Below are 144,179 nucleotides of genomic sequence, written 5' to 3'. Positions count from 1 at the left end.
TTACAATTTCAGGGAAGGATTAAGAAGATGGTCAGGGAAATTCACCACTTGTTTAGGTACTGTCAAAAGGAAAAATGCCAACATTCTGAAGAGCTTTCCTGATTCATATGACAGGTTATCCTTAAAGGTTGAATAATGTTTTGCTGAATTGTTTCTTGAGTTTGCAATACAAAATCTCCTAATTTTCAAGCCTTTAGAAATGCAGCACAGTTAAATCAACTACATATTTCTTTTTTACTGCACAGCCAATTCCTTTCTTTCTGCTGCAAAATCCTTACAAATGGTACGCAACCCTTCTCACAGTTATCTAACATTTACTACCACATTCCCCATCTGATCAGAAACAGACCTTATGGATCTTTTACTCCTTTTAAACATTAATCCTATGGTTAATAAGGCACTTCTCTCATTTACCCTTCCTCATATAGAAAGAATGACCTAACAACTCTATTTCTTACATTTGTTACATGAACAGATTTTCACTGATCTCAGAAAGGCAAACGTGTTGCAGTATAGTCTCATGATATCACACATAGGTTTCTGTTAGGTGACCAAAACAAAAGGAAAAAAGAAAAAGGTGTTTTTACATACAATATGCAATTAGCACTATTTCACCTTATAAAGATTATATTTCTTTTAAATGTTTATAGATTGGGTTCACAGTGTCAGTGATGTTTTTGCAGAAAATAAGCTGTAAATTTTATCGCATCCGCTCTTATAGTGAGCTTATGAAAATCTTGGTCTAAGTTACAGAGGTTTTACCATATTTCTCGATTACTTATTCCAGTGACTGCCAATAATTGCTGTCTCTTAAGTAGATGGCTTTGTTTTGTTTTGTTTGTTTTTCCCAATTTGGGATTACCTGTCACTTGATATCAGCTGTTCTTTTTTGTATCTCTAATTTCTATGCTAAGGTTTCATTGATTGCCAAGTAATTCTTTTTCAGTCTTGGTTTCTTCACCTTCTGTATCCTGATCAGAAAATGTAATTGTATTCTCCAGTCTGTGCACTCTCTTAGTAAAGAGAGTTTAATGAGTTAATTTTTATGCATTTTTCCTCACTAGTTTTCTGAATTACTTTACAAGATAAATAAAAGCTAACCAATTATTTGTGGACTTTACAAGGAGTCTTCTACGACTGACTCCCTAACAGCATATTTGCAGTCATGGGAGTTAATGAAATTTTCCCTTACTTAAGTCAAGCAAACAAACTTGACAAGCTCTGTCTTTCTGAAGGTCCAGAATAGACTGGCACTAAAGCATATGTTGTTTTCAGACCATAATCTGAAATTTTTCTTTAAGGATTAATTACAGAAAAGGCAGGAGGGGCTGCATATCAGGTGCAAGACAGTCATTTAATTCCTTGTTTATAACACCGTAAGTGGGTGAACTCATTATCTGACAAAGGAGACTAGTTTTGTTGTTGTTTTCTGAGTCATGAGTAGATTCCATATGTGCTCTGCAGCACTCCAGAGGCTCCACAGCAAGAATTGCTGAACTCTATTTTTATGAGGCACACAATGGCAAGACATTTTATCTAGTTTAATTCTTGATCTAGTTTTAAGCTCCTGAATGAACATTAGCATCTGTCTGCATGCAAACACTTCCTCTGCAGGCAGATCAGCTTTATTCCACCTTCTACATGTGACTCAGACTGAAAATTCTGAGCCTAGTTTGCAGAAAAATGTACCAGAAAATGCACCACTTACTTATTATTTTACCATGTAGGTGAATCAGATTAGATCTGTCTACAGTTCTATGCCATCTATGAATGGGGAAAATTTCACTTTTACTATTTATTTCTTGGATTTGTTAAGACCACTTGCAAACAGGTAAAATTGACATTTGTAAACAAGCTATTGCTATATAAATATAAATAGTTCAGAACAAGATTTGAAAACAAATCAGAGCTAATGATCTCACGACTAAAACCAAACAAACATAAAAAAGCACCTAAGCTTTGCTTTTCATGTTTGAGAGATCACTAATCTTTTTTTTTTTTTTCTTTACTTCTGAGTTATCGATACAGATCACTCTTCTAACGCAGACCACTCTTTGCTAACAGTAGATGGTCTCTAACTGTACTTTGTGTAGCTTTACTGGGAGCTTGGCATTTCCCATATGGTCATTATTAGGGTGTCAGAAGCAAGATTTCAGATGATGAATGAGTGGTAAATAATGCATTCACGTGCATGACGATATTCTTTTGCAATTACAATACGCCATCTTATTTCAACTTTAGGAACGCCAGCTTCAGATAAACAGTGCAGCACCAGAAAGATAAGAAATGACTGGTTTGCCTGTACTGTGGAGCCCTTTTTATGTTGCTTTACAAAGATCCCAATTTAACCAATGGCAGATAATTATATTGTCAGGCATCCTTGCTAAACTCCTCTATTTACCCAGGAGGGTATAAAAGCTTTGAGAGGGATTATATATTGACAAAAGTATGTTCCTTCTACTTCAAAGTATATCACCCTAAAAGAAGGGCTCTGCATATTCAAACTATAAGCACCTTTCATTATTAAAAAGCTCCAGTTTCCTAAAAACCTTATAAATAAATCAGATGTTGATATAACTACTAAAAATTCTTCTTACTTTGATTGGTTATACACATACCTAGGAGTGGATAGGAGTGTAAGCCTGGCACTCTGACAAAATGACAAATTCTCCAATAAATTCTTACAGGGCCTACTATGAGAAGATTTTTCAATTAACTGTGTCTATGGACATTTTATTACTTAGCAATCCGATTTGTGACAAAAACTGCTAACTTTCTATTTTAGGTTAGACATTAATAATGGCGGAGTGACCAATATATATGTATATACCCTAGTTTCAAATGTTTTCACTGATCTGTAGAATGTCCAATTATGTTATAAAAGATAGGAGGAATTATAGTGAATTGAACATGTCATATATATTCACAAAATCTTTGAGAGACTTGGGGTATTTTTAATGTATAAACTAATTCTACATCCCTATATTGAATTAAATGGGAACAGTGATTTTTAAGAATTTACTGTCTCTTGAACGTTCCTGTCATTTTTAATAAATGCATTTAGAGTATTTGCTATTTTAAACAGTTTTGCAACTTAATAATATAAAGTGATGGCCTCAAAGACCAACAATTAGAGAAGCATGAAAAAAAAAATGCTGCTGCACAACAGTGCAGTTAAACGTCACTTCAGTAAAGTTAGACTACATTTTAGTGATTAGCACACAGGAATGCACAAATTACATTTCTGTGACCATTTCATATTATCAAAATAAAGGAATTCTCTTTTTCTAGTTTATATTCCATCTTGAGTTAATCTAACTCTTGCGGACAAACAAAAAAAGCATATTGATCAGACAAATGACAAAACTGTGCAAGGTAATTTTCAGTACAATGTACTTTATGGAACAAATGTTTAAAAAGTTGTGCTAATGATACATGAAATATCCCTTGTTTAATACAAAATAGAGAATAGAGGAATAGAGAGAATGAAGTACCGTTCAATTATCAAGAAATGTAAAAGCTCTGTAATGACAACCATTACTGGGGAATAAGACAGATCCTCTGATGTAAGCACATAAGTTTAAGCGACTTCAGCAGATGCAAAATCAGCTTTAACAGACCTTGGTGGGTAAAATAAACAGTAGCTGCAAGTTGCTACTTAGTATTTTGATCTATTTACACCTGGGTAGCTGTTGGCAGGCCTATTTTATTTTGCAGACGTTCAGAGTCCATCTCTGTAGGAGTGGATTCTAATGAGTCAAGCCATTAGCAACAAATCTCAGGCAGCAAGAACAAGACAGCAGCAGCATTTCTACTCATCACTCAAACCCGTACGGGTGTTATACTCTAAAGGAACAAAGACAGACAAGGTCAAACCTGAACATCAAGCCCTTTGTGAAATGTTATTTGCACACAGTACATTCCTCATTAATCTATTTCAAATGCCTACTATATTCATCTATTAATGCAATGTCTTGAGCGTGTTGTTCAGCCATTTTCTCCTTTTTGCATACTACAAAGCTCAAAAAATAACAGCAGTGAGAAAAAGGTTTCTTATAAAGGTTAAAGGTTTCAGATTCTTATATAAATTGTTAGCCACCACAGAAAATCAGTGTTTTCTCAGCAGATTGACTAACAATATTTATTAATTAATACACCAGAAACCTCTACTTCTATTTCTTTAACTATTCAGTCCTCCAGTGACTCATAAGAACAGCATGTTGTCTTGCTTTCTCCTGCTTTTCATTTGCTCTCACAGAGAGCGGTTTTGCAGCATAAATCTTAGCCTTTCCTTGAGCTTTTGTTACCTTGTTTACTTTTTCCACAAACCTATCTTAAATTCTCCAAAGTTGAAAGAATTACTTTGATAGAAGAGTATTAATTTATTCTATTTCCATGAATATCCTAAAACCTGCCACAGGAAGAGACGAGGAGAAGATTACAACAGCAACTTCTAAACCACACGATTCCACCCACGATACTCTGAAGCAAAAAGCTTCTCCTGGGTAACATGACCTGTCAAACACAAAGATGTGAACTGCAAGCAACTTTTCCCCTATTACCAGAAGAGTTATATTAAATTGCAACTTTCTCCATTTAAATTCTTCATGTTTTCCCCAGCAATTCTCCACTGTTCCACATCCCTTTCAAATTCGTATGTGCAGAGCTAAACAAACAAACTCCAGTTATCTTAGACTTTGCCCTGTGTTTTCTGTTATTAATTATCAGACTTCCCAGGGCAATATGTCCCAGGGTGTCTAGACCAGTATGTTTCAGGGCACTCACATGCTGAAAACATTTCCTTTTTATTAGGAAGGGAAACTTACCAGGTTTTTAATCACAGCAGGGAAAGTGTACCATCACAGAACCATTAAGGTTGGAAAAGGTCTCTGAGATTATCTAGTCCAACCTTTAACCTAGTACTGACAAGTCCACCACTAAACCATGCTACTAAGTTCTACATCCACACATTTCTTGAAGACCTCCAGGGATGGTGATTCAACCACTTCCCTGGGCAGCCTACTCCAATGCCACACAACCCTTTTAGTAAAGAAATTTCTCCTATCCAAACTAAAATTCCCCTGGCACAACTTGAGGCAATTTCCCCTCATCTTATCATTAGGTGCTTGGGATGAGTGGATCTGCTGTTTCCTTGGAACCAGGAAGATTAGAGCTCTTACCCAAGGTGATGTTCCAACACACTCACTTGCTTCCCCTCAGTAATAAAGTCACCAGGTCTTGATGTCCCTTCCCCACGGGCAGAGAGCAGCTGGTCCAGGAAGGACCAGCTTCTTGCAGCATCAAGCTTCCTCCACTTAGCAATAAAATAATTATAACAAAACAAGGTTCCTTCCTGATATTCTGGCACAGGGAGATTGAACCTGCAACTCATTCCTCTCCTAAGGCCAGGTGAACTTTTTCAGACACTTTCCCAGGACCTCCTTCCAACTGGCAGTCATCTCTCTACTTTGCTGACATGTTATAGATATGCTGCAAAAACAATACTCTAGTATTGCCCACACATACCACAACTACAGTTAATCCTGAATGAATTATTATAGGCACCCCCCCTTCCTCTTTGCTGGACCCATTCAAATTATTACTATTATTTACATTCTCTGTTTTCTTTCTCTTCTTTCAGTGCTTTTCATCTGAGCTGCTTTTCATTCTCCTTCATTTCTCAATCTCTTTCAGATCTCCAAAGCTCTTTACTTCATACAAGTGACTTTTCGTAGATGTCACTTTTATCTAGCAGTGAAAAGTTAGGTGAATTTCCACTCATTTTTCTCTGTGCTGTGAGGAATTTTGTTTCGAGCATACATGAGTTAAGTCTCTGTTATAAATCATTAAACCTAAGTGAATATTGTGAAAATGCAAATATTGTACATATTAAACATGTCAGAAGGAAAATTGAGAGTCAATTTACTTGCCTTAGCCTTTAATTTAATAGCCCACTATGGTTCAGTAGTAGGAATTGCCAAAACTCAGAACCCATGCCATTTGACAACCTATTAAATACCATGGTTTTGAAGGTCATCAGACAATAGCAGACTACTTGCTTTAGTTTTAAGAACTCATTCTTGATACAGACTCAAAGCAGAAAAACATACAGAATTGCAATTGTGAATTGTGCCAACTTTCTTTAAGAACAAAAATACTCATTCAGTTCTAAAGGTATTACATATATGAGTACATGGTACATGGCCATATAACTTGAGATACTATACCTGGCTTCCAAAACCCCATTTTCTGTAAGGCTGAGGCAGTGCTCTAAATGTTGAGAGTGGGAAGAGCCCTCAATTCATGCTTTCATGAACATCTAACACTGAAAATTGCTTAGAATAGGTACACAGCTCTCCACAACGTGAATTCCCAGTTATTTTCTCAAACTTTCAAAATCTTTCCTCAACTGTCAAAGCCTGAGGAAGCACTCAGCTTTTACCCGAAGCTACTGTATGCAAAACTAAAAGTAATAATGCAATTGGAAGGTTTCTGCTCTTTTGCCTGTTGTCAGCAGTGCCCACCTTACAGTCAGTACCTGTAGACAGTTACTCTTAGAGAGAGCAAGAGATTTTATGTTCAAGTTCATACCTGTATCAAATAACATTTTTATGGATTATCAGACTTTAAACATCTTTATTTTCACATAAGGATGCAAGAGATTTTCTTGAATGTGATTGTGTAGATATGGTTCTGCTGACAAACAAAAACAACTGAGAATACTTAGCGTAAGTGAAATGATAGGCCTGTTAAGTTTGGGGTATTATGATTTAAAATGAAACAGCAGATGTTGGTCAAAACAGATGAAATGGTTTAAGACAAAACTGAAAAAAAAACTTCCATTAAGCTATTTAAAATTAAAACAAGCAAGCAAAACAGATGGGACATCACAATTTACCTTTAAGATTCTACTTTAAAACAATCTCCAGTATGAAGAAAGCAGCATGATTTGGTTCTCAAAAGAGAGACAATGTTTGCCAAGGCTTTTTTTTTTTTTTTTTTTTTTTTTTTTTTTTTTTCCAGTGCTAACCTTGCTTATTCTTAAGTTACAACTTTGTCTATTCTTATGAACAAAAAGCTAAACAAACTTCTCTGGTTGGAATTCTTCATACTTTGAACACTGAACAGCAAGTGTCTTTAACACATACTAACATACTAACCGTCTAATCCAGATATACACACATTGATTTTCAACTTAAAAATAGTTTTGCTGAGCTCAACAAGATTTTTGAATACGTGTAATTAAGCCTATTTCATGGAGGAACTATTTAAACAGGAAAAGAAGCACTAGTGTGAACTCAGTGCTTAACACCCAAAAACATACTGGTCAGTGCTTAACACTGGACAGTGCTTAACACCCAAAACATACATGGTCACTTCAGACCATGATTTACAGGCCTTCCCTTCAAATTAAAGTGTATTGGATAAACAAGAAAGGATTCTACTGTGCATATTCAAAGCCCTTATTTACAGTCAAGAAGTTCTGGTTTACCATTTTAAAATCAAAGAGATTTTTGTCACTACTTTTCTCACTAATTTTACCTGCACAAAGACCTTAGTTGTTTTAATGGGGAAATGGTGAAATAAATGCATAGAGAGAAGGCCTGAAAGGCATACACAAGACCTTGATACACTGGTAGGAAAAGAGAATCAGAGGCAGAAGGACTAGATTTTGGAGAAACTGAACAATTAACCATCTAGATGGCCATGCAGCCTAGTTTATAACAATGTATTTCTATATATGCATTTAAAATAAAATACACTTTATAACAAAATTAAAGATTAGACCTTAAAAATCAACCAAAACGGGCATAATTATTGGAAGAGTTTTCTAAAAGAAAAAGAAAAATATAAAGAGACTGAGGTGCAGGACAATTTGCAGATGATATAAAAGGGATGGAAGGAAACAATAACTCTTCAAAAGATAACTTGTAATACTGGACATAGGGTGAAAAAGAGGAGGTGGCAATATTTCTAGAGAAAACATGGTTGCCCACATCAGCTTGATTAAACTTGTGGTGCAACAAGATTCCCATCAGATGATGTGGAAAAGTAGGTCAGCCATAAGACTATGAGGGAAAAGTGAAGTATTGCCAAAGAGACCAATCAGTCAGCAAGCACAGGCGAAAATGACATGTCCAAAGGCAGACTTGCTGGGGAACTCAACAGAGGCCGTACGAAGTCAAGATATGGTAGAGATAATAAAGGTGTCTAGTGAGGAGGGAGAATGGAACCAGAATGTTTTATATTTGGTTTATATTGCATAGCACTGAAAAGAGGAGACATTTCAGACAGAACTCTTAAAAATATCAGACTTTACAACTTTGATTAATACTGTTGTTTTAAGTGAAACTGTTCTGTTTCACAGAACATCTGCAAACCAGTGGAAACATGAACAGAATCTTTAGAACAGATCTTGTAATATTAGTCACTTTATCTGCCATCTGTTGAGAACTGCAACTGCCAGTTAATTTAGTTTTCTAAAAGCTGACCCTAAAATAACTTCTTGTAAAATTATACTATTTTTCATGCTTGCTGTAAGGAACAGGCACCCTACCTTCTTTGAGCTAGGACATAAAATTGGCTGCTAAATATCAAAATGTACTTAATAAAGACACACTAGCTCATCCAACTGATATGCCATAAAGTCAGAGAGACCTTTAATATTCCACTAATTTCACTTTAAAAAACAGTTCTCTGAACAGAAATAAATTCCTGGCCTATGAAGGAATCTTCATGCTCATTATGTCTTTTGTTGAAATAGGCAGAGGCTTGACAAAGAACTAAACCACTTGCAGCTGCTAGGATAAATTCACTAGGCATCCAATACAGTATCATACTAGGCAGAAATATATATAATACCTAAACTTCCAGGGTGTTATATCGTAGCAATAACTAAATATCATGAAAAATTTTCATGTAAAAATCAGCTTTATGTTGCTTAAACAAAAGAAATATATCACCTCAAATCACCTTAATATGGCCTGTATCTAAAAAAAAAAAAAAAAAAAAAAAAGCTATCTTATGAATCAAATATGGTTGCTGCTATCCACTGTAGTCTGTCCAGATGCCATGATTTTTATATCACAGTAATGTCACAAAGTATTCATATCATTCAATTCCATTTTAGTAACGTTTTTCAATCAGAAAAACAGACATCTTAACTAATAGCTTGAAGTTTTAATTAAGATACGCATATGGATTATTTGCAAAAGGTCTAGACAACAGTAGCTGACTTACATTTTTGAGAAATGAGTGACATCAGTAAACTGTCCTGATGCAGCATAAAGATCCACAGATGGAGTGTATTCTTCTGCATGAACTCTGATAACTAACTGTGCCTGTTTCTTATGTGGTTTTCAGCTGAAAACCTGAATTACTTTCATAAATAAAGGTTCTATATCCTCATTTCACCAGGGAAGAAAGCAGCTCACAGATTTTCTCAAGGTTACATAGAAAAATAAGGACACTTCCCTCTAATAAAAGTTAATTTTTGTCCTAGAAGTTTCAGGTTAGATATTAGGAAAAATTTCTTCTCAGAAAGAGTGGTCAGGCATTAGAACAGGCTGCCTAGCAAAGTGGTGGAGTCACCATCCCTGGAGGTGTTTAAGGAAAGGGTAGATGTGGTACTTCAGGACATGGTTTAGTGGGCAATGTTAGTGATAGGTGGATGGTTGGGCTAGGTGATCTTAGAGGTCTTTCTCAACCTTATTGAGTCTATGAATTCCTTAAGAGGAATTCCATATACTTAAATAAAAGTTTAACCTTACCAAAAGGCATTGAATGAGACCTTCTGGAGCAAGGTGAAGTAATATATGCATTGATAGTAAATAAAGTAACTTGCCAATAAAAATATTGATAACCAGATACTGGAAATGGCTAGGAAGCAAATGAAAAATTCACTTCAATTAAGATAATGTCTCCAGCTGCTACCAAGGATAATGTCTCTGGCTGCTACCAACAAACAGTGCTGTTCTGCCTAAGTCAACAGCAAGGCAAGTCAGATACATAGCCAAAATCATCAGTTGGCTTTAAGGAACTGGAATAGTCTAGCAGACAGAAAAGCTTGCTGTCTTCATAGACCCATGCTGCCTGGACATATATATATATATATATATATGTATATATATATGTATATTCATGGAGCTATGAATCTCAGTGCTTAAGTACATTTACTTCAATGGAACTACAACAATTTACAACTATGCAAAATATATTTCCATAATTCTGTTTGTACAATTAGGCTATACCTAGCTTCCAGCTGAAGGCTTTTCAAATATAAGTACAATAAAAGATGTGTGAGTCACTCTGCCAAAAATTAATGATTAATTTTAAAAATTAATCGTTCTTCCCTTGACCTAAATCCAAGACAAAAGTTTGGAAAAAATGCCAAGTTATCCATTTTGCTCTATTGGTTTTGCAACAAGATATTTAATGCAGTTACACTGGTAAAGAGCCAATGAATTCAAGCAAACAGTCCCAGCATTTAAAACAGAGGTTGTTAATATTTCACAAATGTAGTTTTCCTTTCCTTAAATGATTACAGTTTTAGAGTGACAGAATCATTCTGGCTGGAAGAGATCTCAGGCAGTCAAGTACCCCAACCTTCCTCCCAAAATAGTTAACACTGAATTCAGACCAATCTGCTTAAGACCTTAAGAACTTCCAAAAACCAACTGAACTCAAACCAGATGTACAAGGTAGGAATTACATTCTACAATATACTGTATAATGTATTCTATTTGTAAATGCATTTATTTTCACATCTGGAAAATTCAGTGGAAAAGGAGAGTACATTACAAAGTAATGCTTCACAGTAAAATACATTTAAATCAAGCCATTTTCTTTTCTCTTGCTCCATTAAATTTATATATACATTTTCTTGGTGTTATCAGACTCCTTCCACCCAGAATCCTTTCCTCTGCCATTTAGCATTTTCCTTCCCCATATCTTAGAAAACTTAGAACTAACATACATTAACAGATGTCTTGGATACTGAACTATATTATCTACATGTCTGTGAGCGTACAGTGTTTTCAGTGCCTCAACACTAGTTAACACTGCTGTGCTCCATCTGGAGGCTCTTAACAAAGTGATACTTAGAGAAACAGTAATGTAACCCCTTCTTCAGCCTGGCTTCCACCCCTCATTTTGGAAAGAGATAAAATTTCTCTTTCACATTCAAAAGAAAGAAAGCAACTTTGAACACAGTCTCCAGCTGCAATGTGAGGATTGAATGCTTTCAGCTACCAGGAACTCAATTATAAAGGCAGCAGATGTGAAAGAAACTGCATTTCTTCAAAACAGGTTTTATTCCTAGTTAAAACAGGAAGAAAACATGCTCTCCCCCAGTGATTCAAGGTGATATCTCCTGTGTAAGATGACTTTGAACAAAGGTTAAAAAAATCAGTATACAAATATTTGCCATTTGCTTCTGCATGCTGGTGACAATGAAGATATAACCCACAACAATAAAGTAGAAATTGCTTCTACATTTATTATTAGTGCCTATGTAGTTTCCCGGCTAGATTCTCTACAACTGGATTAATGCTGTGTTACCCCATGGTACAAAAATTGAAATTGTCCCTGGCTGATGATCTGTGATAATGCTTTCACTTCTTTGAAAAATATGCCTCTTCACAAACCTATCTAGTCTTGTTTTTACCTGCATATAGCAGTATTATTTTCATACTGACTTAAGTCAAGGATCATCTTTTGCTGCCCTCAGTCTGATTTCTTTCCACTATCACTTAATAGTCTCTCTTTTCCTAAAGAGCTGGTTTATCTCTCAGAATTTGCACCTTGACATTGTTCTTTCAAATTATTTTTGAATTTTTGATTGTCACATGCAGTGCTGTGCTCCTCAGTTCATTTTTTTTGCCTTTGAGTTTTATTTTCATAAACTTCTTGGTTTACATGCACTGGCTTGGGGGGGGGGGAATGGACAGACAGGGAATTCCTGTGAAAATCCCTGACCCAATTCCTATTTTTATTTTGATCTCAGCCTGGTTTATTTTATTCATTCTTGTCCCTTCCGTAGTGTTTGGAGTATGTTTCAGAGAACTAGCAGAAATGTTTTTCATAGGAAGTGTCTCCCTTTGAAAATGAATCAGCATGTACAAATTCATATGTTTTTCCTCCTTAGGAGCAGATGTTAAGGGAATGTAGGTTAAGCTTTAGATCCAAACTAGTCTCTGCAGGACTGTAATTTGCTATGATAAACAGAAAAATGGAAATGCAAACCAACAAGGGCATCCCAGATTTATCATGCCTTCTGTTCTGGCTGAGATACACTTGACTCTGTCACTTGCAGATATGATTTGCTACCATGGTAGTCAAAAACAACACAGAAATATCTCTTAATCATTAAAAGATTGCTAGTCTTGTCTAAAGCTGTAGACATGTGGTTCAATGGAGATTTAAAATTTTTAATATTCCAGATAAAAGCATATTGTCCAATAATGTAATTTTTCTTCTGATAAACATATTTGTAAGGATATTTGAAGAAGCCATAAATGTCACACAACGCCAGAAATGAACAAAAGCTTACATAAATGCTCCATAAGACTGACATAATCTTTAATTAGTTATCAAGAGAATGCTGACATTTTTTTTCATTGCCTTTGAAAGGAGGGGGAAAAAAAAGGAAAAGGATTTGTTTGTGCCTCCAGTCACTGCTCATTTCTGCTTGGTACCTCCAGCAGACTTTCAAAGCATGCTGGATTGGGGCCACCAGCCAGCCTTGAAAAATTCTCTCATTCACTTGCATTTGTTTTTAGGCAAATAAGTTATGACTTCATTATCATAACTAATGTTGTATGGATTAATTAGTTATTTAGGCACCTGAGTGGTATTTTTTTACTCAATTGTTGCAGGATATACACAGCATATCTCCCATGCAGAGACTTTCTGTATTTAATAGCATTTGTTGTGGGATACATCTGACATCCTTGCCTGGGTTTCTGTAACTTATTTGACGCTTCTTTCAAGGAGACAACTCTTAGAGGAAAAAAAAAAAAAAAAAAACACTACTTAGTAGACAAAAGTACTAGAGAGGAAAGGCCATAAACCTTCTGTTCCTTTGTTTGCATAAAATTCTATTCTAAACAAAATATAAATCTCAATCATAGAATGATTAAGATTGGAAAAGACCTCCAAGAGCATCTAGTCCTACTGTTCCCCTACTACCAATAGTACCCGCTAAACCACATCCCTAAGTAAATAGGGACAATGATATATGTCCAAATCATTTCTGAGAAATTCTCTTTCTAAGATTATTCTTGTGATTATTTCCTTCAGATTTAGAAGAAATATGGTTTAAGTTGAAATATGTTCCAGATAGGAATAAGATTTCTGAAAGCTCTATGTACAGTCATGTTTAAAACTTCACATCAAGGGAGAAACACAGGAGCTTCCACAAAAAAAATCAGTGAAGCATGAAACCAGGACTCTGTAACCTCCATACCAGGAAGACTTTCACACCTGGTTTTGACATCATCCAGGACTTGGCCCAAAATGCTATGCAGGGTATGCTTTCTTTAGCAAATAGTGGCAGGCAAAAGTAGATCTGCAGAGCCAGAGAGATGGTGACAAGGACTCGACACCTTCACAAAACATGTTTTGAGGTTTTAGTTCAGCTTAGGTCTGTATCTAGGACCTTCCTGTTGGAGAAAATTAGGTGCACTCCTGAAGCACTTATTTCAGTTTATTTTCATTTGAAAGGAATCCATTATGTCTGATCCACGACTGCACTGGAATATGGGATGTAAAACAAAGTGCAGTGAGTGGGGACAACTGGATTTGCTTCACAGATGCACTCTTGATCAAAATTAAAAGTTAATGCAAATGCAGCCAATATTTATGACTCTTTTTTTCTAACATATAAAGCGTCAAAGTTTAGTACAGAACCTCTGACCATTAACTTGCAGTATTACCCCCCTGTACTCATTCAAAAGAAGAGATACCAAAGCAAAAGAGCCTCAGTGTATGCTTTGCATGTCTTCTGGAATTAGGTGTAGAAATGGTCCTTTGTAGTGCTGACAAAAGAGTATTTTTGTAAATAAAAGAACATGGTAGCACACTTTAATAACATACTGCCATAAGAAAAGACAGATCTTTCCACTTGCCAAGACTCTTTTTTTTTTTTTTTTTTTTTTCCAGGAATAATACAGAAATAATGTCTTTTTGTAAATAAAATTGTATCTTGATAGAAATTTGTGTAGTACCTTATTCAATCCCAGGCATACCTAACAAAGTAATTCCTTTGTAAATTTATGGCAATTATTCCTTAGCAACTTCTTTAACATTTCGAGTTTTTCCTTGACACATGCAAAATAAATGTCATCTATTTTCTGCAAAGCATAAACAACCATGGAATTACTTTGCAAAAAGACTGCAATTATCATTTAATCATGCTTAATTTTATGTGTAATGTACCTTGCTCAAGTGTAACAGAAACTGAGAAACAGATACTCCGTTACAGTTACAGAAACAGTATTAAAACTAACAGATTATTGGCTGCCATTGAGTATTGTACTACTATTATACCCAGAGACTTCCAACTGATTTTTATTCAGAAAGCAACTCACACCACGGAGTTTGGGGGACAGGGGAGGAAATTAGCTGCTTTCCAGCCCCTGCTCCCTGACACACTCAACTGGGACAAGGCCTGTGGCTTACAGTGAGTATGCAAGAAAACAACCAAGAAAAAATGTAGTTATGCTATGAAAAGTAGGACCCAGGACTGGAATTTGAAGTCTCGTATCTTCTGTTTCAAGAGTTCCATTGTTGCTTATTTATACTTAGCTCTCTCTCTCTTTTTTTTTTTTTAATTACATAAACATAACCAAAAGCCTCATAAAAAACGTACCCATGACTCACTGAGGACCTATCATCACCTTTTTCTTAAGTGTCATCAGCACCAAGTACACTGCATAATATGTAGAAAGAACAACACATAGAGCTGATGAAGGAAGACCTGTTAATTCCACTAAGGGCTTTACAAAAACAGACGTTTTGTGCTGCTGTTGTGGAACATCTTCTCCACAGTATTCAGTTCTTCCTCCCTAAAATAAGGTATTTGGCAATCTGAGAATCAAGACTTACATTTCATAGCAGTTAAGGTATGAGCAGAACTGATCTATGTAAGGCAAGTGCTCTGGCAGTCCTGGATATGTTAAACAGGACTACAGATTCATTTTCAGATGCTTGCTGAAAACACAGTCTGCAGTGATTTATAGCAGTCCTACCAATCACTAAATCACTTATTTGACTTTATAGAATAAACATGAGTACATTCTTCCTTTTAGTTACTTTTTTATTTCACCCATGACATGCTAGCTAAACCCTAAAGTTAAATTGCTACTGATATTTATAAAGAATTTACTATACAGAAAAGCAATTCCTACAATTGGTACATAAGACTTCAATTCAATGTTTTAATAATAATGAGGAGCATCCCTTAGGTAAAATATGTTTGATAACCCTCTGATTTAATGTTGGCATATAACAATTACATATGTAAAGATCTTTGGCCTACTTTCTATTACCCATTGCAGAACAAGTAATCTGAAAGACTAGAAGTGAGGGAAAATATATTCTATGTACCTCTGTTTTTAAACAATCCCCATATATTTCTGACAAAAGTTATTCAGCTGTACACTAAAAGTCCAGCTGTAAACTAAAATGAGCTGCTTTAATTTGCTCCCAGTGAAACCCAAGGCAAAGATGCCCAATGGACAAGCTTTCATCCAATGTCTCTTAACAGTCACGTAGGCTTGATTTTACCTGACTGCTCAAAAGCATGCCTGGCTACAAAAGGAGTCAAAGATTTCCCCAGCAAAGGCATCATGCACAGCTCTGGTTCTCGTGTTTACAATGCTATGCAAGAGTACAATGATAAGGAAGATAAAATGGCAGACATCAAGTTAAAAATTGCTTTTCAGCTCCAAGAATAGGCAATTTGATGGTTCCATTTAAGTAAATGGAATAATTTTACTTTTTTTCTTTTTTTTTTTTTTACCAACCTCCACACAACATTTGTTATTTAAATCTTGTTCAGCCCAGGATACTAGCTCTTCTGGCCACAATATCACCAAAATAAATGGCAAAACATTATTAAAGTAGTCATATGAGATGATCAAACACACATTTTTAATTACATGCTGGTTTGTATCTTATGATTCAAGAAAAATTTTCCTGCTAATGATTTATTTAAATTCTGTTTGATACTATGCATCATCTGTTTTTGTTTTCTTTTTTGATCTCAGACCATTATTTACCTTACAAATATTTCATGCCTGCTTAGCATTCTCCAGAGTTGTGAATCATGCTGCTTTATCTTCCTCAGAGCCATTCATTCCTTCTCTTTTATTGATGTTCTACCTCCTCAAGGTACCTGATCTTTGTCCCTTTATTGATGCCTCATTGCATGCCTTTTTCTCCATAGTCAAACAGGTTTCTTGAAGACTGTGCAACACAGAGTCAAAGCAAGACATCTAAGCAATACTGAGAAAGACACAGGGCAGAGGTTGTGGAGTGTAGCTAAAAGCACGTTGGCCCTGGGGAAAATGGCCTGGCAGACTGATCAGCATGTGGATGGGAAATACAGACAGGCAAAGAAGGATCGTGTGTAAGATTAAAATTAAAAGTTTAGGAAGGAGAAAGTGAAAAAAACACTGGTAAAGGGAAAGCTGAAGCAAGACCAAACATATGGAACTAATTAACCAAAACAAAACTAAATGCCTAGCATTTAAGAAGTAAAAAAGTATTGCCAAACATTGAAAATGGACCAAATTCTGTTCACCTGAGCCTGCTGATTTGCAGCAACATGTTATAGCCCATCTACTAAAGCAAAGAGGTATTATTAGTCCTGTGACAGGAGAAACCCTTGTTATTGATGACAATTATTCTTCCATCCAGCAGGGCATCAGCATGACCTAACCTGCTGCTACTTTTCTTCTCCATGATCCTCTCACTTAGTTCAGGTCTGACCTTTAATTGCTGGGCAGATTCTTGTGGAAATTGGTAGTCAGGCAAAGGTGAGGGCCTGGGCACATTTCAGCCTGTTAGATCCCTTGCTCAGTGCAAAGCCCTGTAGAGCTGTAAAGGATAAGATACATCTCTGGAATAAGAGGGTTAATTTAAGCAGAGTTTCAAAACTACCAGCTGGATACTTAACTCTCCACAGAGCCAGATCTTGGAAAATTTATCAACAGGGGTGCATGGACCTGATTCAAACTCAGCAAGACAAAGATGTTACACCATTAGCTTCAATGGGCTTTTGAACAACACTTGACGAATCTGCCAGCAAGCCAGAGTTCCTTCTCTCTCAGCACTTGAGATTGCTTATACGGCAGCGCATGACCAAGCAGGGCTGAATGACAGAGAAGAGAGAGACTATAGTAGCTGACAGCAACTGGAGAAAGGCTCTTCTAGAGCACAGGGGTGTGACACCAGTGACAGGGATGTGAAAGCAGCAGCTGGCTCATGGCTAATGGATGGGATTGACCAGCTGCAGCTGGCATACAAAAAGTCAGAGCAGGAGAAAGCCACAGCACACTGCTGCAAGACTTCACTGCAAGGAATGTGAGCATGAAGTTAATGGCAATGTGTATCTCCTTTGATGGAAGAAATGTGGGTGAGGTGATCTTTGAGTGAGATAACCTTATGATTAGACATAGCATTTCATGTTGCCAAGCTGGAAAGTGGTTATTTCTACATTGTCGCTTATATGCATAAAGCAAAACTCTGTCTGGTGAGATATAATTATGGAAGTAGAATCAGACCTAATAATTTGCTCTTGATGACAAGTGGTACTTAAGAGAAAGTGTCTTCTCTGTGAGGGGATGATTTTTTATTTTTTTAATTTTTTTTTTCTGCTAAATTTCTAGATACTGTGGACACTATGAAGAATAGTTAATACTGTCTTCTGTCTGCTTGTGTATAAATAGCCAGCAGCACAAATGTTTTGTCATTTATTGAGATAAGAAGCCTGAATAGATTTGTCCAGACTCTCAGGCTGTTTAACTAATTTTGATCATTTTCATTAAAATAGCTTTTTTGTGTAAAGTTAAGCAGTCTAGAAGATGATGTATGTAGCATGTGAAATGTCAATTATATTCTTTTACATACACACTTTAAAAGCACAGAATCCAAATTGACTTTATAAGACTTGAGCACTCTACTACTCAAAAATTGAAAACATGTTCTGACTATGTAAGTACTAATAACAAGGACTTGAAATGGCAGGTTAGTTTGTAGATCTATTAGCATTCCACTTAACCTAGTTTTATCTCCTGTTTCTATGAAGAGCCACATTATATTGTAGCAGATAGTTCTTTTATGAAAGTGACCTTTACGGAATCATTTTTATTTAATCCATTGTAATTAAGGATCAAATTCAGAACCATCGCAGTTTCTTTAGATCATTGCTGATGGGTCAACTTAGCATAAATTTCAGCTCTATCTCACGTTACCCATTGTAAAGCATACTCTGAGGCTTCAACTAGCCTCTGTTGAAAAGAGTTCTTTTCCTAAATCAATTTTTATTTACTAATCTAAAAATAAACAAATAATGTCTTATGCACACAGTATTGGAAAAGAATCCCTGTGACTGAAATAATAAGAATGCTGAAAAAATGATAAAGTCATGGGGTATTATATTTCTCTCACACCTTCAGGTTAACTATATTTTCACATGCAAGGTCACTATCTCCAGGCAGAAAGGAGAAGGAAAACATGGACCCTAACCAATGAGTCCACAACTCTTATAGCTGTAATTTTGCTCAAGTCTTTTTCACTTCCTACCATTTTTCTGACCTGATTGTGAAAGACACTTCTACAGGGTAGGTACCAGTAAAAGATAAAATCACATCTCAAGTTCAAATGGACATCCCAGATTTTCCAAGAGGTATTAAACTCTTTTATAATGCTAATAATAACCAATAACATTGTCTTGATCTGAACAAATGAATAATGTTCTTTTGACCCTTGATTGGAGAGAAGTCAAAACATGTTATAGCGCAAAATGTATTCTATTCAATGAAACCAAATGGCTTTAAAAAATATAAGCATCAATAAAATCAAGGGAAAAAATACCATGGGATAAGCCTCATGACAGTACCATGGAAACACTTCTTGCTGTACTGCAGCTGAGTGCTAGAAATAGTTTGCAAGGAAAATAGCTTTCATATCCAGATCGCTGAATCAAATATTAAGTTATGGTGCCACTATAGGCAACTGGAGAATATAAATAATAGGAAATGTTTATTATACCTCACTTCTGGTATCCTTAGTTATTAAGCTATTGTTTCAGCAGTAACAATAAGAAATATGTATATTTTGATTCTCTAGTAACTTGTTGGAAATTAGGTTTCACAATAGTGTTTATACATTAGTCTGATCAAATGCTGCATTATCTTCCATAATTCTTGGTGGTATTAATGTATAAAGCTTCTTTTTATTAAGTTTCTTGCTGAAATATGATGTATTAAGTAAAGGTTCCCTGTAGTAAATTATGTAGGTTTCTTGATAACATCACTGCATTACACTGCTCTGAATGATCTTATGTACCTCATTAGCATAACATGAATTGCATTAGGGAGTTTAATCTGCAGTCCTACAGTTCTTTACGCACATCTTTTTCTCCCCATAACTTTTCATTACCGTAGGCTAGGAGTTTTAGGCTGATTACCAAACAGGAGGGGGAACAATCCTGTTCCAAGATGAATGAATCTAACAGCCCGGAGGAATAATATCCAAATGTTCTCTTGATGATAGCAAACAGGGCAATGGAATGAAATGTCAAAGCATACCTGTATCATTTTTACCTGCCACGCATACTTAATGACAGAAGTGAAATGACCACTCTAACAGAGTGCCATAAAAGAAAAGAGTATGAATCTTCAGACACATCTTGTGCACCTCACTAAGCCACCTGAGTCAGGAACATAATTCTTCTGTGCCTCAGTGCAAGAAAAACAGGAATTATATGAAGCAGAATATACCTTATGAAAAACCCATTGCAATACAACCTTTTATCAGTGTTACCTTCTACTGCTGCTGTGTAAGCATACAACTTCCAGATCCATTTCTTGTTATGATTTTATGATCATGTTGAGACACTTGTCACCTATGTTCCGACTTTTTCAAAAGACATAATTCCTATGTTCTTTTCACAGAGTCAGAGAAAATTACTTCAAAAGATTTTGTATAAAAATATTCAGTTATATATTGCTCTGTTTAAAAGGAAGGTGGGTTGTTTGTTTGTTTTTTAAAAAAAAATGTTTTAAAATAAGCTTCAAATGAATGACTCAGCCCAAGCTTGTTCAGAGCACTGAGCACCATGGTTAAATAAATAATTATGGATAACTTTCATCTCTAACCTTAAGATCTGATGGGCTCTAACCCATGCACTTCATAATTAGATGGAAACTTTTGTCACTTGAAATTCAAACAGAATCTAAGACTGATTCTTCTCAGAAATGGTTCAAGTTGTGATAGATATGACTGATCTTCTCTGTTACTAACTTCCCTCACTGCAAAGTAGCTTGGATCAGATCAAATGGGATATCAATTTAAAGTGCTTTATAAAGGTCCCTAAATGCAAATTTATCTTGTAGATCTAAAGGTTCTCCAAGGCAAAAAAGATCATTTCCCAGGTACATAGCTAGCATTTTTAAAAGCTCTAAATGGGTGTTCATACAAGAAACCTCCATGGCTTATCAAGAGTTGTTACATCCCAGCAGGGAGTTAATATATTATTTTTAAGGATACTTACTTAAATATTCATGTAAGCAGGACAACGATTTTTTTAGATATGTATTTTTAAAGGGGGTTGCTTTTAACATTCAGAAAACTTTTTTTAACCCGAAAAAAAGGAAATAAGATATGCACCAAAAAGCAGAAAGTGTTTTGACACATTTACCTGAGCAAAAGTAGACAGAATTCCAGGTGTGAATAACAAATATATACATACATATATATATATATATATATATATATATCTTAGAAATATATTCTCCTATTTATTCTAATCACTGAAATATTTGATTTTGGTTACTCTGTATAGCCTTGTTTTGAAAATGCATTATACTATGTATGTTTTTTTATTAGTGACTTGAGTAATCAGAACTTCTGAACATTTCTTATAAACCGAACCCAAAGCACATGACACAAGAGAATAATGTTAATCTGCTTGTTGTGTGACACTATTAAATTCCTCAAATGCACCCTATTTCCTATACAGAAATGTGCTATCACCACACATGCTAAATAAGGAGATATGAATAATTTGTTTTTGAACATGTGAAGCCTAAATAAACAAAACCATGGGGTTTTGAATTTAAGGTATGATTTCCTAGGAATTCATACACTAATCTTTAAAAGAGGAACTTCTCTGTAAAGAATCTACAATCAGAGTTTTACTGAAGAAATGCAACTTCTGGTAGTTTTTGTCATCTCATTTTGATCTCTCAATTCCTAGCATGTGGCTGTGTGTTTCTTTAGAGTGATTATGTATCTGACAATATGAGGCTGTAAATGTTTATGTTTGTCTAAATTCTAGCATTGGAAAGGGAGCTCAGCCAGCACAACATCTTCTCTTACAGCCCCTTTGGGGCTGTATATTGCCTTCTGGTTGTTGGTTAACCTCTCTTGAAGAACTCTATGGATTTGTGTATTTAAATAATACACTTTCTGTTATGGTGTATTCAGGAGAATTTTAGATTCAATACTAAAAAAAAAAAAAAAAAGTGTTTTTGATATGGCCCTGTCATAGCCATGGAGAGCTGTACCATCTTGTATTTGTACCATTAGTACTACTCCTGTTCCTGCTTGGATAGGGTAGCAGGTCAAAAACAGAACAAAATCCAACTGCTATTTCAATTTATTTAAATGGAATTATGACTACTTTCAGCAGGGCTGAGTTCAGTCCAAAATCTAGAGGGTAATTCTAATTTATATGTAATCAAAAATATTTAATTTGATGGTGATTTTCACTTTAAGAGAGAATATGCAGTACGCATCCTGATGTAACTACACTCGCTTATTATCTGCATGCTACAGAAAGGCAGAAGGAAGAAAAAGACACTGGAAAAAAAGATCTGGAAGTTTTCAAGAACGAGAAAGAAACATTACTTATCAAGGTACTGACATGTGAGCAGTTGTCAAATGACTTGGCAACAGCAATTGGGCACTGTGCTAAGCAGACATAGCCTGGTATTCATCCACTGTAGGGACTTGTAGAGCACGACTGAGAATATCACTTGGAACATCTGAATGTATTTGGAAAAAACTTGAAGTATATCAAGCCAGTCCAAAACAGAAATACAAAATCATAAGCCCATGGAAATATCACAGTAGATGCAGGAGAGGGGAAGGAGAAATACGTAAGAAATTTCACTGCTTGCCTCCTCTGGAAAGACGTGCAACGAATAGAGTACATAGGGACAAAGCTGGCTAAGCTTCTTTTGCAGGATGGTGTTAGGCAGTTAATGACACAAGTAAGAGAAAAAAAAGCTGGAGGCACCTAGTATCATTCGCCAGTGCCCACCATTCAAAGGATCTAGTTCTTCATTTCAATGTATCAATATTTCTGTTCCTTTACCTTGGCACCTTGGGATCATTACTCTTGACTCAAAATATGTTTGTTTCTTTAAAAAAACAAAAAAAAAAAACATAGCCATCTCCACAAACAGAAACACTCTGCTGCAGGACCTGTCTTAGTTCTGGGTAAAGTCTTTGCCACCTTTGTTAGCTTTCTTTCAACAGGACTTTTTGTTAGCAGGTAAATTCAAGAAAATGTGTATTTTCACCCCTTGCATTTAGCATCAGTAGACTGTATGCAATGCACTATTATAAAATACTCTTCTCTGAATCAATTCACAAATATATTATAAGCCATTAGTTGCCTTATTCCCAGCAACCTTTTCCTTCTGTCAGGAATTACTCAGGCTTAAATAAGCAACCCTAGTTAAGGCACAACAGCTTTTGTTAAGAGAGCAACATGTCACTCAGCCACGTGTTCACCTACCCTTTGCTCCTCAACCCAAACAAACAGCTTCCATTCCTAGTTGGATCAACTACAGTTGGCTTTTTGGCATGTATCTGAAGTGAGACAAACTCCTTCCTTGTTAACAGCAATGTCTTCCCCTTGCTCTGAAAAGCCTTAAGCAAAAAGAAGAGCCAACTTCGCTTACTGTTCTATTAGCAACAGCAGGTTCAAAACTGATGTAAATATTTTACTCTTTCACTCACGTTCAGGTCTTAAAGAATTACTCCACAGTCTGAGCAAAAGCAAAGTAGAATGACTAACCCAGCATTAATGGAAAAAAAAAAAAAAAAAAAAAAAAAAAAAAAAAAAAACGAAATCTATAGGCTAATAAATTCAATTCTTTTTTATTTAAATTGAAAAAAATGGCAGATTGAAAAATGCTTCTGACAATTCAGATCAACTGAACATTCACTTTACAAATTATCCTTTTGATAGCAAACATAAATGATATGTGAGATACTATAAACTGAAAAGATCAAATGTTATTAAGCTGTGCACTCAACAAGGCAGCATTAGAAGAAAATGGTATGTGTAGTGTCATCCTACCAAGACATAAATCACTCAAATTATACAACGATGTGGTAGTAGTTTTCCCCTTTTGACTACCGCTGATTGTATTCATGTTTGTCTCCAAGCATGAGCTGATCTGCATGATTAGATACCTAATTTATGCATCAAAAAATTCTAACTTTGGTAAAATCAAAACTATGACATTAAAGAAAAGGAATCTTAAAGATCAAAACAGTATTTGGGGCAGGGATGCGTAATACATTACAATAGATTACTGGGGTGGTTATCTTCAGCCTTCATTAAATATGCTGAATAGCCTTCAAAGCTTAATTGGCATATTGTGATAAATGCTTACATTCTTTGTTACAGTAGCAATTATTTGAAATGTCAGCTCCTCCTGCCATGCTACAGCAAACAGGCCTAAATAATAAAGGAACTGGTCTTAAAAATGTAAATTTTCTTTAAAATTGTTACAGACAAGAACATTTGTTCATTGCCAGAGCTTTGACTGCATTTTCTTATTACATTTTTGCTGCTATTACTTGAACCCTCACGTGCTATTGGTGACAATATCTGGCAGTTTTATTGCTTATTTTAATCTTATTTAGATATCAATTTACTGTATATTAAAAAAATCCTTTGTATTTATTAACTTCTCAGCTTATGCAGTCCCTCAGTCACTTCATTTAAATAAAAGGAAAAAAAAAAAAAGAAAATTGAATTTATTTTCATGGTAACTATGTCAGACCAGTTTAGTCTACTGGTAAGACTGGTCAGAAGTCAGTACACTAAGCTTTCTTCTAGGCTTTTTTCCACTAACTATACAGGCCTGAGCAAGTTGCTTAATTTCTGCAATTATTTTATACATTGGGCATGTTAATAAATTTACAGCCAGTTATCTTCAGTAATTTGAAAGAGGGCACAGATGAAAGCCATTGTTTAGATCCAAATTCCTGTTTTCTCATATAATCTACAGAAGAGTGTGTCATAATGATTTGAAGAATTTCCTAGAGAAATTAAATTACCCGTCCAACCACCTCTGACAGCTGAGTTACTTCACCTTATTCTATAGTGCCATACCAGTTCTCTTTTGTGGGAAGTGCCTTGATCATTTTAGTGTCAGTGTGAAAGACAGCTCATTCCAACAAAACATGGGTAAATTGGCCAGACCATTTTTTAATTATTTTTTTTATATAATATGTGGACACCTGTAGACTCTCAAGATGGTAAATAGGACCATGTAAGATATTGGGCTACTGCTTTAGTAGGGGTGGGTGGCTTTGGATGAGCCATGCTATATACATATTAATATGTGATAATTATAGAGCATAACAGAACTGCACAGATACCACGGCCAGTCCTAACATTCTATTTCACCCCTGTCCTAATTCTGTTCTGGCACAAATATTAATCAAGACATTTCTCGTGGAACTTGTTGGAAAAATTGAAACGGCCTCATGTATCTTATCAAGTATAAAGTCAGTATTAATAATCACTTCTGTGCTCACAGGATCAATTTAGGTGTGTAGCCTGTTATTTATAGTCTGTGTCACGTAAGAGGTCTTTACAAATACAATGGACAAAACCATAACCAGAAGCTTAATTTCCCTTGAACTTAGACCAGGAATTTCAGTATTGTTACCCTAACCTTCAGGGGGGCTCTGATATGACCCTCAATAAAAAAGTTATTAACCTGTCTTTAGATCAGTAATTCAGGGTAGGCTCATCTCTACCAATGGTGGAGCTGAAAAGACATTGACTGAACTTCGAATGCAATGGGCCCAATTCAATAATCCATTAATTTGGCTTTACATTGACTTGTAGCCTAATGCCATAAATTCAAGATAAACACATACATCTTTTTACATAAAGCATCGTTTAAAGATACATCCAAGAGGAGCATGTCAAATTATCACATCCTGCAAAAATTCATGCAACCTCTCTCATTGTGTATGACTAAGGAGACACAGGACAAAAGATACACATCTTTACTCACTCAAACTGGCATAAAACTAGAAGTAATTTAAAGACTGAAGTTAGTTTAAACTACAGAATTTTAGAAAACTGAGTAAAATACCCCTCTCAGAACATGTTATTGACTTATACTGTAGATCAGTGTGTCCAGTGACACAGGAACATAATAAAAGTAAAATACAAAGTCTTAACACTAGTCAGTTAGCAATTCTTGTTAGAAATACAGTACAGGACCCAACTATAAATTAATGCCAATAATTCACTGAAGCAGGTGTGTTCCATTCCCTAGAGACAACTGCACAAATCTTATCTTGTACTGATATTTACAGACACCACCTCACTTCAGAAAGTGCAATCTTCTCTCTGCCAGCTCTAACAGCAAGGCCTATAGTTTACTGTTCCATGTAATGCAAGAACGGATGTCATACAGTTTGAATGTGAAGAAAATGTGTGGGCTAAGTCAACCCAAAATAATGAGAATTGTCCTTTCTGACTATAAAAAATTTAGAAATACTGCCTTTTAAACATCCATTTTATTAACCTTTACCAGCTGCTGTGAAACCAGCACATGATGAGATTTTTGAACTCTGCTGTCAGCAGCTAAAGGGTAATGTTTGTAGTGATGGCTGTTTTGCAAAATGATAATTCTTATATTCAAAAGGTCTTCTATTAGATTTATTCTCAAACGATTGCCAAGTGGCACGGGGAGAAAACGAGCATGTTTTGGTGGTTGCATCACAGGGCAGTGTCAGGAGACTAGGTACAATTACTGACTTTCAGCCCTGTCTCCAGAAACTAGATCAGGCTTGGAAAATCGCTTCAGGTGAGAGGGCTGTTTCCATTTTTAGTTATGGTCAGTGCCCCAGAATATAGATGCGGGACTGTCTGCTCTCAGCAGCCTACAGCCAAATCCCCAATGATGTCAATAGGACAGATGAGCAAAGAGCTAAGTAAAAACAAAGTCTGTGTAAAGTAATTAAGTTTGCAGTTACATAGAGAGCTGATCAGTGCTAGGTTGAGTGGGACAAGGACAGACCTGCAGCTTAACCCTTCCATGTCCTTGAGAAGCTTTCTAAAAACTTTGGGGAATAATGAACCCCAGTTGTCCCAGAGGAACAATCATTCATTATAGGGACCCTTCAGAGTGGAGTCTTAAGAAACCTCAAACATTCCAGTAATAATGACTGCAGGATGCTAATGGGGACAGACAAAATATCCAGCCCATGGACAGGACTACTGAGGTAAAATGCACTATCACTTTTATTTTAATTTTTTTGTGTGCATATTGAGGTGAGCCTCTGAAGACTTGAGAGGCTCCATGGAAAGCATCCAAAAAAGTTATCCCAACTAACTCCAGGATTTCTTGTAACAGGAATCACTGAGGGAGCTGGGCTGGTGTTTGGCAGCTAGACAGAGCCAAGAAGCAGAAAGGGCAGAATTCAGGTTCACTAGTTGTTAAAAAAAAGATTAAAAGGAAGAAAATGTCTGAGCAGCTTCTTATAACTGAAACCAGGCAGCTAGAAGCTATCAGGGAGCAAAGAGGCCCTAGACATAGGGTCAAAGATTTTCAAACAAACCTTGAACTTCAGCAAGAAAGACCTGAGAAGCAGCAGCTGAAAGCATTTTTTCACTGCCAGGTTTGCTGGTGAGAATGTTCCTTGCTGCATTTAGTTGTTTGAGAGAGACGGATCCAATGGCACTCATTTCCCATATCAGATTGCAAGTTTTCTAGCAGGTAAAATCACAGAATATTCATTTTTCCCCCAGATGAAGTTTTCAGTATACTCGATATATTTCCTCAAAGAAATGATATATGTGGTTCCCTGATGGGTGCCCAGGAAATATCTGCCCACCTGTCTGTACCATCTGCTGTAGGAATACTGGTAAATGAAAAAAAAAAACATTAAAAACTATTACCATCCAAACAGCAATAGCTGATAGCAAAATACCCCTAAGTAGAAGGCTAGTAACAAACTGTGAGTGAAGTGCCAAAGCAGGCAGAAGAATGTGGCAAAGAATAGGCTGTTGACCAAAGATCAGCCACACTGCCACACTGTAATCCTGAATCATTTCTATTTCCTTTATAATTGAACCTTAGAACTAACTTAGAACCTTAGAACTAAAAACCAGGGAGAGATGTTGCCATGTGCCCAGGCAAAGTAGCAATATTAAGAAGGCAAGGCAACAATAGAAAAGGATCAGCCAAACAGGCATGTAGAAAAAGCCTCTCTCATCTTTTAGCACAGCCGATCCACAGACAGAAGTCATTCTTCAGCATGGATTCTAGGAAAGTTTTAATAAATATAACAGCTACAGCAGATCTGCATTAAAGGGTTCTTGTTTCTATGCATTTTCCAAAGTGGGGACTGTTTCCTTGTACTGTTCAGGTAAAATACTTAAAACTAGTTTTTTTCCTTCTAAGAGCTGCTGAGAGAGGTTGATCTGCAACTCTGGTTTCTATGTATGATACCTAGTTATAAACACCAAATCCATAGACCCACTCCCTCTCCCCAAATTGACCAGCTCCCATCATCACGATCACTTGTACAACTCTTAGTTACTTTGTCTACTGGTGTCCTTGATAAAACAGAGAATAATGATATGAAATTAAGACTAATTGCCTTTGCTGCAAACCAAAACCAAATGATCCTGCAGAGACACTCCACATTGGAACACAGCTGGAGAGGAAAGCTGGATTTATGAAACATTGCCACTTTTTTCCTTGCTTCATCATTAAAACAAGAGTTTTGGTTCTTTTCACCTTTTGTTTTATTTTTATGCAACTTTAGCTTTCTGCCAAAGGACAATATCAAATACCAGAAGTCATTACTCAGGAGAGGAATAAATAAATAAATAAAACAACTTGAGGGAAGTTTAAAAGCTAGAGAGTCTACAGAGTGTGAAAGGACTGTATTATAGTTGTTAAAAAGATAAAAAGAAGGGGGGAAAAGAAGAAAACTGGATTCTGCATCAAGACTCTGGAGGTAAGTATTATCCTTCCAGTCAGTGGAAATGGATACAGCTGACTTCAGCAGAGCTATGAAAATTTATGTCTCCCAAGCTCTTATATATTTTTTCTTGAATAACAGATTCGTGCTGGATTTTAGGCCAACCCTACTGTCTCTCCACTGCCTTATTTTCCCTATTGGTGAAACAGACACGATCTTTTTAAAATACCTTTGAGAAATGCTTTCAAAACTATGCAAATGCAAAGCATCAGTATTATCATCATAACTCGTTTCTTTTAAAAACTTAAATACCTATGTACTTACGGCAGGCATTTCTACCATGGTGCACAAAATTAAGATAGGTACATAACGCCTACAAAAACAGTACCTGGATGATATTTGTGCACCTGTCTCAGAATTTTGCAGCCCACAAATTGAATGTAAAAAGGCACGCTGCAGCAGCTCCTAGTCATTAAAAGAAAATGAAATGTTATAGATCAGTAGTGAAAACCTAAGTGGAATGTGTTAGCATGTGTTTGTATAGTTGTATATATTTAAGAGAAGTACATTGTCATCAGACCTTAGCATTTTACTATGTATTCTCATCTCACTGCATCGTTATTTTAAAGTTACATCACTATAACACTGTAAGTGTCCTGCACAATGCATGTGCTCTGAGCATTTATTTTCTGGGATGATTTTCTGTTTGTTGAATTGACTGGCCAAGTATTCTCCACTTAAAAGATTCTGAATGTAAGTAAGAAATATTTGTTCTTTCCAGACACACAAAAATAAAAATATACAAGACAGAAGACATAATTATCTGATAGTATTACAGCATTACTGAATTCATGCAACTTCTTTTTATACATTGACACCATACACGTAAAGGATAGTCACAGAGAAAGGGTGCAATATATGTTTGTGTAATCCTGCAAAGAGATTTTTTTCCTGAAAGAAAAATTTGTATATACTTAACAATAAATGAAAACTGTCCCCCTCCCTTCCCAAATATTGGACTGCTCAGTTCGAAGTTTGAATCTGACCTTAGCACAAATACTTGCTTTACTGTGACTTGCAAAACATCTCGTTTCTTCACTTTTGTATTTATTTATTTAAACTTGGTGACAGCTCCTTTTAGAAAGTCAGTATATCTACATCCTACCTTCTACAGTTTTCATTCCACTCAGAAACAGCTAAATAATTGTTACAGGTCTACTTTGATTTGTCTTTCTAACCAAGCTAAAAGCCATACTTTTTTTTTTCTTTTTTTTTTTTTTTTTCAGATTTTTAATTTCCTACCAAGCACACGAAAAGACAGCAGTAGCAAGATGTATGGAACTAAAGAGAGATTTATAATCATTTTCTGTGCATCTGGCTGTATTCTCACATACAGATCTATGCCATCTTTCTTCCAACCTGCTATCTTCAGACTCAGTCACTCATTTTTCATGAAGATCAGGTGTTAGATTACTTGATCTGTGGCTGTGGCTAGCATTCCACACACAGTACTGTATATATAACTTGGTGCCTTTATCATCACTGATTTCTTATGGATGCTAAAATTCTATTACTTGTTTTCACTATTCCCACTACAGATATTATGTTCTTAACTTTTTCCCACCATCACAGAAAATATAACATGATACAAATATATATAACACATAGAAGGTGGAAGCTTCTTAGGTATGACAAGTGGCATGTTAAAGATACCTAGTAGAAAGCTACAGAGAGAATATCTTCCTGCTCTAATCAAATAAGGGGAATTTAAAGGTTAAACTGAAGAAAGTTTCTATGGGAGATGCTCATACTTGATAAACCTGAATTGAAAAATGCAATTGTGGTCAAACAGTACTAAAACACAGTTCTCCAAAGATTCAGGCAGAGTGACCTTAACATTCCAGTTTGGGCCACGTTAACCTTAAAATGAAAGCATCTCTCAGGATGGCAGAGAGGCTGAATACAGAAATACTTGCGGGGCAAGAAACCAAAAAAAAAAAAAAAAAAAAAAAAGAGAGAGATTGCAGGGCAGAATTTGGCATGCAATTTTCCGTGAGGCAAAAGAGCGTCATGATTTAAATTTAACTTTGGAGAGTAATTTAGAAATGGCATGCATAAGTGTCAGCAGCACCTAAGACAGTGTGTGCTATTGTGACAGCGGTAGCTAAGAACTCAGGACAAACGTAACAGAATGTAACGTGTGAGACATTTCCAGACAATAGTGTTGAAGATAAATGGATACCAAAATACATACACCCTACAAATTCAATATTTTGCTTTTAAATATTAGACTATATTCTGAGATGCGAGTTGTATACTGTTTTCTTGCTGTTTTGTTTTTTTCAAGGAAAGCAAAGGAACAGCAAAGAAAGAAAGCCACCCTTAAACCTTGTTCTAAGTCATCTAATTAAGATGGCAAAGCGGAAAAAATGAAGAAATGCAGCAGAGTCAGACCTAGTATTACAAGCAACATTCTAAACTTACTAGTATTTGGAGAAAAAAACGTAAGCAGCAGCCTGTAGAGTGAGCAGGAAGACAGCTGAATAGCAGCAAATCAAAGATGGAGTGAGGAAGGGAAAGGCTTTAGTTAGATTTGATGACTATACTACATAGAAGACAGAAGATAACTTTATATGTGATAACCTTTCCTTCCACAGGCAAGCCCTGTTACATGTTTAAAGCAATTAATAAGCGTATAAATGCAAAGATGGCAAAATTCACCTACCAAATCTATCCTTATATGAGACTAAAAGCAATTACATCATCTCAGGCAGAATACCAAATACAACTGTAGTTAAGAATACGATAGAGTTCTTTGCTAAGGAGAAATGTATGGCCAGATCATCTGAATATTTTTATTTCTTTTTCAAGCCGTGCCAATAAGCATTCCAGCCATGATCTTCAGAAAATTAATTGCATTGAATACACTCATTTGGCATGGTAACAGGACAAACTGAGTTGGAACCTAATTTTCCCAGTGTCAAAGGAAGACATATCTTGCCAGCCTCTGAAAGACATTACAGGAGTGGCAACAGTCAGATGGATTATGCACTTCTGATGAAGTATTTTCCTTTAGCTTAAGCCTTAAAAAATAAGGAAGTTATTTAAAATTACAGATTTCATGCATAAAACAATATCCTCATTTATACAAACAACTCCAAATTCAGCTCTCCATAGCAGTTGGATTATACACATGGGTTTGCCACACTCTTCTTTCTGAACTTTTTCACATACATAACCTTTTCTCAAGGAAGACAAAATATGACATACAGGGCTCTGTGTGATGCTAAGACCTTAGGAACATGTTTTTTGTCTTAGATAACATAAAGCACATGAACTATAAAACTATCAAAAAAGCATTTTTGATGTTTTATACAAATTATACAAAGTACTTATCACTGCACTTCTGAAGAACTTTCTTTTTATTAAAGGATATCTTGTGAGATCTTCACGTATGTACTGAATAAATAAGGCTATAGTGAAGTCCCTGGACCTGGTGCAAACAGCCAAACCATTCCCTGTCACAGCCTAAAACAAACTCGTGTTCCTAGTCACATTCTAACAATCATCTTTCCCTTATCTCAGTCACGGTCAGTTTGGATATCAGTTGCTTTGGACATTTCCTAATTTGTCCTGGAATGAACAAGAAGTTTATCTTTTGCAACTTCACACGATCATTCAGCTGGCAATTGCTAGAGCTCAGGAAATTGCTCCCCTTCTACTGAATTTCCAGGAATGTTGAGAGAGAAGAAAAAAAAGCCAAATAAAAGCCAGATAGAACTCCCGACCCTCTAAAATGCCATAGCATAACTATTTTCTGCTATTTAATATTTAGTAAAAACAAAATGATTAAAGCCAAATAACTAAATAAGAACAAGACAACTTTCTAAACAAGACTTCTGTCACTTCCTACCAAACACCACCCTTTGCAGCTCAACCTCAAAATGGAGTTTCAAACCACAATCAGAACATTATCTAGATACGAACATTATTTTTAACCCCATTTTACATTTAGCAATAAGCATAGTAGAGCAACAGAACCTTAAATATTCCACTGAACTTATGCTGTACCATGACATCTATCTTGCGGTGAAAAACTATATGAGTATGAAGCATTCACCACTAAGACAGCAATTTGGGCATAATACAAAATTAAGAGGCAATTTATTTAGTTCAGATTAAACTTATCCCTACAAATACAGCATTTTCAGGCTTCCAAAGGCATATGTCAACATGAAAATGATGTCTGAGAGGTCTGATGCAAGTAAAATAATAGCTTTACTTATTTTAGATGGCACAGTAGGCTTACTTAACAATAGATTTATCTTGCTGGTGTATTTTGAACACCAAAAAGAAAACTAATTATAATTAGGAAACTAAGGAATGTCTTTATTTTGAGCAACAGTTTATTTTAACAGCAGTTAATCATTTCCTTGGAGCTCTTAAAAATAAAAATGCTGAATAGTTTTTCAGACCAAACCATCTAGTTTGACTTTTCAAACCAGACTCAGATGCTCCTTCACTAAGCCTAAAATAGTTAGAAAGGTTAACAAGAAACAGGAGTAGGAGAGGGTAAAAAAAATATGAAATATTATAAGTCTTCTACAAATGCAAGTATGCTCAAGTTCTTTCTTCGGCTAAGAGCTTCTTCTGAGACCTAAGAGAGCTAGAGGGAAAGAGTTGCATTTATTAAGAAAAATGAATCTGATGCAGACTGCATTCCTCAATATGCCACTTTGTTATATAAAACATGATAGGTGATGGTTTTGTTTTTGTTGTTGGGACTTTGTCACACAGTGAAATCCTGTGGGAAATTAGTGCTATTCTTTTAAACTATTCCTATCAAAGCTACCAGAAGAAAAATGCACTATTTCCTTTATGTATGTGAAATAGTAGATGATCTCTTCAGAGACGAAAACAGGCAGTCTTTAATTAGCATTCACTTTGTAACCACTTTCATTCCTCTGACCATATCTAGCCAATATCAGATTTATTATCCAGGTTTAGCTCTGACAAGCCACACGTCATTTTCCTCTCAGTACAACACCACCTTGGGATTTAACCTATCAGCAGGCTTCTATTCCATCAGTCTGAATCTGCTCCAACACCAGTTTTGCCATAATGTGATGCCATTTACTGCAGTGGAGCGACTTCTGCTTTAGACAAATAAAGCAGAAAGAATAAGGCTCAGTAATGTTCTGTCAAACTTGCTTGTGTCTGATTGTAACATTAGGAAATTGAGATTTTAAAGAAGAACAGAAATAAAAGAAAAATCCTTACAGTACCTCTTTTTTACAAGGGAACACTTGATTGCAGCTTGAACATTTACACATGGCATAGGTAGCAATCTCTCAAATGTAGATTTTTTTTTAATGAAGTTTGCTTTCTATTAAAAAAAAATGCATCTATTCCATCTCCCTCCATGAAGAGACATCTGGGGGCCTAACACTGACTGTGGTGCAGAAGCACGGTACCAGTGTCAGCATATTCAACCTCCAAATGAATTGGTGCTCACTCAGGAGACGTCTACCTCTAATAAAACCCTTACTACTCAGTGAGCACGTTACTGGCTAAAATATGTTCTCATGGAAGAAGTTTCAAATGTACACGACTGATATACCATTGTTCTTTATAATCATTATGCCACTGCATTTTGCTGGGGTAGTAGCTCTTCTGACCAGCTGAAGTTAAACTCTGGATTAGAACTGGATCCTTGCTGTAGAGCAGCCCTCTATCTTATGGCTTCAATTGGTAAAGGTGAAAAAGTGTTTTAAGCAAATTCAAGTCTTAAAAACAATTAAAAGGCAAGAAAAGGCCCAAGCTCTAAGGAATTTACAGGCCCAAGCTCTAAGATATCAAATACCTTTAACAGTCAAGTCAGATAACAAAAAGGCTGATCAACAACAGTAGCATTTTCAAAACACAAAACATAATGCCTTCTCCTTCCGAATGTGTCATGAGAACTTGTTGCTTTTTATGACAGCTTCAGAGGGAAAAGTCTACATGAAATCTTGACTTGTTTCATTTTGGAAATGTCAAAATGTATTGTCTACAAAAGGTTAAAGCAATTTTTTCTTTCAGTTTTATCAGGTTGACTGATCTCATTTAGGCATTTCTACTGTGTACTAGCATGCAGGAAATAAAACACAAACATTAGGATTGCATTTAGTCCGTAAGCTATTAATTATTTGTTATTTTAAACTACCTCTTTTACTACACCAGAGTGTTTTGACACTGTATATAATATTTGACTATAAAGAGCATTTAACACTTGAAAATTTTAAATTCAGACCAAATTATTGAATAACCTCACTTGAACATATGGGGAAGGAAATTACTGAAATAGTATTTAAATTGAATAACATTAAGAGAGCAAAACAACCCGAAGTTGCATGTTTTGCATATAAAGCAAGGAGCTTCAGAGTGAACTTAAATTTAATTTCTTATTTCACCAGAAGAACAAAAAGCAGAAACAATAGGGTACTGGGGGGAGGGGGAGAACGACAACATGTTGAGAGCAATGGCATTTGTCTTCCCATTGCATGTGATGAGCCCTGCTTTCTTGGAAGTGGTTGAACACCTGCCTGCCAACAGGAAGCAGAGAATTAATTACCTATTTTGTTTTGCTTGTGTATGCAGCTTTTGCTTTACTTCATAAACTGTCCTTATGTCAACCCATCAGTTCTTACACCTTCCTGATTCTCTCCTCAATCCCACCTGGCAAGAGTGCGTGCGTAGCTGTGTGGTGTTTAGCTGCCAGCTGGGTTAAACCACAATATATTTGCAGAATTTCCATTTGGGCCTAATCTAATTTTCTCTGCTTTCTTGCTAAGATGTGTAAGATAAGTATCTGGATACTTATCCCCCAGCTCTAATCAGAGCTAATCAATTTCTTGCCAGATTTTTTACCTGGATTACAGTCATTCCTAATAGACAACATCTACAGGGAATATACAAAGAAGAAACAGGCAATGTATGAAGAATAAAACATACAATTCTTGTCTAGTGTTTCCTTATTACCAGTAAGCACTCCCACACACCTGATTGATTTTAGTCAACTAATTACTTGAACACAATACAGAAAAGCCAGGTCTGAAGGGTAAGTGGAAGCCTTGCTGAAATCTAAGGAGCCACACTTCACACACAGAAGAAAATGGGAATACTGTTATAAGAAGAAAAATAAGAAATGAATAATTGTGAGTGGGAAGAGGGAATAGAAGGCATCAATCAAAGCAGAAAGGAAAGGCACAAGAATCAATAACTGCTTCTTAACAAATCCGTCCCTATTTATACTTGGCATTTGTGACTAGTTCTGTCATACATTTGCTTTTTTTTCCCCCAGTCGCGTCCTCTTTTTCTTCCTGGCAGTCTTCTCTGGAGTGATTATGAGTGATTGCATTTGTTGAATTCTTGAGGTGTTAGTTTGTTGAATTTGGTTTTGTGGGCTTTTCTTGGCCCCCAAAATGGATGTTCCCCAAACCACTACAAATTCACATATAATGGCTGAATACCTGCTGTGAATCATCAGGTATTTCCACAGCATCTGCTAACAGCCTGGAAATCCCCAGCATGCTCCTGAGGAGTGGCTCCAAATATATGCACAGTAAACACACATTGATCAGACCTCTTACAGCATGTAGTAACCCTCCTCAATCTTTCCAGAGTCTCCATTATCATTGCATCAGTATAGAAACTTTTGCCTATGTCTCATGGAAAGGAAAGACTGATGCAGGCACATTATGTGGCCCTAGCACAGTCTATCAAAATGTAAAAGGCTAATTTCCTTGTGAATTGAGCTATATAATTTGAGGCAGATGAGGACCCAAACCACTGACATCAGTCAGACTGTTCAGGTTAACATGCATTTGTCAGAGGAGAAAGGGTTAATAGGATAGAGGCTAATTGTACGAGCTTTCCTCTCTGTTACTTGGACTCAAACACTTAAAGTGCAACTTGATTAAATTTCAATTCAAAACACAGGTTTTTGAACTCTGTAATTAGATCCTTCCTATACGTACTCACATTTCAATTTTGATAGAAAATAACTTCGCAGCTTTGTTTTTATTTTAAAGCACAATGAAACAATGGCTGAAAATTAAAGAAAAAAGTTACAAAACTCAATGATTTTTACATCAAAGTTAGTTTCCTGAAAACTTATCCATTGTTATAACTTTAGTAGTAAATGGACAAATACAGTCTAGAAATTTCCTGATACATGTTTACGAGAGAAAAGAAATGACTCAAAGTATCAGAGCTTATTAATTAAATGGAAATTGAACTTTTGTCTATGGAATTGTGATGAATTTATTAGAGACTAGACAGCTGGCGAGTTTGCATGAACCATCTGCACTTCCAGTTCACACACCTGATGGGGTGAAAGGGTAGTCTCCAACTCTAGAACACACACGTTATTCTTAATGAAATTTCAGGACTCACATTAAGAATTTGTATATATGAACTGTAAAACGGTTTCAGATTTGTTATCTTAATCCCAAGTCACCTAAGGGAAGCCCCTGTTAATTGCCATGCTATGATCATTTATATTTGTTGGTTTATTAAACTCAGGCACTACTATTACTTCTAACTGGATTTTAACAGGTTTTTCTTAACAGGAATTTAGCATTTATGAAAAGCTTCTGGCATCTTCTTTTTCTACGTAATCCATATTTTTAATTACCACTTCTGAAAAATGAAATATGGTACTAAGGCACCAATAAGGTTTCATGTTAGGTAAATATCAGGTGAATTAGTAACTTCATGAAAATGAGCCTAACTAGTAGTCTTAACAGAAGTCCTAGGAAATCCTAGCAGTTACAATCACCAGCTGGAAGGTTGGGAGACCAAAAAAACATAACACAGTATCTGCCATATCACTTTTGTTTTACAATCTAGGTCCCAAATACTCATACAGCAGCACATGCATACACCATACATAAATTCAGTTCCTTAAATGATTCATGTGCCTTTTTATAACTTCTGACATTTCCCATCTTACTTACAGGCAATGGAAGGAAGCAGCAGAAAGACCCTTTTGCTCCTCACTGCACTTCAAAATACAAGAACAATATCACCTTCAAGTTCCTTATCCAAGTATGCATGTATGTATGCTTAAAAAAAGCAGAAAAAAAAGGAGCTTCTGATCCAAGTTTTATCTACCAAAATTCTGTATGTGGCCTTGAGTGGACCATTTCAGGACAAATCCATAATGGGCAGAGGAAGAAGAGTAGGAAGGTAGTGTGAAATTAGGATTCTGGATTGCCCATTTGTGTACTTAATTTTGGGGCCTAGATTCTTAAAACATGCTTGGACACCTTATCACCATGTTCAGTTGCATAGATACTGACCATTTTCTGTTTCTGAAAAATCCAGTTACACTTTATAAAAAGGCTAAGGGGAACTAGAACAGAAACTTCAATTTCATTTTTTCCTCTTGAGAATCAAGCAAACACTACAAAGCAATTGGGTGTGGAAATATTTTTGGCTGCTTTTATCTTATGTGCATTGGGAACACATAAAAAGGTAAGAAAAACTTCAAAGTCCTTCCCTTTTTTTCCTGCAATTTTACATTTTCTATGTATTACATTAAAATGATCAGTGTTTCAAAGATATGAAGTCAGATACAAGAAAGCTTGTAGAAAGTAAGAATATACCAAGAAGAGTCATGAGAAACAGGTGAAGGCAGCAGAATCTCGGGAAATATACATACATTTCCAGTAGTAAGCAGAGAATGGTTTCATATAGGTATGATCCTGTCCAATTCTATTGCTTCTTTGATGCTACCCAAGCAATATGAGAGCACTGGTAAGAAACAGGTAAACTACTAAACTTGAAACCCACAGAAGGCCAAAATCACTTTCCAAGGCTACAATACATGGAGAACACCAATATCCCGACATTAGTTTCTTTTTATAATGGAATATAACACAATACAGGAATCACCTTCTAACATGAAACCATGGTGGAACCTCAGCGTTCCTTTCCTAAGCTGCAGCACGCTGCCAGCTCATTTGTGTCTGGAGGTAACAAGGCTAGGAAGCTGTTCAGGCCACTTACCTGGGTGGAGTCCCTGAGCCACGTCTGTTTTCCAGCACCTGCATGCCTGCTTACATTGCTGTGGGTAAGCACCAGCATTTGAACTGCTCTGCAAGTTCATAAATACCCGTGCTGCTCCATGTGCTAGTGTGGCAATATGGGAACTAATGTTTTATTGTTTGTTCTGCAGTTATTTGCTTTGGTAAATTGATATTTATATTTCTGTAAAGTGCATTAGTTAGCATAAGATGTGTAGGCACCAGCTCTATTTTGTTAACATTACATAACGCTCAGCATAATGATGGGCTGGCTCCGGTTAGCAAAGCTGCAGATAAACTTGGCTTTTTTTGCATCTGTGTTATAACACAAATTAAAATATCTGTTTGAAATAAATTGTTTTAAAGAGAAGGATTTCGAGTGCTACTATTTTTACCAACTTAATTATATCCTTCTCAGTGAGGTAGAAGGCTTGCAGGTAGAAAAATTTCAAACAGAAAAGTATAATTAATACGCTTCTCTTCTGAAATAGTTACAGGGATTCAACCAAGCACTAAGGCCGAGTACCACGCTCGGGGGTGCTGCAGAGATGAAACATCCTGAAGTCACTCCCTCCCATGCACTCCCCCACTGTTCAGGTCCCCTGGGAAGATTCATCACGCTCCCCGCCAGGCTGCCCTTCCAGCCTGTGGGAAGGTGTCACTGTCACTCAGAGCCACGGCTCTATCTTCAGTCATGCTAACTGTAACTTCCACAGCACTGACCAGTCTTGTACTGTGCATTTGACACCATGCAGTTCTTGAGACATTGCTAATTGCTGCATCTAATCCCTTAGAGACAGCTTGTCATCGTCTAAGAAGGAAGCCCACCAAACCATTCTATGAACAGAGCACAGTATAATCAGAGAAATAACTCGGCTTTGTCACCTATGATGCTGAGAGTTCAGACAACCTATCACAACCCAGGATATTCTTTGTATCAGCTTCTAAAAGCAGATTGCTGTGGGCTTTATTCTTCTTTCTTGGAAAAAATGTCACACTGCTCGAGAAGTAAAAGGTCATGTAAGGGGAAGGAAAAAAATCCAACTGCCTTGAAAATGTTAAACCTACCGGTTATGCAATGGCTGTGGCTAAGATCATGAAAAATGTCTTACATTGGGCTTCCACTCCTGTATTACACTCCAGTACAAGCACAATTCAAACTGAGCTTCCATTGAACATCGTAGGTGCTTTAGAATAAGGTTTTCATAATTCATTTTTTTACCTTACAGTGTCCAAATTCACATTCTGTATATAAACTCTGTTGGTTTATGAGTTCTTAAACTTTTTCCCACATCTGTGGAATGAGAGACTTTTTAGTCTGACTTTTCTTCTATTCATAAACGTGTTGGTTCCCTTTATTATGCTCACAGTTGTGCAAGTTCCCAAGACAGCCAGTGTGTTTACTTCCAAAAACACGACCTTGAAGCATTTTTAACTTTTACTGTGCTACCATAGCTAAGTACTTCTGTCCTTTTTGGCATGAAGCAATTCTATGGCTTCCTTCTCTTCATTTCATCTCTCCCCTTCCATCTGTGCCGTTACTGCCAGCTCCAAGATGAAGCAGCAGTACCTGACAGAGACACCGTGACTGACGTTCAGCTCTCATTGACCCCAAAGCTGAAATAAATTTAATCCAACTAACTATGCCTAAAAGGCTTTAAAACAAAACAAAACAACAACAAAAAATGCCACCAGATGACATCCTAGTCACTTATATTTTTTTTTTTTTTTTTTTTTTTGGGGGGGGGGTGCTGGCTTTCAATTTATTTTATTTATAATCCTTAATTTTGTTAATTTTTAAGCACAAATAATTTTCGTGCCTCTGCAGACAAGAACAGATGACAATGTTATGAGCGTGATCATTTTCCTAGTGACATTTTTAGTAGCCACATTATTCTGTCCTTTCTCATCTTTTTGTTTACCATCTCAGCTCCTTTCCTACACAGTCCTTGTACGTTACTAGGAGCATTCTCATCTTTTTAAAGAAAAAAAGAACACTGTAGCAGAAGTACATATACATGATTAATTCATTTGTGATGACACCAGTCACCCAGGGATAAAACACCCTGAAAATATGCCATCATTTCAGAAGGATGCAATGCTTCATTTGAGGTCAACCAATAAGTGCTTATACAGAAAAAAACTCGAATGGCAAACAGCCCTTGACGAATAAACCTTCTGTTGATTAGTTATTCAGTATGCACCTGCTTCCACAAGGTCCAGCTTCCAACACACAAACACGTCTTTCGCATTTTGCTTTGTTAGAATTCAATAGCCTGTTTACTTGATTTTGCAGTTGACGCTCCAGGACCCCTCTGAGTTCAAACGAATTTCAATGAGTAATTCTTACGAATGTGTATCATCTGTTAAGCCAGCAGTCTAGTTGTATGGCCTTTTCAAACCTATATACAATTGCTGCACTAAGCTTCAGAAGACACTAGCAGATACATTTTTTTTCCTTTGAAACATTAAAAAATACATTAAAAAATAACCCAAAATAAAGGTCTCATGAGCACAGGAAATTTCCTAGTATTTTGAAAGCTCAGAGGAAAGTCCAAATGACACCAGCTCATACTTAGTTCTACTGGCACGTGAAGCATTTGAGTTTATGGAGAATCAAAATCCTAGCAAAGTCACGAGGAAGTTACAGCCCTATTATCTTTCTCTTCATTTGGCCCAGTGTTCTAGGGGGGAGGGGAGGGGGGGGAGGGAAGGGGGGGGGGGGGGGCAAGACAGCATTTACAGGAGTGGGGACAATTAATCTAATGAAACCTAATGTCATCCCCAGATGACATTACACAAAATCAAGGCCTTTACCAATATATGTCATTAAAAAAATAAATAAAAAATAAGATTACTTCATCCTTATGCTTAGAATTGCAGAACTCTCTTTACTGAGCATCACCATTCAGCAATGATTTTTCCTCCTCTTCCTACACTACATTTTGAAATTAAGGTCTTTACACAACTTTATATGTACATTACTGGTTCTTTCTTCTATAGTATAAATACTATGTGTTTCTATTTAGAATGCATGCATGGCAGAAGACAAAACTGTAGACAATGGTCTTAAATGACTATTAATAATTTCCTTTAGTGTAGGACAAATTTAATATTATGGGGGTTAAATTTTAAAGAACTGGTATTAAAATTGATTTCTTTAAAATGTTAATCTGAAGTACAGGAAAATAATTTGTATGTAGGTAAATAGAGAATGGGGATCCTTATAAGATCTGATGTACTTCATATTTTGCCTATTAAAAAGATGGATGGGATTCTTCTGTCCCTGTGCCATTCTGACAGCACAAACCCATCCTGTTAGCTATTGCAAGATTCTCCCCTCACTGGAGGATTTTGAAGGATTTAACATATAACAAGGCCTATAACAAGGGGGATGTCAAACCTTGGCCTGTTTTCTCATTGGCTATTCTTATTTTTTATTTTTTTAATTATAGGAATCCCACAAAACCTGGCAGTCATGGTACTCTCACAGGCCCAAAGGATTTAGATTCTGTGTGCTTCCTGCTCTCCACAGCAGAAATTCATTACGAAAAGTGCAGTGCTGTCCAACATTATCAGTTTCTGATTCCCTGTTTGATGCTGCACACCCACATGGCTTGATGATTTGACCTATATCTCTCTCCAAAAAGCATGGATGGGTTGCTTTCAATACCCTTTTCCTGCTAATCTCTCTCTCCCACGCAGCAGTTCCACAGCTCTTAGGTGTACAAGCCGCTCCACCACCTGACGTGCAGGAAGCAGATGTTAAATACTTTACAATTGTACAATGTATCTGGCAATTTGGAGAACCAGACTATTTGTTACTGCTCCCACCCTCCTTAAAAGGGAGACTACATTTCTCTAAGCATTCTTTATCTCATCTCTTCCACTGTTTGAAATGCCTTGGCAGGTCCCCCACTTAACAGTGCTGCATCAAAAAGCATTACTCATCTCTGTTGTCATGCCATTTTCTTCTCATTTTCATTAGATTCCCCTGATGGATTCTTACCCAAGACAAGAAAATTTTCCAGTTGCTTCTACTGGCTCTATTGATATTTAGGTAACAGACTCACGACTCAAGACTATGCAGAACATTTTGCAGAAAACACGATTTCTGCCATAAGGAATTTACACTGTGTACATTCTCTTATAAGAATAAAGCTTTCTAAGTTTTCTGCTGTTAGGGTTAGAAGCATTTTCCAGCAGTGTACTTTGCTTGCTCTCGTTAGAATTCCATATTTGCTCTTCACTTTAATGTTGTCTGCCATAATATAAATGAGCCAAACACACTTTGAGACAAAGACCAAGTAAAATGTGCCATCAGAACAATTATCTTCATTTGTACTTGCAATGACTTTAAAATAAGCATTTTGGCTCAGATTAACAAGGCGTAGTCTTCTTTACTGACTTTCTGATTTTTGAACATTCAAAATCCATATTTTCAAGCTATTTCTTGTAACAAAGGTGACACTGTTTGAGAAGCCAGGCACTACTGAACTAAGTACATCATGGACTATGGGACATGTCTAATGACCTTTAATTCAATACATCTCAAAATTACCTAATTGCTACTAATCATGAAAATCCGCATCCCTGCCAAGGAACAAAAGTAAATCCTATATTCCAAGTTCATTTAATCCTTTTGGAAAGAAAAACATATTCAACTCAAGATCTCAGAAAAAGACATTTTCGAAAAGTAACTATATATTCAAAGCCCCTTGTACAAAGGCACTACTTTGCCAAATAAAATATATTAAAAGTAATTTTATTTATTTTTTAAAGTCAGAAAACACTTGACTTCAGAAACAGAAACCTACACTTGGGTAATTCCATACATGTAAGCACTTTATTTATAATAGCTACAGTAAGAGCAAAATGCACTAGCATTGCCTTTAGAAGAATAACAACCAATAAGTGATATTCCAAGGGAACTTGGTTTAGTAAAAATGGAATACTTGTTATTAGGTGCTAACTTGCATTGAAACAGTCAGTTTACCTAAAGGAAAGCACACACAATTCATCTCACTTTTTCCAGTACTTTAAACATACCATTTTTGTCACTTACAGAACAACGGGGTAAAAGGATTTTAAAGGGCATATTTAAATGTCATAAAAATAAAATGGGTAGTCCATATGATTTGCTACTATATCCACAGCAACATTAAGTTAAATCATTACCAGAGCTCAGACAGCTTAATGCCAAAAGAATAAATTAGTGCTTTGTTTTTCAAACTAATACAACCTAACCATGCCCTTTTCTCCAAAGGTAAAACATATGGAGTCTTACTCGTGTCTGGGAGGGCTGGAGGAGGATTTGAGATAGCAGAGTTTGAGTCCAAACTCTGGTTAAAACATGACTTCTGATTTGCTTAATCATTACATTAAGTTTGCTCTCCTGTATGTCATGTCAACCATTTCAGCACCTGTGTACTTGGTACTGTGTAGCATATTAGGAGATCACCTACCCTGCCTAAGGCTTTCCTTTCTCTATTAAATTCTTTCTTTTTTTTTTCTTTCTTTTTTTTTTTTTCCTACTTCCATCTTTAACCTGATTTTCATGGAACTTCATTTTTCCACTTTCAATGTTACCTCAATTACTAATCCTTTCTGTAGCAGCGTAAGGTGACTACTTCTCCAAGCCACAAAATCAAGTTTGATCACATCTCCATTTCTTAGTAATCTATTCAGTGAAACGCTGTACAAAGAAATGTATTTCTTGCACTCCCGAAAGTCACAATTTAAAGTAAAATCAAGGCAGCAAGAAGATAGACTGGAAAACATGTTTAAATTAACAGTTTAGTAGTCATTCTGGAGAACATTAAAGGATCAAGAAGCCACAACAGATCCCCAACTTGAATTCCCTTCAACTAGATGAAACCATGAAGTAAACATGACTCTTTCAGCTTGGTTATATGAAAGATATAATGGAAATACAACAATCCAGAATACAAGAATCAGCACTTGACTGCAGATTTACAGGATGGAAACGCAGCCTCAGTGAAACACATGCAGCTTTATTGCAGGTTTTTATGAAGACAATATTCTTTTTAACCCTCTGCCTCATACCACTCAAGAGCATGAAACACGGATTTTCCACATATAAGTCTTGGTTTGAATTTGATTATGCGCATGCATTTTATTATACCAGCCCACTCTGAAATGTCTCTCAGCTATATTCCAAAGCACAAGAGAATTTGGCATACTATGGAATATGACCACAAAGACGGAGGTAGGACATCAGAAACAGAAGAGTTCTTGGCATTAAGTTTCAACATCTAAATATCTCTGTTATATCAAAAGAGACCATCATTTATTAGCACAAATCTGCTGCTGTTTTTCAGCCTGTCTCAACTTTTCCACTTTGACAAAGTGAGAGGCAGCAGAAGAGCAATCAACAGCATTTTGTTGCTTTCAGAGCTCTTACACATGTGATACACGACATGCAGAGGAACTCAGACGCCTCTAATTTCATCACATTCCACACCTATCCCTCCAGATCCTAACATTCCCACACTAAGTCCTTGTAAGTCAAGGGAACTATGTATGAACTAATAAGAATAAAAAGAAGCAAGCACTGTATTAGTTGTAGTATTAGTCTTTGTAATGTTTCAAGCTTCTGTGACATTTTAAAACGTTTCTGATGTATACATTATACAGCAGCATTTTTTGTAAGCAGACTGTCTAAACTACAGAACTGAGCTTTTACTTTTAAAATACAGCATTCTTGCTTACAACTTGAGAAAGCTTGCATTGGCATAAAACTTACTTTGTAGACTATTTCATATTAAAAAAATACTTTCTGTAAATATTCTGGTATTTTGAATTGAAATACCCTCACGTTAAATTTTAAAAGCTCTCACAACGGATGACAGGAAACCTAACATTTTGTTCCTCAACCATTGCAAGCCACCGTCAATTCAGAGCAATTGGCTCCAGTTTTCCTTTAAGTCCAGAGGAACCAAAAATAAAAATAATAGATTCACTGTAAAATTAGTGCAAATGAAACAATCAGTGCTGACCTGTTCAATAAACGTGTTATATAGCTACCATTTTATCACATGTACTTGATAGAGGAGATTCATCTCAGCACAGTATTTTGGGTGAAAAGCCAATATTCAGGTTAAACAATCACTTCATAAGATTCGATCATAGAACTAATTTGTAGAGACTTCAACTCCTTTACTTGGTTTAGAGATATGCTAACGTCATTAAAGATCATCCATTATCATTAAATCTCCCTTGGGTAACAAGATAAATACCATCTCTTCACTCTGTAGTAGTTAGCTTTATATAAATCAGGCAATAAACATTATAATTGGATATTATTAAAAAAAAAAAAACTATTGTTTACAGGAAAAAAATCTACCATTCAGTTGCTTCCCCAATTAAAAAGAAGAGAAAATGCTGCATACCATTTTTCCATTAATAGTATGAAACTTTTTACAATGTTGCCCAAAGCCTTTGTCTGATGGAGATGGGAGGAATCTTTCTTCTAAGATGGGTCATGATTTTAAGATATAGTTTAGTTACTCCACTGCAATATGAAGGTAAACTCAAAGCTTTCAAAAAAATTAATTTTTCTGCACACCCCACAAAAATGCTCACGTATATAATAGTTTCTGAGCTTAATTGCCTTTCACTCCAAAAATAAATATTGGAGTCCCCACTCAAAAAATTTCCACTTTCAGCGTTTCCCCCTGTATTCTACCCTACAATTTACATAACATCCCTTGATCAGTATATAAACACATTGGCACTTTTGCTTCCAAATTTGTAATGACTACAGTTGCCAAGCCTTTGCCACCAGCAGACAGAAAGAAAGCCACATTTCCTCATTACTTTCTTAAGGTATCTGTAGTAGGATCTATCTAGTCCTACATTAGAAAATCCTCTTTACTCTTCCTTTAGATATGGATATTAAAGTAATGAATTATAAAGAAAGCTCACAGAAATTCTATAAATACAATATCTGAACTAATCCCAAATCTAACTTTAGAGTAAAAACTACAGTGGCTTTACTGGATGTTTGCAGATGTCAGTATGTTACCTGGAGACAGGTCTTCCAGAAAACATGCAAAACTGTTGTTCTAATAACTAGCTCAGGTGTCAGTCTTAGCAACTGACTATTAAATCTTGAGAGGCAGAGAAAAGCTACTTAGTACTTCTTTTCTAAGGAAAAAAGGGGGATTGAGCCACTAACTGGCATTTTATCTGAGCCTACAGTTGAGCTCTAGTAATTATCTGTAGCCTCCTATGACATCTCTGGCAGCTATCTGTCATGTAAGTTGGAAACCAACACAATGACCTCAGATATTAACTACAAAGAAGTATTTGTTTAAAACACAGCAAGGGTTTCCTTGGTAAGGAAAAGAAAAAACATGTCTTCTGTTTTCATCAACATGCTTCATGTCAGTTACCAGTTCTGTAAGGATTTGCTTTCAGTTGTGTGGTTTTTGTTGCTTTGAATTAAAGAGGTCATAGTTTCAATTTACACATTCATAATATACAACAGATTTAAGATTTATGAATTTATAATGAAAGAAGTCAGAAGTTGGCTGTTAACAGTGGCATGTCAAGATGTCTCTCGGAAGTACATCTTACAGAGCTGCTTCTGTTGCATCGCCTGTACTGCCTTACGACTCTCATTTGTGTTTCATTGGGGAAGTTTCTAAGAGATTTCCTAATACATACAATGAGCATGGGCATGTTCCTTTATGTTGTTCTACCTGATATAATTCTAAAAGTAGTTACAAGCGCTTCAGATTTTCAAGTATATTGCACTTGAGAATTGGCCAAATCATGTTATCACTAAATAAAAAACAGGCTTCTTTCCTCTATTCTAGTAAAACCGTTGTAAAGAAGCACAAATAAGAAAGAAGGAATGGGACTGAATAACTTATTTAGTCATTAGGATGCTTCTTTGAGGCAGCCCATGTACGTAGATAGCATTTCTGCAACTGGCTGAACTACGTTCGCATCTGCCCAAATGTGCTCTCTGGCCCTTAGTTGGGACTGAAGTTGCTAGCTTGATTATCTTAATCTGAAGTAGAGACCCCAATAATTTCTGTGGTACTTCCAAGAGCACAACAAACACAGGAAGACTAGACCTAAATCTACATCAAGGGAATATTGCTGATACTTTTGCATAGTGTCAGGTGTGCAGAGAAATACAACCCTAACTTTTCTATTATTCCTATAATTATTTTGGAATTTTGGAAGAGATTTTGAGAGGAGAATGCACAAAAGCTTGTGAGTAGTGACACTATTAGCAGTCTCCATTCTATATCTATCTATATCAGTTTTTCATCAAGAGCCTGAGTAACCCCCAAAATACTTATTTCTGATTATTTTTGCCATGGGCAGTAGCTAAATTATGCATACAGAGAAAATGGAACATGACACACTGAAAATAATTACTCACTTGTATGATTGATGTGGTTAGATATGAAGGATTAGATTTGAACAAAGAGATAACAGAAATGATTTCAAAGATAACCCCTTAACAAACAAGTACTCCTCCCACAAAATTATGATTCTTCAGATATAAACAGATGAAAGAAACAGTTGACTATTCGTGTTTTTAATGAGTTTATGTTGATTCTGTGCTTTACTTGCCTGTTTCCTTTTCTCAATGCTTTGTAATGTTCATGAATGACTATTGTGCAAAGTTATTGGATAAATAGGCTGTTTTTAAAATCTCATGTTTTGCCCTAGATAACTGACCCAGGTACAATAAAAATTAAAATTAAAAAAAGAATTCCCATGCCTCTAAGCAAGCACTTTGAATTTTGACCATTCTTTGCAACAACTATCAGTCAAGAAATACGCACAAATTTTAAAAGCCTTATCTGTTCATGGCTGATAACATTAATTATTCATATGAATAATCATATAATATTACATGTTAATTATCTCTTTAGCCACGTAGTTCATACCTACTTAAACCTGCTTGCTGTCTTGTTGAGACAGACATACTTAAAGCAGACAGAAGCAAGCTGAAGTGCTGCAATGAGATGAGAGGATAGTGGAGCACCTGGCACAAAAGAGCAATATTTTCCAGATGGTCCCTATTGCAATTATACAGCATCATCTGCCAGGGAAGGAAGGAAAGGAAGGAGAAAAAAAATCTAATAGCTTCTTGGTACATTCAAACCTGAAAGAACCCTTTCTAAGATTTTCAGTGCATTTTTGCTTTCTGCCCATCTCCATCAGGGAAGAATTGTGTTACACTTATGCTCTTCCTGACAAATCTTCTGTTAAGCAATATTTGACCTATTTCTTTAGAGAAAACCCTCAACCATAGTCCTCTTTTTCTACCATACTGCAATAAACTTTTTGCCTATCATACTCTGATTATTTCATACCAGTTTAAATGGAAGTAATATACTAATGAATATGGCCCAGAAGCTTCAAAGTATGCTTACTTCAAAGGCAGTATTGTTTGATATAATGGTATCACAGCATTTTGATGCAGCACAGTTTTAGTCAGCAGTCTAAGTCTTCCAGTACCCAACATAATTATTTTATTACAATGATTTTAGTTTGAAATACTTCTTTCACTAGTCTTCTAAATTCTTTCAACTTCTAATGCTTTCATAGTTCACCCTGAAGCTTGCCAGCACTGGGTCTCTTTTAAGGGAAAAATGTATCTAATGGGTGGGTTATATTAACTCCCACATGGCCACTGCTTAATAGCTTTACTGAACCTGTCCAATGCTGTAATACAGTACAGACAAGTGATCCGTTGGAAAATATAGGCAACACATATACACAAGAGATACCATCAGGCACATTCAGTTGCCCCATATGCTTATTTAACCATCAAAACTTAACGTGCAGCATATATTACAAAAGGTTTGTGGGACAGAACACTCCAGTTAGTCACTGATGAAGTCTTTCCAAGCCTGCTAGGTTAAAATTTAGTGCCCAAGGCTGACAAGACTGTGCAGAAAGTTTTCAGCAAGCTCTTTTGTTCCTTTACAGTCTCATCTCCACAGCACTTTGCTTAAGGCTACTATTGTTTGCTTTGCTGATTCTTCATCTCTTAGATCTGGGGAGATGGGGCAGTGGGGAGAAATAAGGAGGAAAGCTTCAACATTATTATTTATATAATTTTTATACACTGTGCACGAGTAATTTCACATAAAACTGTATGAAGCAGGTCCAGCTCTGTCCCCACCTTTTCAGGGGGACTGCAGACCCTAATGCTCTTTATTTTGTAATTGCTCCATGGGCATGCTCACACTCCTGGTGAGACAGACCACGCTGAGAAGGAGCAGGTATGAAGGAAAAGGGACACAGTGATAAGAGAGGGGATTAGCTGTGGCAAGAGTGGTGAGGAATCAGAAGAACAGCATGCACTTAGGCCTCTGATGTCTGAAGTCAGCTGGGAGAAGCCCACCTTCCCTTCTCCCAGACAGACAGGGCTCTGCCTACACAACAGATACAGATGTTCAACAATCTCAAACAATTCTGTTCTCTCAGCTCTTTAGCTCCAGCAGATCTGCAACTTCCTGCAACAGACCTCTCCTCAGTTTGTCCATTTTCAAGCAAAATACATGTGAATGCGTTGCATACGTGTTTCTGACTAAGAACAACTCTCTAAATCCACAAACCAATCAGGGTATGTCCATACACAGCTGAAAAAGTAAAACAGAGAAGCTGCTTGTAATTTAGTATTAAATTATTTTGTTACTCAGTGTGGGTATCTTTGCTGGGAAAATGAAGATATTCACTTTAAGAGAATCAGTCAGGTCTTGGGAGGAAAAGGGTTAGCAGAATTTTAAAAAGTGGATTTTTTTCCTTATTTATCTGTCCTTCAGATTTTGAATTTATAGTCCACCTAACTTCTTTATCTCTGCACTTCTTTGTGAGAGGTGAAACAAGTCACTCAGGGGAACAGCACTTCTGGAAAAGCTCATTTATTTGTTTGTTTTTCATTTTGCCAAGTCCTATGAATCATAATCAAATCCTGAATGAAACTACTGTGGAGATTTAGCTAGCTCAGCTTTTTAGCTCTCACTCCAAGAAAAGAGTTTGATCCACAGAGAAAGCACAGAGAAGAAAGGAGGCAAGAAAACCCAGGAAAGTAAAATTAGTCAAATTGAGTTATGCTGTGTACAGAGCCAAGCTAATGTTACCAGTTGATATTGTGTAATCCTGACATAAGAACATAAGAAGCTTGCTGATCAAGTAGAGGAGATAAACATAATCTTTTTTTTTTTTTTTTTTTTTTTCAAAGGGTGTTAACTCCCTGGGTGTTTCTCTGTTCTTTAGCTTTTTCCCTGTTCAGTAGCTTTGAAGACTGGCTCACAGCACTATCTATGAAGTTAGTTGAAGGAAAAAAAAAAAATACAAAACCAACAATTCCCTAAGAATACTCCAAGTTAATTGGCATAATCCACTCAAACACAAAGGTCCTATGGAAAAAAAAAAAAAAATGAATTTATGAATAAAAAAATAAAGTCAGGAGACAGAGAGGTGGTAAATAAGTGCAATTGTGTTCTGGATTACAGAAACACAATACTTTCCCTCAAAATAAACAGGTACCAGCCATAGATTACTTTTGCTATTTACAAACTCAGATTACATTAGCTGTAGTTAAAATGCTAAAACTCTTGAAACCTGTTGATGGAACTGAGATCTCAAGAAGGCCTAGAAGATGTGGCAGTACCTTTTATTCATTCTTTGCAGTACTCATCACATGTTCTTCTTAAAGCCTTTAAACTTCTCCTCCCAAGCAACACACAGATACTGTGGCTCAGGTATGGGAATGCAGATTCAAACTTACAGAATTCAGTCAGTTGCAAAATGAATCTGAGCTCTCAAATAACTGCCACAAAATTCAGAATAATTTTTCAAACGCTTTAAGCAATTAAAAAAAAAAAAAAAAAAGGAGCTAAACAGCAGAATTGAGCTAATAAACCATTTGTTGTATCAAGCAGAAGAAAAACTGGAAGTATGCAATACAGAATTTATAAGCACATCACAAAGATTGAAATATGAATTCTAGTTTCTTCACAATTTTTAGTGAAAAGAAAAAAATGTCATATTAAAAAAAGAAAATCCAAGAAAAATAATTGCCAATTGCCTTACTGAATTGCTAATGTGTTATTCTTCTGTCATTTGAGTACTGAAGAAAATGTATTTGAAGGCACTTCTGCTTTGTATACCTGGGCTATTTTTTGTAAGAGCAGTGCAACCAGAGCATAGCACTATCACAGTTTAGACATATCCACACTGTACACATTTAGGAGAACACATCAACAATGCCAAAAGCTACCTGGTGCATGTGACAAGCTAGTAAAATCTCTTGAACCTTGTAGGGGAAAAGTGAATGCACTACAAAACCAAACAAAAAGAAAAACCTACGTTTACATTTAAGTAGAAAGAGAGAACACTAGAAATCATCACACTCTTTTCTAAAAGATGTACAAGAGTACTGAAAGAAATTAGCATCATCCACACATTACACTGACTAGAACTAAAGTAACTATTGTATATGGAAGGAAATGCATGTGTGGGTAGTCAATTTTTGGATAAAACGCACTGTGGAAAAAAAAATAAAACTAAAAAGCATGCTTTTAGAAAAATCAAAGCAATGTGAAAGCAGGTTTTCTCCCCACAATCATAAATATTGCAGGCTCTCTCCTGTCACATCCCCCTTTTAGGTTAGGCAACTATGAGCTGTATCTTAAATAGTACTTCAATTTCACACAATATTATACTATTAGTAATGTTTCCCCTAGCATTTCAGACCAAACAAATAGTTCTTTGTACTAGGATGTCCTCAAGTCCTATCTGCTCCAAGCAGACAGACTTGAAACTAAAGAGGCAAAGAGGAGAAACCAAGATGGACAAATTTATTCAACGAAGCGAGGAAATATTAATGTATTTATCCTGTTACTTTTGCTAATATGAAAGAAGTAATGATCAAAATCAGTTCTTTCTTCCTTGCAGATCTAAAAACCACCTAATCATTAACTTCTACTTTTCTAGATAGCTGCAGGTACTGATTGAGACTGAACTTAGCAGCTTACTGAAAGATAACCCACATTTGTTACAAATATTCAGAGAGATTAGTAAAAACACACAGGGAAACAGTTCAGAATTGATTCAATACAGCTACGAAAAAAGGAATGGGCCACTTGCCCCTGGGCAGTGTTACTCATCTATGGTAAGTCTTTAAAAATAGATATAAAACTATGACTATCTAGACTCTCCTAAGAAATAGGACTTTATTGTATTACGGGTAAAGATAATATACAGATATGGAGGTACATCTGAAAACATCCCCAAAGCCATTGTATTCCATCTTTCATGCTGTCCCACAGTATTTCAACAAAAATCTTCTGGAAAGGCAAGCCCCAAGAAGCAGACACCTAAAGCTTCTACTGACTATCCAGTTTTCTTAATAACTCAGGCATATCTATGTACTCCCATGAGCACCAGATTACTTTTCCTGTATTTTTTCATGTAGATCAGTATAAACTAGCAATTATAAGCTCAGAGCTCAGTTTCTAAGTCATACTAGAAGACAACTTTTAGCATAAAGCATATGCAAGCATATGAAGCATATGAAATTTAATTCCATTCTCAGAAACTACATTTACATGCAATTTACTGGGCCTGGGGAATACAAGAATGTATTTTTTCATGTATGTCATGTGAGTTACATGATGAGTAACTGATTTATTCCAGAATAGCAGTACTGGAACTTGTTTGATACCAGGAAAGTAGAACCCTCTGTCCACATCAAAACATTACAACAGAAGTGAGGTCTCAGAAAATTATAATGGGAGAAAAAAAAAAAGATTCTGTTTTCTTGCTTCTTGTATATCTAATTATCACTAGCCAAGGAATCTTAAAATGAACAGAACAATTTTCAAGAATTACTTATGTTTTAAGGGACCGGATGAATTAAAAGAAAACAAAATACACACAAGACTTTTCAGTAAGCTTGTTTTTAACATGTTTTCAGCAGCAGTAAGGAAGTTTCTACCTTTGTTTTGTCACAGAAAATGTAAAATTAGGTCAAGAAAAAAAAAACTTTTTATGAATCTAATAATTCAACTATTAGACTTACCTGTTAACTCTCCACGTTGATTTGAATAATATCTTTCAAGCTGACTTATAGGCAAACAAAATGTTCAAACAACACAAGCCACCTGCAAATGGAAAAAGATAGACTAAGTCCACCTTCTGAAAAGATTATGCAAGAATATCTGCTGTGACGCTCACCAACATTTTACTCCTTCAATTGCCTGAAGGAGTGCAACTCCTTCTGTGCAACAAACACATTAAATTTCAGATTAAGCCTATGCAAAGCTACCATATTCAGTTCAATTGAAAATTCCCTGATCATAAAAATAATTTTCCTTTGGTTAGGATTTCAAGCATTAATGCATGCATTTGCACTCTCAACAATACAAGTGCTTACATTGTTTGTGCAGCATCATGATATTTTCTGATATATATTTGTATTTTATTTCAGCAGCCACCTTTCTTCTCCCCACTAGCTTATATCTAAAAACTAATACTTCATAGTGTGTGAGAAGTGATAGCACATGAAGAATACTGGCAAGCTTTAAAGGTTCCAGGACTTTTTCTTGCAGTTGAGTAGTTCAGGTATGCAAAACTGACCTCTGACTACAGTTCACCTATTTCATGCTAAGTCTAGAAAAGACATGGCCTCAGAAGAAAATAAGATATTAATAATAATAAATGGAAAAGATAAGAGCAAATCCAAATGAACTAGTGGAGTGTGAATGCTGTATTCTTTCATTGTGGAATCCCAAAAAGGAGAGATTAACCAACTGCCTCCCTAGAGCATTGCATTTCTTCCTTCCCAGCTGCATTTCTTTGTAATCAGGTTCTAAAACTTCCAAGGCTCAGATTGTCACCAAAAGCTAGAGGATGCATTTCTGCTCCTTTTGTGCCCATCTCTTTCCCATCTTATTTAGTCCAGAGTATCCTTAGAACAATATGTTCTTCTCTCACATGTTTGTAGTCTGCAAAGGTTAAGTATTGTCTGGGAGGGCCTAAATACTACTAATGTCCTAATAATACTGATACAAAGACACGTGAAGAGTATCCCTTTACAGAAAGTTAAATTTAGCAAAACATTTGTAAAACTCTCTCTATAAAATTTAGAAACACACAGATTCTGGCATCCCATAAATACAGGATTTATAAAAACAGAACACATTACCAGTGACTAGTTTCAAATCAATATAACAGTTATTGAGCATGAAACATACAAGAAAGAATGCTTGTTACAGTAATTTTCTCTTTTTTTTTTTTTTAATACTTCTATTTCTACTCTGTCTTCTTATGTATGAGAATAAACCCCTATGTTCTAACTACAAATGGAAATTATTTGCACTGTCTATCAAATTTAGTCTATCCTCTTCTTCTTCCCTACTACAAAATTTTGTTTGATAGCATAGGTACACTTTTCAGAAGTAGATATTAGGGAAAAAAAAAAAAAAAAAAAAAGTAATGGAGATCAACCTAATACATCACTACGAAAAACATCATTAAAGACAGAATAGTCACTGATTTTGTAATGCTTGCACACAAAAAGTTGAGCATCCTCGGTTACTTCTGTAACTTCTGTCTACCAGAAGAGAAATTCAGAACCACACTTTGCACTTAATTATGCACAAGCAGAGTTTTTCATCATGATGAAAGACCAAGATGAGCTTGTAACAAATAACAGGCCTATCTATTATAGCTCCCGATAAAGTAGGAAAGGAGTGAAAAAGAACAAGAGGATTCATTAAACAGAAAATAGACTTGACAAACATTACTACAAATAACAAATGAAATACAGGAATATTATTTAACAATAGGACATATTTCAACTACTGGCTTTTACCACTTCTACCACCAGCCTTCAAAGCACTAGCTTCTCACCTCCCCTGCTCACAGCTCATCCAATAGATTTTCAGAAGCTAGAAAGTAAGTTGAGGCTAGTGGAAACAATACGAACACTTAAATTTCTATTTAAAAAATGTGATTCTTTCATTTCTAATAGCAGTGGTACAAAATTAGAACTACTGACACAGAATTACTGCGGTACTGCCTAGTCTAGGTGAGCACAAAAGCAGATAAGCTTGTCTAATCCTACTGAGCAGCTACTGAATATTTTCTTTAGATATTTCAGTGTACCAACCAATCCTGGGAAGACCATGCATCACACAAAACAGAAAAGGAGAAAACTTCTGAGAAATCAAAATTCTCCATAAAAGTGTGATAATGTGAAACATTACTAGCCATTAGAACATCAGCAAAGCAAAAGAAAATAGATGTAAACTGCAGCACAGGAATTTTCAGTTACATATATGGGAAAATTCTTTGCAAATCAAATGCAGATTGGGCTGCCTGGAGAAGCTGTGAAATCTCCATCTTTGAAAATACTCTAGCTCAGCTAGACAGAGCCATGAACAACCTGATGAAAATTTGAAGTTAGGTCCTATTTCAGTGAGGGGCTGAGTTCCAGAAGTCCTTCCTATTTCACAGAAATCTGTGACCAGAAAGCAATGACAGAAAGCCATTGGAACTGGATTCATTACACTCAAGAAACCCACTGTTCAAGGTCAGCAAGATCATGGTCAAAACCCCAGAGTAATTTAAAAAACACTATTTTCAAGTACTTCCTTTTCTCAGCCTTCTATTCTATAATATTTTCTTCTTGATCTAATCCTTGAGCAGCCACAAAAGAAGAGAGATCAACAGAAGAAGAGAGATGAAATTTACTGAAACAACAAAATATTCTTAAAATCCATTATATTTACCAACACACCTCATCTCCACCTATAACAGTAGTCCTATAACAGTAGTGACAAGGATGTAATTAATTGCCCCCAGTAACATGATTATTACATTGCTCATCCAGACTAAGGCGTTCTTCAAGGTGAAAGATGTTTTGATTGTGCCTTTGTGCTAACCCCAGGGGAAGTATCATATTCCTGAGACAACCTAAATGGGATTTCTGGTGTACATTCATCCATAATTGCAAAATAATTTCTAAAATAAAGACTACAACAACTATATTACGTTACTTTTTCATGAGTTGTAAGCTATCAAAAGGCTGAAGTAAGGCATGATACATATGACATTCCCATTTTGCTTTTCTTCTGTTTGGAACAATTAAAACCTTTGATAGTTTTCTAATTTGATACATTCCCTTCCTGATGTGATAAACCACACCAGATCAAAGTAGTCATGATCACCCTACTGCTGATTTAATGAGAACCTAATTTATAGCAACTTACATTTAGGTGGTTTGAGAAAACTGAATTTAATAAAAAGAAGAAAAGAAACAATTATTTCTTTCTTAACCTGTTCATTTCATGGTAAGTCAAAATTCTTTAAGGCAATTAAACAAACTGTTTGATTTGAATGTCTCTGAAGTTATTACAGACTTGTAATACTGTCTGTTTAAGGATAAGAGGCAAACCTGGCTAATCTGCTAAGGCATGCATACTTGAATTTAATATAGTATCCTCCTAGCTGGCTTTTTGAAGTGATGACAGGCAGCAAGTAAAAAAAAGTACCCATTTAAACCTCACATGGCAAGTAATGCTCTAGGCAATTTTGAAAATGCTTGAAGATTTTGAGAAGACATGCAAGAAATGCTAGACTTGCTGCAGGAAAACCCATAAGAGAAAGAATATTTCCAACTCCACATGACAAATCCTGAAGTGCTTTGGAAAATTTGAGATTGAAGAGATGAGAAAACTATTTTGAGTGTTTACACTGTGTTCTATAAATGCTGCAGCTCCTTGTTTTCTAGTTCAACACAGATTTGGCTACCTGAACTACATATAATGGATTTATTTCAATTTTCAAATGAGTAAAATCTGTTCCAGTTTGTACTAATAGGATTGTATTCTTATCAAATGCTCTAGAGAATGAGTTTCATGGCAAGAACAGTTATATGGTGTGGGCTATGTTACTGCAAACTACACTGGCTTTGAAGATCTCAGCATTCACAATGAGTCATGCAGTTGCAGGTCACCACACTTCGGACACTTTCTTGACAGTTAGCCCTAAATGAATGGAGTTGCTCACCATCAGGCTAGAGATATCAAAAACTTACTTGCATCGTCAAATACTCAGATACAAAAGGAATCTTCAGAAAATGTGAAATAAATGGTGCAGATCAGTTGGCTCCACAAAGTACACATATGCAAACATCCACACCATGCAAGCATGTCGTTGAGAATGTTCTTTCAAAACACAGCAGACAGAACTTCTTAAAAAGTTCTTGCAAGTGAAGTCCCTTGAATGATTAACTACTCCAAAATGAGAATTTCCTTAGAATTATGACAATGTTTTTTTTGACCAAAACCAAACATGCTGTAGATAGCCTTTTCAATTTCAGATAGACAGGTATGTGGAGACTTGTTATTTTTGGAAAGAGGATCAAGATGACTTTTTTGTAGTTCTTCAAAACAGATTTATAAATTTGACTAAAGACCACACCCTATAGCAGTTACATCTTCAAAATTTAAAAATGAATTAGGAATCCTCACTTTTATAACCTCTGCAGAAAAAGCTTGGCAACAGACAAGTTGGCCAATACTGAAAAATGAAGAACTCATGCATGCATGTTTTATTTTCCCCAGTTTACCATTTAAAGGCAGTAAGTCACAATACTAACAGTATATCATCCATTTACTTATGTTTTTTGAATGTTTTACATACAAAAATATACATAAACATTTATGTATAAACGTTACCAAAAAAGTTAGAAACTTAATAACTAAGACTTTAATCTTTATTTACATTCAAACATCCTTTGCTTCTAAGTTCTCCTTCTATGGTCTGTCTTTAACATCCTTAAAAGGTCTATGAAGTAAATTTTATCAGAACTGGAACAAAGAGACTGGGTTATTGCACGCAATCCACTTAACGTGGAATGCAAGGCCACTTCCTCCAAATACATATTTATTCTAAGGCATCAGTGGATTCTTTTCAGATAGTATGTCTAACAGGATTCCTCTTCCTCCGCTAAGCAACACACAAATGTAAATTCAAATTATTATGTTTGTGACTAGTCAGATTTGAGCCTCTCAGTTTTAGGTGCTGTACAAATATACCACGAAAAGCAAACAGTATTGCTCGTCTTCAAAACATTTAATTGATTTGTCGCTGCCCAAAGCATTTCTTCTAAATTCTTTCTACTAAAAAGTTCTTGTATATAACGTCTGAAAGTTAATGACATTTAGAACTGAATAGTTCAGTCGGAAGGGACCTACAAAGATCATCCAACTGCCTGAAGGCTTCAGGGCTTACCAAAAGTTAAAGCATATTATTAAGGGCGTTATCTGAATGCCTCTCGAACACTGACAGGCATAGGGATCAACCACCTCACTAGGAAGCCTGTTCCAGTGTTTGACCGCCCTTATACTAGAGGTATTTTTCCAGATGTCCTATCTGAACTTCCCCTGGCACAGCTTTGTGCCATTCCTGCATGTCCTGTCATTGGTGACCAGGGAGAAGTGACGGTCACCTCCCTCCCCATTGCCCCTCCTCAGGAAGTTGCACAGAGGAATGAGATTGCCTCTCATCCTCCTTTTCTCCAAACTGGACAACCCACATGTCCTCAGCCTCTCCTCAGACATGAGGAATGTCTGAGTGGAATGCTTGAAAAATAGGATTTTTCTTACAGGTTCACGAATAGCTGAGTTTGTTGGGAAGGTCCAAACAGCCTCATCCTAATTGCAATATCTTGGTTTCTTAACCCAGCATAGGATAACCATGGTTAAACCTCAAGTTCATCCAAACAGCACTTCTTTGTGCTGCACTATTGGATTTACCAGGTAAAAAGAAAAGGGCTTTTCAGAAAGTTAACCAATTGCAGTTCAGTGTGATCTTCCTTGTTTTCTACCATTTTTAATATAACATGCTTTGTATTTTAAAATTTAGTAGATTGCTTCAGGGAACAAAGAGTTGCCTGAGCACTGGAACTAATGAAGACCCATTTCCAATAGAATTGAGTCTCTTGATAGATTGCCTTTTTAAACTGAATTATACCCATTTTTTTCTGACACTTTCACAAACCTGTAGTATTTTAATGGAAACATATGAGCTGCCAACCTCAGCTGTAGAAATACAGTGACAACATCAGAAATTATTAGGGGAAAAACTTGGAAGCATTCATACTGTGCTTCTCTGTCAAGTATGTTTGAAATAGATCACAGAGCCAAGAAGCCTGGATATGTGCTTCTATTTGTGCCATGCTCCTGAATTTTTAAAACTTGCCTTTCACGACTGCAGTATAAGGAATACCCTCTCTTTTGCTAAGACAGTATACTCATCTCTGTAGCCAGTCACCTCAGAACAGCTCCAAGTCCTTGGATCAACTAAGGAAGACAACATATATCCTCTGGGGACTGTTGCCTTTTTTCATTTAGGAAGGCTCCTCCCTACAGGCCTGATGCCCTGGGGACATTGCCAGGCAGCCTGCAGTCCCAGAGGGACTCCCGAAAGCAGTTCTGCAGACATCTCTAAGCTTCACTGGCTGCCGTAATGATCTCTCAGTTGAGTTGTGGTGAGATCTTTGCTCAACTACCCCATGCTGCCTTAGACTTCCCTTCAAATTTTCTGACTTAGGCAGTTTTTACAGGCTGTTCTGATACTCAGTGCTCGACAGACTCAGCAGTACAAAGGCTGCCTTTGAGATTAGGTGTCCCTGAGATGCCAGAAAGCTTCCTCATCGAAAACTATACCACTCTTCTTTGTCTGGGCTTTTCATAAGCCTTTTGTGTACTCATTCCCTCCCCTGTACAAAGCTCTTCCTTTATTGTCCCTTCCACAATACCATGTCTTCTTCCAGCGTTGACCTTCAATTCTTTTTCCCTTTGCTTCTCCTATCAGCCATTTGTCCATTTTACCATATGCTCTTAATTCCTTTGTATTGCCTTATACTTACATAGCCTGCTTTCCAATTTCAATTCATCGGTCCTCTCACTGCTGCTTGTATTTTCTGTCAACAACCCTTTACTACTACATTTCTCTCTACTTCAGAGCACTTACAAGGAATTTATCAAAATCAAACAATAGGTGTCATCTCAAAATCTCATCTTTCTGTCCCTAGATGTTTGCAAACAGCAATACTTAAACCTTGGGAAATAGCTTCCTTTATATATAGACTTATAAAAGTTCATTGCAAAGCCTCTTCACCTCATGTACACTAGAAAAATTCCTCAGTAATGTTTTCAAAACTCTTTGAACAAAATGGCACAGGTAATTCAAGATCTGGTTCTCCTCTGATGACCATAGGAAGTATGCTGAGGTTTGGCGGGTTTTGCTGGCAGTAGTGGTGGTGGTTCGAAATGTTGGTTTGTTTTCATTAGGCACCCAAATAGTGCTACAGAAAATAACTTTAATAATAGCCATATGGGATTGTTCTGTCTCACAGTTGGTTGTTGCATTGAGGTGAACAGATAAGCATAGATTGAGAATGTAATGTAAGGTAGGTATAGATGGAGAGCGTAATGCATTGCTTTCTTTTGACATGGTTTTCCTCTAAGTATGCATTATTCTGGACCTAGCTTGGAGATGTCCAGGTAGAACACTTTCCAGGTGGTGCAGATGGTTCAAGGAGCATTTTCAAGTCCTTTAATAATGTTCCCCTTTAATAACATTCAATAATGTTCCTTTTCCAACTCACAAGGTGTTTTGAGGGGTTTTAGGTGAAAGGGGGGCTGAAAAGCTTATTTTCTCAGATTCTGCACTGAAAGGAAACCATTCCATGAGGAAATTCATTTCAAAGACAATACTTGAACGAGGGGCTGTTTGGTCTCCTGTATGCACAGCTTAGTCTTTTTTTTTTTTTTTTTAAATCCGTCCTCAGCTACATAGCTACATTCTTAGTTCACTTTTTCCTTTTCTTATCCCCAGCAGCTGTATAACAAATTGCCCTGTATCCTGAGTCTTCAGGACACTCAGTCCCCTAACTCTTTATTTCTTCCATATAGCTCTAAGCTGCTCAGTTGTACTAACCAAACCAATAACAGAGACTCAGTGGGCCAGTCCCACTTCTGTCTTCTCTTTCCCAATACAGAAAATACAGAGGAGATGGTGTTATGAAGATTGTTTTTTCTAACCTTCTTCTAAGGCCAAATGCAGCCATCTGACACGTGCTTATAACCATCGTTGATTTATAGCAGGAGACAGCACTCCTTGAGCAGAGCGACTTCCATGACCTTTTTATACTTCATTACTATCTGATGAATAGTTCTGACAGTGATTATTTACTTCATGTTTGCTGTACACTTAATGTATTTCCAGGAGAGAAAAAAAAAATACAATTCATTCATTGCTAATGTCCAAGTGGACTTGAGTTCAAGTTCTCAGTGCTAAATGTTTATTCTTAAGCAGAATACATAGTTGAGAGGATAAAAGTCCTCTATTTTTAAACTGAATAACAAAAATTGAAGACAAAACCAACGGTTTTGAGAAAAAAAAAAAAAGAAAAAAAGAAAAAAAAAGAAAAAAAAAGGAGCCAAGCGTCTCTCTATTTGTAAACCAAACGAAATTGTGTTCTTCCAAAGGTGAAATAAAGACGGACACCAGCTTTTCACTATAAGCAAATAAACTACTGAAAGCAATTCCATAAGTTTAATACAAATTGTCCATGGAGCAGATTAAATTGGGTTTATGTAGTGGCAGGAATTGGTGGAGGAGAAAAGCTCTTCTGCAGATATTCTGACAAGAAGTTCATTACAAAAAAGGAAGGAAGAAAGAAAGAATGGAAGGGAGGGAGAAAACTAACAACAGAAGATAAGATGAAATGCTGTTTTGGAAATCATTATCATTTCAGAGGGGGGAATAACTTAAAACCACAAATAACTACCTGCCAGGGACAGGTTCCAAGGCCAACAGAAAATAGTAAGGGTGAATTAGAGGTAAGATTTAAGTTGTCATTACTGTTAACTTTCAATTAATCTACGTTGCTGCACATTTTACAGAACAAAAGCATTACCACAACCACATATTTGATAGACATTGCCCAGAAGTAAAATATAAGTCATTTTGCTGAATGTGTGGTCCTTTATCTATATGAAGGAGATTAAAGACAAGAATTCTCTTCCTTGTCTTGAACATGAAAGATCTCACTAAGAAGGCATGTTTTAACCACTCCCACTAAAGCATTGTAGAATGTACATAGAATATAAAAGATGCTCTGTTAGTTTGACAAACTCTGATGATGATCAGAAGCTGGAAAGTAGATCCCTTTGAGCTAACGCACTGAACAGAACAGAAGAAAATCTATGATCCACACTTAGAAAAAAAGGAATAAGCATTTGTCTTTGGCCCCAAACCCTACACTACAACAGAGCCATGCACCAGCCATATGCACAAAGAACATAAAAAGATCTTCAATAACATAAGGCCCAGATTATATAAACTGATAGTGATTATAAAATACTTGGCTTGCAGAACAAGAGTATTTATTATAGTTCTTCACTCCATTCATCTAGACTGAAATTTTGAAAGAATAAAGATAGCTATGTATTTTTTGAATTAATTCCCGAATTATAGACCCCTTCATTTCTCAGGAAAGAGAAGGAAAAACAGAAAAAAAAAAATCTGTTTCTGAAGTTAGCTCTAGCAACAAGAAGTTAGTTTAAAAATAGGGTAGATGGAAGCACGGATATTTTCTCTAACTATATAGTCAGCAAAAGTGATGTACCAGAGACCTTGACATTATTTTTCCTCTGTTCATCATTAGGTCCCTCATCAAATACTTCTAGAACTAGAAATAAATTGAAAGAAATAGATCAGCAGTTTCCTAATAAGCAAGCTGTAGTTCTATGAAAGGACTATAACTTTATAGCATATTACTGTAAGATGCTCAAGGTTGAATATTACTGTTTTACTCAGTATCTTAGAATAATTTCTTCCAAAATTTCACACCACTTTGCATGGAAATAAGCTTCAGATTTTTATTTTATTGACAAAGTCAATCCCCAAGTTTAGGTACTTTTCTCCAAGGTCTAAAAATAAACTACAGTGTTCTTCTGAACTTTGTTTTCTCATTTCATTGACTGGAAAAACACTGTTACATTTTGGGCTGCATACTTTCTGTAGTACTGTAGGACAAGCATACAGAAAATCAATCATTCTCACAATGCTCCAAAAAACACTTCTCATGACACACACACACACACACCAGTTCCAACATAAATCAGGCAAGACCCTGCCCTCCCTCCTCTCAGTGAGTTCTGAACCAGTGTCCCACCACAGAGCAAGAGAGCAGTGCTCTAACTGACCTGCCATCATTCAGTTGTGACATATGCCAGGATCCTGACTACTTTTGGTCATTTAGGATCCTGTAATATTTTTTAATTAACTCTAATGTCCTAGCCAAATCCCATTTTCGCTAATTATATTCAGTCTGCATAACATGCCCCCTGCAGTTTTAGTCTGAATAGGTTATTCTTCACTTTTCTGCCCAACGATTTATGTAGATACTTTGTAGAAAACAGTATTTAAGGTTTTTAAAAGGGGACATCATTGTGGCTCAGAGACTTATTGCATAAGTTTCTCCTCTCTGTATATTTAGAAATGAAGACAGTGAGGACATCATTCTATTTTCAGTTTGTGTCCAAAGCTTTTAACAGAACTTCTCTTTAAAAAGCCCATGCAGAAGAACTGAGAAGGACAGAATTTTCTGTGGGAACCTTCAGCTACAACAGGTCAGCAAAACCTCCATCACGAACAGAAGCCAAGAAAGTTTAACTAAGATTTTTCCATACTGTTAATAGATTAGAGATTAGTACTAACAAAGATACGCTCTTCTAAAAAAGAAAAAAAAAAAAAAGCCCCCAAGAGGAGCTGTGAGATACTTAGCTCTGCATTGAAGGGATTTTTGCTCCTACATGCTTCTCTCATCTGCTTTGACTGGCTTTCCACATGCTCGCTAACACTTGAACTTACTCCCAGCACTGCTCTCTTCAGTCTCGCCTCCTATTTTGCTTGTGCTGCAGGCATAACCACAGCCTTCGTTGGATTAGCAGCTTGATTACAGATGAGGGATGGTCAGATCTTTCATTAAAGCACATACACTTAACTTCATGCCATGTCAAAGTCCCATCAAAATCAGAGTTAAGCACATAGAAGAGTCCTTGAGCTAACAGTGATAAAAGAAAAAGGTCACGTAATATTTGAAACTCTTGCTGAAGTGAAGAAAACCACATGGAAAAAAGTGGCAAGAATCTAACTGTCCACCAGGAATTCTTTATACCTTTGGGAGATTTGCATGTCTACCATCATACCGTATTTAGATCATTTATTTCTGTCCTGGTAGCCACTATTTAACACAGCAGTTTGTCTCTCTTGATCACCAAATGAGCTGTCTTTCCTGCTGAAGTACTGTGTCTTTGTAGTGTAAATTTGCACTGTGTGATTTACTCATATATTCTATTTCAGAAGAATCCAGGAATTTGTGAACTGTTATGCTGACAGTAGGAAACCGTTGTATCCTACTAGGATCAATGGGTTTCACTGCTGAAAAGGTATGGCAACTCAGCCTTGCCTTCACAGAAAGCTTCACTTAGATTCATGTTACTTTCCAGCCTAACATGCTCAGGTTTTACAGTTTCCTCAACCCTTGACTTTACCCTTGGTAAAAAGGAATAGTCAAGTAAAGACTGCTCCTTGAAGAAGCTTATTCCTTACTGGTAGCCTATGATTTATATCATTAATTTTGTTTTCTGGTGGTCCTGTAATCTACTTGTGAACTACATTGACACACACGCTTTGACCAAAAATTATTTGTCTTCATGTTCAGCACCTTCAGCACTAAATTGCTTGCGGCTTCTGCAGATTTTCTCCTCTTCAGGAGAAACAACTGAATGCAAGAAACTGCCAGCAAAGTTCAATGCTATACTCACAAGACTGTTGCTCAGCACTTGCTGGTCAGTCACAAGGCCCTACGCTGACCACCACTGATCAGCATCAAGGTTACATTTTGCAATACCAAAGAACTTTTAAAACCACGGTAGCCTGACAGTCTGGTTTATGATGAATTAAGCTCCACTCTAAGCAGTGGTGAGAAGGCAGACTCCCACACTAGCACTGCCTGCCCTGTGGAATTGCATTCACCTCTTGGATTTCCTGAACAAGAAAGCTTCCTGCTGTTACCTATCCCCTGAGAGGGCAGACAAATCCTGCAAATTATGTGAGTGAAAACTACAGGATGAGAAATACACAGCTGTGAATCACAGGGATACGGTTCCAAAGAACTGTTCAGTTTCTCACAGGGACAGTGCTGGCTGCCATGGAAGTAGGGCATGACAGCACCATGCCCATAAGAAATGTGGATGCATTTTTTTCTCATTCGGCTTAAGCAATCCATGACTCTTTTAACCCACAGCAAAGGTGCACTGATGCCAACACACCTCTTTCATATTAACCACTGCCTCATTTAAGAGCCACCTACTTGGTTTCTGCACTGAATACAACTCAGGAGCCCAATATCCCAACACAGAGCTTTTAAAAAACCTACACAATTTGTTTCATTTTGTTCAATTACTTTTAAACTGTAGTGCTAGGTGGCCAACTAAAGCATAACTTGTTCTTTGACAAGTTGTGAGGGCCGTTCAAGGAACCATTTCATAAAAATCACTCCCATCACAAACTACTCTCAGGTCAATTACTCAACATTTATTGCTCATCAGCAGCATTCAAAGACATGGATCGTCTCTGGACAAAAGATGTTGCGTATTAAGATCAGTTTACTTTCTACAATGTTTTCACATCTATTCTCCTGTGAATTTAAGTTCAGGCATAGACTTTCTCTTGACTGCTTTAACCAATCCCCTAGGATGCTCATTTGCACAAGGGACTGAAGTTTCCAGTCTTTCTTTTAAACCCTTCAAACTGGCATAGAAGACAGATGCAGCTCACTTCAGTCATGAGCCATTGAAAATATTCACCTGGGTATAATGTGTCTTTTTTTTACTTCTCCCATGAAAAAAACACAATTTCTGCAGCCACCCAATAATCTGTGCAATATTTTCACAAGCACATTTTGCAGTTTGGCTTATTTTCAGTTGACTGATGCTTTTAATAAACAAAGGGTCATAGGCTGATACTGAGCAATACACAAGAACCTGGCTGCTCTGATCACTCTTATTCTCATCTGCTGCAGGTGTTTTGCTTTTCTTTAAGAGATTCATAGAAGTGATGTCTACCCTTATTGGCAAGCCTCTCACTTCTGATTATGCTCCTTTCCACAAACATAGAGCTTACTTCCTTGGTTTTATCCAGCACACTCATCCAAAACCAAAAAAGGTGTTTGATGTCTGTGGGCTGAAGAACACAGACATGTGGTCTGTAAACCAGGTTTGCAATCTAAGCACAAGCAGAAGCAAGAGGAGATTTTTCTACCTAGGAAGTTCCTTAAGGGATTGCTGTGAAAGTCCAATTAACAGCTATGTCCTCTTTCTATGTAGGCAGGTTTTTTTTTTTTTTTTTTTTTTTTTTTTTTTTTTTTTTTTTTATCAACTATTCTTTTAGATGTGTTGGGTGACTAGATGTCTCTCTTTATGATAGGAGTTAGCAGGTAATGTGCCAGGAATATGCACCCCAGACATGTTAGTCCCTCTGCAAATGGGTATAAAGAGCTGGACACATGCACATAATTCTCCTGGATTCAGATACATCTGATGTTGAGGTACTCTTCAAACTCCACATTCAGCATCACAGTTTGTTCTTTTTTAACATTATACTCCCATCTTTACCGTAAAACAGAGGAGTAAAGCAGTGGGTGTCTCACTCTATAAGGGTTTATTTTCTAAGCTTAAAAAAGAAAATGAGATGTCAAAGGTTGTTCATTGAGACTTATGCAATCAGAAGTGAATTACCATGTGAAATTTGTTTTTCCTCAAAAGATTCCTGGCTACCTGAGCAGAGATACCACACTGGTAAGAAAGTGGGCAGTACAATCCTCCTTCCTCCCTTGGAGGAGGGATTTCCAGGAATAGGTAGTTGTGAAGGTATAGTTGTGGTTTCCAGGAACAGGTAGTTGTGAAAGGCACATTGCAAGAGGTGCTAAGGGGTGGAGAAATGGCTACATTCTCAAAGCAAAGTATTTCTACCAATTGGGACATACACAAAAAAAGGGGGGGGGGAGGGGGGGGGGGAGGGGACTACTACCTGCAATTCGCTACTAAACTGTGTAACATAGCCTTTCTAGACAGCAGAACACAGACATAAGAAATGCACCTTCCCTCTTAGTTTACACTTGATTCAGTCTAGGAAGAGAAAAAAAAAACACGTGTGACAAAAGAGAAAAGTGTTTTGAAGTGCTTCAAGACTCTAATTTGTACATTGAAACAATACAAAGGTTATACACAGCAAGCAGACATCAATTCTACACGCAATTACCTATCACTGTAAACAGTTATAGCTGAGACACATATTTGAAAGCTTTCCTAACATGAAATGTAGAAAATTTTCTCAAAGAATGCTTTCCTCCCTAGTGTAAAAACTGACATCCTTTCACCTCAGTTCAAACCTCAAAAAATTATTAAAAAAAAAAGTGTTTATTCATAAATACTAGCAAAATGAGTTACAAGTTTCTTCAATTAAAAACAAAAACCTCCCACCTACCCTGGCTGCAAGATTTTGTCTGAAATTATTTGCAATTTTGTGACCAAGCATAAACACAACATGCATGACTCTGCCTTTAGGAAGGTTTTATTTTTTAAACACACACTTGCAAGCACGAAAACAATTGACAGCATCGAGTCAGAGTGACTCTTTTGCAATGCTACGAACACTTTACACCACCCAGAGCAGGGCATCTATAACAAATAGCAACTTTTTAAAAATCCCATAAGCAGAAAGATTGCTTCAAACAAATACCTAAAATAAAATTAAAAAAAAAAAAAATATCACACCTCAGTTCTTCCCAAAAGCAATTTGTATTATTCAGCAATGACAAAATAATACTTTTTAATTCTGTTCCACTTCCAGAAGTGGATAATGTTTTCAGGGCAATCTTTAAGCATGCAGCTACGTACAGCAATACTAGCCTCAATAATTCCCCTGCCCTCCCTCCCCACTGAAGAGCTATCGGTGTGCTGGATTCAACAAGGAGCCTGAGGGAAACAAACAGGAACACCATTAAGTATAAACCTGTTATCAGTCATGGGGATCCCTGATCACTGTATTTTTCTTTTGTCTTTATCCCAGGTAGGCAAATATGAGGTATACCTGAAAAAGACAGTATTCCACTCTCAAACACCCAGAGAATCTTAGATACCTCCAAGACAGAAAAACTAGAAGAGAAGACAAATATAGGTAGGGTGAAGCACCAGCTTCCTAAGTCTACCCTACAACTGGCTGAATTGAGAACACGAATATAGCAGGAAGGGGAAATAAGTTGTTAGAGAACAACCTTTCCTCCCAGCCTTTTCTGCAACAAACTGTCAGGGATCAGTAAAGCCCAGCTGCTCCCTTAAGGACAGGGAATCAAGGGATCAAAAACAAAAGCCCAAGGCTGACCTTATACAAGGACCCTGAACCCACTAGTGAGGGTGGGGAGGGCTGGAGGCCCATTAGACCCCAGCTGTAGCTCATCAGCACCATGGCAGCCTCTCAGTGTCATCAGGGCTCTGAGAAGCCACATCCTCAAAGTATTATAGTTAGTTCATTAAGGAAAGTATAAGCTTGTAAGAAACATATAGGAAATCTACATTGTTGTTGTATAAAAGAAAAATTAGCCAATTTTAAAGAGATTGTATATGTATATGGGAATAATTGCATTTATGACAACTCCAGCTGTTCAGATTTTGCTGGTGCATATAACAAAAATTTTAATCAGAGAAAACTGCGCTGCTCAGTATTCCAGCATTTCAGTGGCACTTCAAAGCATTTACAGAATACAGTTTGTCCAGATTGCCTGAGAGAACTTTCAACATTGCCTTTGTTTGACAGTCATTATGATACAAACTCTTGTTTTTGTGAAGTTTTGGTAACCTCAAAGGAAAATTATGTTCATTAATGAACAATGTTTTATGTTTATGTTCAAAATGAACATAATCTGCTATTCTTATACAATCCTGTACAGTAGTCTAAGAAGAAACAGTATCTAAAGAATGTACAACAGTCAGCACTGAATGTGTTTTTGCCAAAAAATGCTATTCTGTGAGTCAGACTACATTTTCATGGAACAATCCTAGGTCTCTTTCCATGAGTTTTCAACTTTTGTGGGAGTAAGACTTCTCTCAGTATGGAGCATTCCCAAATTAGTATAATTTTAAGGTCTTGGAAGAAGATCAAGATTCATCTGCACAAAAGCTTCACACGTGCATTGTTCCTCAAAGAAGAAAAGCAAATGTGTAAGATGTTTAATGTGATTACTGCTTAGAACTTTTCCTTTATTTTCAAAAATTCACGATTCCCAAATGGTGCTAGAGAGACCTTTAATGAAAAACTCTACTTCCCTTTAATCAAAATTCTGAGCTATATCAAAATCTCTAGTTTCACCTTTTCCTCAGGTGACAGTACCTCATCAGGAAACAAGAAAAAGGATTACAGAAAACTGAATTCCAAATTCACTTTTTGAAATAATTGTTGGCAGTTTTCAGCTAACTCCAGAGCTGACAACATCTGGCATTCATCTGCTCTCACTGTCTGTCTCAGAGCTGTCTGCTCTGGATGAGCAGCAAGACAGGGAAACTTGCTAAGTTAAACTGGAGTCTTTAGTAAAATCCAAGAAAGTTTTACAATAATTTAATAGGCTGCTAAAGGACAGTTACTGGATACACTTCATACTGGAAATAATCTGATGCTATCACAGCACATAAAAACAGGTGTACACCTTACCTCTCTGAGCAGAGCATCCAATTTATTTTAATTGACATTTTCCTGCTACCAGTGGAATACATTGTGATTTACAGTTATTTGAAGGAGTTCCTATACATACACATTTGGTTAAAGATTACCGTATTACAGAATTTAGACTTATTTCATGGCCTTTTACTCTTCATAGTAATTTAGGTAACTTCAATATGAAATTTAATCATGTAACTAATGGTTTAACATATTGAGTATTTAATATGCTCATTGTCATCAAGCTCCTATCACTCATGGCGTATTCTAGACATCTGAACCTACAAATTTCACATGCAACTACCAAGCAAAATTCAGACCTTGACAAAATTGTATTCTTTGCAGTTACAGTAACTTTAATAGCTAAAGACAACTGGTGATACAGCTGAATGCATCATAAACTAAACAGCTCCCCTTTATAGTTAACCAAACAGCTTCTTCCTCCCCCTCCAGTAAGTGAAGAACAAATTATCAATAATAGGCAGATGGCCATTAGCATAATCCATAAAGCTAGAAGACATTACAGCACTTTGTATCTATCAACACTGATTAGCAGCATAACATTTAATTAGCCTCTGTGGAGAGAACAGTGAGTAACGGAGTAGGGATATGACAAAGGAAATGGTTTTAATAATATACTAGATGTTTTTCAAAGTGAAATAATTTCCAGCTCACAGGCTATTCAGTAAAGGGTGCTTTAGAAAGGATTGGTTCAGAATGCACACATTGATCAAAACAAGGAAAATTACAAGTTTTCATAGGCGTAAATTTAGCTCAAGTATTAGAATCTAAGCAGAAATAATCTTGTATGAGCTGAACCAATTCTAACTTGCTAACAAAAAAGCAAATGGATTAATGGATAGAGGCCATTTTCTGACTGCAGGAAGAAAAGGTTGCATATTAAAATCCAGTTAGTTTTGAAAAACTTTCCTTGGATTATGTCCAACAGGCCTTTGACAAATCATTTTTTGCTGGCCTTCATTTTGCCCAGTACATATCTATATCTAGCTATATAAAAATATAAACTCTTACGCTTTAGACTTTAAGTGTGAAGTATTTATTACGAAAAAAAAAGCAATTTAGTCCTAACAATTTCCTGTTTCACAGGCTTTTTTAGAGCTAGCAAATAATGTAATATGAATTACCTGAATTTAATGATTATGTAAACATTAAATGATACATATTAGAAATAAAAGTATTTTTAGAATTTCCTGTATGTTTGGTAGAGAGATCTGAGCCCTTTATAACAAAGCTTACTATAACTCCGTGCAAACAAAATGCAAAATGTACAAACAGAATGCAACAATGATCATAAATATGTATTGAATTGCATTCATGATGAGGTGGAACTTCTATTTCCATACTCAGCAGAGAGGCTCTGAATCAGAGAAGGCAGAAAAATATTATTTTTGTCATCTATATTTAATATGTATTGCCATTCTTTTTGTGAGTCCTTCTCCAATTCATGATATCGGAATGAGTAACGTGCACTGGCTACTGATGGCAGAAGTGAAATTCTAACATGTATGGAGATAGTTTGGACACATGGTGGGAACAGGGATAAAATTCATGCTGTTACAGTACAATGCAGCTATACTAGTCTGTTGCTGTTATCTATACTAAAGATACAGCTACAAAAAACATGCAGTAATATCAATGGATGAGGATCTAAGGTATTTTCATTTCTGCTCTGTCTGAACAAGATGTTATTAGCTCAGTGGAGAACAGCTGGGAAAGCTGGGACAAAACTGTCACTCAAATGTGGACAGAATAAGAGACAGAAGGAAGTTTCTAGAGCTGCCAGTAACACTGACAAGTGTCTGAAAAGAAAAATAGAGTGGTATTTTCCTCTTTTGATCCAAAACACAGATGGCTTCTAGTGGAGAGAGTATATCATAGGAGAACAAGAAAGTTTCCATGTGGGAACATACACATCAAGAATCCATTTTATCATTAGGCATCCAACTGAATGAGCTAAGCATCTGTGCAGAAAAGAGCAGATGCCGTCACAAGTTACAAGCACAGCAGGTGACTACCCTCAGTTGGGAGCAAACAAGTGAGACACTTTGTTTGTCAGGGACGACAGGCTCTACATGTGCAGAAGCCTGATCGAAAGGCATAACCTTTAAAACATACCACCACCTGTTACTGGAGAAAACAGCTCATAGGCACCAGGTGCATCAGATGGTACAAACTACTCCAGCAGAAACATTTGCAAGGGATATTTTGCAGAATTAGTTTGAAGATTAAATAGGACTTCACATCCCTACCCCTTTTTTGTTACAAGTATGGTCTTTGGACTGCTAAATAATTCCACTGTTCCTGGTGGAAACTGCAGAAGAACTTCCTTTTCTCCTGCTTTAAAAGGGTCTCACCCACTAGGTCCCATTACTGCAACAGTACAAGTGACTCAAGGCAGAGGAGTCCTATGCACTCTGCTGAATATTATCCAGGTTCCTTAACCTGAAAAATTCCTCCTTCTCTAGAATAGCTCACGTTTTACTTCAGAAGGAAAACTAATCCACTCAAAAAAGTACAACTTTTGCAATAGGGTCGGGTGGGTTCCCAAATCCAGAGAAAAGAACATTGCTTAGACAATGAAACCAGGTCTCTTCTCACTCTCAGGTGGAATATGTTAGACCTCCTGATTCTACCACCACTTAGAGATGCTGTACTGAATATCTGTGAAGGGACACAATATCAATTCACTCTTTAGTACAGAGAATGACTTTCACTAGCCTACCTGGATATATGGGGATATTTCTATTTATTAGTACTGGGATGCATGGACATATAATTAGATAAGATTTATGGATTTATCTATGGCCATCTCTTTCCCTTTCTCAGTTCATTGTTCCACTTTGTATGCTGATAATTCTGGGCATCTCATCCACAGTTCAACAGCTTCCTTTTTTTTTTTTTTTTTTTTTAAGGGAATAAACTTTACAAAAAATTATAGAGATAGAGCACACTACCTTGAACATCAATCTCTTACTTGGTCCACTGCTTGACGTAACCACAGCTTGCACTTTCATTTTGCATATAAATATGCTGTATGTTTTCCAATTAGTCACAGCAAATTAACTGTCCTTGCCTGTGGTAAGGCAAGGACAGTTCAGTTGGCCTTGCTATAGCATTTCATCTTCAGAATTCTTAGCTAAGAACAAAAGTGCTAAAATTAGTTTTATAGTTAAGCTCTTATTAGAAGGATCTATTCTGGCACCAAATTCCATTTGAAAAGAAAGCTGTTCGGTTGTGTGAAACTGAATTTTACCTACTTCAAAGGATTAAGAAATTCAGTGAATTTTATATTGAGAGAAAACACAAGTAAACATGAACCTTAACTTCATCTACAAACGCTAATTTAATCCAGATATCCCCAAACATTGTTTGCCTTTTTTTTTTTTTTTGCTGTTGCTGCACACTAAGCATTGATTTCACAGAACTGTCAGTCATGTCTTAAAGATCTATGTACTGAATTAAAACTGCCAATTCCAACCTCAGCACTTTGTAGGCACAGTTTAGTTTCTTTTTCCCTAGATATATCACCTGACTACATAGAATCTGACTGACTGATTTTTCATCTTGTCCATTAAGTTTAGCAAGTTCACTCTGGAGCCCCATACCATTAGGATGGTATCATGAAAGGGCTTAACATCTTCTGTGGACCTTACTGTTCATTGTCTTCTTGAAATGGAAACCTATCAAAGGCATATAGAAAAACTAACTAAATTAAGTCCACTGCATCTTCTTTATCCCCCCCCCTTTTTTTTTTTTGACATCCTCAGAAACCCAGCATGTTCATGAGTAGTGATTTTCCTTTATGGAAGGAATGCTTTTTCCTGATTGACCACTTTTATCCATTGCCTCAGTGATTTATTTTCATAAAGTCTAACATCTATCCAGGATGAAGCTCATAAGGTTGGTAGTTCCCAGGATAACTTCTAACATCCTTTTTGCAGATGAGAATTACTTTGGCTCTCCTCCATCTATCCGCTGGTTCAATGACTATTTGTCATGGTAGGTTACACACCTTGGCCATCAGCTCTGTAATTTCATACTTGTATTCCTCAGCAGAATGCTATCATGTTCTAGTAATTCATTAGCATTAAGCTTCAATATTTGATCTTACTTTTCCATATATACATTTTGACTCAACCTGTTGCAAAGAGTGATGTGATTGATAATCAAAATCTACAGAAGTAAAAAAAACAATGCACAGAGTTTTAGATTCTCTTCTACAGCTTTATCACTCCACGTGCTCCGTCTTAGTACTGGCTTTTACTACGTTTGGGAAATATTTCTATAAAGATTTTGTTTTCTGTTGAGTTGTGGTAAATAATTAACCTGGACTAACAATGATATAGGAATCAGCCACTAATTGCACCCAAAATTTGCATCTGCATGCCGTAAGTCACTGATTCAGTCTACATGTGGGTAGTTGAAATATTCCATTACTTCTTGCCCTCTATTTGCAGCTTCTCTAATACATTTAACATTTCTGCATCACTATCATTCTCCTAACTGATGGATTTGCAGTGCAGTCCTCCCAATACCTTAATTTAGTAAGAGTATGACAATTCTTCCACAAGGATTCTATAACAATTCTCTTTTTAAATACTATTACCCTTTCTTGTATTCTTCACACACGGCATTGCTACCCCACCAGCGTATCGTACTCTACCTTTCCTGTATCACAAGTAAGCTGACAACACTGTAGCACATTGACTATCCTACTTCTAACAGGGATCTGATATCTGAGATGCTTGTGCTATCAGGGTTGTCAACTGACACCAAGCTTTCTAATCCCCCCCATTTAAGTATTTAGCTTGGTAGCACTAGAACAGAAGCACTTGTCAAGAATTTGTTGCAAGTGCCGGTCAGTCGATATTCCATCCAGTCTGACTTTTCTATCCGTTGTAATTGTGTTAATTTCCCTCTCAGGTCTTTCAAAAGAGCAGGGATTATGCAATCAGCATCCATACCCCTGCAAAACATGTATTTGATACCTTCTTAAAAAAACTGAAATAAAAGTCTCAAAACATGGAATAAAGCTTCTCTTTTATAATGGGCGCGCTTAATCCTTTGATATTTAAAATTTGCATGTGAAGAAAAGTGTTTAGATTAAACATAAATCCCTTCAGGGAATACCTTAGTATGAACTGTTACAGCTTATATTTTGATACCTACTGTTCTGTAATACTGAAGGAATTCAAATGAAAGTAACATCAAAAGTATCCAATTACATGGGCAAAGGCAAATTCAGAGTAGCTTGCATTTTGTTCCTTGATAATTTCGCTAGTGTTATTATTTTGATTTCTTTCTTACTATGAGACTAGAAACATCAAGTCTACCATACCAGCTACAAGAAAATTTTCAAACACTTAAAGGTATGTATGGAAACAATGACTCGCTCTTCAAAGAGCTGGACAAGTTATTTCACTGCCTACTTAATCTACAGTTTACTGTGAACTGGATCCACAGAAAGTCAGCTTCATGGCTACTTGGTTAAAGGCCTCTTCACATTACCTCAAAGAGTAAAAGTCCTTCCACAAACCATCTCTAGTTCCAGGTTCAAGCTCAGCTTAGATCTAATTATGTCCAGACATGCAACTGCACAGATAAAACTGAAGCTTCCATTTCATCCTCATTTCAGGATTCAACACCCTCCAAAAGTAACAGAAAAGCATTCCTTGACAGCAAGAGGCTTTAAAGCTGCCCTCAATTCTTGTCCCCTCTGAACCTCTGGTGTACCTACAGTGTCTATAATCTATGTTTCCACTTAATGACTAAAATTCGGAATTTTACAGTTAGCTCTGGATAACTTATTTGCCAGAGGAAATCAATACGCCTCTTGAAAGGGACCACAAGTGCAGGATCCAGTCCTGGCATAGACTGTCAGTTGCTTTTACTTACCAGAGAGCCAGAAATGAGAATGACTTTCAGCCTTTTACAAGGTTGCCAAGATTCTATGGACACCCAGGAAGTGAAAGTGAACTACTTGTCATCTTAACTGCCTGGTCTTTGGCCTGTGAATTTTTTGGCTGTAGATAAGTTGTCACGAGTTGAATCACATTTTTTCCTTAAATCCAAGTTAAATAAATTTAAATATTTATTTTGCTTTAAATATGCAATTAGCAGAGAGATTTTTCAGTTGCCCAAGTGACAACTTCAATCTTCACACTCGACATAAAAGTTGACATATTTTTAGACAATAGAATTGACTAGAATGTTTTAAGTATTTTAGAGGCTGATAATTGCAGACCTGCTGGCGATAAATCAAATACAAGAATGACAAATGTTGTACTCAATTCGAGGCAAACAGTATCTCATGTCTTCTGCCTATGTCAGCTTCAAATTAGCACGTCAGTAAAACACCTGCCTTGTTAAATCACATGCTTGCTTACATAGCTATGCTCAGCTTTAAGTTTGCTGTAGAAATTATTTCTGCATATGATAAGTAGCTTAAATGCCTTAGGAATATCCTTTGCTTTAATATCTTATTGTTCTTCTATGATAGCTTACCTTAGATTTGCCTTAGCAATGACAAAATACATAGAATACCTCTAGAGATGCAGAGGAACCTTACTATATCCATGTTCTCTCTGTCACACAGACACTACATGAGTTGTTATACAACGTGTTAAGTCATAGCAGAAGAGTCAGTCTGAAGATGGCAGGACTTTGCTTGGAATCACAGCAAGGGCTACTTGATCTAGCTTCTTTACTTCTCCATAGTTATTTTTTGAAGTTGCACTTCCAGGGGAGAAGGAATACATTGACAATGACCATAACACTAATGTCAAGATCCTTCTACCATGCACTCAAAATAAGACAGAAAAGATAAAGATCATTTGCAAGAAGTAGGTCTCAGAAGCATTCTTATGAACTTAATGTGTTCTCAATTCAACGCTATTTGCTGTATTTCTAACATCCCAAGGATCACAGTGCTGTAAATAGGTAAAAATAATCTTGCTATGGGGGACGTGCTGATATCTCTATGTTCACAATATCTAAACCTAGATATCTCTTATGAGTTATTTTTAACTAAGAAGGTTGTCAATATTCTTGCACTGCAAGTGGTTAGGTTATAGCAGTAGTCAATTCCAGGTACTGCTGCGCATTTTCAGCTTTGCTAAAATACATGAACAAATGCACATCCATCTCTTAATCCAGCAAGCAACACGTTTCACATTTCGGGTATGAAAAAATGAAAGGAAATGAAACACTTCTTTGCTTTGAGTAAAGATAAAAGATGCTATTGTTAGCAAGAATAGATGAATGAGAGCTTGTTCATTTTTGATCCACAGACAACTCAGATACTGAAACAATTAATTGGGCAAAAGGTTCAATTAAGCTGCAAGATTTCTCAGTGTGGTCTCACATACTTTACTTGTCAGGGAACAACTTCCTAGGACATACATTCAATTCTTTTAATAGTCTTGTTTCACATTTGAATCTTAGCTGACCAACAAAAAAATCATGGAACAGGAACCTTCGGAACAAGTTATTAACAGAAAACTTATGCCGAACTGCAGTTAATTAGGAGAAACAAGATCGAAACCTTGAGACCATGAAGTTTAATACAGATTAGAAACTGATATTTTAAGCTGAACATAAGCATTCAAAATGAAGCCTTTTTTTTTTTTTTTTTAAATACAAGAGAGACAAACTGTTCAGCAATGTTTCAGCTGGCTTATTCAAAGTTACAATAGGAGTAATATTTCTCCAATATGTCTTATATTACATGTTTTTAAGTAATCTTACCAACCAGACCAGAGCTCTAAAAGAATATTGAGTATCAAAGCTGAATTTTAAAAAGGAATGTGTTTATAAAGAACATTATTATCACAAATGGAAGGAGATTTAGTAATGGGTACACCTCGATTGTTAAAGTACTTCTTTACTTGCATATTACAGCTAATAAGCTGTGTAGGAGGAGACTATATCGCTCAATCTGTAAAATACTACATTGGATCAAGGCATACATTTCATAAGATAAGTAGAGAATAGCCAAATTGGTACCTTGAATATTAAACCATGCACTCAGTCAGCACAGAAATGTGACAATACAAGTGTGTAGCAACATCAAGTGCACATACAGCTTTATCAGCATCTTATTTTGCATGGTTGTACAACTAAGCAAATGCCACCAGTGGCTACCTAGAACACAGATTTTAATCACAAATATATAAGTGATATACAAGTAGTACAAGTGGTTCAGAAGTGCACAGGTGAAAGGTCGGAATTCTTTCAATAACTTGAATTTTCCGATAAGCCTTCATTAAATCCAAAACAACGATATTGAGAAACTGGCCAGCAGAATGTAGTAAGCAATTAAAAGTGGCAAACAATAACCCAGGAGAGTATAAGCTTGAGGGTAACATGAAAATTAAAAACCATGTTTGATTTCTAAACATGTCATGATCCCTGTGTAAACACTGTTGTAGAATGTCTTTGTTAGGCTACTGATTACTGAACTGGATCATAACGTTAACTAAAACTAGCACTCTTAATGTACATTTCTGTAGTAGCACATGCTGCTGTCTATTGTTTCTGCAGAATATTAGGAACAAAAAATGCTTTGAAAAGGAAATGGGTGCTTGCAATATTTACTTAGATTCAGGTGTAATAGAAGTCAATGGCATGGAAAAATTATTTCCATAAAATTATAATAAATAAAATTATAAATAAGACTTTGCTAACAAATAGGACTTCACTGTTTAAACCGTTACATGACAGCTAAAAAGTTACAGCAAAAGATGTGTTTACTGTAGGCAGAAACAATTTATTGGTTCAAATCAGGAAGGTGTTTAGATAAAGAAATGAATTCAAAGAGGTGTTTAAGGGATGCATCATCCATGGTAGGCCCAACACTGTATATCATGCCATTATATAAAATGCTCAAAAAGTACTTTAGAATTTAGAAATAAAAACCACCTAATCTGATATGTCTCAAATGTGGTTTAGATAAAAATACCTACATTTAAAATGAAGCACATAACTAAATGGGTTCCATTTCCACTTCAGAAAAGCTGGGATTTTGAAGAAACAAAATGCAAAAAATTACTTCCTCCTCCCCTAGAGGCAACAACTCTTGACACTAAAATTAGACTTAGTTGCAAAATATATGAATGCTTTCAAAGCTTAACCTTAATTATTCCCTATGATCATCAGAGTGACCCTTACAGGCATGTACACAGATGTATAAGTAATACAGATGTTTTTGCAGACCCATTTTTCTTCACAGGAACTAAAAGGATATTCTGTTAACTCTCCAGTCCTTGTACATTGCAGCCATCACCTATAAATCATACCCAACTTTGTTAGTCAACCTGAAGGGAGATTGTTGTTTTATTTTTTTGTGTGTTTTTGTTAGTTTGTTTTTTAGTCTTCTCAACCCATTAGTTTACATCTTTATATATATGATCCAGGTTGATCCTCTCAACCAGATATACTTATACTTATACTTATGCGAAGGATATTGCATTTCAAGAGCACATCAATAATACCATGAAAGACAATCGGTAGTGGGCTTGGTTTGTTTTTTTTTTTTTTTTAGAAATTTTTCAAAGGCCATATTTTCAGGAATAGGCAGAAATTGAAAAGAGCTACTAGGCAGTAATTCAGTGAACCGCCATTTTCATCTGAAAGTTATTGCACTTCAGATCCTTAATTTAAAAAAGTAGATCTCTGGTTGTCATGGGTCTGAGCACACGAACTGGAACTCAGTACAAACGGCAGCAAGGCCAACCTGATCCTGAGACCAATCTGAAACAATAATTCTGAGTATTTTGATTGGCCCAGTTTACCTCCGCGTGCTCTCATCATGTCTGGCTTTCTAATATTCTCTCTGATTTACTGATGAGTAAAGAAATAGTGAGTTATTTTGTAACTTCTGTTCCCTTACTAACCTGTGATTAAGTGCAAAATTGTCTTATAAACACCTAGCCTAGCTTAATTTCCTGCAGATTATAAACCATTGGATTTTGATACAGATAACTCCAAAAAGAAACAATTGTATGTCTAAAGCTATCTTTCAGGAGGACATCCACTTGTTTCAGATACACTGAAGAATGGATTTTTTTTTTTCCTCAAATGTACTAAATAACCTATTCGTTTCACATTTTTTTCACATGACTAGAGAGGTTCTTTCATGTGACTAGATAAAGCTCTTCAAATCTCTAACCTTCCAGACGTTTTCTCAAGCTTTGTTATTCTGTGGTTCTTTGTACCTTCTTGACCTTTTCAGCATCATCTTTTAGCAGAACCATTCATCAGTTTGGAGGCAGGAGTCCAGTACCACCCGACCCCTGTTTTACTGTACATACTGTCCTTTTGTAGAGACAGCTCTTCCTTAATAGAGTTCAAGTGGTGTTGAACTCACATCCTTCTCAGAGTTACTGCTTCTCATCATCTTTAAGTCTGACTTGAAATTCCCTGTTCTTGCGGATAGAACTTATCATTTGGCTGTGGCGTGGAATTTTTTTGTTTCAATGAGTCTAGCTAACAAAATCATCTGATTCCCTCTGTTCTCATCATTTACCTGTTCTCATTTATAACATTTGTTGGTAGCACAGGGATTTCCTACTCCCTGAGCCATCAGAATCAACATTCTTGATTAGCACCACGCCTGATTACTGACTTCTCAAAGCACATGCAGAAAGTACCCTGCTTGTTGATGATCTCAGGTTTGTCAGTACATCTCAATACACATAAAACATTTTATTTAACAGTTGCCACACTGTATATAGCGAGTATTTCTAATTTCAAAGCAACAGGTATACCTTATGAATGAGGATTTATTTATTAGACAATATTCCACACAAGCTACTAATACTTGGATACATATTCAGATTTGCTTTTGTAGCACACCAAGAGATTGGAGATTGCTCTGTTGGCAGAACTTGCAAATAATTTTCCTTTCCAATTGAACTAGAAGGAACATAATGTAATTCTGAACGTGTAGTAAAAGTCCTTGCCTCAGAAGCAACAAGAAATTAACTTCTACTTCAAATACAGCCTAGTATTAAGTAAATAGCTGTCATTTTCAAAAAGGTTTTCTAAAACATAGTCAAACTCAGCGAATGATACAGGAAAGGGTAACTAGCAATGAAACTGGAAATCTTATCACCTGACATATAATAGACCTGATTAGGCACCAGCTATCTAGAATCTCCATCAACAAGATTTGCTTGTTTGTCTCATAGTAATGATGAACATCTGCAGGAGTTACCACTGTCACAGGAGACATGTAGTGATATGGAAACAGGACAGAAAAAAAAAAATTCAGCATATCAAATATGTAGTGTTATAGAAAACGTACTTTATGGTACTGAAAAAAGGACTAAATAGTCTAGTGTCATGAGCTTTAAAAATTGCACTCTGTAGGATCTGGACTCATTTATGAATATTTATCAATAACTGTAGTTCTGTTACTTTGACATCTCTATTAATTTTTGCTATAGCAAAGATCAATTTTGAGATTCCACTGATTTCTCTTGAGCTGCAAATAATAGCTATAGCATACCTAACTGCATTATAGATGGTCATTTCTCTGCACATATAATAAATAATATGAACAGCAGTAGACAGACATCCCAAAAATATGCTTTCTGTTGCAAGAACCTAGACAGCTGATGTCACTCACACAAAGCTTAGGAATTGACAAGAAAAATTTCTTACTTGGTTTCAGCAGCTTCCATCTTTGGTAACTTGAATGCTACTTTCATTGGCTCTTAGCCAAAGCTCATTGGAGTCAGTGGGAATCTTTCCATTTGCTTCAGTAGCATTTGGATTAGGTCCATATTAGCTTTCAGATTTGCTCAGATGTTTCAGATAAATCTGGTGTTTATTTTCAAGGGCACAGTGTGCAGAAGAATAGCCTGTTTGCTGAATACAATTTGACATAATGTAGTTTAGCAAGATAATTATAAAATTCTATCCGTTCTCAGTTTCTTGCTTACATTTCTGCTAATCAAATAGTAAACTCATTTGTATTATCTAGGTAATAAATGAGTTGCCTAAGCAAGTAATAGCTGAATTCTTCATCCATTCTTTTATGTGAGCACTTAAATTAGAACTTTTTTTTTAGATACAAAGATGTGAGCTCAAAAATCAGTGATTTTATAGAAGTGTAACCTCAATTTACACTTTCCGAGATATTACTTCCTGGCTGAAAAGGCCATTTAAAACATTCAGTTTCCTCTATAATATTTAAGGAATCATCTGTCTTCACAGTACAGATTGTTCACAGTATAGATTACAACCTGGATTGTTTTCTAGAAGTGCCTTATTGTTCTTAAAATATGTTATCATTGTATAATTTTACCCATAAAATTCTCCCATGATTCTGTTTAATGCTATTACAATGTGTGAACAATTCTTCAACTTGGTAAACAACCAACTTTCGCTAATAGGTGGAAGAATGTAAGCAGCTGAGAAACCAGATCCTCCTGAACTGTCTTCTTTCACATACTGTAGTCCAGAATAATACTTTTCTAGGGCTAAGTGTTAACAATTCAGTAGTGCTGCACACTAGTCAAACAGAGAGCTGTACCCCTACAAACAGTTATATGAGGAAGGTAATCCTAAAATCTTGTAATCTGTCATTTATTTTAATATACTAACTTCTTGATTGTTAAAGTGACTGATTACTAAGAATTGAAACTAACATCCAACTGCACAAAAACACATGCCTGTGCAGGAGACTAGAAGAGGATTCTCACTCTCAGCACCCAGCTCCAGGCCCCTGTGTGCAGCAGGGCAGCCAGGCAGCGTGGTGTATCACATACGCTGCACCAGGAACACGAGCTCAGTTTCTCAGCAGGGAAGGTGCAGATGGCTGCTTTAGCTCAGTTGGACTAAGCCACACCCCGCCAGCTGAACAGGCTCATTCTGGTTCATTTGGAAAAGGAAGGACTCTAAAAACAATCTGTGAGGAGCTAGAAGCCTCTGGCTGGGGTATGAATGGTGAAGTACCACTGAGGACAAGAAGCAGAGCTATGATTAAAAAATTCACGTATAAAATATACCCTACCATATTATATGTGTCACAATACATTCCTAACAGCTTAAAAAGATAAAGCTGTTGTGCCAAGACATCCAAAGTCTGGAGGAAAAGCAGAGGTAAAATGACCTGTATACACAGTTAGTGGCAGAGCAGACACCACATCCTGCTTTTCTAACTCCAGCTCTCACTACACTAGTAGTAGCAGTGCTCCCCTTCACTGGATTAGTAGCGTCAATACCTTTATTGCACGTTGCTCAGGATACGAGTAAGCTTACTAACCACAGGCAAAAGTGCTAAAAGTGTATTACACTGTAAATCACAGTAGAAAGGACAGGTATGTTTGTTTACTGGCTGTTCAGTACTTTCATAAAAGCAGAAAAAACAGGTCATAAGAAGCCTGGTAGTTGCCAAATCTGTCTTTGCAAGTGGGAGTGATGTTGGCAAACTTCCACGTTCAGTAAAGCATCTCAACTTCAAAAAAAGCTACCTAATGTATACCATAGGGTAGAACAACACCTACTAGATGCTACTGTCTCTCTATAATCTGTTCATAATCTAATTACCACTTCTCACATTCCTGAATCACCATAAATTACATAGGTAGCAAATTCCCTGCTGCTTATCAAAGCGTTATGTCAGTATTAAAAAAGAGGCTGTCAGTACATAAAAGAGCTGTCAATAAATCTGTTTACAAAACCTGAGTTGGTTTAATCTGTTCATGTGATAATTCTTCTTCCGTATTCCTTAAAAAGTGCCCAGTGAGCAAGAAGCTTTTGGGTACAGAATAATCAATACATGGACATTTGTAATATATATTCTCACTCTTCTTTTTGTATTGATATTTGATGAATTAAAATATCAATGTTGAGAAAAGTTTAATGGTGTTCTGTATCTACTGTTGGTACTCGTAAGAGAAAAGTATATTTATATCTTCAATTTATATCTTACAATATCATTATTAAATTACAAGCAAGTAAACTTTTGGAGCATGTTTCTTAAATAGTTGTATGTTATTGTATGTAAAAAATGACACAGCCTACTGTGCAGTCATTACTACATTGTCATTCTTAAGTATTGGGTTCCGTAACACCATCATAATTTTCTGCATCTGAAAATATTTCTCATTTCAAAGATATGTATGACGGCACTAATTTGAATTCAAGTCCAGTTCTTTATCTGGGGACTTTATTGGGAGCACGCAGCACAGAACAAAGCAGCCATTTGAAAGCTGTCTTAGAACTCTGCCCAAATGAAACAAGCAACCTTTAGCATTATGAACACAGACTTTCTAAGCAAGAACTTTTTTTGTGGTTTGAAGGGTGACAGTGGTAAAACAGCAGTGGCATATTCCGAAGCCACCATCTTCCAGGCTGCTCACATTTCACAGAGATTTGCTTGAAAAGTCTTCTGTGATTTTTTGATAGACACACCTAGTGCTCCGCATGTTACTGACATGCTACTGAAAGCTCAGTCTGATGAAGTTAAACACTGAGGAGAGCAGTCCTCGTACGTTTACAGAGCAAAGGGAAGTGCAGCCTGACAACCAGAGGGCACCTCACAGCACATGAACAGCAAACAAAGATAAAAACAATTTTCTTTAACTGAAAGCTGTATGGCTCCATCTTTTCAACTGTTCTGTACTGAATCACACATCTAGAGCAGGAAATTGCTTTCTACCATTCAGAAATTTAACTTGTTCTTTCTCATGAAATGCTACAAACCCAGGAGTTGGGCTTGATGATCCTTGTGGGTCCCTTCTGACTTGAATATTCTGATTCTATAACTCAAAAAGTAGTTCACTGAGTTTGTGCAAAACAGAAATGTTAATAACAAAAGTTAAGTCTTTGAGGGAAGTCACAAAATACATGATCTTGTAAATAAAATTTCTTTAGACAGGCTTCTCTATTCCCAGCACTTTCTGGTAAGAGTCCAGCAACACAAAACTCACGGTAGAGGCTGTTAAATCATCAGCACTCAAGGTTCTGAAGAATGTCATGCATGATATTATCAAAATTTCTTCTTGGATATTCTCCTAAAGCTCACATTTCTGACCACTGTACGCATTAGGATATCATTATGGTAAAACAACGACCAATAAAAACCTACCATTTCTTTCAGTTATGAACGATTTCTAACCTTTAAAATAAAGAAGAGTCTTATCTCATCAAGCCATGCTACAAGCCCAGCAAATTCCGGTTCCTGCTATGCTGTATGACATTGTATAATAGCAAAGTTAAGTACTGAGACTGATCTTCAGCAAGGAGTGTCTGGAACTGGCAGTCGTTCAGCACTCAGACCACAGTCCAATTTACAGTTTTGGCAACAATTTCCAGGACACTCTCCAAATCCTTGCTACTGTCTCTTAGACAAAGTGCCTCTTAGTAAAGAGTCAGTGAACCTGGATACTGGATACTTCACTTTCAGAACAAAAACAAATCACAAAACACTTTCAGTGCACCACTAATGGTCATTAAAAAAGAGCTTCTTCAAGAAAATGTTTTCACAGACTTCACTAACCGCACTAAAGATGTCACTCCATCGCATAATCCCTTTTGACCAACAGCATAGCTAACAATTGCTGTCAGTTAGCAGCCACTTTAATGCTCAGTATGGCATATAGCAACCTTTAGGAAACTTGCAGTCAGTTATTTGCTGACACCTCCAGAACTATGTGGGATACTGCCCTTGACATTAAATCATCCAAGGCTTTTTTTGCTATGGTGTACAAATTTCTTGCTGTCAGGACTGTCTTCAAACAAGTTGTTAAAACTACTCAGCAATAACCTTGTTGATAAAGTCACTATCCAAAAGCAAGTTCCTAAGTTTTATAATGCCCTGTGGGAAATGGAACCATTCATTTTTTGATTATCTCCTATTTTTCTCCATGAGAGGTTACCATTCCCCAGTCTATTGGCATAGCAAAGAGTGATCCCTAAACCAATTCCTCCAGATATACTTGAGCTAAAAATGGAGCAACCAAACAATTGAAAGTATTTAAAATCACCTGTATCATTTTCACAGAATCAGATCAAAGTGACAATTATGCACATATTTCTGCCTTCCAAGCTGAAGACAGGAATAACAACAATGGGCATTGATGACCATGACATATTCCAGACAGCATGCAGCTCACAGGAAATCACCCAGACAGTGATATCCCAACCTGTTTTCCCTGTGAAAGTCAGGGAAATCCAGTCCATAAAACTGGAAAGGGCCACGGGATTACCTGCACAACAATCATATAGGATGAAGCCATAAAGAGCCCTGGGCACTTGTTTTTTGTCCCTTTGGCAACGTGTGATAAGGGACAATGACAAACTCTTTGCTTTGAAGTTATGAATTTTGCGGGGTTTTGATAACTAGATGGAGAAAGTGATTTTAAAACAATGAAAGATCCTTTAAACACTCTTTTCATGTAACATGTTCTGCTGCAAGATACAGTATACAGACTTTCCTCTTAATTTATAAGCATAGCTCACCTCTATTAATTTAAAAAGACCACTGAGGTGTTGGTCTGATGCTAACCTTAGAGGGACCCGTTATTCTATGCATTTCTCTCCCTGGAGGAAGTTATGAGCTAAGAACCCAGAAGGCCTTGAGCTTCCCTTGTAACTCTGGGCTTAGGTATCTCACTGCACACAGGTGTCAAGATAATCGAACAGTTTCAGCTCTCTTGTCCTTTAAGTTTTTTTTTTTAATCAATTCTAGAGGTCAATTCTACTTTTTTGTTTTTGTTTTATATCTACTTTCACCTTTGGCACTGTAAACCTGTTTCTGTTTGGACCCTTTAAACAACAATTCAAAATATCAACATCACAAAGAATAAATGTGTTCTGTTAGAAGATTTTGGTCAAAGATGAGGTGAAATAAATATTTTGTCAAAATTTAAACTACTTTCTTTTTAAAGGATTTATTTTTAAACATTTTTTTCCTGTCTCTGGAGAAACCAGAAGAGGATGGAGGAAAGTGGAGGAAAGTAAAATGCAGGCAACAGATGCACATGAGACAAGAAAACCTGTGACTAAATGAGTGGGAAAGTAAACCAAGGTTAAGGGCATCTTAAAGACAACATTCTGTTGATTATATGCCTCATTACAGTACAAAGAGAAACAAATTGTAACTGGTAGATTTGAAATGAAAGATGATTAGCATAACAAATTGAAAATGCAAATAAAACAGTAGTTTCATAACTGCAAGATATAGGATTATAACCTTTCTAAATAAGGCATTGTATTTGCAACGATTTGCAGACTTATAAAAAAGAACAGATGTAGTCATCCTCTTTTACTTTTTTGGCAATCAGCTAAAGGAAAGTGCAAGTAGGTTGACAGGAATTTTAATAATGATTATAGATTAAGTTACATAGTGCTGCTGTGCATTTACTTCATTTACACTAGCAAACAAATACAAAAAATCTGTTTCTCCAAGGCTTTTGTGTATTCTGATGGGCTTCTCACCTACTTTAAAGTTGATAATTAGATAAATTTTGAATGCTGACATCCATTGGCCTTAATGCTTTTCTTGTCAATTAGAGGCTTGACGTTTGCCCAAGTACCAAAGTGAGTTTGATAGACAGGTCTATTACTATAGAAGCTGAATTTAAGGTTCTGTACCTACCAGAAGTGTGTCTCACTGAACAAACTTGTAATATTGGTAAGATGAACATGGTTATTGCAGGATTCACTCAGCAGTGAGAAGCTCTTTCAAGTCCTCTTGTCTGCAAATATCAGAAGATATTTCTAAAATGTATGCTAATGGGTCAGAATGCATACAGTACTAAAAGAAAATTAGAGGGAAAAAAATGGCACTATTAACCACCACAATACCTGAATATTTTTATTTATTTATCTTTACAAGTAATAAAGACCCCCTGGAAAAGCTGAAGCCAAACAAGAAAAAAGATCTAGCAAGTTAAGTGAAAAATCCCAGTAAAGCAAATCAGCAGCTTGGAGAAGGTGTGAAAACTAAATATAAAACTTTATATATATATATATATATATATATATATATATATATATATTCGGGAAACCTAGCAGGGACTATAGAGTCATCTGATAATCAGAGAATAAGGTAACTGTCCTTGAGAGACACAGCCTATTCAACAATGCAGGAGCTGGGAAGGTACTCAGAAAGTAATTTCAAGGTAATACACTGAATAATTTCAAGGTAGAACACTGAAGGATTTACCTCAAGTGGGAATATTAATGTGAAGCGTTTACAGAATTTACAGAAGATATGAACAGTAACAAAATGCCATAACCACACACACAGCAGTTACCCAGTGATCCAAAGTAACTTACAGAAAATAAACAAACTACGCTATATAACCTCTCATTTAAATCCTGCCTTTGCTACCAGAGGACTGAATGATAGCTAACAATGCCATATTTAAGAAACATCAGAGGGACAAGTAAATATGAAGCTTAAAAAAAAAAAAAAAAAAAAAAAACAACTAACTCTTCCAAACATATGTATGCCTTCAAGCATTGAAATGTTCTGTTGCAGAACGCCCAAGATGTTAAATGTTCACACAACTTCAGCAATTGTTAAAATTAATCGGAGATAAATCCATAGTTTCTAATCATACCATTTTCACCGTTTCCAGCTCAGTAAGATCTGAGGCACACATAGGTCTTAAAAACTAATATGGGAAGGCATCAGTACTTGCTTACACTGTTCTTGTGCTTTTGCCTATGTATCATAGCACTGACAATGTCCAATATAATCCTGGGCTCTATGAACATTCTCTGACTTACTACAGGTCATACGTATCTATTTATGTTTGGATTTTCTTTAAATAGAGACCGTATTGGAACAGGAAAATCTATAGCAGTTAAGTTTTTTAAACAAACCTTTCTTTTTTTTTTATTTCCCCCCCAAATTCCCTGTTGAGGTCACTAATGCATTTTACACATGCACAGAAAAGATCTAGAAAGATTCAGAGGTCTCTAATGCGTTCCTTTGATGAAAATTTTCTACACTACATATATTTTCCTGTTAAATCAAATTTATTCTTTAGTAAAACATCTAAACAGTATACCTACATAAGAGTCTTATTTTCCTATTTTTCTTTAACAGTGGGAACCTAAAAGATTAAAATGCTACATAGAAATTTCCATTTTGATTTCTTTGGTGGGTCTGTAACTGTTTCAGTCAATTATTGCCTCAGCTACTCTATTCCATTAGATTTTTCCTATCTTTTACATAAACATACACAATGGGAAAACTGTTCTACCCTGCATTTCTGTCAGAGGTGAAAAGAGTTAGATTTCAAAAAAATCTACACAGTCAGAAGTAAAAGTCGTCAGATGTAGTGAACATGTGGTCATAAGAACAAATGGTTCTCCTGTCATTATAATCCCAATTGTCCTCTTTTGACTTGGAACGTGAAGAAGAAACAAACATCTGAGGCAGAAAAACTCAGGGATTTCTTAAAACTTCAGATGCACATTTTCTGTTAATTTAAATAAAACTGTGTAAAATCTCTTGGCAGCATAGCAAGTTACGATAACTCTGCAATGCTAATTTAATGGAGATGATAGGAATGGTATTATATGCATATGTAATGCCTGGCTGTTTTCTGTATATGCACACACCCATATGCTATTATTTATCATTGCAATTGACTATTTTGCTTAACTGCAAATTGCTAAAGATTGCTATAATAAGAACAAAAATGTGGAGTCTCAAATTTATCCAGTATGATTTAATACATTGTGCAGAACAGTTAACAAACAATATTTGTATTCTGAAAGAAGTTCTTTACTGCTATTGCAGATCCTGTATTCCCATTTCAATACCTTCACAAAACCCAAAATATTACATTGAGGAAAAACAAACAACTTTTGAACAATTGCACTGTCTGGTCTATCACAAACAAATGCTGGTTTTTTACTATGCCCCTGCTACCACTCCCACAGAGAAAGGAAAGCAAGGATCAAGGGCTTTGTATTGGTGCAATGCCATCTTTGTATTTCAATATTTTTATTAACTTGTGCTTTATTAATATTTGCAGAAATAGCTGAAAGAAAAAAAAAATCTTTAAGTCATACAAAGTTCCCAAGAAATATGACACAAAGCTGCCATTGAGACGTTAAACTGACCTATTTCTGTTTCCCTTAAGTGAAATTACCTTCATATTTTTCTGACTAATCCATATACATCCCCAGGGAAATTCCTTACATAGCATAAGCAATAGATCTATTATGAAAGGTATGTTAAAGTCAGATTAATCAGAAGTAGATTCTTGAAGAGTAGTTGAGCTTTGGTTTTAACTCATAAGCTCTGGGAAAAATCATCATAGCCCACAAGATGACAAAATGAGTAAAGTGAGCAACTGACGGAGGAATAGACAAATGTACAGCTGAAAATCTCTAGTAAAAACTCCTTCAATTAAATCAATAAAAAAAATCTCCCATCCCAACAGAATGGAAGACAATAAGAATGCTTTAGGGGTCAGGAGTTAATGTAGAAAATCTACCATCTAATCAATGGGAAGCTGCTGACTGAGAAACAAATGCTGTTTTGAGCTGCTAAAAAATTGTATTTCTGCTTTCATTTGCCAAACCATTGAAAAGATCACATTTTCAGGGGAAGGCACTGGGGAATGGGCAAGAAGTAAACCCTCCATTTTCATACCAAAACTTCCAAAAAATCAGGGCATTGTGTAGACAGAACCTATGCCACAGAGAGAAAAATAGGTTCATATTTTTTTTTATAGGAACCACCAAACAGTGCATACTTTGGCATTTCAGAGACAACTTGCTAGTATCTGTGAAGAGAGAAATAGCACGCAGATAAAAGATGCAACCAAAATTTCATTAGCAGAGGGAACGCATTTTTCATGTGCAGGCAGCAAAATGAATTTGCTTACATGGATGCAAACAGATGCCAAACTAGGCTAGTGCTGGCCAGCTGCATCACTGTGTTAACATTAGCAGTTTAGCCAAGCTGAGAAACCTTGCTGGAAGCTTCAGAGGGCAAGAACCAGAATAGATAACAAGTGGGGAGACATTTTCAGGGAAACAAAAGAAGAGAAAATAAGGATTTGGACATACAAAACACCTCAGGAAGGCCAGCAGCTATTCTATTACACCCTTGATCGTTTCTATGTATTTAGCTTTAACCATTTTTGCTGCTATGTAAATACTATAACTGATATATCGGACCAGTTTGGGTAGAACAACAACATTATTTTCCATGTGATGTTTTCCTGTTTTGAACTATTCCTTTTGCCTGGAATTCTGGAGTTGGAAGTATGTCCACCTGGGTTAACAGATGTATGACACGCTGTAAACTGTTGCGAGATTATTCTCTCTGCCACCAACTTTACATTTCCACAGGCTCTTTTCTTACAATATAAATTCCCTGGCTGATCCTTTCAGATGTAGCACGAAATGTCAACTCAAACTTACTTCTTGTGGATTTTCATTTATCACACAAAAATACACAGTGATCAGACAGTGTTAGCCCCTGGGGACTCCAAATGTGCCTGTATTGCTCAGATGTTCTGTAACAAACATGGGAAGTAGACACTACAACTGCCCACTACATGCCATTTCCCACATGTAAACAAATGTATACCAAAAGAGTAAAGACGCAGATCACACTGTGGATGCTATTCAAACTATGGTAACATTCCCACATATTTCAGTAGGGGCAGAATGAAGGGTAGTCTTTTTGTCATATCAAAATTAAATTAGTGACATAACATTCTACACTAGACAGAAAGCTATTGCCATAGAAATCAAGAGTAAATTGACTAATTTTGTTGGAAGCAAAGTACAACATCAGAAACTATTTACTTCCTTTATTTACTCAACTACTTTACCTCAGATGCATGCAGCAAATAGAAAATGTATTTTAGGGAAGGAGAAAGGCAAACTGGATATTTGTTTTACCTTTTGCTAAAAATTTGTATTGTGTCTCTACATTAAAATTGTAACAATCAAAAACACTTTATTTTAGGGACCATCTGGCACTGCTACAGTTTTTAGGGAAGACTTCATTCATCTTAATGAATGGTTTAGATTTATCAATTATGATATCAAAGATAGAGGTAATCCTTTATAAATGAATTTAAAACTGAAGGCAGCGATGGGCAAACTTTATAAACATCAAACGTAACTTGAGAACATATAGGAAATATGTTTTGCAACATATTTGCATTTCAAAAAGGATTATGAAATATACATTTCTATGCTATTTACTTTTTATCTGATAACTTTGTTCTTTTTAATTTAGAGAAACCCTGGATCAAACAAAAGTCAATTATAGTCATGCAGTCTTAACAAGCAAAAGCACATCTGAATAAGTTTTGTATCCTGTAATCACTGAGTCATAAAAATAGGGGAACTATTTATTATTTTAAATGTTACTTTACTTTAATTATGATAGCAGACGTGACGTATCTCTAAGCCAATTATGCCATAAGACTAAAAATAAAGAACTCAGTTTCACTTCAAACAAAACCATTGGGGGATAGTTTCAGGTAAGTTGGACTGTATATTTTATGCTTAGCAAAACTTATCCGTGCAGTAATTTTCTCTCTGGACTGCAGTAAATAAATGTGAACAGCTGCATCCGTCCCAGCCTAGGCACAACCTCACTCAACCGTTCAACTACAGCACTGCAGACTTGCTATCAGGGCAACAGGCATCCTACAGAAAGACTGTAGTATTCCACAAGACACTTACATGCTTGAGGAAAACTGCAAAACCATGAGCAGTAAGGGATATCTTTAGATGAGCTGAACTCTAAATAACTATTTATCATTATTGATAAGTCTTAATAGTAAAAAGTTAACCCACTACACCAGGAAGTTGTGCAAATCTCAATAAAACTTGACTCAATATCAATTCAAGCATATGATTCAACCCTGTAAATGCAATAGCTTTTTTCCTGACCATCACAATTCATGCAAGTAACAGCCTCACTCCATAAGTAATAACTATTTCATAATAAGTATTTCATAAGTAAAGGAAGAAATCAATAAATCAAAGTAAGAAATAATTTTAAAATTCAACAAAAATATCTGCAAAGAAGGAGGTAAATTTAGTCAATCTTTCTGAAAATCATTTGGTAGAAGCAGAATAGAAATGGCTTCCATTTTCTTTAACCTGTAGCATCAAAAGGCAGCCTGCTTTCACTCTATGATAATAATCCTGCAGTAACAGGTTTCTGTTATGATTTAGGTTCAGTATTTCATAGCTCATGTAAGCAAGCTATCACAATATTTTCTGACATGGTTATGACAGTTAATATTCTGTCTTAGGGTAACATCAGGATACTTGTTTCCTTGATCATTATTGAAAGGTCTTGCTTAGGAATTTTTCAACTTTCTTTTCTGGCAGAGACTGTCTCTTTTTTCTTTTTTTTTTTTAGCAAAAAGATATGTATTTTAGTACATAATTATCAATTACACTTTTTTTCAACAAATCCTATAGCAAAACTCCATATGCATCCAAACAAAGGAAAACTCTGGGGAATTCTATTAGTAAATTATATTGTCAATAATTAAAAGTAATATTTAAAGTAGTTAATGCAAAAAAAATCAAGTCATTCCATTACTTTTTCTGGAAGTGTTTTGCAAAAATGAACTTGAAAAGATAGTTATTCCACAACTTACTCTATTGGTTATAAGTAAAACACATGTGGAGGAGTGAAATAAAATTATGGTAGTCTCCACATAACGAGATAACATCATTAATCTGAACATCTTTGAAAGAGGTGGAGGAAAGTCACTGTAACAAACAGCCATGCATAAGCAGAAAACAACCTACACACAAACCACTGTATTCAAATTCAAGGGTATTCTAGCCTTGGATCTCAGAAATAAGCAAATTTTATCAAATAAAAGGCAAACACTTTTACTCATTTATGTCTCTGTGCATATGACTGCACAGATATACTAGAGAACACAACAATTCTAAAGCCAATAGACAGAAGCATCCGTTACTAAATCTTTACCATGAGCATCTGTTCAGAGAAGTCCAAATATACCTCCAATTGTGATCTATTATGTTTGATGGAGATGATCAATTTTCTATGTTTTAAAACTTCTTTATCCAGAACAACATAATACTGACAGAGTTTTTCCTTAACTGATTTCATGAGCAAAGCTACACAATAACCATTTTTCATCAATTCTGCAAAAATGGTCATGTTAAGGGAAAATTACACCAAATATTATCAAGCTACACTAAGGATTTAACAACTAAGCATTAAAGCAGCAACTTCAAGATAAGGGCTAAATCAAACAGAATGAGAACATAGAATGATCTATGAGTACCCGCTTGTCCTTTCACCAAAATAGGTACTTAGACATGTAATTAAAATCACAGGAACTTACAGTACCAAATTCAGAAAAAAAATATCCCCAAGTATTTCCTGAATCAGGACACCTTGAGAAATGATTTATCAGGCTTCCAGTAGAGTGATCAGAATGCATGCTCAAATCCAGACAGACACTTAAGAAAATAAGAGTTGATCAAAGGTGAAAACCATGACAAGAAGGGATGTTTCAGACCTTGGAGATAAATGCAAGACTACTGACAGGTCTATAATTAAAAACAGAGTCAGCAGTGAAAAATATATATAATTTCTATAACAATAGACAGATTACTGATGATTTGGAAGAAAGTGGTTTGTGACCCCAAAACAGTATACCTGAAATTTTTGATCAGAGGTGAGAGCCAGAGATATGTATACAGAAACTTATACAGAAACATATCATGCTCAAGATTCAAAAAGGATTCCAAAAGATAATGCTTTGTTTACAGCTCAGTAATATATCAAGGAAACCAGCATCTGCAACAGTAAACATGCAGCTAAAGTGACTGAAACGATTTATCAGCCACATGCTATGCGTGGCTGTACAGTATATGATGGGTGGCTCTTATGCTCCTTGGCCCTGAAATAATCTGTCGGTACTTCCATGCACACAAAGCACAATTCTGCCCTAAGTGGTAGAATTCTGCCCCCCAGAGACACTCAGGGCATCTGAAGCAGGTGTGACCAAAGGTTTCCCAGCCTGGAACACCTTCCATAGCAGGAGTGTGGAGATGCAGTTATCTTGCACAGGACTAATTTGTTTGCAGCCAGCTGCCCTAGCCCCTTCTCTTGGTGTTAGTGAATATGAAGCTTCCAATACAATGCCACATCATGGTGTAATGAACATATACAGTGTGTTATTATTAAAATATAGCTTCTCTTCCATATAGAGAAACACATAGTACACAAGTTTCTTGAATGCATCCTATAGCAAAGTTACAAATTTAATTCCTCAGTGAATGAGTTTAAGATGCCATGATAATTTGTTATACTCTAGGCTCAGAATGAAAGCTGGTGAAATGTATTTTTTAAAGTCTTTTTGTTTAATCTTTTATTTTCCCTGATAACTGATTGATGAATTGCTGCTCATTCTCTTTCCAGTTTTATGCAGATGTCAGAGACACAGCTTATTAAAAACTGTTCATCATGGTTTATTCACATAGTGGGGAAAACTTTGAAGCCATGAGAATTTTATTCTAGTTTAAATCTGTATGGGTTATTCGATCCTGATGATTTTAACTTGCTGCATATTATTTCAGTAAGACAGCTATTATACTATAAAGAAGATTCACATCTCACCCCTCTGACTATTCAAGTTTTAGTCATGCTTAAGTATTGTAAATTAATGCATATTATTTCATGTACAGTCAGAATACCCAAGTGAATAGAAGCCATGCAGAAGAAAATAAAGTTGCAAACACTGAATCTTCTTAAATGAAAATTAAAATGGATTTGGTGATCTAATGAGCTAACAGATTGTGATGAGTTGGTTGAAATTAGATTTCCAAACATTGCAGCTACAAGCCCAGTAACTGCCATTCTGTTACCAAAAGAAAAACATGGAAGCTGGTCATTGGCAACTGAATACTAGCTTATATTAAAATAAGACTTTAAAATTGCACTCTTGTTTTGGAGATAACACAAGCAGGCTTGTCTGATCATCATAAGCAATGACAGCTACAGCTGCTTTATGGACGTTTGCTAGTACAGCTGAATTAGCCACTGGATCTTCCTGGTGGAGGTAATACATCACAGACTCTGTTCGCGAGGTTACACTACCTGGCACTTTGTTCTTACAGGTTACAATACACAAGGAAGAGCACATGGGCAAATAAATTTTGTTCCTTACAAACTATTAGTTAAGCGCTGTAAAGCAATTCAAGGAGAATGCATACAAACTAATTTGGTTGTCTGATATAAAGAAACTGAAGCTCTTAAAGATTAGGAGAATTACATTAGCTTCAGCTTTATAATTTTAAACTACTGTTTTTTTAATTTTATTACTGCATGTTTTAATAAGCAGCTGTTCAGATCTCTGAACTGAGAGAAAAGAAATCTTTGCCTGCATTTTTTAGTGCAGGAGCATTAAAAGTATTTTCAAAGAAAAGCAAACATTTGTAGCAGAGTCACAGAGACAGTGAGTTACTAGACTGCTTAGCACGACAACACATTATTATAAACCCACTTTACATCTCCTGATTTATTAAGTATATAAGTACCAACCTATAAGAAAAACACATTGATATAAATACACAATGTACTAAGCTAACTTCATATTGTGTTAAGCTAACTTCATATGTGAGAGATTTTATTCAGAAAAAAAAAAAAAAAAAATCCAAGTCCAAGCAAAATTACTCGTGGGACAGACTCAAATAATAAAGAGAGAAAAAAAAAAAAAAAAAAGGAAAAAATATAAAGTGTACCATTACGTGATTGCTTTTATTTTGTTTTTATTTCAAGGGAATATGCTGTATACAAAAGATGACAGAACACTGGCAACAATGAAAGCACCGCATTTATCAACAGAGACAACACATCTCAGAGGATATAACCAAGAAAGTATTCCTACCAAAGTGTTACCCATAAACTAACTTTAAACGGAATGGATCAAAGCCAGGAATTCATTCATTTTACATGTCCATTCAGTCTCTGTGCTAAGACCACCAATTTCATAGATGAATTAATTCTTTCACACTATAACATTATTTCTATCTCGCATTTAATGGTGGACTAATTTGACAGTTACATTGACAGGTGCTTTAAAGTCAGTTTAGAATAAATCAGAATATGCTTCAATGTAAGACAAAGAACTCCTCAGGCAGAAATCCAATAATGAAGAAACAATAGCATCCATACCTCTTCTGACCTGGAACTCTGTGACTTAAAGGTTATACCTTTATAGTGGTATACCTTTATAATGTATTGCAAATTTATAATGTATAATAAATTATAAAGGTATAATTTACAACAACCTTGCCACCATAATGGTGAGAAATAAAGAACAATAATTTCTCATGTTGACTTACAGAAAGCACAAAACTAAAATTCCATAATACCAATATAAATGAAGAATACTGCGTTAACCGCTCCGGGGTATGAATTTTGCCAGAACCCCATAATATTCTGCTGGTCTTTGCATTTTATGAAGGCTGCCCAACTATTACCTAGCAAACATCGAGTATGTTCCCAGTAGTGTAATTAGTTCAGCCGCAGAGAACCAGGGCAGGAGCCTGCCACTCAGCTCGGAGAGAAGTACAGCAGCAGAGACACAAACACCAAGTGCTTCATGTCTGTTACACACACAGCTTACCAGACTTTTTTCAGTCTACCCCAGAATGGCTTCTCCTAAGAACTTTGTAAATGGGATTATTTTCTCATACTAGTACTCCTATACCCACTTACTTCTTTCTTTGTTGATTCCACTAAGCCTTTGTTTAGGATTTCAGAGCTGTTTTCCAAGCATTCTTGCAGATGCCTCCTTAATTCTTCCAACTCTCTGTCACATACATTAGCTTTCTAGGTGGGTTTTGTTTAGTTTTCTCTTAAATCCACATGGAAAGTTGAGAAAATACAGAAAGCTGTATCAACATGCAGCTCTACTTCTGTGAACTAAGTAAACCATTTCTAAAAAGGCACCAAGACATCTAAGTGTTCCTTGAAAAGAAAGGGAATACAGGAGGCATCTCATCATGAGATAGCTGCTTCCAGCATTGCTCAGAGAAAGCTAACATGTTCCTTTGGCAGGTAAACACAGTCCATGCAACTGGAGATGCAGTATGTGGATTAATAACAGCTTTTACTACATTAACATGCCTCTATTATGTATTTCTCAACAGTTTTCTTCACACTAATAGGTCTAAGTAGATAAATATAGCTTGTGTCAAAAAATTATACTGCAGCACTGTAGTCTTTTATCACTGAGGTGAATAAGACCTTTTACGTTTATTACCACACCGTGGTAATTTCAAAAGTGTATTTTAATTCGAAAGTGTATTATAAAAAACATAAGCGCTGCCATTACAGATATTCAGCCACACCAAGTGCATTATTCATGACGTATGTGATAAGCAGCTTGTCCTATAACACTATGTTGTGACTTCAGTAGTGACTTTCAAACTTGGAAGCGGAGTCATTAATGCTTACTGCAAAGCATGGCTCTGGTTTCCTGCAAATGGGACACTAAGCACGCTGACCGCAGCAGCTTTTCTGAAAGCCCCAGATTTCTATGACAGAAACCAGCTTTTCCTGTAAGGGTTAATGTCTCCTTTGTGTGGAAGTGGGCTGGAATACCAGAAGGGATGCTGCAATGCACAGGCATCACATGCTGGCTTCTCAAACTTTTGAGCAGTGGGTACCAAATCTGCTACAGTATAGTCTGCATCCGAGAATGACGCTTGTTATCTGTACACTGGTGAGAACAGAGGTTCCAGCTGTGAGCCAGATTTAGAGTTTGCTAGACAACAAAGTACAAGAAATTGAATATGTAATTTCAATTGAATATGTAATTTCAATGCTTCAGTTTTTTTTAAAAAAAGTAAAAGCACACAATGATACAGAAAAATTTCAGCTTCTAAAGTTCTTCTTGGAAATTAATCTGTTTGAAGCGTTCCTGTAAATTATCACAAAGTTTTCGGGGGGGTTAATTGTTCCTATATGTGAGGGGAACAAAACAGAAAATGTGTAAAAGGTCTGTGGTTTGTTGTCTGTTTTAAACACCTCATTTGTGAATGTCTTCCATAAAGGACTATCAGGGAGGTTTCTTGTTTATCTCAATGGGTTTTAAACAGTGTTCTAGTAATAAAATATGTTGACAGTGTACACTATTTTTTAGCACATTTTAGCTCAGATAATCTGGAGAGTTACTTCTCTGCCACAAAGAATTCAGCCAAAGGATAAATCTCACAGAAAAGCATAGATCATAGCAGAAAAAAAATAGAAGGAACAATACTAATAAATGCGGAAAAATGTAAAAGGAGAAAGCTAAGGATTCTGTAAAGCTGTAAAAATTAAATAATAAATGTAAAACAATTTAGCCAACCCATTACAGAAACATTTTATCCAGAATCTGAAGCTGTTACTGCATCAGCATCACAGGTTCCAGAACCTTTGATCCTCCATAGGTAGCTGCTTTTGCAATTAGGAAACCTAACTCCTAGGCAAAGACAACAACGCTATTGGACCTGGAAAGAGGGACACCAGCCTAGGGGGCAGTGAAAAAGCACAGGAATCCAGATGGTTCTTTGGAGATCCAAATGCCATTTAATTCCAGTCAGTCAGAACACATTTATTCCAGGCTGATCAGAGAAGGACTCTCAGAGGGCAACTTAACAGAATTCCCTTCCTGCTCCATCTAACCTTCTGTTGCTGAAAAACAGACTTTTCCCTTACCTTTCTCACTAGTACCTACTGCACTGCATATGTATAAGTACAACTTGCACTTTAATTTTCCTCCCAAGGCAGGAAATGAGTGCAAATTCATCATTCTCCAATTGCATTGAGGCCCGGATGGATGAGCAGTAGAGTAGAAGTTTTGCTGTTCATTTTTCTACCTAGCTGACACAGGAACAGTGCTGCCATCACCGAGCTGTCAGATCTAAAAGCGCTGGTCCCCAAAGATGCACTCCTGCAGAATTACAAACCAGTCACCCAGAGGGGATGAGGGGAAACTTATTCTGGAAGTGATGTTAAACTATTCCTAAAGTCATGGATAAGCAGGTATTCTGGGAATAATGTGTATTTAGCAGCTGGCTTTATGCATGCAAGACTTGGACTGTATTGTGTTTGCTTCCTCTGTTATCAAATGAGCAGTAATTATGCTTAAGAATATTTGCCTGTGAGCAACTCTGTAAGTTATCAAGAACAATTCTTCAAGTAATTGAGGTTGGAACCCATAATTGAATTGAACATGCTTCTTCCAATCTGTGATTCTTCACAAGACAAGTGACATTATCTTTTCAACACACTTGCTGGATTCAGCACTGTGTCTCTATAGTGCATTATTATATTTGGAGAAGCAGCTGGCAATGAACATACAGGACTTCTTTAGTCTAATAATAAGCGTATAGAACCTAATGATTTTAGCAAACATTTACCATTTTATTACCAGCAATGTGTTTTGCAATGCTCAAATAACATAGCAACAATAAAGAAAACTACTCCGTAAAGATTCTGAGCAACAGTTTTAAGATTCACAAGTTGTTTGCATATCTGATAAAGCCGTGGAATAAATCTCTTCCACTTACATTCCAGAAGGAATATCTTAAAAGCAAATAACAGAACTGAACACGCTGTGGGAAAGGTCTTTTTCTCTAGAAAATATGACTTTCACCTCTCCACAGAAGTCTAATTTGAAGACTCCATCCATGATATTAATATCATTCATATTTAACTTCACCTCTATTTCACCATCAAAATGACTCCTCTAGGGTGCCCACTAAACCCAAAGAGCTAAGAATATCCTTTAGCTAAGAATATCCATTAAGTTCTCCACCCTGCCATATAAGTAGGAGGTCTGGGAAAAGTAGTGCCAATTGACTTTCCAATTTCCCTGGGTGAGGGAAAATGTAAATGTCTGAGACATTGCAGCTGGAAGAACAGTATGAATGGTTACCACTGTTCTGCAAATGAACTGGTACCTCAATACCTCAACATCCTTCTAGAATAAGGCATGCCTGCATGCCTTTCGTTATAAGTATGGTAATGATTTCCAAGTAGGCTCTCTCTTATCTCCAAAGGATGGAATAAAGTCATTGTAGCACTAGTATTTACCTATAGATGTTTTGTTACACAAGCACAGCATAGTAAACAATGTATGGTAAGCATTTGACTGTGCCTTCATTACCTTTAGCTGCTAGCTACTGTTGATGTTGAACTATAGTTACTGAAGGATTGTTGAGTTAGCTATGGACACCAGAAGCATGCTCTTAACCCCCACTTGAACTCAAAGGTTAGATGACTAAACAGTTTTGAGAAGGCACTTTGGACATCACAAGGCCTGAACTTTCTCTTTTAATACGCAGCGAAGGAGTGGGACTCAACCCTTGTGGGTCCCTTTCAACTCTGGATATTCTGATACAGTCAGAATGGAACAATCAATGTGATAAATGAACTGCTCATTAAGAACTCAGGTATACCCTTCATATTAAGGTCATTACAAAGTAGTAGCCAGATAGGCTGATCTAGTATCTGAGTATTCCACTTACAAAGCAACGCATGCATTTATTAGCAGAAATATTAATGGGACCATAGAATAGTTTGATTTGTATGGGTGAAAAGGAGGCTGTTAGGATTTTGACTACTCATGATCCTTTTCTCCTTGTGGATGTGGAGTCTTTGACCTTGATGAGTTTGCCTACATAAATAGGCAAACATAGATATGTTTCCCTTGCAAGCCTAAAATACCTTCAGGCAACTGTACAGCTTTTCCTGCACCAAGACCCACTGCTGAAGCAGAAATTAAATACAAAGGTGCTGAACAGCAGTGGCTGTATTATGCAAATGTACTGCCTACATTATATAAACATGCTCTGTTGTCAGCCTCTTTGTAAACACAAATAACTTCTCATCTTTGTAGGCTTTAAGACTCCACAATTTACTGGTAATAAAACTTTCTTTGGGTAAGTAATGCATGTCCAACTAAGAGAAAGAATAGGATACCCTTTATAAATAAGCAGATGTTGTTCATTTATTTCTCTCCTGCCAAACACTGATTTACTGTAAATTCCCTCCATCTGGCAGGAAGCTAATCTGAATATGAATCAATCTATTCAAAAATAACTTGAAAATTTTTAGGCATTCATAACTTGTTTTTTTTTTCTGTACAATACCATTTTTCAGTCGTTCTACTCAGACGACTTTTTCAAAGCAAATCAAGAATGAAATATTTTGAGAGGATTCTGGAACTTATGTTTTTAAGAATTTTATCACAATAGTACCAACTTACTGATTTTTTTCTGCAGTCCATAAGCATACTTCCAGTGAATTAAAGCAAAGTATTCAAAAATTCAGGGGGTGGGATATTAATTATCTATATAGTGTATGTAAAATACATCCTTGAGCCTAAAATAATAAGTTTAATTGAACTACTTTAAAATCACATTTTAAATATTAGTTTTACAGTTATGAAAAAGAAGGATCAGATGTTCTCCATCACTGAAAGATGAAAGCGAGTACACACGTACTTTAATGTGAGCAATTCTGGAACAGCATCCAATAACAAAATACTGTTATAACTAAAGCCTAGATGACAGTTCTGCATAAGTATAGCTTACATTTGTATCTACTCAGCAGGAACATCTTGGCTACAGAATCTGAAAGTGATAAATAGATGTCTGCCTAATGAGAAAATAGAGAAGCAAACTGCTACAAAACCCTTTCCTAATTTTCTGTAAAAGCAGTACTTCTTTGCCTGGTAACCCACTACAGGTAATTAGAAAAAACAAAAACGTTCTTTGTTGGAAAGAACTTCAAATCAGGGTGAAACACCTCTAAACAGAGAGACACCTAAGTACATGGATAACCTAGGTGTGTGTTCAATAACCACTGAAGATTTAATTAAGTTAATAAACCTTCATATTCAGGCTTTTAGCCTCCCATTCAGGAAAAGTACTAAAGGTACTTGCCACTCAATTATGAAAAGTGTTTAAATGTTAATTGTTTAAGTGCAATTTGTGTTTAAAGTTGAACACCTGCTTAAGTATACTGAGTACCAGGACTAAAGCATTCAGCATCAAATTGACAGCTTGGGAGGCAATACTTGAAAGGCAAGAGATGTATTATTGTGAACTAAAAAAATCGTATCATTAGATAGAAGCAGCAAGATAAGCAAGAAGAAAAAGGAGTTACAAGCCAAGGAGAGCTGAAGAACCCATGCAGGCAACAATAAAAAATATTTAAAAAAAAAAAAAAAAAAAAAAGTAGATGAAATGAACAGCCCTCCTAAGTAGAACTGCAGTATTGTGTGGGAGGAATATGACCACTGCAGGAATTAAGAGACAAAATGAGTGGATTTACTGAAGGATGGAAGCAGGGGAGTTGATTGTCCTCCCATTAGCTTGACAGAGAAACAGTCTCACATGATATGGCCGAGCAAAAGGAGCACTGCACCACCTCCCAGAAATTTCAGAAGCACTGCTAACAGAGGGACCAGTGACTGAAACCAATCCCAGAGCCTTTTTACTGTACAGGCATGAAACAAAATGCTTGTAGGCTCCTGAAAGGACAGGGCTTCAGAGACCTATAAAAAAATAATCCCACTAGCATGCACAGCACAGGCTGCAACAGTTGACAGAGATGTTTAAGTATCTGCTTTTGCCACCCAGCAGAAGCCATAAGAGAGGCTGAGAGTTTCTCTATGTAATTAGGATGCTCCCACTTTAAAAGCCACTTGCACTGTGCCTGGCATAAATTCAACAGTGGAGCAGTAGATTTTGCTCTGGTGGCTTTTGGCTCTAACTCAAAAAATCATTTTTACAGAACAGGGTGAAAGTGTACTTAATACATAGAAAAGGCAAAAGAAAGATGACCAGAACTGTTCAAATAGCCTTCTGCTGAGAAAGCTTAAATGTCCAAGGTTATAAAAATCCATCCTGTGACAACCGTTCCCTGACAATTTTTCACATGCATTCTGTGATGTGTTAAAAGGCCCCTACGCTCTTCTTCCCAGACAACATTCTCATTTGGAGACAGATTATCATCCAGGGGCTGCAAAGCAGCATTTTCACCCTAGTGCCTCCTCTTCCTGTAAGGGCAGAGCTGGATCTCCTGCTGGACAGAAAGTCCAGTGGTGATGGGAGATAGAGCACAGTACAGCTGTCAGGCAGCTATGAACCAAACCACTTCAGACCAAGGCTTTAAAATTTCAAACTGGACTTTCCAGGCTAAATGAATATATCAGATAGTGTCTCTTTGCCTATTCTTTTTGTTTGGATGGTTCTTACTCTGACTTGCTCCTGATTTCCATAAGAAACAGAGCTCATGTTTTCCTGCTCCACTTACATTTTCATCAGATATTCCCCTGATCCATGATCCGCCTGTAACTTTGAACTATTTTGTTAACTAAGACCTGATTAAATAAAATCAGATTTACAGAGTTTAAACAATATATATATATATACTATATATATATAAAACAGCAAAATAAAGTAGAACCTCTCTCCTCTTAGTAGCTGTATGTAGTGAAAAGAAATATACTCCCAAATCCCTGACGATCTACATAAAGGAGGTGCCTTTTCATTTAGTTATTTCATTAGTGTAATATATTGTTTATTATATAAATTCCTTTAAAATTGCTATACTTCTTTTTACTATTAAATATGTTCTGCTTCTCATAGCATTGTATTTTAATAAAATTTTTAATAAAATGTTTCACCTGGAGATTTTATATGTGTAAAAAGAATTAATTACTCGATAACTTTTTGTGTAATTTAAGACATTACAGAATGTTTTATGAAAATTCAGGGATAAGGTAATTTAAATTGCTAACAGTGTCATAATTGAATAATTCCTTTAAGATATAACTTAAATCCTGATTATGCAAATTAAAGTATTGCATAAAGAACAGACAATATAGTTGTTGGGGTCATGATATTACATGCTTTTACTGGACTTAGATGATGTCCTAAAAAAAGGAAAAAGAATCTATTTAGATTAAACCTTCAGTAGCTTAATCCTGCTAGTAGGTTTCACTAAAGTAGTAAGTAGAAAAGTGAATAGATACCAGGTATTGTAACACCACCTAGTTATACTAAGGCTCTAGAAGATACAGATCAGATTTTACAGATCAGATTTGAATACAAATTTTATAACAAAATATACTGATATGACCTTAAAAGCCTCACAACTCCATTAGTGAAGTAATCACAGTACATAGCTAGATAAAGCTTCTCACAAATTTTAAGCTGCAAAACAATCTTTCTTGTAAAATAGATACAGTATATTCGATCTGCTTACATATTTATCTAATTCAAAGACAGATACTTTAAGCGGTTAGAGCAATTTTAAACATTTAGATGCAGCTACAGCCAGGCTGAATTACAAACTATTAAGCATATGGGTTCTTTATTCTAGAATGCAATTTTCCGCAGCATTATTCTCATACAGTATAACCCACTATCTGTAGAGCTGTTTATTACAGATTTGTTCTGTATTTTCAGGGAGACTGCTAGCTAAGTTATCCTTGCTCTTCTTAGTCCTTGAACACCTTCAATTTTCCCAGTGACACTGTAAGACCTCTGAATTTCTGCTGACAGTTTATGAAACAGCAGAAGGATAAATACTTGCTGAGTTTCAATTCGTCACTTGCATGAGGAGCACAGTCAAACGTGGCAGTCAAATTTAAATACATCATGTTTGAAAAACACCTATCACTAAGACAATACCTCTACCCAAACAACTAAAAGAAGTGCTTAACTGTAATGATCAACACCTTGAAAAGGAAATGGCAGCAATGCAGCAGAGCACAGATGGAGCATTGTTCACGTGCTGTCCTCCAGTAGTTGCCATGCCTGCTGGAAAAGTTATTCTTGCTACACCATGGCCCATCATTGCCTTCCACTGGCAGAGCTGCTTAAGTGAGACCCAGCCATTATCAGCTATGTTAACATGAGCTGTGCTGGCCAACATCAGAAGTCACACTGATAAGGCTAAGGGCATTCTGACAGCAACTGAAATTCAGTATTTCTCCAGAACATTAGCTTTCTGTTAAAAGGAAAAAACTGACACGTTTGGAAACACTAAAACATCTGGAACTTACAAGTCTGCTACCTTGTGTTCCCAATTCTCTTTCAAAGAGTGGGCTCCCTGGTAGACTATATATCATTTCCTGAATTGCATACAGGCATTTAAGTGAGGTTCTGCTCTCCCAGAAACAGACTGTGAAGCATCATATATTGACTAATGGGCCTGCAACAAAAAAAGTGATCTTTTGAAACGAGACTCAAATTGTACCTCTCTTACAATGTACAAGAAATGTTAAAATAAAAGTTGTTAAGTCTTCAAGTGAAAGTAGATTCACATTTATATCAAAAACAAAGCTTTTGAAAATGTTTATACAAGTGTTTTAATTATTGTTTTAAAATTTTCCTTCCCAGAAACAAGTTGCGTCAACTCTTGCAGCAACTCAGAGCTGAACTAGACACTTGTTGAAATAAGACTAAAGGCCTTGAGATTTGGCTCCGTGATCAATTGCAAAATATTTAGTCAAATCCACTACTAGCAATAACTGCGTAGTTTTGTGTGCTTTGGAATAAACACTGTCCTTCAGTGTGGGACTTTGGGCAATATAATTGGACATCTTTATCCAGAGTCATCTGTGTATTCCTGGTAAGTGTATTCCTGATAATGCATTGTAAGAATTTTTTTATGTATCTGTATCTAAAAGCTCTAGCTCTTTACCTGACCTACTAAAGCACGAAGAAAAGATGTGGGTTCTATCAATTCCTAAATAGACAGTTGTTTTTGAGTAACACTGTTCTGAATATCTCAACCATCAAAAACAAATTTGTAATCGGGATGAGATTCGTAAGTCCAGAAGCCTTTTCTGAAATACTCCCTTATAAATCCCTTCTATTAATAAGATGACTTCCAACCCTCAGGGAAGAGGTATTTGAACAGCCTTTCCATGGCAAGGCAGGACTTAACTGGCACAGGAAGATCATATGGCGTAGTTGTCTGTGGCAGAAGGAAGACAGTCAAAAACCCTCAAGCTTTTCTTTCCTACTAAGATGACACAATTAAGACTAGCAGAAGTACAAAGTTTTTACAGCAAGAATAGCTCTAATAGCTAAAGTGATAAATAGTTTATGCCTGTAACATTATGATTTGTAAGAACCACCATGACAACAACTGCTCAGAACTATCCATCTCTTTGCAAACAGATCCTGTCTAAAAAAAGTGAAGTTTCACGACCATTTCTTCTGCTGAGACTGGAGTTCTACTGCAGAAGGCATGGGATGCATTTGAAGCAGCAAAGTTTAAAATCAGGTAATTTAAATCATGTTTTCTTCATTTTACTTAAATCTCATTTGCTAAGCAGATCTCACTTTTTATGAGGTAACAAAAGCTGCTGCAACACCAAAATATGCGACATATACCTAATCTGAGGCCTTCGGACAAATGGACAGCTTCATGTACAGTTGGAGATCCTTTAAGTTGTTTTTATCATGGAACTGTAATTGAAAGGCCTACACGAACATTTTAACATAATTCAAGAAATCCCAAAGAAGATGAAATGTTGATATTCATGGAAAAGAGGGAAAGAACCAAAATAAAAAGCACTGAAATAAAGAGAGGGGAGGCGTTACCTTTAGGTAAACATGTATCAGACAGAAGTCTGATGTTCAATTAAGTGTCTTAAATAAGATTTAGCAGGAAGGGCACTTCTATAGCACCCAGAGACTACTGCTGCACGTGACTAGTTTGATAACTTCTGTAGTTAGCATTGAGAACAGACAGTGTGACACACTTCAACCAGAGCACCTCATAGTTAAATTTCACCACAGCTCTATTGCTGATATTCTGACTAAAAATAAGTGAAACATATCTTGCAGTTATATTGTGTTTTCTTTGTAATTATGCCACCAAGCATGCTTTTAAATGCATTTAAATGAACTGCATTGCAGTTTTTCTTGAAACCCAAATGCATCCAAATATAAAGCATCACCGGAAAGAAGAGATGCTTGTAAATAGGAAAAAAAGTGTCATGGACATGAAGACAGAGTACAGGAGCTATTAAAGAAAAGTATTTCTCTTACAAATGCATGAAGGTAACTGCAAGTATTTTACATATAAGCAGGATGATTTTACCTTTATTGACCTTAAACACTGTAAACAGATCTGTAAAAGTATAAGGGGAAAATACAGATCTATTAGATTTAGCCCTTATAAAACGTGATTGAATCTAACTGAAGTCATCAATAGTTCACTGTGAGCATTCACTCTCCAAAAATTATCTTTCCTATCCTCATATGCATCTATAATATTGTATTATAATAATAAGATTAGTTCCTGATAGGATTAAAATACTTCAAGCATAAAGAACCAAATGTCTCCAAATCCTTCCCCTCACACAGCAGAACTGGGGCAGACTCAGAATTTTCTTTCTGCAGAACTCTGGGTTTGTTTCTAAAAGGAAGCCTTTCAGAGAGTTCTGTGGAGGTTCATTAACACTTTCAGATGTAAACCATTCACACTCAAAACTCAAAGTGTACTTCCCATGTATCTGCCATTTCCTTTATGCATTTTATATGTGCCCATTCTCCTATCTTCACGTTAATCCACCAGAATTAATCCACTAGCATGCAGGATAAATTCACAGTCTAAGTGAATTCTTGAACAGCAAATATCAACAATAATTCCCAAATACTACTAAATATTACAGCTTTGCAGCTCCCAGATTGTAAAGATCAAGTTTGTTTCTGGGAAAAAAAAAAAAAAATCAGACCATGAATGCTGAAGTCCAGTTCTTCCACTATATGCATGTATTTAAATTGGAAATATACTCTATAAAACGAATAGCAAATGTTTTTCTTCCTGATCAAAATCTGTTCAACCCAAGCATGGAAAGATGGCTTACTTATAAAATGCTTATATCTTCCCAATGAAACACTGTCCAATGGCTTGTTGTCAGTACATCTGTAACATGCCGTTTAGAATAAAAATGCACAATTTCCAGAACTGCACTGAAACAGAATATCTAATACAGAGTTTAGAATGAAATCACAGACAGAAATCTCAGAGGAGAATAAAGAAAGTGACTGGATTGTTAAAGAGCAAAACTAATAATAATGAGTAACTTTACATATGTCTAGATTTAGCTGAAGATTTATGTTAAATTGTACGCTTGTGTTATTTCTCCTGTGAGGGAGAAGAATTATAAATGTTTTATTGTTTTGCTATATAAACCATCCGTGACATTAATATTCAGAGTTGAAACATATTGAAACATAGCAGCAGCTAAATGGTCCATAGAGATAAGGACATATCTGCTCCTTTCCAATCAGAACATACAGGGAAAAGGGGCCAGCTGATCCAGCAATAGAAACAGCAAAGGCTGTGGTCCCTTACCCAAATAAAGCTTTTTAGGAGGAAGATTCATATAATGTCACAGAGCCAGGAAGGGTAGTTCATAAATCTCAGCACTCAATACTACAGTCCTGGGACCACTGTACATAGGCATAAATTCAGGCAGCCTCAGAGATGCTTTAAGTTGATAAAGACCTTGAAATTACATCTGCCAGAAAAACAGATGAGCAGCAACCTTTACCTTCGTTCTGGGGTCTGAATGGATGAAAGAGCATTGCTTAGGAGTCTCCAGACTAGCAGGTAAACCTGCTCAAAAGGAAGAAAATCTGGGCTGATCTTCCTGTGCCAGACACACTGGCTTTGCTGCCAGACTCTGCTGGCAGCAGAGGAGCAGATGCTGCATTTTGGTGGTCTGGCGGGAACACAGGGCTCTGCACATAGCCTCAGAAATTTAGTAGCTACATAGGAAAGCTAGTGTTAGCATAGCAAACACCAGAAATATGTTCCATGCGAGCAGTTGGCATCATTAATTTATACTATTTTATGAACTCCAGAAAAACAGGATACCAGGGTGATTTAACCAATGAAATGGCTGCTATCCATTTAATTTTCATGCCTACATTTCCACATAAAAAGCTGCATTTGGGGCACTCCTTCTTCCGTTCTGATGTCATCTCTTCTATAGCGCTAAATTCCCCACTGGCTTACAAGCTTGCTCCCTTGGCTGATCAGTATGCTCAGGATGCAGACATATAACACATAGATGGTCAGCCAGGATTGCATGTTAAGGATATTTCAGCGCTGCACAGGGATGCACCATGCCGCGATCCCTGCTAATTCAAACACAAACCTCATTCCAGACCTGGAGGTGGCATAACACCATCAGGATAGCACTGCCCTGGGCTAGCGCGCTGGGTACACCGGATGCTGTGTACCACTTCCAGGATCAGAGCCAGCATCTCTGCATGAAACATTACTTCGCTATGTAGACCTGGCAGCTATCCCAGCATTAGCTTAGGAAGGAATCTGAGGTGGCACCCAGCATAGACATCCCCAAACAGATAAGGCTGTCGACATCACCAAGCCACACTAGTTTTTGGTACTCTCCTGCTAGCACTAGAGTAGGCAAGTCATTTTATTGAATCCCCTCCACCTAGTCAGCAGTGAAAATCTGGAAGGGATAAATTCTGTCAAGATTAGTTACCCTGGGTAGAATATATGACACGACCTTTATGAAGTCTGGTGGTTACACCCTCCCCCCCCCAAATCAAGACCTATTTTTACTAAAATAGCTCATACATGTTGCAAGCCATCTACATGTATTATTGATTAATGGGACACACAGCATTACCTTAAAACAAGTATAAAAAAATACAGATAAGAAACAAGATTTTTGGAAAAGATCTTGGCGTATTTTACTCATTCTTGGTAAGATAGCACTATTTCTCCTCCTCCTCCAACTGTTTTTTCCCCTCAAATTCTTCACGAGGTATTTAATGATCTTTTACTGCAAATGATTGCTCCTAGGCTAAGAAATATTGTTATAATGCAGATTGTTATAACTGTAGCAACCTTAAAAACAGATACAGAACAGTGCTCTTTTTGCTTTTGTATTTTTTAGCTTATCAGTACTGTTATTCTTTCCTTCTTTCCTCCCCATTCCATCTCCATTCCCCCCCCCCCACACATACACACACTTCCCTCACACATTTTTCCTTTTTCAGAGAGGCAAATAATCACCTCTGATTGGCAATATCAAGAGCAGACTGCTTCAGCTTTTTGAATTGAAATGTCTATCATGTTTGGTAGGGCCCCTAAACCATTCTGTTTCAGCACCTTGACTATGGTATTAACTTTTTCTTCCAAGGTAGAGCGGGATAAGGTTTTTGTTTGTTTGTTTAAGCCCACATAGAAATTACTGAGCAAAGGAACTCAACCTGTCTTGTTGGAGTCCCACTGCAGTGGGTCCATCTGTTCCTCCAGCCTCACCCATCAGGTTCAAGGCTTGAGAAGTAATCACAGAGAACTCACTACTGTTCTTGGAATCCCTCTTAACACCTTGCATATAGGATTTCAGCTAGAAAGTGCTTTTTCATTAAAGGATTTCTGAGAAGGGTTGTGCAGCCTGCAGAGCTTTTAGTACTTATGCATCTACCTTTGCTGCTCAAGAGAAGTGGCAACTGATGTTTGACAGTACCAATTAGGGTCATTGCCTGATATTTTAGGTAGGAAGTCCTTGACCAACTAGGCATTATACTGCAAATAAAACAAGGCCTGACAGCTTTCAGAACATCATTGTGGTGTTTCTTTGTTTCAGGCTGTTTGTGGTGAAAGATTTATAGGAACACTTTCAGATTCCGGCAGTATTATTTTATCTTGATACAAATCCATTTAGAATAGCACTGACTGCTTTCCCCTGCTCTGGCTAACAATAATAAGCCAAAAACTTCCAGCCCTTGTACAGATAAAGTCCTAATAAATGAGCCTGGATTTTGATGCTAGCACAGCCCAGCAGAGCTAGTTCTAACTACAGGGAATGTTCTTACAGCAGGTTTAATCAAAAGGTCATAATAAAAATGACTAAAACTCCTGCTTTTATAAATGGAGGTACACATTCTCAGCTAATGAAAACCCATTTTCTGACTATTCATGCTATGAATAGCAACATCTTAGCTGGTGAAAGGGGGCATTTCTCCAGGTACTTATTGCTGGCTCACAGACGTGGGAAGAAGTCAGGTCACCTAGTGAGAGTGGAGATGAAAACACCATTGACCACAGCACCCTCAGCAGCTGCGGTCCTGGCAACTGCCAGTGCACAGCCCATGTGGCAGGCCAGAGGAGGAAGCCCCCCCAGCCACCTCAGCACCCTGCAACAGCACTCAGATGCACACCCTTCCTTCTTGCTCTTCCTTTTGTATTTTACAGAAATGGATTTAGACTGCTTTTTACTTCACTGTCCTCACCTCATTGAATTTGTCCCTACTAGCCCTTACTCTGCTCTCTGCAGGAAGCCTCCTTCTCTTTCATATAGCACAACGGCTCAAAGGTAGGTGGGGAGGATCTATCGTTAGTGTCCCCTCCTTGTGTCACTTGAGCTAAGTAGGATGCTGCAGCCACGATGCTGTGAGTCAAAGTGTTAGAAAACACCCAGCAGAACTGGAAGGATTGCTGCTCCCTATAAGCCACACCACCACAGCCCTTTGTTTAATAAAAGCTTTTCACTTCTAAAAGACAGTACAGTTTGAAAAAAAATAAGAATTTTCACATCTTCACCATTACACTGCAAAATGTACAAAACACAGCTTGAAGAAGTCCCTATTTTGATGCTCTATTTTATGACCTTGGATTGCACAGTGGTTACACATGAAAGCTACTTTCATATTTCTCTGCTACTGCTGTTTCTAGCATTATTGCTGTAGGCTGCTTTATGGCTGGGTTTAGGGACAAGTACCACACAAAGGGAAAAGTGTTAGGTGAAGTTATTTTCCACATTGACTTTACTGTGGAAAGGATTATCATCTTTAGCAGGTTCTTTCCAATAATGCATTGATGTCCCAATGAGACAAAAATAGGTCAACTCATTATTCCAGCTGCACTGACTCAGCAGTACTCTAGCCATTTTTGTACAACTAAAACAGGCACTGCACAGAGGATCACATAGAAATTAGGGTGGAAATATCAACATTGCATAGCTCAGTAAAACCATATGGTACTTAAATAAAACACATGCATATTCAGAAATGGCTGGTATTTCAAGCTGCATATAAAAATTCAAAGCATAGATAACAAGCCCTTGCTTCCTTTTTCTATATTCTAAAGTTAACTCAGAGCTCATAAAATATTCTCAACTGACAGCTCTGGATACTAAAGTGTTCCAGCTGCAGGTAGCGACAACTCAAGCTTCACCATGCTCTTCTGCTGGTTTGTGGAAAAGCCACCTGTCTGGATTAGAAGGGATTTCTGTTTGACCTTAACCAAGTGGCCTCTTGGTTGAAGCTGACAATGGGATACTACAGTGCTAGTCAGAGATAACCACTGGAAATGGAATGAGGTTCATATCCAGTCACAAACTGAATGAATAATGACCCAGTGGAAAAGTACTAAAGAAGAATACAAATTGAAACCACCTGGAAGGCCTTCTGTTATTTCCTTATTGACTCCTTACGTTTTTTTCAGGACTACAATATTTATTTTTGAATTCTTCACTGTAAGACATTCTCTTGTGTGACAATCACCACTGCTAGTCTCAAATGAAAGCTGATACTGAGACCAGACCCAGATTACATCTTGTCACCCTGCAAGCTTTAAATCCTGTTCCCAGTTTTGTAAAACACCAAGTGTACATATAGGTCTGCATCCAGTGTTTCAGTAGTAACCAAAGAAAATTCCCCTGTATTTCCTAGAGGTCCTCCATTTCTCCTCTTCCATCGAACAGAAAAAAATGCTATCTAAATTTAGAGCTAACAACATGATTATGGAAGTAATTCAGATTTACTCAAGTGTGGAAGCTCTAGCGCCAGGTGTGTGTTAGCATTCAGAATTTTTTTTTCTGAAAAACATGTGACCCAGTCCCACTACAAAAGCAGCTACTGAGATGAAGGGTAGGTATAATACATTGTGTCTGAAGCATGGAGGCACTCCACTCCTTGCTCTGAAATTCCAGATGTAGTTTCACTGTCTCATGTAAAAAAGAACGTGAAGCTGTAACTTTTCATTGCCACATAACCACATCATCCTGCAGACCTATTAAGAGCTGTTGTGTACTTCTACGGCTTTTAATTTCCAGTTTGTTGTTTTACATCCTTATCTCAGTATCTTTTAAGTACAGTGACTCACACAGATTTTTAGCGTTGATGAGCACACTATTGTAGAATTCTTTTGAAGACTGAGGAGCAGTATTTCTTGTGGAAATACCATTAGCCACTGAATGCAGGAAACAGGAGAACAAAGTTATTGTTAATTTCTTGATTTTACAAGCTAGCCTAGTGAAGGCAGCCATCTCGTTTCAGTCATTAAGACAAGAACAAGACAACCAGTAACCTCATTACTCACCTGAATTGTGTAACAAGTTTTCAACCCCTTTAAATGAAAGATTGTGATTTTTCTTTATCACCTTCTCCTACACTGAGGATGGAAAATCCATGCACATCAGTATAAGCTGGGTGCCAAAGGCTGGCAAGCAGGTCTGGAGAGAGGACCTAAGGATTCTGTAGGCCCAGAAGGTGATCATGACTAACTGCAATTGGGCTGTACTACCATGACAGTGAGCAGGTCTAGAAAACTGATTATTTGGCACTCAAAACTACATCTGGAATATTGTATGCAGTTTTGGTCTTCCCACTACAAGACAGACATTTATAAACTAAAAAGGAGCCTAGTAAATGATTAAGATGAGCTCAAGGACTGAGCATCATTGCATATATTAAAATATCTTAAGTGAAACATAACTGAATTTTTTGAAACATCAAATCCTGGTACACTCATTGGCTTTAGCTACAGAAAGTGTTTTGATTTAAATCTCAGTTTTGTTTAAAAAATTACTTTTCTAAAAATCAGTGGAAAAAAAGATTCATACATTATATATATCGTGTCTGAGTAGTGGAGAGTACAAAGGATATTTGCTGCTGCTCTGAGAAAGCTAGAAGTCACCATAGAGTATTTGGTAAAAGGAAAGGAACTCTCCCATGAAGTGATCTGCTGTCCTAAAGGACAAATATAAAAAACTCAGAAGAACAGAGAGCCAAGATGACAAATGCAGAGGAGAGAAAAAAGGTGAAAAAATAAACTAAAAGAACGCGCTGTTGAATAAAAGATACAGGGTTTGAAGAGATTGAGTTAGAGAAACTCATGAACAAGAACAGCTACTTCAGTGTTCCACAAAGTAAATATGAATGTCCATCTGAATATTGTTATAACATCTTTCCAGGGGAAAAATTAATATATCCTGTAATTACTCTTGACATAAGTTAACCATTTGCCTTTAAGGAGAGATTTAGAAAACTGATACAAAAATAAATCTTTGAAAGCTGTTCTAGAGAACTATCATTGTTGAAACTATCACTTAAAAATATAAAACATATTGCCCTTTAAACAATATAGAAAAAAATAGGGAAAATGTTTACAAAATCTAAGTGCTATGCTTTAGAATTGAAATTTCATGTTACAAAAAAAGGTTTCCATTGAAGAAATTTTGTACATGAGATAACAATAGCATGTACTTCTCCAAATAAGCAAATTTCCCTCAGCAGAACATTCTCATTTTGCAGTATCATAAAGAGACATTGCCTAGGTAAATATGAAAAAATCAACTGGAACAATTAAGAAATATCAAAGAACACGTAACCACTGGAGTTTTGCTTTCTCATTCCAAGGGAAGTTGAGAATTACTTTGATTCTTGATTTTTATTTTTATTTCTTTTTGCATGCCAAAAACCTGACTGAGGTACTGAGCAAGATGAAACAGAGCAGCAGCCACCAACTCTTTCTGACAGCACTGATATGTGGGACGACAATTCCAGACTAGCTCATTTTTTATCTCAAGCCACTCTGGTATTTACTCATATGCTGCACAAATATGGTTGCTACAATATTTAGTTGTGTTTTTTTATTGTTTTGAGCATAAGAAGAGAAAAACTCACATTCCAGACACCCACAAACTATATTGTCTCACTGTTTCACTAGTAATAAGTCAACTGTTTCTTTTGCAAGCAACTTATCTTGCATGACCCTCAGTTAAGTTCATCAAGTTTTAAGTCATTAAAGCCTGCAAAGAGCCAAGTTAACTGTAAGCTTACGCTAAGTTCACATTTCTTATCCTCAGTTCTGAGGCATGAACAGGTCTTTTCAGAAAGAGCCTGCAGCTATGTTATACCAGCTGTGAGACCCTGCTGAACAGGCTGCTTACACCTAAATAATGTGCTATTAGCGGCAGATTAAGTTAGGGCCTGAAAATGAGCTGAATTTCCCTTTGATGTATTGTGGCATTCTTCCTTAAACACAGTTAATATTAGTGAATGCCTATTCTACAGGCACGTGAGACACAGCAGGGCTTTTCAGAGAAAAAGCCACAAACAAACAATAAAACTTTAGGAAAACAATCAACAGATTTGGGTAATTAAATATAGAATTTATTTCACTAACAAAACAAGATATTCTTTCCCAAACTACACAGAATATGGTGCTTTGTAACTTGGGTCTTCATTTCCATTTTGTTTGAGCTCTACTTGAAGATGGAGGGAAGATACAGCTTCCAAAAATCTTTTTCTTCCCCCCAAGCACAAGCCTGACAGGATGCAGCTCAAGCCCAGAACTGAACTTCACAGGCTCTTCAGTGTAACCTCTCTCTTACGCTAGGGAGATATAAGGCAACCATCACAAACTGCAGAGAATTTACCAGGTGGTGTTCATGGAAATTCTCCATGCAAAAAGAATTCCTTAGTGAATCTCAAACAAGCTTCAAGTACTGCTTACCTAAGCACTCAGCCCATACAAAAACTTGGCATTTTACATAGTTTTTAAAAAGCCCAGGAGAATCAGGCATAATCTCTAGTGGATTCTTCAACATCTTGCCTCCGAGCATTTTTTTTAATCCCGGTATCTCTAAGATAGTTTTAAAAATACAAAAGCATCTGTAATTTTGCTATTTTAGTTTAAAATCATCCTTAAGTCATACAAATACATTTTTTTAAAATATTTTAATAATTTGTGGTGGAGAACTATGCAACTGCCACCACTACATCACTACTTGCTTGTTTGGTTAGAGAAAAAACACAATTGTGTCCTGTTCTTTTACAGGAAGTCTGTTAAAAGATATTCTCAAATGCTAGCTTTATATTTTTTGACAGTTAGACATGCATTGGTCAAGACTGACAAAATCTCAAATTCATTTGTCAAGTTTGACACTATTCCCAGTTTAAAAAGACAGATGCAAGAACTGCAGTGTTAGAAAGAATTAGGAAGGTATCAGGAAGAATCCTATTCCTCCTAAGAGGCTCCCTTTTCAAATGAAATTTCAAGAAATTTCAAGAAATGCTGTCATGACAGAGGCCAAACATCCTTACAGAGGGAATTGTAAGCAGAGGCAGTAGGAATATCTGGTAGCAATGGCAGTAAGCAATAGGTATATGAGCAGCAGGCTCCTATTTGATTTTCTTTCTATAAGAGGCATCATCATCATCATTTCATTAGTAAAGGCAGGTTTGCTATTGACCTTGACTGAGAAGAATTTGACCCATTTCTAGCTACTTTAAGAAACCCTTCTCCTTAGGTTTGAGCACAGAAATATTAAGCTGACAATCTCATTTCAGTTCAGGGTATGAGCACTAGTCATAGCTGTTGGCTGCAATGGGCTGCAGTCATGCATCCCCCTCTGGCAGAATGATGAATGCATCGTCAGGAACTCACCACTGTCACAAGCACTTTGAAGGGCTTCTGATCATGGTGCATGCCACCATGATGAAAGTGTCTGCTTCCATTACGTGCACCTGTTCTTGACAGAAGATATTCCAGAGCACAGAAGTTTGTTTCACAATAAAGCTTAGATATTCTCACTTGGAAAATACAGCATACTTGTTACACTTAAATGCATCATCCTTTTGCACTACTGAGTACAATACTGAGCAGTTTATATTGGACCAGAATTCTATCTCCTCAATTTTGCCTTTTGTCAAAATAGATATTTGTGGCTGTTGTTTCTATACCCACTAATAGTGTGGGTTGCTTGTTTTGTTTGTTTCTTGTTTATTTTAGTTTCCTGTTTTTTTTTGCTTGTTTTCTGTTATTTGTATGCCTGCTAATACTTTCTCCTTAGCAGATAATTAGATTTACAGACAGAAAAGTGCATCTTGCTAGTACCCAATGGCCTGCATTTTCCTCACTGTGGTTCCCAATTACACTTTAATGCCAGCATTAATAAGGTTATATTTAAGCTTCTCATTGACTGGACTATTCTACTATTTCCACTACAGCTTACCATATTCATGGGCTCCTGAAGCCCAGAGATCAACCTGATACCATGTATAATATAGGGCATGCAAAAATGTCATCATTACCTCTGCTAGATTTAGAGTATATCTTGTAGATAGAACCTTTTCCACTAACAGGGGAAGTTCTGAATAGAGCATGTTACAACTCAAACTGGACAGTATGAGGTTTTCTGAATAATGGGGAAAACAAATATGCCATATTGGCAAGAAAAACAAAGTTTATGATACTACTTACAGTTTACATATAAATTATATATCTATAAACTAATATATTTAAAGGAAACAACTCTGGAAAAACTGGTCTTTTACACCTATCTTAATAATGTAGTCTTAATCCCAAATCCTATTTGCTCATCCTAAACAAGGTAGCTAGTATAAATTGTTAAAAACAACAACAACAGTTAAAAAAAAGAATGGAATTATTGCAAGACCAAGGTCAACATTAACAATGCTGGGGGTAAAAGAATTAACTAACTTTTGTCCCAGATCACTTATATTGTGTATATATTCAGATTTTATCTGCATCACTGAAAGATGAAATAAGTCACTTTCCTCTAACCTTTAGATGTATTTATTATGTCTAAACTTGTAGTTGTGCTAAGCGTGTAAAAAGTTTATTATAATTTTTTTCTAGTACAAAGCAGGGTAGAAAGTAAAAATGACAAATTGAAAGTAAGAAAGTAACATCCTTTTAAGAGGTTTTTTTTTTTGGCTTTTTTTTGTATTCTATTTAAATCCTTCTCTCCTTTTCACATCAATTCTACCTTTTTTCTAACTTATGATTTGTAGAAGCGTGAACTGCACTAATCAACAACTTCTTGGATGAAGTTAACATTTTGACATTTTTAAAAAAAATCTTATTTTAAATAATAACGCTACTGCTGAAAAATTCAGAAAAGCCACAAAGATGTCAAGTATATGACTGAACTAAAAATAGAAATATTATCCACTGAATTATTGTTCCAGAAGCAGAACCCATCAGTTGAAGCAGCTATTTTGAATGCTAACATTGTAAAAAGATTTATAACAGATATAGGACCTTGAAACAGAAGTTATAGCAAAAGAAATACTTGAACGATGTTGTAACTGATAAGAAAAATAAGAACTTGGTGATGTGAATAACTAGTCAGAGCCCTTAAAGCACTTGAAATGCCTCGTCTGAATAGAGACCGCAGTTGAAAAGCAGTGCAACCATTAGCTTGTCACTTAGTTCCACCTGCACAGGAAGCAACTGGACACAGCAGAGTTGATGCTTCTCCAGCTGCAAGGTGCTGAACATCTGTAGTGATTTGTCCGTTCATGATTGAAAGAGCTTCCAGTCAAATATCATGAAGTCCAACTCTGTTCACCGTATCTGTAGTAATGTTTTTTTTAGGAAGGGCAGCATTCACAGCTTTCATAATGTATTTTGTGGATGGCAAAAGAAACTATGCCTCCACAGATTTATACAACGCTAGCTGCAAGAAGTACAATTCATGGTGAGTTCATGCCATTGATACAGCAGTCCTGCAGTGCATTACAACCTTTTATGTACACTATTAACTAAGTCTTAGTCATTACTTATAAAGAATGAATATGAAATATTCATTTTTAACCCTGAAGTAGTGGGCAAATAAAACTAAAATTCTAAATAGAATTTATTTTTCTAGTTTTATGTTGATAAGCGTAATTCAGTGAAAAAGTTTATTTAAAAGCTTTATGCTTAATCTCTAATTTCAGGCTTGCAAAGGATATCCAGATGAGGTGTTTGACCATTCATAGCATAAAGTGAATGTTTAAGATGGTTTAATGCTTATTTGAAGGCGTAAATGCCATATTCTGGAATCCTACAGTATGGAACAAATTACTACACATTCAAATGCATCCATGTTATTTTTGAATGTCTTCAACTTCTTTTAAAAACTGTTTACATGGATTTCAAAAATATTGATTTTTACTGTCCTTTTTCACAACAGAAGCTTTACCTACAAACTGGTTTTATAATAGGCCAGGTGTCAAGCATGCTATTTAGTGTGGATGCTGGGGGCTCCACTTAGGCACTCTGACACTTCTGGTGAAATCCATACAACTACAAGCTGTCAGACATCTGTGCACCTGCCACTCCAGTACCACTAATAAATTACAGTATTTTAGTGGGTTGAGTTTTGGTTGAAATACACTAATGTCAAATTCCTAGCATCACATACCATTTGCCTTTTTTTTTTTTTTTTTTGCAGATGACACTGTCCTTTGTTTTTGTAAGCAATTCTGATCAGGGACATATAACAAATGTGTCGTTGTATTGTGAAGTACCATCTGCCACAAACTACTCCAGTAGAACCAGTATGTTTATCCACCTGTGTATAATGTTATTTAAATCTGAACTTATGATTCATCAATACATTTGATACAAACTGCATTTGCAAATAAGTTCTGTAGGGTTACGAATACATGTGCAAACTTGAGATCTCCCACACTTATTTTCTCAAATATAGGGTTTTACTTGTAGCAGTAATAAACAAATAAAATCAAACCCACTACTTTTTCCAGTATGCATCTAGTCTTGTATTTCAATATTTAATAGCTATAGAGAAACAATACATTGGCTTTATTCCATTGGAAATAAGGAAATGGCATGATTTTTTTCTCCTGCAGTTCATAAAGGTACAACTGAGAACAAAATCTGACCCTTTTTATCACATCCTGACTATACAAAAAGAACCAAGAAACAAAGCACTTACTTGGAAGTACATGACTTTCTCTTTGCAGTTTGAAACTATTATGCTGACAAATACAACACAGTATGGATCAGGCACCACTTGGAGATTAACATTTTGGAAGGCTATACATCAAAAAAAAAAAATCACACTACCTAATACAGTCAAACAGATGGAACCTGATCAGAAACGAGGAAAGGTTGAATGCAGCAAGTACTGAAGATTGATACCTACTTTCAAAGAAGCAATCTGGGCATAGTGAACAGCAGGTTGCTACAGACATTTGGCATATTGAAGCATTAAGGGACTTCTTAATTCTATTAACATATACGCATAGCTATGTAAAACAAAATAGTATACTAGACACACAAATTTTGAAATACAAAGACTAGCCTACACAGAATAAAACTTACATAAAACCGGTTTAATGTGGGATAATCCATTATCAGCACTGCAATTTAACAGTAATTCCATTTTCAAAACAATGATATTTATAACTCAAAATGCCTGGCCCAGTTTTGTTCCCAATAGCAAAGTCAATTACAATGTTCCCATCAACTTTGAGAGAAGCAAAATCAGACACCACTGTGTGTGCTACAGTAAAGGTGGCAAACTGTGACAAACACTCGCAGTTTAATTGCCCCTCCTTGCCAAAAACAATATCTGAGACAGAACATCTTTGATGCTTTTTTGAAGTGCTAATGTCTTACACAAAAAACACATTATTGAGTGAAGTCTTGAGATAAAGTCAAAGAGGCTCAACAGTCAGTTTTACCTACCATAAGGTTAATCTGGAAGAGCCTTGTTTTCTAACACGGAACGTGTGATCCTTCCATATTTACCGGTGTTCTGACTTCTGTTTCATTCACAAGTTAGAACAAATTAAAAGTTTTCCCAAGTCTTTTATTTCCTCTAGTAAGACAGTTTTGGTCTTTTGGCTGTTTTGCTCATTGTACCAGAATACCTTTCCTGAGTTGTGTTACTCTATAAATTTGGGAGGAAGATGTTACAAATCTACAGTCTGATGCACACAAATGAAAACAAGCATTGGAACAAGTGTAACTTCTCAGAATCTTCTGATTTAGTGATTACTACTTAAGTTATAACGCTATATTAAGATATTTCACTGATTGCACATGAGCAATGAAACAAATACAGATATATTGTCAGTTCTAGCAACATAAATGTCCTTACATAAGCATGCAAAAATTTACAGGCAATAAACCAACTGTCTATTCAACAAAGTAATCTGCGTTAGAGTCCTTTTGTGGCAACTTTGAGGTTGACTTCCTGTTAAAAATGCAGATCACATTCCCTTGAGATAGTTATCTTTTCCCATGATGCACTTGGCTGACAGAACAACAAGCTTAATGCACAGAAATGCCACTGGGGTTGACAAGCAAACTCTATCAGTATGCAGTGTTTACATGGTACAGTTTAGTAACAGCAGTTCACACAGTCCATTGCCTTGGAACAGACTTATAATTAAGCTTTAAATCTTTAGAGTTCAGATTAATTCTTATCTCACAGGTCTTCCATGTTCTGTCTGCAATTCTGAAGATATTCTTGTCACTAAAGAAAACAGCGTACAATGGTTAGCCAGCTTTAAGGTTATTTGTAAGACGCCCAGGTACAGTATTTCTCGGACAGAAATGTATAGTATTTTCCTCATTGATTAGTATGTCCAAAAATCTCAGCAGGTTATACAGGGCATGTTCCCACATCTGTAGGATTCCACCCTTCTACTTAGAAGGGTTATCACATGGAAAACAGACAGATGTAAAAGTTCATGGGTCAGGATGGACTCAAGTTATTCCACTTACATCCTAAGTCAAAGAAAACATGCTCAACCTCCATCCTGTGGCAAGCAGAGAGTTCATGCAGTAGGTACAATTCTCATTAAATTAGCAGAACCAGAAATCATTTCACAGGGGAGGTCCTAAGTAGCCAAGGCCAACCAGAATTTCATTCTTTTTCCAGAATATTAGCAGAGTAGCAACTTGGGAAAAGCATGCAAACTTGTTACAAATGAACAAGACTCCCAACAAATACAGTGCAGCACACAATGCCAAGAGCTTTTGAATCCAATCAGCTAAGTCACTGAAGAGCTTGATTTTGGCACGTTACCAAGCAACAAATGACACCCTATGAGCTATGTTACTTGCCTGTGTCAAACCCTGCCTGTCTGTTCAGAGGAATATAACATATTTGTATTTGCTTACTTCTGACTCATGGAATTCCCTCTATTCTTGCTTATGAGGTACAGAAGTCCAAGTGGATCTTTCTAGCCCAGACAGAGTATGAACATAATGCAGCTGGCATTAACTACCAGGTAGAGTGGAATTGAGTAGTAGCAACATGATAGATCCATCACTTAGTCATCTCATATAATTAAAATGATATATTAAATTATACTTCTGGGCAAATATTGAAGCATCAGCTAGTACACCTCTATGACCCAAGGCCAAAAAGCTCTGAAAATTCTGTCAAATGTTTGTCTAACCTTTCCTACAGACCTTCAGTGCTAAGGGCTGCAGAACACTTTATTCCATCATTTCCTTCTCCTTCAAAAGTCTATCATAATGGTTACTCTAGTATCTTTTCAGATTAAGATGATTACTTCTTGTGCACTGTGTTGAAGAAAGCAATTTAACTATTATGGACTGGCTTTGATAGGAAATGAGATGGGCTAGCTGTGGATTATTTCTTGGCAGGCTTTTGGTCTGTCCTGTAAGGCATTAGCTTTCTCAACACTAACAAAACATACAGCAGGTTTAGCAGGGCTAGCACAAGCTATATTGCCTTGAAGATATTAATGGATTCTAGTTTCCTGTGCACCCTAATTTTGGAATCTGAAAAATCTAAGTGGGTTTATCTTAGGTACGTTTAGTAAAAATACAGCTTAAGTCATGCTTATTTGGACAAGAACCAAAATAAATGGAAAAGATGGATGGTTCTTCACAATAGTAGGATTACAGAAGGGCCATTAAGTAGGAAGGCAGAAGTGTCTTATACTTCCTGCATTTAGTATTCATATGTATGAACTAGATGCCTTAATACATAATTAAAATAATTAGTACAGAGGATTGGGATAATTTATATTAGCAGAGAATATAAAAACAGCTTGTTCAGAAAGGACAAGCACGGAAAAAAAAAAAGCATGTCAGGTACATTTGCCCTGAGGTTCAGTTTAAATAGAATCATTTGTATCTGTTGAAGATCACTTACTAGAGGGGGGATAAAAATCAGAGGGTCACAGAAGTAATCAGTGGTGAGCATATATAGTAGATCCCACTATCAGAAGAATCTGGTGGGTAGGGTCTTACTTACCTGAAAAGAAGAAAGAACTTTAACTACATGAGCTAGCTTTTGGAAAAGCAATACAGCAGGACATTGACTAGCCAGCAGGTTCTTGAATCCCACAGGTGTCTAGCTTTTGACACAGATGATGGTGAAAAGGAGCTTCTCTTGCTGTCACACTGCGTTCAAGGTACAGGCTGAAGGTGTCAAGGTGGAATGTAACCCACACAGCAATTATATAACAATACATTACACATTTAAAAACTGATATGAGAAAAGCATACACAAGAATAAAAACAATTTTCCTCACAGGAAAGCGGTTCTCAGAAAACACGGGAACTAGAAGCAAGATGTGTCAGGATACTGGCAGCTCCTTAAGAAACATTTTTAAAGGCCATAAAAACAACTCCATCATGAAGGAAGAGGCAGTCTTGGCTTTGATATGAGCTCTTTTCTGATTCTAAAGGAAGAAGCATCCTGGAAATGAAAGTCAGATCAGATTACTAAGGAAGAATACAAGGCTATTTTTTATTTCCCCATATGAATTCATAAGGAGAAATCAAATCAATAAAATGAAATACAATTAGAGGGAAAGTAATTCAAACAGATTGTGCCCTACACATCTGAAGGTATGAGGTTACTTTCACAGTGCAGGACTGCTCAGTTAAGTAAAGCAGACAAATCTAAAGACCCTGTGCAGCAGCCTCTTAATTCAAATTGAGTCGATATTTCTCTCATTTTGTTTGGACCATTATTAAAAAAAAAGAATGGCTCATGAGGCCATCTTCATAATCAGTAAAGAAAACGTTACTACAGAAGCACATTTTAAATCTACTGAGACTGAAGTCCAGATGTCTCCGCTTTCCAGGTACTCTACTGGCCTCTTCACATTCCTGAATCACTTAACCAGTTAAGACTGCGCTGGGATCTGTCACATTGTAGTCTCATACATTATGCGATAAAGCATGCACTCCTCAGAGTCTATTTGCACAATACAGGTAATTCCCAGGTAGGTCAAAGGGAATTATTTAGTTCAGACCTTCTGCATGTGATCAGATTTCCAGAAAGATGTCTAAAATAGGTCTCAGATGGGACAATCATCACGCACCAGTGCCACCTCGTGGTGCATTGCTTACCAGGCTATTGCTGCCCTACCACAAAAATAGTTGTCTCAAAAACACATTAACAGCAAAATCTTACTTACCAAAGCCAAACGTTTTCTTTTTAAAGCAACTGAGTGTACCTTAAGCACTTTAAACTTTGTATAGGGTTGTTAGAATGGACTGGCAGTTTGTAGCCTCAGGAAAGAAATGCACGTGCAATATACCATCCAGCTTAATACAGAGATGCATGAACAAGGTAGTGTAAGGGTTAAAACACATTTGCTCTTTGACTGTCTGGATCCACAGCTGCACCTGTGGGCTTAAGTCATTTTAAGACATGATACAAGACTTCCCATTCCTCCTTCTGGACAGCCACTAAGGAATATAGATCTCTTGGATATTTTTCTTTAAAGAAAGCAAGCCAGTCAAACAAATACCCTGTGCTCATGACTCCAGCCTACCTCCAGGCAGAAGGAAGGAAGTTTCTTGACTGACACGATATAATCTCTTCTCTTATAGGACCAGCCTCTGACAATTCTGGCCCTTGCTAGTCTGATGAACAAGTTTTACTTTGCTCCAGAGCTCTATTTTCCAGTGATACTGAATGGGCTTTCTGACAATCTCTCGTCTCCCAGCTAATCTCTGTGGAAAACCCCTGTAGATGACCTCATTCAGACTGACAACACACATTTTCTATATACTAGCCCTTCCTAGAAGTATTGGAAATCAAGCTCTTACAAAGTGGATTATTTGAACATACCAAAGGAAGCTGAACACAGCATGTTCGAAATTGTTCCCCTTGACCTTCTGCAACACTACTCACTCAATTCCAAGTTCCTAGTTTTGGTTTACATTTTAGTGATGGCCAATGACAACCTGCTTTGGCCTAGACTGAAAGGCTAGCTTGTAAAACTACATCTCCATCCTCATTATGCAAATTAGGAATGCAGATAATTTCATGTTTTATCTTACTATTTTGATGTCTTTGAGCAGATGGCAGACAATGAACCACACTGGAGGTAACCAAGAGAGACTTCTGCAAGCCATTACTTTCAGTGACTTGCTACCATTCCTCGCGTTACAGCCTTGACATTCAGCCTGTCCTCACCCTATCAGATGGCACGCGCTGCCAGCCACCTCTTATCATCAGTGAGCAGAAGCTACACTCTGGCCTCAATAAACTGGCAGTTCTATTTGCAGCCAGATTTTAAGAGAAGCAACTTAAAGTTCCATAATTCATGGGAACAGATGAGCCTCTCCTCCTAAATCATGATGCACAGAAGTGCTCTTCCTGGAGAATTCATTAAACACACATTTTGTCATTGCGAGAGAATGTACTATAATATGCTCTATCTATAAAACTTACAATAGATAAAAGCGATTGTAATCTCCAAACAGTCTGTGCAATAACATTTCTGTTGGCTCATTCCTTTTGTGGGATTTTGTTTAACCTGGTTTATTTTTATTATTGTAAGATCAGATAAGGTATATCTATATGCTACACAGAGGTCCTCCTGAGAACATCAAGTTTCCTACTTAGAGACTCTGCCTAGTTTTTACAACTACGTTATATTCACAAGGAAAGTGGTTTTTTGTTTGTTTTGTTAACAATGATCAGCACTACTTTTAATATACACAAAATCTGACCAGTTCATATGCACTTCTTTGTTTATATTGTTGCATGAGATCATCATAGACAGTAACCTTCTCCAGCCATCCCCCACCAAAGCTTAGTAGGCCAATTCCCATTGAATAGTTCTAGTTATAAGCCAGCCAAACACATAGCAAGTTCATCTCCAAAGGATGTTATTTTCATACAGTTTATCAAAGCGATAATACAACACCTTACTATATGTGGACTTTCTGAAGTTTGCTAACATTGCTAACAGGTTTAATCTGAATTTTCATTTATCATCTAGAGGCTTAGTGACTTGGAATATGAAATACTTTGCTGCCCCTAGTTCCAAAGCTCAGTAAACTCACCACTAGGAATACCATGCAACATTTAAGTGTATATCCCTGAAATAGGTTTCACTCCTTGTTCATTCACCTAAGGATGTATTTGTCAACTTCTACAAACAGATAATTTTATAAGCATTTTGTGAGTAAATCTGGCGATAAGATTGCATTGCTTTTCTCTTCACTAAGCCCAAGTGATTTCTGACAAAAATCAAGACAAACTTATCTATATACCTGTACACAGTTTATACCTACAGATAATAATAGACATTACCAATAAAAAAGTTAAAGGTGAAGCTTTACTCAGCAGAATTGGCTGAGTCTGTAAGAGGTCACATTACTTGTAAAGGTGAAGTATCTACCCATCTTACATGGAGCAATGACTTGTCACAGCTCAACAGAAAATGACAAAGATTTATCTTTAGATGCAGTTCTCACCAGCATATTCTTTAAAACATCAATTGTCTTTAATGGGACTATCTCCTATTTTAATTCTGAATTAATCCAATACAAGCATTTTTGCTTTTATTTTCTATTGACAGATCAAGAACCCCCCCTCCCCCCCCCCCCATTTCTGATAGGATATTAGGTCCCCTGTATTTCTTTATGAATCTGTTTGGTACACTGAGATCACTCAATTTTTTACTGCTGTGTAAATAGCTTTAAAGCTGCTTATGGTATAATCTGGTGCTAAAGACAAACAGCTACAGATAAAAACTCATCTTTTATGTTTTCAGATTAATTTATCTTAAAAACAAGGCATTTCACTTTCTCCCAAGTTATTGTTTTAAATGATCAGAGGAGCTGGTGAGAAATTTAGTAGGCCTGCTGCAGCTTAAATAAAACTAGTTCTGTTAAGTGGCATACGTTGTCTGCTTGCTTTCCCATTTCTAAGAGCTTTTATTCTCATCCTTCACAAACATACATATAAAGATAGTTGCCTTAATGTGCATCTTGAAAGCATGGTAAGGCACAGGTTAAGTTGTAGGTCACAGTCCATGTAGCCACACAGAAGTCTAGGCCCACAGGGATAAGACTTAAGAGATGCTGCATGCTCTGGTTCTCTGCCCAGAGTTACCGAACATGGGGTATGCGGGGGGACTGAGTCATAGCTCTCACTGGCCCCAACTGCAGGCATCAGCACGAAGCCAACTATTCCTCCAAAGGCAATCAGCCTACTCTAAAGTTAAGAGATATAAAATGAGTTGCACAGAGATAGGATTTGGAGAGTGCATACTAAATTGTGTTCAACCTTGGCAAGAGGATTCCCACAGAATCAAACGTCAAGTATTTCAAGACTTAGCTATGGCTGCATCAGGTAAAGCAGTCACTAAGAGGTACATTTGTCATTCTGACACCATGAAGACTATGCAGATAGTCAGATAATTCTCTGTAAAAGAGAACTGCATGAAGACAACAAATGTATACAGAAATACATGTAGGAAGATATAGCACTTTTTACTGAGCACGTGTCATGTGTTTAATAAAATGCCAAGTTTAATGCTGACAGCATTAAATCAGCAATCAGAACCTTCTTCTATTTATTTTAAATACATTCAGTTTCCTAATTCAAAGGTTGGTACTACATGATCTTTTAGTTTCAGAACCTATGTTCATCTTGGTATGAAATATTCATTATATGCTAACAGTATTAACAGCAAATTATTATTTCAGGACTTCCTTGAAGCATTAATAAACTTGAGTAATATGCTGGTAATTGAGTAATATCCCTTATAGTGTGGAGAACCATCAGATGGATAAGTCATGCTTACTAATCCTTACAGAAACAGGAGTCAGACAGCACAACCAACATTCCCCAACAGTTTAGTATTTCGTATGTGGGTGGAGGAACAAGAAAGCAATGAGGACACTTCAGGGAAAGCTTTTTCCAGACAGATGTGGAGCTCCATGCATTCTTGGAAACTGAAGAACTCACTTGCTAAATACGTACCTATGTTACCCAAAAAAACTCTATCAAAATATATGAAAGCCAACTGTTGCAATACTGCTCCTGTTTCAGATCTCACAAGATGCTTACGAACTACACACACCTCCACACTTTATGGAGGCTGAAAAAGGCAACCATGCTTCTGAAAAAAAAAAAAAAAGAGGAATTGTTGTTGTGTTGTTTCTTGGTTTTAGTGTTTTTCCACCCCTCCACACAATCCAAAAGCAAAACAAAGCTCCACTTCATAACCTGACACAGCAGGAGTAATTGGGGAAGATTATGGGATTGAAAAGGTTACACTGAAGTCAGGAATCAGTCAAGTCTATTTCCTCCAGCAATGCCAGAAGGTTACTAGAAATAACAGAGACAAAGTGTTATCAAAAAAATAAACCCTAAAATAAGCTGAGGAGGTCATGGCTCAAAACACAAACTAGGGCCTGACCTGCTACTTTAAATTATTCTATATTCTCATAGTTCATGAAACATGCTCTTTTAAAGTCTTTTTTTTTTTTTGCTGCCATTGCATGTAGTCTTAGTTCTCCTGTGAAACAAAGTGTAGAACCTCTAGTTCAATAAAACCAAGAGCAGCACAACTGCTTTGAGTGGTCCATCTAGCAAATGCAGGTGAGTATCGTGAATACTCATGCGTGCCATTACTTTTCTACAGATGCAAGCTGTCAGTGTTTTTATTCACACTGTTGTTCAGTCATACAACTACCAAACATTTTTCAATCTGAAATTAGGTGCAGTTGGTATTGAACTTTTCTTCCAGACTATCTGAAAGCCGCATTACTCCTTGAAGTCCAATACTGGAGTCTAAAATCCATCATCAGGGTTATCTGCAAAGGGGTCTTACCATTGCCTGAGCATCTGCACACAAACCCACCTGAAAGCATATGTCAAAAAACACAGGTCCTTACTGTGAGACAGGTTTCTACAGTCCATATACCTCACCCACAGAAAGCCCTCTTCCTGCATCCACACATCTCCGCAGACACCTACATTTGAATTAGATGTTTAGATAAGCCTTGCAGCAAGTAGAGATAGACAGGCATTTCTACGGCAATGCTTCTATGAACCCATGTTAGAGAACATCTCTGAATTAAATGACTCCCAGCCTGGCTAATTACCCTTTGCACATCTCAATTGGGACTAAATGTTTTCTAATACAAGAAAGTAATCCAAAACCAGAATCAAACTGGAAGGGTGTGATTTATCACTTCTGGTATTCTGCTATTTAAGCAGCTTACAGCTTGCTTAAAGGCTGCTATCTGAACTCCTAGAATTAGGATACACTAGGAATTTCCATTGTAATACCTGCTACAAATCTGAAGTTCCATTAAGAATACAACCTTTCCAAGACGAGGTTAAACAGAATTTAGGAACATTTTTCCACTGAGTAGCATTAATCAACAGTATACTGGTATCTTCTTTCAAGAAGGTTACTACTACCAGTGGTGCCAGTAATTTTGAGTTACCACTTTGAAGCTTATTAATTATATAAAAGAGGCTGAATCTGCAAGTCACAGAATATTTCTTTGTAGGCATTAAGTGTTCGTTTCCTGACCAGAGCAAAAGTTAAATACTCCTGTGACCTTACAAAATAGACTCAAACACTCAAAGCTGGATTTATTATATTAACATTTTAAGCACATTTGTGTTCATGCTGTAAGACTAGAGTCACAACAGATGTCCTGAAAAAGTGTCCTTTGATAGATTAACCCAGACATTATATTCCTAAAATACCACAAGAGGTCAGAGACCAAGCAACTCCAACTCTGCACCCTTTAAGTCATCTTTACTCTCATCAGTAGTATAGTTTATCATGCAAGAAAAAAAAAAAAAGGGAGATTGGAAAAATCTAAGTAGCATATAAGGACTGTGTCTTCTTGCCTGTTTATCCCATTTTACCTAGTATATCAGGGACTAAATGAAATCAGGGACTAACTGAAATGAATACTGTAGTCTGGGTTGTATATGCATGTAAAACTTACCCTGAGTGCAAGAATATGTTGTTAGCTCTGCATTTAAAGAAAATTATGCAAATCCAAAACATTGTTATTACCTGTTGATTTGGAATACGAAATTACTGAAAACAATCAGGAAACAGAAATGCAACTCAGTGAGATTTTAATCTTACAGCCTACTACACCTAACATGCACTTAGTACAAATTTAAAGCTAAGGAATGAACAAAACGTTACTGTTTGAGCACAAATTCTTTTCCACACATGACAAGGCAAATTTCGTACTTGCAGAGCTTCCTTGTAATCTTTTTTTTCCCTGCAGTGACAACAAAAAGATGGCTTTGCATTCATACTGACCAGAACAGTACAGTGCTTTGCTGTCTTGGCATCTAATACAAATTTGCTGTTACAGAGGCACAAAAGGATGTAAACACAGAGGCACAAAAGGATGTAAAATCCCAGAATACACGCCTATTTCTTGAGATAAAAAGCTGTACAAACTGAGATGGGCATTATCCCATTAAATAGAGACATGAGACACTTTGCTTTTGGATGTTCTGCTAGGTACTGTAGAACTGTAATACCAGCAACACATGTACTGCTTTAAAACTTAACATCAAAAAAACACTTCTGCTTAATGAGTAAGATATGACTCACCATCAATAATGGGAAAAGTAAGAATTCCAAAACAAATCTTGATGTACTCCATCTCTAGCTAATATTTCCCATTCTGTTTTTTTTTTTTTTTTTTTTTTTAATTAAAGCAAGTGAAGCGAGAGTAAACAGGGCTATCAGGAATAATTATTGACAGAGAAATACATCAATCATTTTGGACACAATTCTAGTGAAATAAATCACATCGTAACTAGCAAACATTCATTTTCTAAAAGTGAACAAAGAGCACGTGGCTAAAATTTATATGAAATTCTGTGAAAGTTCTCCATTAAGTCTCTTCTTTTAATTATAACATTTAAATCAATTCAAACAGATTTTATTTTAGTTACATTAGTTAAATAGCATATTATGAAACAATTTATCTGATCAGCTTAACCACTTTTCAATTCATAAAGAGGTTGTTTTATTAATCTGCTTGCTAATCAAAGTTTATTAAATAACACTGAAAAATAAGCTTGTAATATTTGTGCTATTAATATTATTAATGATCTGTGCTATAAGTATTCATGTGTTACTACTCAGACAAGAAATGAAGCTGACAAAGGAAGACAAACTTTGTAAACAGTTTGATACTTCTCTTGTGCAAATAATTAAAATATATTTTTAAATGACCACACTGCTATGAATAATTAATTTGTGTGCTACTTCCCACAGAGCTTTCTTTTTAAGTGCATCTTGGTCAATGGAGTTCTTTACAAGAGGGCACACAGATTTGCAGAAAGTCATTCATTCTCTTGATTGTAACTGTAGCTTGCATCAAGGTTGTTTTTTTTTTTTTTAATCCAGCTCTCATTCTCTAACAAAAGCAAATGCATACACAAAGCGATCAGTCTCCTCAACAGCATGAAAAAATACTAATTTCACATATGCAAAAATACTATTTTTTTCAAATTTTTAACTGGAAAAATATGCAACACAGTATACTAGGACATGAGTTCATAAGAAACATGCATTGTTAGTAAGGTACAAATGTGTGATACTGTGGATTACATGTGAGACATGAGACATCTTCAATCTTGCATCTGAAGTCTGAAAGCACTTTCCATTCAGCCTGCTCTAACACTGTTTATTTTCACTTTTCAGCAGTGGCAGTAACCACCTGAGGTTACGTCTGTCCTGAGAAATCATTGATTCATTAACCCTGTACATAACAATCATCCTAGTCATAGTGCCCTCTGCCAAAAAGAAGTATGATTTCTGTTGCAGTTACAGTCATCATTGAGCAACTTATGATGTTATGCTCAATGAATAGGCTATGTTTCACATCATCTGGAGATAGTTTTAATTGCTTTGTAGAGAAAGCCATTACAACATTTTCCTACACCGTATTTGCAGGAGTACAGGAAGGTCAAGTAGTATTAAGCTATAGAAAGTGAATCAGCAATTCAGAGCTAAGTATCCAGAATTTATCCAGGTCCACTTCAAATATAAGACTCAATCTTTTAAACTCTCACTACAAAACACTACAAGGATTGCAAATGGTGCTATTAAAGAATCTTTTACTCTATCATAGCTGGACATGGACATCACTTTGAAAAAGACCTGTCTTAAGAAGTAGTTTCTCCCTCATCCCTGCTGCCCCAAAGGAAGCCTTATTGTTCAGATATGCAAAAAAAAAAAAATCTAAATTTCTAGCCAGTTCATATACGACTGCTTCCAGGCCAATATATTTCCCTCTAACTTCTCTTCCATTCACTGACACTTTTTTGCTATGACAAAACTTTTTTAATAGGACAAACTCTCCTTTCTCCTGAAATTCCTCTGAACTGTGTTCCTGTTTCATTCTCTATTCATCACTCCTCAACACAAGTGACTCCAACTTGCACAGAATGCCTGATTAGATCAGTAATTTTCTGGTAATGTTCAGCTGTAACTCACTTTGTGCCTAAGCAGTAGCAATAAATTAATACAGGAAATTTCACTGAGTTCATTCCAACTAAAAGCTAAGTAGGAATAAATGAAGACTTACAACTCAAATACTATAATACAATTTATTTTTATGTTAATAACTAATATCATAATAGCAGAACACTACACCCAGTTTGTTTGATAAGAAATTTCAAAATTACTCCTATGCACCAATAGCATGACTATTAATAAGCCTCCGATAGGATAATTTTGTCCTCAGTAACATCTGCATTAATTATAGAAAGAGATAAGAGCAGAGTCTGACCAAACTTTTGAATTTTTGCTGCATGATAGTGAAAAAATATTTTTTACTACAATAACTTAAAGTAATTCATGAAATTAATTGCACCATGAAATAAAAATTATTTATATCATGAATACGTAGAGCTAGAGCTGCTGGGGACACATCAGAACAACAGAGGGTAGTTGGCATATGATATTCAGCTACCACTAAGCTAGTTCTCAGAGATATCATCTGTTCTGTCTGGTACTGGAAATACTTTTGTAAGAAAAAAGTTTTATAGTGTCCATGACAGCAGGCTATGACATGGCAAAGCCAAACACAAAATCCCATTTTAGTTCAGTGACCACAATGGAGCAGTCCTCATTTTGGTGGAACAAACCTGAACCTGTCTTTGCCACACTGCAGTCCTGTAACTTAATTAATAAAAAACAAAAAAGATTTCTTCCACTAGGAAGTGAACACACCTTGAATTCTTCAATTCAAACATTTGTCAGAGAATTATAGGCCTGTAATTGCAAAACTGCCATCCTGTAAGCAACGTGAAACTGTGTAAGTGAAAATTCCTTCTTCTCTTTTCCACTTATTTCGCATGCTTCAATATTATTGACATTTAATGAAATTCATCGTTAAAAAAAAAAAAAAAGATATTTAACGGATTCTCCTTGTAACTTAAGACCAGTAAACTACATTACATAAATTACAATCATGAGTATCATAAACAACTTCAACGTGAAGACACTGATCCTGTTCTCAATGGTTTATATCACTTTAAGATGATTTTGAAAACAGTTGTAAAGAGTAGTTCAAGCTTGGCATAAAGTTAATAGAGTTTAGTTAGCAAATCCAGTTTTTCTATATAAGTTGTTTTATAATAATTGAGTTGAAGGTATGAAGGCACAAAACTGAGTACAAAGAAGAGCATTTAAGCAACTTTAGCCTTATAATTTCCTGTTTGTGTATCTAGTGAATGACACAGCCCAGAAATTCAACTTTATTGTGATTCTCTAGTAAAATAAGACTCTGCCTCTACATAGTCTGGCACCTGGAATCTCACCAATCAGATCAAAATAAGAAATTCTACAAAATAACAGAAGAGCAATAGAGGAAAGCTTAAGGGAAAGTATTAAAAAGATAACGGCTTCATTTTCATATAGATAATAATGCCAAGAAATCAAGACAACATAAATATTTTAAGTATAATAGAGAAAACTACTGTCCTAAATTACGTATCCTGTAGAGTTACAAGTAATTGGGATGCAATTGATAGTTCTTTATAAACTATGAAAATCATCTTATAAAAGATAGATGAAGCATTACTTTGTTCATTACAGAGAACTTTCGTTTGAATACGGATAGCATAAATAAATAGCATAAATACTAACATATTTATGTATTATACAGAAATCATTTAAGAAGGTATGACATTTATTTTGGCACTCACATAGCATCTAGTATTTGAAAATCATCAGATCTGTGAAAATAAATAGCTCAATCAGATAAACTAATTCATAAGGTAGAACTCCAGAATTCCAAAACAGATGATTTTGGAATCACCCATTCCAATAAGAGTGGGCTATGATGTCAAAATCCTGGAGAAAATTAATTACAGTTTCATCAGGAGTTATCCATACAGAAAGGATACAGGTCAAGTATTAGTTCAAGGTGTAGCTCAGACTTATACGTTATACATATATTATTTGTATAATAATACAAAGTTCTGAAAATCAACATTTATAAGGCACCTTACTGATACAAGCAACTATAAACAAGGCTCTTTCAAACAGCGCATCATAAACAAGATGGCTGACTGCTGAAATCCCTTCTAAAAATCACAGGTATCATACTAATAACATTTAATACAGACCATATTGCCGTGATAAAGAAAAAATGAAATTAATATTAGGCAGCTAGAAAATAAAAGATCAATATAACCATTTCCGCGTATTTGCTCTAGCTTGTATGCTAAAACCAACAGCTGCATTAAGCTGCTTGAAATGGAAGACCTCTTGCTTATGGGATGTGTTATGCAAAGCATACGGTGCTTATCTCAGAAATAAGATGTGGGTGGAGGGTCAAAGCAGAAATGAAATATAGACACTTTAATGAATAAGGGTAATGATAAAGTTTAACTGTATTCAATGCAGTGTATGAGACTACTTCCTAAATTACAATTTTCACTAGCTTCAAAAATAGAAAAATCACAACCAGTACAAGAAACATGGTTCCCATGCTAATGGAGGAATTAAGGTATTTTGTTTTTATGCAAAATAAATGTAAATGTGCTCCTGAATACCTGTTACTGTCTCTCTTAAAATAGCAATGACAGAGAAGAGTTCAGAGATGAAGCTGGAGTAGTGACATTTCCAAGCCCTGACACGTTTGTAGGGAGCACAGGAATAATTTCTCTACATCATAATAAAAGGAAGTCAAGGTCAAATTAACATCAGTTTGAATGAATCACACACCATGAATAATGTATTTGAAGTGTAGGTTTTTTTTTTCCCCCTTGTTACTAATCCACAAGCAGATTTATTTCTATACGTGATAGTAGCATTTACCATACAAACAGCTCTGCAGTGCCGTAGGTTGCCTATAACTTTTAGGAAACATAGGTTTCTGACCTCATTGTTACTAGTCTAACCGTGTATGTTGTCTACAAGCCAATTAGATACATGGAAAAACACTTGCAAGATAAATGATAAGTGTTTGTTTTTAAGTTTTGCTTTGGCAAACCGTTATCTGTGTAAGCTAGAGTCACTTTCTAAAGCATCTACACTAATAAACTTAAGTACTTCAAGCAGACTCCAAAAGCAAACAAAGGAAGTTGAGCACCACAAAACAGCAAACCTTAAATAAGTTAAAATATATATATATATATTTAAAATTATAGACAACATAGCCTATGATGTATTAGGAGCTATAATATTAAACTAGTTTGTTTCAAAAGCACAAACCCATTGCAGAAAGATTTTCCTAAGAAAAGACTACAAAGCATTAGTTAATCACCTGATTTTGACCCCACTTGAAGTTGCACAATAGATAAGAAAATGAGAGAAAGCAATTTATCCAGTGCTAATAGCAACCATATCAAAGAGCTTATTTCTCAACCAGGTGTCCTTAACCTTCTCATTTGATATTTTAGGAAGTCACCAGACCAAAAAAAAGATTAAACCTCGTAATCCCCCTACATTTCTGTCCTTAATTAAGTTACAGATACTTTCCAAGTCACCCTGCTTTACTATTCACCTCCTAACCCAGCTCACCAAGCCAAACAGAGCAGTTACTCGTTTCTCTTTACATGATCCAGGGAGACATAAAGACGACCAGCCCACTCCTAATATAGTTGCAGGACCTACCTGCATGCCCCAGGCTCCTGCCATGCTGCTGTCCTCCTGCAGGTTCAGCTTGCAGACCTCCATAGCCTAGGAGCTCCCATGCCACTATACAGCTTGCAGCTCCTTCTCATGTAGCCTGCTAGTAACATAGCCTGAAGAGTCAGGCTATTTCTTGTGAGGAGAAAAAATGGGCTCTTCGTCCCCAAACCAGTGTTAAGAAGGCCCATCACCACCTGCGATGGAGGGCAAGCCCGGCCCTCATCAAGGTGGGGAGAGGATGGCAATCAGTTCTTAAATGGGTGAAGGTTGTTCTCAGGGTGTCTTCCCACTTTGGCAGTGGATTAAGGAAGTAGAGAAGTTCTCCTTTTCCCCCTTTTTAAGGTAATACTCTACAGTTTTTTCTTTGATATGCAGTGGGAGCCCAGGAACTTCTCCCTCCAGCTATGGTTGGGCAAGAAGTGCGAGGCCTGCCCTGGCGCTGCGAGGCCTGCCCTGGCGCTGCGAGGCCAATAGGGCCCTATTATTATTCCCCCCCCCCCCCCCATAGGGACCTGGGGGGACGACATGACTTGAGGCTTCATTGCCTCACAGCTGTACGTCCATTCATGACAAAATAAGTAATTGATTAAAAGCTGTGTTAGTCTGAGTTGTTAGAACGCAGCTGATGGTGGTGACTTTGAGATGTGTAACATGAGGTTACAGCTGTTGTTTCTAGTTGTTTCCAGAACTGTCTCCTAGGAGTATATAAGTGCTGTAATTTAACTTATTTAGCAACAATGTTATGTGAATAAATAAATCCCCTGAGAGCATTAGGCATGTCAGTTTTATTTTAGCATTATCTAAATATTGTTAAGTTGAGAATTATTACTGTTAATTATTTAGTGATTGCATCTATGAAAGGAAATAATATGTATAAACTCTTATCCATAATATTTTCATGAAATAGGTTATCTGCAGTGTATGTAACTTAGTGATAGCCAGGCTGAATCTGCCAGTGCTGTGACATGCATCTGAACCTTGGGGTAGGCATAGGAAGTACTATGAGGAGGTTGGGCAGATCTCTGCCTCTGTTCTGTGGTGTTTTTTGTTTGTTTGTTTGTTTGTTTCTCTCCGGGGGATGGGTTATGCATGTGATAAACAAAATTGGAATTTGACCTCATATTTTTTTGAATTACCTTCCTGTTCTGACAAATATCTGATGCTCTTATTGCCCTCTGGGTTTCATCAACAATGTATTTTAGGTATGCTTTTAAAAAAGTTCAGTAGCTGAAATCTAGAACGCTAAGGTAAAGGGTGAAAGTCCTTTGGCTCAAAGACCATAAAACTGAGCTAAATTTTGTAGCCGCTATTCCTAACTGGATAACAGGTAGAGTTGTATTTAGAGTTTTATGATGGGGGTTTTGGTGAGTTTCTTACAATGTGTTACTGGAAGCTTGCTATCTTAATCTCATAAGCATCAACCTAAGTATTCTACACGTTCTTTTTGTCCCTATGCATAAGTAAATATAAGAAACTATTACATGCGGAAAACAAAAATAATGTTTGAAAGGATTTATCTCTTCTGGTGGATCTAAAAATATAACTTATTTGTGATATTAATAGAAAGCTTATTATCTGACTTCTTATTGCTATTGATAAATACGGTTGTATGACTTTGACTTTAAGCAAGAAAAAAGATTTGGGAATACTGTCATTAGAAAAACTCTTTAAATGCAAACAAAATGTGCTTAGATGCTAGAGAGAGGAGAGATTTTTCTAGCTCAAGGACAGAAGATTAAGATCATAGAAAAAATGCATGATTTATCTCACCTGCACGTTAATATGAATAGCTATAGGATATTAACAGTTTCAGATATATCTGGAACATAATGTATATGCTCACAGATATGAGTATAAAACTGTCAGACCTCTGGCTTTCGTTATGCCAGGCTGTCTCACATGCCTCTCAATAGTGTGTGCAAATGACTAATTTTCTGTAAAAATAAATAGTCTTATAGTTTGTAGACTGCAATTAGTTTTGGAACAACACCAGATGTATTCTGAGATCTTGAGATAGATGGGTAGATTTACAAATCAATTAAATACTTGTCTTGATGTGTCCAATTATTCTAGAATATTAATAAACCCTTATTAAAATGTATTAATGCATATACAAATATCTGTGACAAATGCTGTTGAAAAAAACAGTTGAAATTTTTCACTATTGTATTTTCTTCCTTTCTGTGTTGTAATCAAAAATTCCTCCTGTTTTTGTTTCTTTATAATGTAGTAAAGGACTTTATAGAAGTTAACTTGTGCTGGTGGTTGTCGCGCTGTCCTGTTTAGGTCTGTAAAAATTGTGCATTTCTTTAATTGTGGTATTTGGTTCTCTGCCACTAAATAACCTGCAAGGCAATTACGAAAATGACCAGGTCAGAACTTAGGAAAAGTGTTTGTTCTCCCTCCCATATTTAGCTAGCATGACTGCACTTGATCGAGTGCTGAAACAACGTGCATGTATCACCAGTTGTCATGTCAAAATGCTGCTGTAGCTCAGGCAACAACTGTAGTAATGCATATATAGAGTTCCTGTAACTGCTCTGCCCTATTTCTTACAGGTTGTGGAGCCAATCTGTGACCTCAGACCAACTGTGTTTAAACTGGAAACCACACTTCACTTGCTAGAGGTTTTTAGTATCAACAGGAACTGGTTTCTGAAAGTTACTGGTTTCTGAACGTTAAAGGTTGTATTTCAAAACTGACACAGAAAAGAGTCACCAAGGACTTAACTGGGTGTTTGTGGAAAGACCTCTGTCCTAATGTGGTCCTGTCTTAAAGCTGTGGAATCTTACTGCATTAGCAGCTAGGATGCTGCCCACAGATTTTTCTCAAATTAAATATTTGCATGAAAATTGAAGTGAGGAAACTTTCATAATGGTTAAATATTTACAGTCAAGAAAATAAAGGTATTTGGCCACTTAGCAGGTAGCTGTATACATCTAAATCTTATAGACTATTGTTCACATAGGAAGTTGTTAACAAGAATTGTATTATGTCTTCTCATAGAAACAAACTTTTTTAGATGTGTCTGTTTTCATCAACTTTTTCATCATTAACCAAAATATTTATTCTAGAGAGATACATTCTCTTTTGCTCAGGAAATGTTGCCATATTCTTTGTGGAATGTAATTGGATGCCTTCTGTTCCTATTCTCTGCTGTCAAGGCATCATGTATCAGGCAGGACAGGGTCCAGTCAGGCCAATTAGAGTTGCAATTTTTCATGGAAAGCTTAAGCAAAAATGGTTTTAATCATCTTTAGTTTGAAACATGCCTTTTCAATAAAAGTATGGAAGAATTCACTGTGAAATAAAAAGAATCCTGTCGTTGTTTTCTTATTGTATAACAAAGTTGTCTTTAACTTTTCTCTAATTTTCTTTAATTATAATTTTCCCCCAAAGAAAAATTCACCAGAGAATCAATAAAATCAGAAAATTGTGGTATTCATTTTGTCTTTAGTGTAAACTTCCATTATATTAGCAAAGCAGAAACTGAGACAAATGGTGCATATTAGATCACTTTCAGTTATGGGTCATTGCTTTGAGGTCCAGGGGACCTGGGGGTAAATTCTGCTGGGTTTGGTCCCTTAATTTTTCTCAAATGCTAATATCTCTAAGCAACAGCTGTTATTTTACTGTGTTCATTTTTCATATTAGGGTTGGAGCCAGTACCATCTACACCTGCAGAGATAGTCAATGCACTTGTTCAAATAGTGCTAGCAATGTAATTACATTTCATATGTAATGGCCCTGTCTTAAAGCTGGATGTTTTGTCTGCTCACTTAACACAACTACTGAGTCTCAAAGGAAGTTCAGTGTATCAGCTGATGCTTAAGTAAGCCTTTGCTATGGTTATCCAACTTTTAATCCTGGGAGAAGGGAACCATTTGCAATCCCAGTGAGCTCCTGGATGCTGTTGAAACCTTATACCATGAGGTTAAATCAGAATTAATCATGGAATCGTTAAGAAATTAGATTAAAGTAAATGGTTGCCGCACCATTTGCTCACCAAACTCTGTGATATAGTCTCCTCTTCAGAAGCAGCACAGTGGTGTGAAACTGATGAAGCTGGTTACTAATCTGGAAATGAGCAGGATCGTTCAGAATCTGTGAGCATGTCACAGATGATCACAACCCGTTTTTACAAGGACCTGCCTCTGTCTGTGGCATTGTAGGGTATCCTGGCTTCAACTGGGATAGATTTTCTTCATAGGAGCTGGTATGTTGCTGTGTCTTGTGTTTAGGAAGGAAAATATTGATAACATGCTGATGCTTTAGCGTTAATGAACGGTGCTTACACAAAGCCCAGGGCTCTGGGTTCATACACTGCCCTGCCAGCAAGGAGGCTGGAGGTACACAAGGAGCTGGGAGGGGACACAGCCAGGACAGCTGGCCCAAACTGGCCAGAGGAATATCCCATGCTGTGTAGCATCAGGTGGAAAAATACAACTGGGGGGAGCTGGCAGGAGGGCTGCTGTTGCTCAGGGACTGATTGGGCATCACTTGGATATTGGCAACCAAGTACATTGTGCATCACTTTGTGTGTGTGTGTGTATTCATATTAAACTGTCTTTATCTCAGTTCAGGAGTTCTCATGCTTTTATCTCTTTGACTATCTTCTCTGTCGTGCTGGGGTGAGGTGAGTGACTGGCTGTGTGGTGCTTAGCTGCCTGCTGGGTTAAACCATGACACAGGGCAAGTCGTAATGCTCAGAGCTCCTTACATCGTTTTATATTATAAAGTAGGTTCCTATTTGACCATTTCCATAACCTCTCGTGTTCTGAGACATGATTTGTATAGCTGAAGGGGTGAAAGTACCTTTTTAGCAGTACCAGGAATTTTCTAGTGAAAACAAAGCATTTTATAATACAGTAAAGGAGGCCAGAGAACACTTGAATCTATTTACATTCTGATAATAGCTAGGAACATGAAGAAAATAAGAGTTCAGGGCTGTGTCCTTGCTCCTGAGGCCAGCTTCTAGTGATTTAACCATCTGTGCAGCTGGCTCAGAATAGGCATGCAGTTGCAACAAAGTGCTATGCAAGTTCCAGAGCTATCTGCTCTTTCCTGCTGAAGACAGAGGACTTCTAGCCATGTGGCAGTGAATGCCTGATCAGGGATGCACTTGCTGATATGTGCAATGCTCTGTGGCAGTAGGTGGTGCCAGGAATTTTTCATATGAATTTTGCATCAGCAGCAACCTGTATGGACCTTGAATAGGGGAATAAAAGTTCAGATAATAATTTCTTTTGGAACAGTTTCTCCTCTATACAACTAGTGAGAAAGAAGTTCCAACTCAGCATCTTTGTAACTTTTTCACGTAATAGAGAGATTCATTAGAAGACGTGGCATCTTCTCGTTGTACAATCCCATGTGAACTGGATGAAAGGGACCTAAACAGGTGGTGAAAGGGACCTAAACAGAGCAAGCCTAGTTTTTCTAGAGGAACCATCTATTTTTAATTGCATTCAAAAACATACACATGCTGTACTAGAAATTATGGTGTTTCCTTTCTTACATGTGATTAGACTCTCCCAAACAAAATTCCAATTAAAAAGCAGAGCATATTTTATATGTGCTAATTTCACTAACCATACTTGCAGTTATTATATGTATGGTTATTTCATATGACTTGTGCTCTTCACTCTTGTGCTTCTGACTTAACTTATTGAAAATATTGGATTTTTGAGAGAAGTGATACACATTGCTAACGAGTAGCAGATTGCCTTTTAAATAAGGAGCAAATAAAACATGTTGGGAATCTTTCCTGAAAGAAGGCTAAAGGGGTTGCCATGGTAATTATTCTAATTTGAGATTCACTACATCAACAAATATTTTACTTTTGAATTTTTTCCTATCTCCAGATATCGTTAGAATCTGACAAAGATAGTCAGGAGTACTGTTATGTTTTTGTAGACTGTCAACAGCTCATTGTGGCGCAGTCTCTAAGGGAGTACCGGGTTAGCAAAGCAGTTCAGATTTATGCTAAGGCAAGCATGAAGTGCTTCTGCCTTTGTATAACTGCCCAAACTGTATTTAACCAAGTCCCGAATTCCGAAGCTGTCTCCAGACCTCATTCATATTATCTTTCCTGAAAGGTCCTCTGCAGATTTATTTTTTCCTGATAATATTTTAAATAAAACAGTTAAATGTAGGTTTGAACATCTCTGAAGTTTACGGTAGTTCCTATCAAGTGCTGAACTTTATAGCTAAAATCCTTGTTTTATTAAAGGAGGGTTTTGTGCG

The sequence above is a fragment of the Oxyura jamaicensis genome, chromosome 4 (assembly GCF_011077185.1).
Source record: "Oxyura jamaicensis isolate SHBP4307 breed ruddy duck chromosome 4, BPBGC_Ojam_1.0, whole genome shotgun sequence".
NCBI classification, from domain to species: Eukaryota; Metazoa; Chordata; class Aves; order Anseriformes; family Anatidae; genus Oxyura; species Oxyura jamaicensis.
The sequence above is the reverse complement of the archived record's forward strand: the minus strand, read 5'-3'. Positions refer to the sequence as shown.